Source organism: Perognathus longimembris, chromosome 2 (assembly GCF_023159225.1).
Source record: "Perognathus longimembris pacificus isolate PPM17 chromosome 2, ASM2315922v1, whole genome shotgun sequence".
Classification (NCBI taxonomy): domain Eukaryota; kingdom Metazoa; phylum Chordata; class Mammalia; order Rodentia; family Heteromyidae; genus Perognathus; species Perognathus longimembris.
Window position 1 is genome coordinate 44057625 of NC_063162.1, and position 143318 is coordinate 44200942.

General features: G+C 42.9%; 2 protein-coding genes and 2 long non-coding RNA genes across 7 annotated transcripts in view; 3 read left to right on the top strand and 1 right to left on the bottom strand.

The window, feature by feature from the left end:
* Window positions 1-3335: 3335 nt before the first annotated feature.
* Window positions 3336-93831, top strand: Tet1 (tet methylcytosine dioxygenase 1). Of its 3 annotated transcripts, none has more exons than XM_048338883.1 (13): window positions 3336-3554; window positions 9298-11327; window positions 32427-32480; window positions 66541-68734; window positions 70113-70197; window positions 70976-71069; window positions 73889-74100; window positions 76672-76822; window positions 77619-77717; window positions 79816-79905; window positions 82789-82926; window positions 84787-85090; window positions 90753-93831. In XM_048338883.1, the coding sequence occupies exons 2-13, from the start codon at window positions 9417-9419 to the stop codon at window positions 91346-91348; spliced, it is 5928 nt and encodes a 1975-aa protein (XP_048194840.1). In that variant the 5' UTR covers window positions 3336-3554; window positions 9298-9416; the 3' UTR covers window positions 91349-93831. The 3 variants fall into 3 exon arrangements, with proteins under 3 accessions (XP_048194840.1, XP_048194843.1, XP_048194842.1); XM_048338885.1 differs by having other exon boundaries at window positions 3337-3554; window positions 84787-85084; XM_048338886.1 differs by lacking the exon at window positions 32427-32480.
* Window positions 54420-59843, top strand: LOC125346395. The gene is made up of 3 exons (XR_007209924.1): window positions 54420-54930; window positions 56269-56270; window positions 59714-59843. It is a non-coding gene; the product is annotated as an uncharacterized LOC125346395 (long non-coding RNA).
* Window positions 93832-123014: 29183 nt separating the features above from the next.
* Ccar1 (cell division cycle and apoptosis regulator 1) overlaps window positions 123015-143318 on the top strand; it is a 48029-nt gene continuing 27725 nt past the window's right edge. The window contains exons 1-8 of one of the 2 annotated variants that reach the window (XM_048338902.1): window positions 123015-123196; window positions 124349-124470; window positions 133860-134032; window positions 134708-134752; window positions 136922-136954; window positions 140554-140747; window positions 142407-142521; window positions 142726-142918. In XM_048338902.1, the coding sequence (XP_048194859.1) occupies window positions 124398-124470; window positions 133860-134032; window positions 134708-134752; window positions 136922-136954; window positions 140554-140747; window positions 142407-142521; window positions 142726-142918 (826 nt within the window). In that variant the 5' untranslated portion in view covers window positions 123015-123196; window positions 124349-124397. Of the gene's footprint in view, window positions 123197-123219; window positions 123324-124348; window positions 124471-133859; window positions 134033-134707; window positions 134753-136921; window positions 136955-140553; window positions 140748-142406; window positions 142522-142725; window positions 142919-143318 lie in introns of those variants that run through there. The other variant, XM_048338903.1, reaches the window with a different exon arrangement.
* Window positions 128037-129700, bottom strand: LOC125346397. Its single transcript, XR_007209925.1, has 3 exons — window positions 129185-129700; window positions 128209-128210; window positions 128037-128049 (listed from the first exon to the last, which is right to left on the bottom strand). It is a non-coding gene; the product is annotated as an uncharacterized LOC125346397 (long non-coding RNA).

The window sequence follows — 143318 nt, forward strand, 5'->3', positions numbered from 1 at the left end:
TAGTACGTAAAACCTAACAACAACAATAAAATCCTCTTGTTTCCCTCTCTTGGATCTTGGAGTTCATCTTGCTTAGCCTCATCTTATATAATCATATGTACGTAGCTATTGAGCTCTTGTGGACCTCTGATAGGTCTGTCCTAGACCTTTTTATGCTTATTCAGTAATTGTTTGGTTTTAGAGATATAATGTAAAGTCACTGACCAAAACATGTGGAAACACCATTTGAAAAGAAGTTTGTTGTTTTATAGACATGCTTTCCACTGTTCTTCCCCCCTTCCCAACAACAACATATCAGGGAGACCATGTACCTTTGTTCTCTGTGCTCTAGGCTTGTCTCGCTCAACATTATTTGTTCAATATCTGACCATTTCCCTGTGAATGCCATTATTTTTATCATTTCTAATCGCTATGTAGTATTCCACTGTGTAAGGCACCACATTTTTTGGATCCATTCTTCGGTAGTAGGGCATCTGGGTTGTTTCCATATTTGGGCTATTGTGAATTGTGCAGCAATAAACATGGGTGTGCAGGTGTCTTTATAGTATCCTGGATCCTGTTGTTCAGGATAGATGCCTAGGAGTGGTATGGCTGGGTCATAGGGTATGTCCATATTGAGTTTTTTTGAGGAACCTCCATGCTGTTCTCCAGAGTGGTTGTAGTAGTTTGCACTCCCAGTGAAGAAGGGTTCCTCTTTCTCCGCATCCCCTCCAGCATTTGTTATTGCCTGGGTTCAGAGTATAGGCCATTCTAACTGGAGTGAAGTGGTATCTCAGGGTTGTTTTTATTTGCATTTCCTTTACTGCCAGGGATGTTGAACATTTCCTCATATGTTTCTTTGCCATTTTTATTTCTTCTCCTGTGAAGTCTCTCTTTAGCTCCTTTGCCCATTTCCTAATTGGTTTACTGGGCTTGGAGGGGGTTAGTTTCTTGAGTTCTCTATAGATGACAGATATTAGGCCTTTGCTTCCAGAATATTCTTTTTTTTTTTTTTTTTTTTGGCCAGTCCTGGGACTTGGACTCAGGGCCTGATCACTCTCCCTGGCTTCTTTCTTTGCTGAAGGCTAGCACTTCTGGCCATTTTCTGTATATGTGGTGCTGGGGAAATGAACCCAGGGCTTCATGTATACAAGGCAAGCACTCTTGCCACTAGGCCATATCCCCAGCCACCAGAATATTCTTGATACTCTTCCAATTACAATGAAAAAATTGAAAAAGTAAAGGGTATTTGGTTTGTACCAGTATAATGTATTATGAAATATATTTATTCTTAGTCCCCAGACACTGTCACAGAACTCCTACAACAGTTGGAAGTTCTGCAGTGATAGAAACATCTTTAGTCTTTCAGAACTATTTTCTCTTTTTAATTTATTAATTAAATTTTGTTGACAAGGTAATGTGCAAAAGGGGTACATTTACATAATAGGCCAATGAGTACATTTCTTGTGATATCTTACACCCTCGTTTTTCTTTCCTTTCCCTGGATCAGGTAGGCATATATATAATACATAATACCCAGTGTACCAAAAACATATGCTGCTGAATTGAACCCAGGACCTCATGTATATGAGACAAGCACTCTTGCCACTAGGCCATATCCCCAGCCCTTGTTTGGTTTTAGTTACATAATGTGAGGTCGCTGACCCAAACCTGTGGGAAATAGCACTTGACAAGAAGTTTTTTGTTTCGCAGACCTGGTCTCTACTGTCCCCCCCAGCAACCTTAACAGTCATCTATCAAGGAGATCATGCCCCTTTGTTTTCTGTGTTCTAGGCTTGTCTCACTCCAGAACTATTTTCTTAATTACAACAAAGTTTAAGTTAAAGAGCAGTGGGGGGGTGGGAGGGGAAGGGGCTTAGATGTATCAAGGGAGGGCTCAGTACCAGATAGTAGGTAATAGAAAAAAAATTGGAACTTTCAGACTCAACTACCCACTTCCAGGAAAGTGGGGGTAGTGATTTGGAGATTACACTCTAAAAACATTTAAACATTGAAATGGAATGAGCTTCTAGGTCGCTGAACAAGTGAAAGTGCAAAGATCATGGTGAGCTAAGAAAGGGCCTGGATGCTTGCTTCCTCTATTCACATAAGCAAAGCTTGTCTGTGAGTTGTGTGAGTCTTCCTACACATTATCAAACTTGATTTATAGATATAATTGGTTACAATCTGGGACATGGCAATTAGTGTCTCAAGTAGAACAATCTTTTTTGAACAAGGTCTCTGTGTAGCTCAAGCAGGCCTCAGATTTGTAATCCTCTTGCCTCTTGGTCTCCACATTGGTGGGAATACAGAGTGTAATACCAAGCCTGTAAGTGAGACAGCCTGGTCTGACTGAGCCCTCCAACTATGCAGTCTGATGCTATCTAAATTATGTCAGAATCAAATTAGCTATATTAACATGGCTATAATGTAATTTTAGCCATTTGGGAGACTGAGGCAGGAGAAAGATTCTGCTTCAAAAATAAATAAAAAAAAATGTGTGGGGATGTAACTCAGTAGTAGAGGGTTGCCTAGCATGTACCCGGTACCAGGCTCAGGTTCAATCCCCTGCACTGTCAATCAATAAAGGAATACTGGACTGAATTAAAGCTTGCCATGGTGACTCATTCCTGTAATCTTAGCTACTCAGGAGGCTGAGATCTGAGGAATGTGGTTTGAAGCCAGCCTAGCCAGGAAAGTCTTTAAGACTCTTATCTCCAATTAAGTATCTAAAAGACCTGTGGCTGAAGTGGTAGGACACTACAATTGAGCCAAAAATCTAAGGAACAGTGCTCAGGCCCTGAATTCAAGTCCTAGGATGGGCACACACACACAAACACACACACGTGCACATATACACACACACCACATGCATAATTATGATTATCTTTTAGACATCAAGCTGAGTCAAGGAACGCAACTCTCATCCGGTTTCTCTTTGGTGTTGAAGACACTTTTTCCTTTGCACACAACTCAGGTATTGCTCAATCGTCTCAGCTCTGAACTGGAACATACAGATGTTCAAAACTTTTCTGCCGGATTGAGAGCCCCTCGGGGTGAATGGAGTAAAAAGAGAATCGTAACACCTTTCCACTACATTTTCAGTACTCTCTTTTAACCTTAAAAAAGTGTGTGTGTGTGTGTGTGTGTGTGTGTGTGTGTGTGTGTGTTGGGGGGACAGTAGGATATTGGGAGAAAGGGAAGGAGAGGGGCGAAGGGAAGGAAAAGAGGGTCTACAAGGGGAGTCCAGGTCCGGTTTGGGAAAATCCAGCTCACGTTTTGCCTCTCACTCCTCAGTGCAGGGTCCAGCAGAGGCTGAGCCCCGGCTGCACTCCCCGAGGTCTGTCCTGGGGAAGACACTGCTGCTCCGGGGGGCTGACCTGGCGGGGAGTGGCCGCGAAGTGCGCTCTGGCGCGGCTTTGTGCGTGCGGTCGCTGCCCCCTCTGCTCCAGGGTCTGCCCCCCGGGACACCCACTGACCCACGGCCAGCCATGCCATGCTACCTGCCTGTCCTCGGTGGAACTTTGGGGAGCAGCCGCCCACCCCGGGGGCTCGGGCCCTGACTGCAGCGGAAGGTAGGTGTCCCCGCGGAGCCCCTCCCTCACTCCGGGAGCCCGCCCAGGGCCCCAGGCTTCAAAGTGGTGGGGACCGGCGGGAGTTGAAAAGTTTGCTGGACGGCTGGGTGCGGGCGTGCAGCCTGGGGAGGTGCGCTCTCCCGCTTGTCCCCGGCCGGCCCGTGGTGAGTGGGACCCCGGGCAGAGGGGCAGGAGTGTGGGGGTTCCGGGACCGCGACGCGGAGGCCCGGCGGCGGTGCGGGGGGGGAGCGGCGCTCGGCCTTGGCTGGACGTGGCGGGGGGCCAGGCATGGGCCGCTCCCCACGGGGACCCCCTACTCCGGGCCGCCCCGGCCGCTTTTGTGGCGGGTGGTGATAAACAATGCCCCTGGCGCTGGGCGGGGCGGGGGGGGGACTTTGTCGTCCGTCCCGGAGGCCTGGTCTGGGGCGCGGCGTGGGGGCGCAGCGCCTACGCCTGGGGTGCCCCCCCCCCGACCCCCGGCTCCACTGGAAACTGGGCTGGAGGAGGAGGCCAAGTGTGACTCGGGAGAGAGAAAGATACCAAAACCTGCTGGCGACTGCAGAGTCGGGCACTTTGGGAGGCTCGGAGGTAGGGGAGCCGGGAGCGGTTGGGGTGGCTAGAGTTTTGCGCAACTTGCGAGTGGCGAGCCGAGGCAGTCCCCAGCTCCAGCGTCCCCCACGGGGATCGCTCCCTCTCTCCATCCTCCCACGGGGGACGGGCTGGGAGGTTAGGCGCTGGGGCGCCTGCTGCTCTGAAGGTTCCTGGGAGGCGCCTCGGGGCCAAGGGTTTGCAGTGGAGGCTGTGAGGGACGTCTTAGTAGGACTTGGTCTGAAGTTGTATGGTAGCCGGGTGGGGGGGACGCGGGGGGAGCAGACACTAGGGGAAGGAGGCTGTGTTCTGTCAAGTTGACCTTTGGAAATATTTTCGTGAGTGCTACTCGGTCTATGATAGCGCTGGCCTGGTGGCGCGTCTGACCCCCACTTCGGCGGGATCCTGCGAGCCTGGTGCGCCGCGCCGGGTGCCTGGGACGGGCCGTGCGGCACGTGAGCAGCCGGGTCCCGGCCCGGGAGTTGGGGAGCTCGCGGGGCCACTGCCAATGAATGTGAAAGACTGTGGAGAATTTTACTTACAGATTAAAAAAGAAAACTTTTATTACAAAACCCAAACTTTCCCTTCCTAGTTCACTGTCTCCAAAAGCACCACACAAAGTGCAGATTTTTAAAAAAAACAAAACACAACAAAAAAACCCAGAAGCGGTCTGGAAAGAACTTGGCCGGCGCCGGAAACCCAGAGCCCACCTTTCGGCATTTCAGAACTAGTTAAGATTGCTGTGCCTCCATGAGAACAGTTCACAGTCGAAATGGGATTACTTTTTTTCCCCCTGCCCCCAGCCCATTCTGCTTCCTCATGCTTGGGTCATTTAAGTGCACCTTTCCGCTCCTGCCTAGTTCCACTCTCAGCCACTAAATGAGCTGCCTCATTTTAACCTACTTAGAATGATCCATGAATGAATTAATGTCTGAAATGTGCTTTGAGGGTTTGGACCTATTGAAACCTTTAGCCCGCAGCCTGGGGTCGGTGGTGGGAGCTGCGCGTTCTGCACTGGAGGGGGTGGAAGGGAGGCGCTAGCGAGCTGCAGCCCCAGGGCCTCGTATCCCACCCTTCTCCCCCAAATAAATGAATTAAAATCAAGGTATTGGCCTCCTTACACCGCAGAATACCAAAACAATACGGGAGAGGCACTTCTCAACCAGTTAGAACCAGGGTTATTTAGAGCATATAAGGAGTTGTAACTACGATTAAGCGGGAGAGGTGAGGTAGATGTGGATAAATTTGCAAGGCGGTGTTTGGAGATTAGTCTTTATTTCCAAGAATTAAAAGCTGGGATATTCCTTTTTTTTTTTTTTCTCTTTTGGTGTTTCCTGAGTGTGTGAGTGTGTGAGTGTGTGTGTGTTTCCCGATTGTGTGGGTATTGATCACAGTAAAACCCGTAGCCTACCCTTATTCAATTAAGAGCTTTTAAATTGGGTTGCCAACCCCTCCGAAGCAAACGAAATTATATTGAAACTTCAGAATCCAAGTACGTGAGAAAAAGGTCCCTTTTCTCTGCAGATTTACAACTTTGGGTCTGCCGCCTGCCATAATGAGTTAACTCTTGCTATGCCGGCCGTCCCCTCACGTAAGGGTTAGGTCAGAGGTTTGCCTTTGCGCAGTTTCAGTTCCGTGTGCTTTGTTTCTCTCTTCTCCAATCCTCCTTATCTGGCTTGACCTTTCCCCTCCCCCCACCTCCTGTTGGACGAGTCTTCCATTCCCTTCTCTTCCCTTCACGGGTCTTTCTGCCTTTTCCTTCCTTCCTTGGTCTTCCAGTTTTTAATCCTCAGTTGTTGTTTTTTACCCCAGTTTATCTTTTTCTAATACACACACATATAACATGTGTGTATGTACGCACACATACACACATATATCCTTACACAAGTCATTTGGCTTTTCTCCCCTCCCCCCTTTTACACATTTTCTTTTTTGTTTTGTTCCTTTCTTGTCTTTGGAAGATCCAGTCTACCTCCATTTACCATTATCTTCCTTTCCTTTGGCCCTTGTTGCTACCCCCCCCCCCCCCCAACACCACTTACTCTCTGCAGGACTGTTTTACATATGGAAGGAGTCTTTCACTAAATCTGCTGGCATTCCACAAGTTTCTCTGAAGAGCCCTGCCATGTGCCTAGGGCTCTCCCACTTCCTGTGGTAGAAAACTACCTAGGAATGGCAGAGAGGCGCTGGTCACCCTTTCCTTTCTCAGCACAACTTAGTTACTGGAGGAAAATGAGCCTGGTGGTTCCTTTTGAAGAGAAATGTAAATGTCTTAAGTTGGCTTTTGTCAGGTCAAGTGTAAGAGCTTTGTGGTTCTGTGGCCGCTCAGATGAGGGACCATGAGATCGCCCCCCTCTTTTGCAACTACACTAGGTATGCAAATGTATTTTTGGCCACTTCTGGCTGTGGGGAGGATTACAATGTAATTTTAAATTGATAGGTTGGGTGCTTACTGCTATTCAGCCACTTCCTGCCTCCAGAGTGTAGGAGATCCTGAAAAAGGAGTGACATATCCATGTCAAATACTGTAATTTTCGGACTACCACAGTTTGGGAAGCCAGCCTTTCATTTGATGGGCAAGGTGGGATCCTAATAATTGTGCGTGTGTGTGTGTGTGTGTGTGTGTGTGTGTGCTAGCCCTAGGGCTTGAACTTGGCCTGGGCTCCTTCCCTGAGCTTTTTCTTTTTTTAAATAATTACTTATTTATTGTCAAAGTGGTGTACCGAGGGGTTACAGTTTCATAGGTAAGGCAGTGAGTACATTTCTTTTTTTTTTGGCCATTCCTGGGGCTTTGACTCGGGGGCTGAGCACTGTCCCTGGCTTCTTTTTGCTCAAGGCAGCACTCTGCCGCTTGAGCCACAGCACCACCTCTGGCCTTTTCTATATATGTGGGTGCTGGGGAATTGAACCCAGCCAGGGCTTCATGTATAGGAGGCAAGCAGCACTCTTGCCACTAGGCCATATTCCAGCCCAGTGAGTACATTTCTTGTTCAACTTGTTACCTCCTCCCTCATCCCCCTTCCCCCTCCCCCATCCCTCTTCCTCCTCCCCATTCCCCTTTCCCCCACCATGAGTTGTACAGCTGGTTTACACCAAATGGTCTCAGCCTCCTGAGTGCTGTGATTACAGGCATGAGCCACCATAGCCTAACTTCTTACCTCCAGATAACTACCAAAAAGCTGGAACTAAAGCTGTGATACTTTTCTAGTTACTCTCTACTTTTCTGTTTCAATTTGAGGGGTAACCATTACATTAATTATAAGTCTGAATCTCAAATGCACTCCAATTAAAAATATAAAAGAATATAGAGTATTCAGTATTTATAAATTACTTTGCTGTTTTTTTTGTTTTGTTTTGTTTTGTTTTTGCCAGTCTGGAGCTTGAACTCAAGGCCTGAGAACAGTCCCTGGCTTCTTTTTGCTCAAGGCTAGCACTCTACCACTGGAGCCACAGTACCACTTCTGGCTCTTTCCATATATGTGGTGCTGAGGAATCAAACCCAGGGCTTCATGTATACAAGTCAAGCACTCTACCACTAGGACATATTCCCAGCCCCTGTATTTATAAATTACTTTCTAAACCAGATCACATGCCACCCTCTGTTACATACAGATTACCTGCCTATAATGTATGAAATTTAATTTTCACGGCTGATTTCAATATCTAGTGTAGGTTTCTTATACAAAAAAAAATTTTTTTTTAAATCAGTGCAATCTTTGCCAGTCTTGGGGCTTGAACTCTGGGCCTACGGATTGTCCTTGACCTTTTTTTTTTTTTTGGCCAGTCCTGGGCCTTGGATTCAGGGCCTGAGCACTGTCCCTGGCTTCTTTTTGCTCAAGGCTAGCACTCTGCCACTTGAGCCATAGTGCCAATTCCAGCTTTCCTGTTTATGTGGTACTGAGGAATCGAAGAATTCAGGGTTTCATTTATGCTAAGCAAGCACTCTACACTAAGCCACATTCCCAGCCCTATCAATGCAATCTTGATACAGGAGATTGAATGCTTGCCTCTATACATGAATCATAATTTCTATGGCTGGTTAAAATACCTAGTTTATATGTTCCTAATTTTAAACTCCAATGGAATCTTGGTACAAGGGATAAAACATACTTACATTGTTAAATTTCTAGAGATTGGAATGACTTTTCACAATGAGAAATCATTCTTCACAACATTTCATCTTTTGGAGATTGTTGTTGGAATGCTTTTTGTTTTCTAAAGCAGTTATTTTTTGGAGAAACTATCCTGCAATTCTTCACAGCCAAAGTGTGAGTTATGTAAGCCAAACATTTTTTTCTTTTTCTTTTTTTTTTTTTTTGCCAGTCATGGGGCTTGGACTCAGAGCCTGAGCATTGTCCCTGGCTTCCTTTTGCTCAAGGCTAGCACTCTACCTCTTGAGCCACAGTGCCACTTCTGGCCATTTTCTATATATGTGGTGCTGGGGAATCGAACCCAGGGCTTCATGTATACGAGGCAAGCACTCTTGCCACTAGGCCATATTCCCAGCCCCAAGCCAAACATTTTTATTGTGAATTTTTCTAGAAGGGAAAAGCAGTAAGCTTCGATGACAAGAATTCAAGTGAGATATTCTCTAGTATTTATATTTAGTACAGATTTATCAAGGTGTATTTTTCATGCAATTAATGTCATCAATAATGTTGTTGGTGTGTGTGTGTGTGTGCTTGTATGTTCCAGTATTGGGGCTTGAACTCAGCCTAGGCACTGTTCCTTAGCTTTTTTGCTCTAAGGCCAATGGCTCTACCACTTTGAACCACACCTCCATTTTTGTGTATTTGGTAGGAGATTTCCTGTCCAGGATGGCTTCAAACTGTGATTCTCAGATCTCAGCCTCTTAAGTAGCTAGAATTTATAGGCATCATCTGTCAGTGCCTGGTAAGTGTGGCTTCTGATTTAAGAGAATTGCCTTCATTTATTAGACCTTTTATCAATTTCATCAGTTGCCATAGTAATTAGAGGAGCACTATAGTGAGCTTAAAGTATTCTCTTGTATTTATTATGTCTTACGTTTTTCTTTTACAGTAATTATTCTTATTTCCAAAATTTTAATAATTAATAACAAATATTCTATTTCATATTAAAGAATACGTAAGAAAAATGTTCACTTCCAATATTTTTCTTTTCTTTATTATTTCAGATCAACAACTTGTGTAAGCGAGCTTGGCCATACATCCAGATTCTCCTCAGAAGTGAGACTTTCCAAAGGACCAATGACTCTGTTTCTTGTGCCCTTTTATTTCTTCCTGCTCTGTAGCTATGTCTCGATCCCGCCATGCAAGGCCTTCCAGATTAGTCAGGAAGGAGGATCTAAACAAAAAGAAAAACAGCCAAGGGGAGAAGACATCCAAGCCAGCCAACAAGAATGTAGCATCAGTGAAGATTGTGAGCCATGGAAAGTTAAAGCAATTAATTCAAGATCGAAATGTTAAGAAAAAAACTGAACTCAAATCACGTGTGCCAGTCAGAAGCCTTCTGACCAGATCTGGGGCAGCCCGCTTGAATTCTGAGAGGACTGAGGTTCTTTTTCAGAACCCAGAGTCCTTAACTTGCAATGGGTTTACAATGGCTCTCCGAAGCACCTCCCTTAGCAGGCGACTCTCCCAACCCCCAGTGGTTATTAGCAAACCTAAAAAAGTCCCACCTTCAAAGAATTCAGGAAAACAGAATGAGTGTGATTATAAGGTACCCAGTGACACGCAAGTAATGCACTCAGAAAACAATCCAGTCCCAAACCAAGATCCTCTACTGGTTCCTGCTGTAGGAAATCTAGTTGGTATACAAAATGAATGTCTAATTAAAGGCAAGAACCAAGAAAGCCAAGAAGCAACCCAGTCTTGGTCTCAAACAGTAGAAGATTCCCAAATCAATCTCCCTATGAATAGTAGGCCTGCAGCAGAGATCCCTTCTGAGTCCTTGGAAGGAATGCACAATGGTGACAAACTCTTCTCTGAACAGACATCAAGTGATGTGAGCCATCCCCCTAGAACGTTTGCCCTGGAGACTTTGTGTGCTCCTTTGCCCCAAAGAACCATTCCTGAAATGACCCATCAAAGAGCCCCTAACGTTCAGGTAGAAGACTTGGGTTCACAAGTAGAATCTCTTAAGCTGTCTGATTCTTACCTGGATCCCACGAAAAGTGCATCTATTCACTCTCCCACCTCGAATTTCAGTAAAATTACACCTGGAATGGACCTTAGAAACTGCTTATCTTTTGATGGGTCTCTGTATCCTGCTGCTCTAATAAAATTCCTCTTGGCAGGCTCAGAGCCAGAAGTCATTGGTGCTAAACCAGATCATCAGGAGGTCTTCAAAGCTACCCCAGATCAACAGGAAGTTCCTGATTCTACTCCTGTCCTAGGACAGACCTTTAGTGCTCTCCCACAATGGGTATTTCCTGGTGCTAACCAAGTGCACAGTGAGGCCCTGGGTTTGGTCCCAGGCCCACCAGAGATTCCTGGTGCTGTTTCAGTCCAAGGAGAAATCTTTGGTACTATGCTCAACCAACAAGAGCCCCTTGATATGAGTGTGAATGCTGCACCAGGCCTGCCTACCTTCCTTCCTATTCCTATAAATACCATTGCTACCTACAATGTTCCCCCAAACTGGCCTGAGTCCCAGGGCACTGTCTTATATGGACTTGATGTCCAGGGTGCTATGCCGATTTTGTCTTTGGACTCAGGGCACACTCCTCAATCATCAAATTCAGAGCCAAGTTCTATACCTCCAGTCATAGCTGCAAGCAATGTAGAAAATGAGAAGCAGGTTGCTGTAAGCCTTCTTCCAGCTAACACTCAGGGGTTCACCTTCACCCCTGCGAGTGGACTCTACCATTCATCTATGGGTGTAAGCCAACTCTCTCAGACTGGTCTGAGCATATTGGAAAAAGGGACTTCCCAGGCCAGCGTGACCAGCTCAGATGATGTCCCCACCACAAGCGTGTCTGTGTCAGTATCTCTTGTCAATACCTCATCTTCTTCCTGTACAACTTTACCACCAACCTCGGAGAAAAAGAAACGAAAGCCATGTGGAGTCTGTGGGCCCTGCCAGCAGAAGACCAACTGTGGGGAATGTACTTACTGCATGAACAGAAAGAATAGCCATCAGATCTGTAAGAAAAGGAAATGTGAGGTGCTGAAAAAGAAACCATCAGCCCATGTACCTTTGGAGGTAAGTAAATAGTCAAGGAGCTAGAGGAATATCTGTAATGCTTGACATAATGATCTGTGCAGAGAAAATTTGCTCTTTGTGTATGTTTGCAGGTACGTGCTTTTGATGTTGGCTTGAACTCAGGACCTTACATTTTTACTTGGCTTCTTTGCTCAGGCTGGTATTCTACCACTTGAGCTATAACTCCACTTCAGCTTTTTGCTGTTTAGTTGGAGATAGGAGTTTTTCAGGGTTGGGTACCCGTGGCTCACGACTGTAATCCTAGATACTCAGAAGGCTGAGATCTGAGGATCATGGTTTGAAGCTAGCCCTGGCAGGAAAGTTCATGAGACTCTTACCTCCAATAAATCACAGAAAAAGCCCTAAGTGGCGCAGTGGCTCAATTGTATAGTGCTAGCCTTGAGCAAAAGGAACTCAAGGTACAGTGCCTAGGCCTAGAGTTCAAGGCCCAGGACTGGCAAAAAAAAAAAAAAAAAAAAAAAAAGTGGCTTAAAGTAATGTTTTTGTTGCAGGTAGCTGGCTGTCTAGATGGTCTAGATGCTCTAGGTTAGAAAATTATAACCATGTCATTGATTTTTTTCACTTTAATAAATTTCTGTAAACCACTTGGGGAAAAAACACAAGAACCTTGATCCTCAGATCATAGCCTCCTGAGTAACTAGGATTACAGAAGAGAGCTATGGCACCTGGCTAACAATTTGCTTTAATCTTGTACCCTTTAACTTTTGTAAAAAAAATTTTTTTTTTGCCAGTCCTGGAGCTTGGACTCAAGGCCTAAGCACTGTCCCTCCCTGGCTTCTTTTTGCTCAAGGCTAGCACTCTACAACTTGAGCCACAGAGCCACTTCCTGCTTTTTTTTTTTATGTATGTGGTGCTGAGGAATTAAACCCAGGGTTTCATGTATGCTAGGCAAGCCCTTTACCACTAGGACATATTCCCAGCCCCTTTTATAAAATTTTGTTTATCTACCTTGTAGACAACTTTCAGAATTTGTTGCAAAACAGTAGAAGATTCAGTTTTATTATGATAGGATTTAATTGAAACATAGAGAAATTCGATGCAGTGTAATTTGGCAAAGGTTTCCACTAGACCTCATTCTAGCCAGTTGCTTGTCTGTTTTTTTTTGTTTTGTTTTTGGAAGTTACAGATTTAAAAGTAGAACAAATTCATGAACTCCCTTAAAACCTGGAAAAAGCAGGAATTGACCTACCTTCCTTCCTTCCTTCCTTCCTTCCTTCCTTCCTTCCTTCCTTCCTTCCTTCCTTCCTTCCTTCTTCTTTCCTTCCCTCTCTCCCTCCCTCCCTTCCTTCCCTCTTTTTACTAGTCCTATGTCTTGAGCTCAGGGCCTGGACACTGTCCCTGAGCTTTTTTGCTCAAGACTAGCACTCTACCACTTGAGCCACAGCTTCCCTTCAGCATTTTTGCTGCTTAGTTGCAGATAGTCTCATGGGCTTTCCTGCCCAGGCTGGCTTTGAACCTCAATCCTCAGAGCTCAGTCTCCTGAGTAGCTAAGATTATAGGCATGAAGGAGCCACTGGCACTAGGTTAACCTTCTTTTGTTTTGGTTTGGTTTTTTTTTTGCCAGTCCTGGGGCTGAACTCTGGGCCTGAGCACTGTCCCCGGCTTCTTTTTTTGCTTAAGGCTAGCACTCTGCCACTTGAGCCAAATTGCCACTCCAGCTTTTTCTATATATGTGGTGCTGAGGAATCAAACCCAGGGCTTCATGTATACGAGGCGAGCACTTTACCATTAGGCCATATTCCCAGCCCAGGTCAACCTCCTTTTGAAAGAATAAAACTATCTGCATCCTTTTCCTTGAAACTTTGTCTTAGAGGCATAGCAATAGTGTTATCCAGCTTTTATCCCAACTTTTAATTTGGATGGTTAAGTGAAAATAACTTACAAATTCAGTGTGACACAAACACTGCTTATTATTGTAGCTTATGAACCTAAGATAGTTGAAATATCTCTTGATTTGAAATTTATTTAAATTTTTTTATGATCTGTAGTTGAAACTCAAAAGTGCCGCTTACCAGACTTTTAATGCACCTGTTAAGTATGGTGGTTTTTTTTTTTTTATGAATTTTTAGAACTCTTGACATTAGATTTCTTTTGCTTACTGTGAATGCAAGCATTGTAAAATGAGTTGATATTAAATATTTGGATTGTATTAAATTCTGAGATACTTTGAAATCTTTCTTTCTTTTTTTGGCCAGTCCTGGAGTTCAAGAACTCAGGGCCTGAGCACTGTCCGTGGCTTCTTTTTGCTCAAGGCAGCACTCTACCACATGAGCCACAGTGCTACTTCTGGCTTTTTTTCTGTCTATGTGGTGCTGAGAATAGAACTCAGGGCTTCATGTATGTGAGGTAAGCACTCTACCACTAGGCCATATTCCCAGCCCCTCAGTTTTTTTGTGTGTTTTTTTTTTCTTTTTTTTGCCAGTCCTGGGGGTTGGACTCAGGGCCTGAGCACTGTCCCTGGCTTCTTTTTGCTCAAGGCTAGCACTCTACCACTTGAGCCACAGCACCATTTCTGGCTTTTTCTATTTATGTGGAGTTGAGGAATTGAACCCAGGGCTTCGTGTATGCAAGGCAAGCACTCTCTACCACTAGGCCATAGTCCCAGCCTCCCCCCACCCCCCAGTTCTTTTGTTTGTTTGTTTTGTGTGTTTTTTGATGCCAGTCGTGGGGTTTGAACTCAGATTCTGGGCTCTGTCTCTGAGTTTCTTTTCTTTTTTTTTTTTTGGCCAGTTCTGGGCCTTGAACTCAGGGCTTAAGCACTGTCCCTCGCTTCTTTTTGCTCAAGGCTAGCACTCTGCCACTTGAGCCACAGCGCCACGTCTGGCCGTTTTCTGTGTATGTGGTGCTGGGGAATTGAACCCAGGGCCTCATGTATACAAGGCAAGCACCAGTGTCTCTGAGTTTCTTTTACTCAAGGCTAGAGCTCTACCACTTCACTTCTGGCTTTTTTTGTACTTTACTGAATATAAGAGTCCCACATGGGGCTGGGAATATGGCCTAGTGGCAAGAGCACTTGCCTCCTATACATGAAGTCCTGGGTTCGATTCCCCGGCACCACATATACAGAAAACGGCCAGAGTGGCGCTGTGGCTCAAGTGGCAGAGTGCTAGCCTTGAGCAAAAAGAAGTCAGGGACAGTGCTCAGGCCCTGAGTCCAAGGCCCAGGACGGGCAAAAAAAAAAGAGTCCCACATACTTTCCTGCCCAGGCTGACATTGAATTACAATCCGTAGATCTCAGCCTCCAGAATAGCTAGGATTACAAGTGTGAGCCACCTGTGCTTGGCTTAAATTTCAGATTTATAGAAAAACCAGTAAAATGAATACTGAGAATTTGGTCTTTCATCCTAATTAGCCAAGCAGGAACATTTTTGTCCTTTTTATTTTCAATTTATCTATTTTTCTCTCATACTGAGTCAATTGGGAGGAAGTTCTAAAAACATGACATTCTTTATTTTAGAGAATATATTTCCTAAAAAGCAAGGATATTCACTTGCATTATCAAAACTAATACATTTTGTTTCTTTTCCTTTTGTTTATGTGGTACCGAGGAATCAAACCCAGGGCCTCAGGCATGCTAGGCAAGCATGCTACCGCTAAGCCACACTTCTAGCCCCAAAGTATGAATTTAACATCAATTCAGCGCCCGTGTGAAAGCATACACAGTCTTTGTACTCAGGAGATTGAGGAAGGAAGATTGTGACTTCAAGGCCAGTAATTCTGGAGGCAAAGATTAAGAGCAAACTGATTTGAGGCCAGCACAGGCAAAAAGATTTTGAGACTCTATCTTAACCAATGACTGGGCTCAGTGGTACTTGCCTATCAGCCTAGTTATTTATGGAAATATACATAGGGAGATCACAGTCCTGGCTAGGCTTGGTGTAAAGCAAAACCCTATTTCCCCAAAATAGCCAACAGAAAAGGAGCTGCAAGTATAAGTCAAGTGGTAGATGCCTGTCTAAAAAGTAGTACCCCATACTATACTAAAACAAAAAGAAAAAGAAAAGCAGAAAAAAAAGAAAATCAAAAGCTATAACTGCTAGTCTTCTTGTCATCTAGGAATCTGCTTTGCGCTAGGCTATGGCTCTCCCTTCTGTATTGACTAGTGACAGAGGTATAAAAGCAGAGGGAAGGGTGTCTACAATACATAAAGAGTGGATGCTTGGCTCAGCCACACTTTCACAAGTTATTTTTAGGGTGTGCAAAAACAAACGAGGGGCTAGGAATGTGGTTTAGTGGTAGAGTGCTTGCCTAGCATGTGTGAAGCCCTGGGTTCGATTCCTCAGCACCACATAAACAGAAAAGACCGGAAGTGGCATTGTGGCTCAAGTTGTAGAGTGCTACTCTTGAGGAAGGAAGGAAGGAAGGAAAAGACAATTTGTAGAATGTGCTTCTAATGTAGTTTGGAGCTGGTGAAGTCTAGTCAGATCATTTGGAGACAGTGTCATGCATTTCATTATTATTACTAGACCAAGCTATGTGCAAGTTCATCTACTCAAAGTGAAATCTTTTTCCTTCCTTCCTTCCTTCCTTCCTTCCTTCCTTCCTTCCTTCCTTCCTTCCTTCCTTCCTTCCTTCCTTCCTCTCTCTCTTTCTTTCTGTCTTTCTTTCTCTCTCTCTCTCTCTTTCTTTCTTTCTTTTTTTCTTTCGCTAGTTTTAGGGCTTGAACTCAAGGCCTTAGCATTGTCCCTAAGCTTTTTTTGCTCTACCACTTGAGCCACAGTGCCACTTCCTGCTTTTTCTGTGTATATGGCATTGAGAAATCAAACCTCGGGCTTCATGTGTGCTAGGCGAGCACTCTACCACTAAGTCATATTCCCAGCCCTGAAATCATTTTTCTTATGTTTTCCCTCTGTTTAAACATTTTTTTTTTTTTTTTTTTTTTTGGCCTGGGCCTTGGACTCAGGGCCTGAGTACTGTCCCTGGCTTCTTTTTGCTCAAGGCTAGCACTCAGTCACTTGAGCCATAGTGCCACTTCTGGCTGTTTTCTATATATGTGGTGCTGGGGAATGGAACCCAGGGCTTCATGTATACAAGGCAAGCACTCTTACCACTAGGCCATATTCCCAGCCCCTTTTTAAACATTTTTGATTCCCAAACATTAAAGGTTATTTTTCTTTTGTGTTGGTACTGAGGTATAAGCTGTAGGCCTTGTGTTCTTCTTATTTGGCTTTATCACGCAAGGCTGGCACTCTACCACTTGAACCACAGTTCTGTATCCAGTTTTTTTTTTCCCCCTGGGCAATAGAAGATAGGTGTCTCATTGTGTTTTCTGCCCCAGCTGGCTTTGAAACACAGTTCTCAGATCTCAGCCTTCTGAGTAGCTAGGATTACAATCATGAGCCACTGGATACTAGCTTAAACATGATTTATTATATGCTTGAGTAGATTAAATAGCTGCCTCTTAGATAACATTCTGATGTGTGCTGTTTATTACAGTAGCACCTTCCTAATACAAATTCCACCTAGAGAAACTGGGCTTGCTACGTAGTGTATATGTAAAAGCTAAAAGTTGAGGTATTAAATGAGACACATTGAATCACTGCAGTCCACTGTCTTTTTCTCAAAACTGGTTGACACACTTGTTTTATTGTTCCCCTTCATGGGGGGACTTGGGGGTGGGTGTGTAGCTTCATTTTGTTTGTTTGTTTGTTTTGTTTTTGCCAGTCCTGGGCCTTGTACTCAAGGCCTGAGCACTGTCCCTGGCTTCTTTTTGCTCGAGGCTAGCACTCTGCCACTTGAGCCGCAGCGCCACTTCTGGCCATTTTCTGTATATGTGGTGCTGGGGAATTGAACCGAGGGCTTCTTGTATACGAGGCAAGCGCTCTTGCCACTAGGCCATATCCCCAGCCCCTGTAGCTTCATTTGGCCATTGTTTTTCTCAGTGTTTTCCAAGAGCCAGATCTCATTTTGGCATATGTTATATGTGACATATGGAACATATTTTTGCTACCAACTCCTTCAATTGAAGGCAGATGTTGGGAGTTCTTTACGCCTAGAAGGAATCTCTTTGGATCTCAACTGAAGCTTCAGGAGCCTACTGTACCCTAAGAGAGACAGAGGGGTATCTATAAGGAAAACATACCTCATGCCCAGTGATAGTATGTGCACTAACACCAAATATGTCAACACAAAAAATATGCTGAGCTAGACTGATCCTGTCTTGTGGGCATTCATTTCTGAAATCCTATCATGACTCTTTGTTTTTTTTTTTTTTTTGGCCAGTCCTGGGCCTTGGACTCAGGGCCTGAGCACTGTCCCTGGCTTCCTTTTTGCTCAAGGCTAGCACTCTGCCACTTGAGCCACAGCGCCACTTCTGGCCGTTTTCTGTATATGTGGTGCTGGGGAATCGAACCCAGGGCCTCATGTATATGAGGCGAGCTCTCTTGCCACTAGGCCATATCCCCAGCCCCGACTCTTTGTTTTTTTGAGCTAGGCTCTTACTATATAGCCCAGTCTTTCTGTATTGCCCTGACTTGTAGTTAGTTCCTCTTGTCTCAACTTTCCAGCTGCTGAGATTATAGAAATGTACCAGTTTATGATTCAATTCTTACCTTACTCTTCTGTGTATATTTTATTTTATTTATTATTTATTTATATTTGGTTGATTGTAGGACTTGAACTCAGGACCTGGATACTGTCCCTGAGCCTCTTTGTGCTCAAGACTAGCACTCTACCACTTGAGTCACTGCACCTCTTCTTGTTTTTGAGTGGTTAATTGGAGATAAAGAGACTCATGGGGACTTTTCTGCCCAGGCCAGCTTTTTTTTTTTTTAATTAAATTTTATTGACAAGGTGTTGTGCAAAGGGAGTACAGTTACATAATAAGGCAGTGAATACATTTTTTGTGATATCTTACACCCTCATTTTTCTTTCCCTTCCCTAGATCAGGTAGGCATATATACAATATCCAGTGTACCAAAGTCATGTACAGTAACCACGTAGGATACGCCTCAGGAAATTCACCTAGAATTTTAAAGATAACATCAACAGTAGAATCCTCCTGTGTCCTTCCCAGGCCAGCTTTGAACCAAGATCCTCAGATCTTAGCCTTCTGATTAGCTAGGATTATAGGTGTGAGTCATCTGTGCCCCGCTTATTTATTTATTTTTGTGCAATTTTTTTTGTCCTATGGGTTGGCCTAGGTACTGTCCTTGAGTTTTTGTACTCAAGACTAGCACTCTACCACTTGAGTCACATCTCTACTTGTGGCTTTTGGGTGCTTTATTGGAGAAAAGAGTCTCATTGATTTTTTTTTGCCCATGCTGGCTTTAAACTTTGATCCTCAGATCTCAGACTCCTAACTGGGTACCTTTGTGCTATTTATATTTATGAGGATTAAATATAAGACCTCATACTTGCTGGTCAACTTGGTAGGTAGTCCTTTATCATTTACCCTATGCTCCCAGCCCTTTTATTTTGTAGGTAAGATAGCTTCTCAACTACTTTGCCTGGGATGCTCTCTCCACTGACCTTGATATGGTCTTCCTCCTGCCTCTGTCTTCTAATTAGCTGAATTCCAATTAGCTGGAATTCCAATTTGCTGGGATCACATGGCATGAACCATCATTCCAGGCTTGTATATGATCTTACTTTGGATTAAAAAAAGTTATGAAACTGGCCCATACCTTCATCTAGCATTAGCATAATGCAAGTTATATTATTACATAACAGTGGATACACTAAAGAGGTGGGTATGAGCTTATTTTTCTACAGAATTTAGTTGCAGATCTCTTTTTACTGGTCAGTCTCTTAGTTGAAAAAATCATTCTCCTTTTGAAAAGGCCAGTATGGGTCTATACTGGGAATAGCACAAATGTTCCAGAGAAGGATCTTAATTTTTTAGCATTCCTACCATTCTAAAATAAGGAACCCCAGCTGGGTGTTGGTGGCTCATACCAGTAATCCTAGCTACTAAGGAGGCTAAGATCTGAGCATGGTGGTTTAAAGCCAGCCCTGGCAGGAAAGTTTGTAAGACTGATCTCTATGTAACCACTTCAGCTGTGGCTCAAGTAATAGAGCACTAGCCTTGAGCACAAAAGCTCAGGGACACTACCCAGGCCCTTAGTTCAAGCCCTGGACAAGCACAAAAATAAATAGATAAATAAGTGAAGCACCCCTTGCAAATGAACCAAATTAACCTAAGCAACTCAGGGAATTGCATTGCTGTGATAAACATCCAGATGTGCTGGTTAATTATCATCAGTTCTTCATGCCTTCTAGAGGGCCATAAAAGAGAAATCTTGCTTTTTCTCGGATTTAATTATGTCCCATTGTTACTAAGTCTCCATAAAAGGAGGCTATGATATTCTCCTGCAGTGAGCACAGAGATTAGAGTTTAAGGTATTTCCAGAACCCAAGACAGGATTCATGAGTGTCATGTACACACAATAGGTGCTTAACCAATGTTGGCTGCTCAAATAATGGAAATTTTATTTATTTATTTTTTTGGCCAGTCCTGGGCCTTGGACTCAGGGCCTGAGCACTGTCCCTGGTTTCTTCTTGCTCAAGGCTAGCACTCTGCCACTTGAGCCACAGCGCCACTTCTGGCCATTTTCTGTATATGTGGTGCTGGGGAATCGAACCCAGGGCCTCATGTATACAAGGCAAGCACTCTTGCCACTAGGCCATATCCCCAGCCCCCATAATGGAAATTTTATAAGACACATTTCTCCATTGTTTACATGCCAATGTCTGTTACAAGAAACAAAAAGTAAGAGTAACTGTAAACCATTCATTTTATACAATATGTATTTGAAGCATGAACTGAAATTCAGTGCCTTAGACTCTCCTTCAGTTTTTTTTTTTGGCCAGTCCTGGGCCTTGGACTCAGGGCCTGAGCACTGTCCCTGGCTTCTTCCCGCTCAAGGCTAGCACTCTGCCACTTGAGCCACAGCGCCGCTTCTGGCCGTTTTCTGTATATGTGGTGCTGGGGAATCGAACCTAGGGCCTCGTGTATCCGAGGCAGGCACTCTTGCCACTAGGCTATATCCCCAGCCCCTCTCCTTCAGTTTTTTCACTTAAGCTTTATGCAGTACCACACTTGAGCCACAGCTCCATTTCTGGCTTTTTACTGGTTAATTGGAGATAGAGTCTCATGGACTTTCTTGCTCAGGCTGAATTTTTACTACAGCCCAGAGATCTCAGCCTCCTGAGTAGCTAGATTTATAAACATGAGCCACTGGCAATATACTTATAATTTCAGCAGCTTAGTGTCTCAAAGCAACATTTTTGGCGTTTATTCTATATGGGTTATTTTCAAGTACTAATAATATTAGGATTATGAGATATCTGTAACAGAAATTCAAGAAGACAGCTCAGTAGTAGAGCCCTTGCCTAGCTAGCTGAATGCTTTGGGTTCAACCCCCCAACATTACCTTCTACCCTAAAAATATATATAAGCCTAGGTAAGGTGTGTGTGTGTCTGTCTGTCTGTCTGTGTTTGTGTATGTACATGCATATGTGCACTCCATACCTTACTTCCATGTCTTTATCACAGCTGGTACTCTACCACTTGAGTCATGCCTTCAGCTTGGCTTTTTGCTGGTTAATTGGAGATGAAGTTTCTTAGACCTTTCTGCCCTGGCTAGCCTTGAACCTTGATTTTCCAGGTCTCAGGCTCCTGAGAAGCTAGAACTATAGGAGTGAGCCATGAGTACCTGGCTGATTTAAAATCTACCAATTTTAGAAAGCTGAAGACAATGACACAGATATTTCTGGACAGCCAGGTCATTTCTTTCCCCCAAATGAGTCTCTGTGGTCTCTGTTATGTTAACGTTTTAATTATCTGGAAAAACCCCTCAAAGATGGTGATTGAGGGAGCATTTCTGTAATTCTCTCAGCTAATGAGTGGGCACTTGCCAGATCAGATTAGGTATTTGGTGTATTTTTAGCAACCATGGAAAATCAGAACTTTTAAATGACTGTTATTATATTAGTAGTTTTTTTGTTTGTTTGTTTGTTTGGTTTGTTTTGGGTTTTATTGCCAGTCCTGAGCCTTGGACTCAGGGCCTGAGCACTGTCCCTGGCTTATTTGTGGTACTGAGAAATTGAACCCAAGGCTTCATGCATACAAGGTGAGCACTTTACCACTAGGCCATATTCCCAGCCCTATATTAGTGTTTAAGTGCCGTTAAGCTTTCCACATGTTTTGGTTGTACTAGGAATTCCTGAGATAACTCAATCCTAGTGTAAATGATCCCAACACTAGTCTAACACATAATATCTTAGAAATCATAAAATTGGAAGAGCTGGTATGCTTGTAATCCTAGCTTTTCAGGAGGTTGAGATCTGAGGGTCTCAGTTTGAAGCGGGGGGCAGGAAAGCCTGTGAGACTTTATCTCTAATTAACTACAAACAAAACAAAATAAAACAAAATCAGAAACCAACAACTGAAAGTGGAGCTGTGGCTGAAATGGTAGAAAGCTAGCCTTGAACAAAAGGAAGCTCCAGGACAGTACTCAGGCCCTGGCTTTAAACCCCAGACATACCAGAGCAACGGCATGCACCTGTAGTCAGCGCTTACTCCAGAGGCTCAGCCAGAAAGATTGTTTGAGTCCATGCATTCTAAAAAAGCGCTTGTCTTTAGTATTGGGGATTGAGACTGGAGGCTTGCTATGCTAAATACTCCTAATCTGAATGGGCTTCAGCAATCTGTGACCCCACTCCCTCAAAACTGAATGAATGTATATGATGTGTGCATGCACATGCATGCATTTGTGCTTCACTGGTGCTTGAACTCAGGGGCTGGGCACTGCCCTTTTACTTTTTTCACTCATGGCTGGCACTGTACCACTTGAGCCACAGCTCTACCTCCAGCTTTTTTTTTTTTTGGCCAGTCCTGGGCCTTGGACTCAGGGCCTGAGCATGGTCCCTGGCTTCTTCCTGCTCAAGGCTAGCACTCTGCCACCTGAGCCACAGCGCCACTTCTGGCCATTTTCTGTATATGTGGTGCTGGGGAATCGAACCGAGAGCTTCATGTGTAGGAGGCAAGCACTCTTGCCACTAGGCCATATTCCCAGCCCATATCTCCAGCTTTTTGATGGTTAATTGGAGAGAAGAGTCTCACAGAATTTCCTGCCTCCACTGAGTTGGAACCTTGATTCTCAGATATCAGCCTCTTGACTAGCTACTATTACAGATGTGAGCCACTGGCACCCAGCTAATATAATATTTTTATTTTATCTTATTTATTTGCCCAGTTCTGGGACTTGGGACTCAGGACCTGGGCACTGTCCCTGAGCTTCTTTTTGCTCAAGGCTAGCACTCTACCTCTTGAGCCACAGAGCCATTTCTGGCTTTTTCTGTTTATGTGGTGCTGGAATCAAATCCAGGTCTTCATGCAAGCTAAGCAAGCACTCTATCACTAAGCCACATTCCCAGCTCTTATTTATTTTTTATTGCTTTATTAATGTTAGAGAGTTGATGTACAGCAGAGTTACTTTTACATAGTCAGGTAGTAAGTACATTTCCTTCTTTTTGCATAGTATCATCTGTTCCCTCATTCTCTCCCATTTACTCCCTCCTATCTCTGCCCATGAGTTCTGTGGTTTCACTTTCATCAGTGTTCAGGGCAGCCAATGAGCAGCACTGCTGTACTTTTTCACCCATTTTCCACTGATTCTGTGCCCTCCTCCCTCCTACCTTCCCTAAGATGTGCATGTGAGTACACCACATATGAGGTAAAGAATAGAGTCATCAGAAAACGAAGAACAAATTAAGAAAAAGATCCTTTGTTTCCATATTTTTGGAGTTTGTTTCAGTATGTATATTATTTTATATACATATTAAGAGGTGCTTGGGTATTACAACTTGGTGGTTTTCTCCATAGACCATCCTCTTTGGTCTCACTGTATGTGTCTAGAATTTTATATAATCTGTCATGTACCATTGTGTTTTTGTTTTTGTTTTATTTTTTCCAGTCCTGGGGCTTGAACTTGGGGCCTAAGCACTGTCCCTGGCTTCGTTTTGCTCAAGGCTAGCACTCTACCACTTGAGCCACAGCGCCACTTCTGGCCTTTTCTGTTTATATGGTGCTGAGGAATCACCCAGGGCTTCATGTATGTGAGGCAAGCACTCTACCACTAGGCCATATTCACAGCCCCCATGTGTTTTAAATTTAGCTTCCTCATATCAGGAAGAACATACCCCATTTGTCTCTCTGAGCTTGGCTTACCTCACTTAACATGATTTGTTCTAGTTCCATCCATTCCTCTGCAAATGACATTGTTTTATCCTTTCTAATGGCTGTGTATAATTCCTTTATAAATAGATACATTTTTTTGATCCATTCATTCATTGTGTAGGGCATCTGGGCTGTTTCCATATCTTGGCTATTGTGAATAGTGTGGCAATGAACATGGAAGTGCAGGTGTCCTTATCATATCCTGATTCATGATGTTCAAGGTAGATGCCTAGGAGTGGTATGGCTGGATCATAGGGGATGTCTTGTGTTTAGCTTTTTTCTTTCTTTTCTTTTCTTTTCTTTTCTTTTTTTTTTTTTTTTGGCCAGTCCTGGGCCTTGGACTCAGGGCCTGAGCACCATCCCTGGCTTCTTCCCACTCAAGGCTAGCACTCTGCCACCTGAGCCATAGCGCCCCTTCTGGCCGTTTTCCATATATGTGGTGCTGGGGAATCGAACCAAGAGCTTCATGTGTAGGAGGCAAGCACTCTTGGCACTAGGCCATATTCCCAGCCCTGTGTTTAGTTTTTTTGAGGAACTTCCAGACTGCTATCCAGAGTGGTTGTATTAGTTTACATTCCCACCAGCAATGCAGTAAGGTTCCTTTTTTCTCCACATCGCTGCCAGCATTTGTTGTTGACAGAGTTCAAAATATTTGCCAGTTTAACTGGGGTAAGATGATATCTCAAAGTTGTTTTGAGGGGCTGGGGATATAGCCTAGTGGCAAGAGTGCCTGCCTCGGATACACGAGGCCCTAGGTTCGATTCCCCAGCACCACATATACAGAAAACGGCCAGAAGCGGCGCTGTGGCTCAAGTGGCAGAGTGCTAGCCTTGAGCGGGAAGAAGCCAGGGACAGTGCTCAGGCCCTGAGTCCAAGCCCCAGGACTGGCCAAAAAAAAAAAAAAACAAAGTTGTTTTGATTTGCATTTCCTTTATGGCATTTCCAGGTATGATGAACATTTCTTCTGTGTTTCTTTGCCATTCTTACTTCTTCTGAGAAGGCTCTCCTTAGCTCCTTTGTCCAGTTAGTGATTGGTTTATTAGGTTTGGAAGGGGTTAGTTTCTTGAGCTCCTTGTATATATTGAATATTAGGCCTTTGTCTGATATATTGCTGGTAAAGGTATTTTTGCAGTTGGTTAGCTTTCTAGCTTATTTACTTATTTTTATTTTATTATTTTTTTTGGCCAGTCCTGGGGCTTGGACTCAGGGCCTGAGCACTGTCCCTGGCTTCTTTTTGCTCAAGGCTAGCACTCTGCCACTTGAGCCACAGCGCCACTTCTGGTCATTTTCTGTATATGTGGTGCTGGGGAATCGAACCCAGGGCCTCATGTATACGAGGCAAGCACTCTTGCCACTAGGCCATATCCCCAGCTCCCTTATTTACTTATTTTTAAAAATGATCTTTAAGTAGTTGTCCAAAGGAGTTGCCATTCATCAAAGCAGTTTATGGATACAACATAACATTTTTATATGTATTTCCTTGTGTTGTGCCAAGTTGCAAGACCACCCCCAAGAAGACCACCGAGATTCAGACACTCCGAAATGCAAAAGCAAGGCAAGGCTTTATTTAACGAGCTGCCAACTCGGGCCTCGTCCTACCCACCGACACAGCGGAGGTTAGGAGGAAGCCCCGAGCTGTGATTACACAGGGCTTATAAAGGCAAAGAACAAGGTTACAACAATCAGCTGTGCAAGCAAGATTAGAACACAGGTACAAATCTGATTGGCTCAGGGTTCGATTCTAAAATGGGGTTCACGTGGTGGGGCCTGACTTCAAAGTCTGGCACCTCATTTCCCCCTTTTTCTTTTTGGTACATGGGAGCCAATCATGGCTCCATTCTGTCCATTTCAATCGCTTGCATGTCTAGGGGATGACATAGAGGTAAGGCATGGGCCAGTAGGGCCCAATGTAGTAACCAAAGGGCCTGTCACCATTTCTTACAAGAATAGTCTCTGTACCTCTGTTTTGCATGCCTCTAGTTTATCCTGCCTCATCTTCCCCAAAACAACTCTGGTCCCTTGATTTTAAAGGGGGGCTGATGGGTGAAGATCATCCATCTTCTGTAATTTCTTCAGGCTGACTCAGGGGCGTTGACCTTACCTAGCCAGGAACCTATAACCTTAGTCTACTTTTCCAAGGGACTGCAGGATTGCTGCAAACTGAAAATTAACTTTCAGCTATACAGACTTACCATTAGCTCTATAGTGTTTAGTATCCAAATGTAAGCAACAAAATAATACATAAACTTCTCAACTGTGCTCTAAGGGTCGGGTGGCTATACCCGTATTCCTGAGCAAGCTCAAAACTACCTAAAATAAGGGGGTCACCTCACTTTGGAGTGAGCTGCCAAAATGACATCAACACTAGCCAGGGTAGTAAGGAAAGAAGGCAAAAAGAAAATTATAACAATATTCAGTCTAACTTTCTTTTCTTGAGGCGAAGGCGAAGCGGCTGAGTTGGGTGCTTGGAGACCTCCCATGTTCCATCACGGTAGTTGTCATCCAGGGCAAAGGGGTCAGCTGGCCTGGCGTGGGAGCAATGAACCCAAGTGGCGATGCCGTCTAGGGTCCCTTCCACCGTGGTTAATCTGTTGATTGGGGGCATTGGCAAGCTGACAGGCCTTTAACAGATCTCAATAAGGACACAACACAATCTCAGGTCTACAAGCTTTCTTTCCTAAACAGATGTATCAGCTTAAAATTCTTACTGCCAGTCAGGGCTTTGAGTAAATGTGGGGGGTGAGATTTTAATCTATCCTCTCATTTGACAAACTTACCCTTACTAACCACTATCACAGATGACTGGCAAATTCCTGCCCAGTAGACAGACATGGGCATTGGAAAGGCATGCTTATGAACTATTCTTCTAGGACTTCCCGGCTTTAACTTTTGAAAGGCCAACAGTAGTGACTCTAGGATCTGACACCATCTCTGCCATCCAAGCAGTGGCTTACTGCCTCTGGATGCTCCATCACTTTTGTCCCAGGAGGAGTGACTTTTGACTTGGACTCAGGGCCTGAGTGCTGTCCCTCAGCTCTCCAGCTCAAGACTAGCACCGTACCACTTTTGAGCTCCACACTACTCCGTTCCCAGCACTCTGCTGGCTGATTAGAGACAAGTCTCTCACAGGGACCTTTCTTTGCCCGGGCTGGCTTCGAACCGCAGATTCAGATCAATGAGTCTTATAAGGGGCCACTTTACTCCAATTATAAGCAACAAGGTGGTCCACACAGAAGTAGTTTTTAAGCATGCCCTCTTACCTGGAACTTATTAAGGGTCAGTATTAGATCTTGACAAACTTGTAGGAATCACCTGTGCTTCTCTGTGGGCCTGCTGGAAACTGTTACAAAAAACCTACAAAGAAGCTGGAATGGCAATTAAACATTTTGGTAGCCATAATTCTCCTTTTCTCACTTTGCAATAATTATTTAGGACAATTTTACTTCCAAATTTCTTCCAAAAGGCTACAAAAACAAAACAATTAATACAAAAGGAGGAAAACACACAGGCCTAAGAAAAGTTACGAGTTGGAGATCTCCCAAGCTGGCCCACAACCTCCTACAAGGGTGCAGAAGGAATGGACCCGAGTTGGCCCACAACCTCCTGTAAGAAGGAGTGGACCCGAGTTGGCCCACAACCTCCTGCAAGGGTGCAGAAGGAGTGGACCCGAGTTACGAGTTGGAGATCTCCCAAGTTGGCCCACACATCCCCCTGCAAGGATGCAGAAAGAGTGAATTCAAGTTGAAAGCGGGGCTCCAGAGATCCCCCTTTAAGGGTGAAGAGTCTGGGACATCCCCCGGTCTCACCAGGATTGTCAAGTAAGTACATCTGCTTCGACAACCCCTTCAAGAAATAAGCAAAAGCAAGACAAACAAACAGGCACATTACAGGACAAGACAAATGAACAGCGCTGTTTTCTTACCTTCGGAGTCTGGGATCTCGGGGTCTCTGGGGCTATCCCGGACGAAACCCCAAATGTTGTGCCAAGTTGCAAGACCACCCCCAAGAAGACCACCGAGATTCAGACACTCCGAAATGCAAAAGCAAGGCAAGGCTTTATTTAACGAGCTGCCAACTCGGGCCTCGTCCTACCCACCGACACAGCGGAGGTTAGGAGGAAGCCCCGAGCTGTGATTACACAGGGCTTATAAAGGCAAAGAACAAGGTTACAACAATCAGCTGTGCAAGCAAGATTAGAACACAGGTACAAATCTGATTGGCTCAGGGTTCGATTCTAAAATGGGGTTCACGTGGTGGGGCCTGACTTCAAAGTCTGGCACCTCACTTGGAGAGATAGTCCATTGCTTTTAGTAGATTTCAGAGAAACATGAATCATATTCCCCACTCCCTAGAAAAAAGGTAAAAGAATGATAGTGTTGGAAGTGATAGTATATAGCTGCAATCCTGAGAGGAGGGAGATCTAGGATTTAACATCAGGTAAGTTAACATAGTAAGAACTTGTCTTATAAATAAAAGAAACAAGGTAATCACACTGATCTCTTTAAGACTTTAAAGAAGTCAGGTGCTGGTGGCTGACATCTGTAATCCTAGCTACTCAGGAGGCTGAGATCTGAGGATTATGGTTCAAAGCCAGCCCAGGCAGAAAAGTCCATGAGACTCTTATCTCCAATTAACCACCAAAAAAGCTGGAAGTGGAACTGTGACTCAAGGGGAGATTGCTAACCTTGAAAAAAATAAAGCTCATAGACAATGTCCAAGTCTTGAATTCAAGCTCCAAGACCAGCATACAAAAAGAAAAGTGTGCTGTGGCTCAAGTGCTAGAAAGCTAGCCTTGAGCAAAAAGAGCTTAGGAACAGTGTCTAGGCTCAGAGTTCAAGGCCAAGGACCAGCAAAAACAAAAACAAACCTAAAAAGAGAAAAGAGAAAAGAAATGTGATTAGGGCTGGGAATATGGCCTAGTGGCAAGAGTGCTTGCCTTGTATACATGAAGCCCTGGGGTCGATTCCTCAGCACCACATAAACAGAAAATAGCCAGAAGTGGCGCTGTGGCTCAAGTGGCAGAGTGCTAGCATTGAGCAAAAAGAAGCCAGAGACAGTGCTCAGGCCCTGAGTTCAAGGCCCAGGACTGGCAAAAAAAAAAAAAGAAATGTGATTGACAGCTATTGTGTGATTAGCACAAAATGGTTACACTGGGAATTTAGATTTCCCCAGACTCTCATCATTAATAGGATGCTGAGATTGTCATCCTTGGGAAGTTGGGATGCCATTCACAGTGGAGGAACAGGTAACCACTGCCTGCTACCCTGTAGTCACTGGTGATGGGTGCATCCTTGCAATGACTTGTGTAGTCAGCCTATTTCTCTTACCTGTTCTCCCTCCTGCCACTTTTTCTGCTATTTAGAGGAAGGTAAGTGAGGTTTTTTGGAAGCAGCCAGTATCCAGTGTTTCTTAGCATCTGTGAAGCATTTTTCCTTCTATGGAACTGAAGACACATGATGAATGAATTGCTTTTCTGTTCCCATGTGATGCAGACTTACACTTGTGGTTTCCAGGGTGATGGCCGTGCTGTGCTGCACTCATTTCTTGTCCTTTTGTAATGACAGGGTTTGGGTGTCGCTAGTGGGTTCTAGTTATTTACACTATGCAGCTTACTTAATATTGTATTTCATAGACAAATACCATTTTTTGTGGTGAGGTTTCTATTAAGGAGTAAAAGTAAGGCTGGGTGCTGGTGGCTCACCCCTGTAATCCTATCTACTCAGGAGACTGAGACATGTGAATTGAGGTTCAAAGCCAGCCCAGGCAGGAATCCCTAAGACTCTTATCTCCAATTAACCACCAAAAAAGCCAGAAGTGTAGCTATTGCTCAAATGGGAGAGTGCTAGCTTTAAGTGAAAAAGCTAAGAGATAGTGTCCAGGCCCCAGTACCATAACAACAACAACAATTGTATATGCATAGATTCACAGTCAAAATGTACCTTGGATATGATTTATAACAAAAATCTAAATCACTCCAAGAAATGTAAGGTACCCTGAATACACAGCTCGTGTTAAGTGGTGCCGGTACTGGAGACAGAAGAGGGACAGTTTTTAAAAAAGTGAGCTATAGACTTATCCTATGATTGAATTCCACTGAGTATATACATATTCAGTCATTGAAAGCAGTGACTCCAAGAGATTCTTGTATACTGATGTTCATAGCAGCATTAGTACCGGTAACCAAAAAGCAGACACATCCCAGATGTCTTAACAACAGAAGAATGGATACATAATTAAAATACAGTATGTGCGTAAACATACAAGGGAATATTACTCAGTCTTAAAAAGGAATGACTTTCCAATCCATCCTACCCTGCTCACCTGGATGAGTCTTGTAGACATGCTAATTGACGTTTGCCACCCACAGAAACAAAGTTGTTTTATACCTGTTTCAAATCTTATGGAATCCTGATTTCTGTTTTATGCATTCATCATTTCTCTCCAGAAAACTCTCAGCTGGAGCATGGGCTTTGTGGGTGCATTAGGTCAGAAACCATTGGCTTACTACAAGTGTTTAAGGAAAAGCTGAGAGCACACTTTATCTACTAGGTTTATTGGGTGGAAGAGAGCAGTCTACATCGGTTTGGAGGTGTATGGGGTACCTTGGTTCATCAGCACTGAGCATACAAGAGGTGCTGGCTTCAGTCACCAGCTCTAAGAAAAAGTTAAAAAAAAATTAAAGTAGGAAAAGAAGTCATGTTGGGCTTCCCCCTTGCACAAGGAAGGCGTGCTTTCGTGGCAAAACCAGAGCCTGGGAAGTGGGAGTGATGAAACCCAGACCTTCTGGCCCTCACTCAGCCTTCGCTCTTCCCAAGTACTGTGGGAATCTGTTCTGAATCCAACTACAAGTGAGAAACCCATTTTTGGCGGGGCAGCCAGGCAAAGCTATGCTGCCAATCTGTCAAATGTATTGCTTAAAACTTTGGCCCTGGGGCTGGGGATATGGCCTAGTAGCAAGACTGCTTGCCTCGGATACATGAAGCCCTGGGTTCAATTTCCCAGCACCACATTTATAGAAAACGGCCAGAAGTGGCGCTGTGGCTCAAGTGGCAGAGTGCTAGCCTTGAGCAAAAAGAAGCCAGGGACAGTGCTCAGGCCCTGAGTCCAAGGCCCAGGACTGGCCAAAAAAAACCCAAAACAACTTTGGCCCTGCCAGTCTGGAGGGTGTGTGTGTATTTTGGGGGATGGGGACCTGCGGGGATGGCGGATACTGTCTAACCAAGATCTGTGCAGCTGTCAAGGTAGCGGTGATTGCACACTGTGACCATCTTCTGCTTTTCGGCAGTGACCTTGAGACCAGCCAGCTCACCCTGGTGTCTCTGATCCTTGGCTACCCTGGTGATTGCAACAGGGAGTTCCCCTGTGCGCCTTTCCCAGTGTCAGGCAGGTGTCAGCTATGCTGCCAGCTCTCTCCTTGCTTGCTATACACTGAGCATGGGGTGAGGGGTTCCATTCAGGTCGATGTGGGGAGAGAGGGTGGCTTTTTCTGCCTCTTGTCCCCGGTCCAGGGAAGTGGGTGGCTCTGTCTGACAGCCAGGCTGCAGTGCAGACAGTCTGCACGTGGGACTGGCTTGGCAGCTCTGGGGGTAAGATGCTCGTGGTGACATACTGTAGATGATCTTGCCAGAAAGAGGACCTCCCCCCAAAAAATGTGCTTTTGTCCCAGAGAGGCCAGTGAGAGCCAGCTTTACACTAAGGGAGAGATTGATTTCTCTGGGAAATGAAGGTCATCAGAAATGTCTACGGCAAGGGAAAATCCTTTCTGACTGCTTGGTGGCAAGTGTCTTTTAAACAAGTCCACTCCTCCTGTCCTTTTCCTTGGTACCTGGCTTTCCTGTTACCTCTTAATCCGCCTTTGTCGTTGGACATTTATTGACAGAAATCAGATTGCTGTGTTTCTGGGCAAAGCGCCTGCCGCAAAGAGGTGTGGTTCAGAGGAATGAGACAAGCAGCCCAACAGCTGAGCCTCCCCTGTCCTCACATAACCTCCCTGCCTTAAATATCGCCAATATTTAGCCTCGCCTTATAAAGTAAAAATGCACAATACCTTCCAGAGTTTCAGCAAGCCCAAGTTGCCCCCCTAGGCTTGAGAGACAGAGCATCGCTCCCCCTCCCCTGCCGCGCAGGCATGACCTCAGAGCCACCAAGAGGTTACTAATCTGGGACACTCCGCCATCGATCCAGTGCTGGTGGTGCTGGTGGTGACCTGGGGGAGATATGTAAGCTTTTTTTTTTTCCCCTTGCTGAAGCCTCCTGTGATTTCGGCGCGACCAGATCCTCTGCAGAGAACTCCATGTCGCAGCTTGTGGCTGCCTGTGTCCTGTGGTGAGGAGCAGAGCTGCACAGGAGATCCTTTGTCTAGGAAGGGCTAGGGCTGAGAAGATCACTTTGGAGTTGCTAGGTTCTGCATTGCTATTGGCTGCACTCTTTGTGGGGCTGTTTTTGCAAAAGGCATGCCCAGCACGTCTACAGTGCTGGCAGGCCAGGGCTGCCTTTAAACACCATGATAATAATACCAAAAGCAGTTTGCAGAACTGTTCCACTGTCAAGCTTCCTCTGCAGAACCAAGCAAGATGGCTACCTCGTGGGCTTCGCTCTGAAGAATACAGAGGCTAATTAAGACAGACTTTAAGGGGGAAAAAAGGGTATTTCCCTCCTTCATCTTTATGCAAGTGTTTTGTTTTTTTTTTTTTAACCCCCCTCCCAGTGACTTTTTATAAAGTGTACATTTTTTTACATAAGCTCTTTAGGTTCTGCCTAGCAAACATGTGGATGTTTTTAAATGGTATCAGTATTTTTACAGAGAAATAGTCAAAATAAAAAATTTTGGGGGAGAGATGGGAGCTAATATTTTTCTTAAATGGAGGCTGATTTTCCAATTTGATTTTTTTTTTTAGGTTATAAAAGAAAACAAGAGGTCCCAGAGGGAAAAGAAGCCCAAAGTTTTAAAGGTAATCAGCTGTTGATTAAATGATATTATATATATATATTTTTTTCCATTTCATATAGTATTTTTCTGTCAGCTGAGGATAAGTCTGCAGTATAGTGGATGTGAAATTTTCCAGATTGTCAGTAGATAAATGAAATTTCACTCAACCAAAGGGCTCCCCACCCCCCTTTTCTGATGTACTACATTATGTGCATATTAACATCTTTGATTTTCAACTCCACACAAGTCTTGCAGATGGAAAAGTTTATATGCAAAGTGTTAGGACTAAAATTCATTTTTCCTTAGAGGTCCTTTTGTAACATCTGTGTCTGGTCTTAAGCCAGTAGGTACTTAAAGCTTTCCAGGAGAGGTGCTACTTGAAATTGACAGCTAGGATACATTGTGATTTTAATAGACCTTCCATTAAGCACTATTTTAAAATGTGTGATTTCTCTCCACACCTCCCCCTAAACGGGACAAAAAGGTCCTTGGAGATTTTGAGTTCGGTGTGAAATGTATAGGTCATTGAGATCTTGCAGACATATGATAGTTGCTTAATCCCAAATTCACATTATGTCATTTTGATTTTAACATTCGTTGAGCTTTTAGGATATGCATGTTCTCCTTATTTTGTATAGATTGTCTGATGAGTTCTTAGCAGTAACCTAATTTGGTTATAAGCTAGCAGTCTGTTAGGAGCTTTGTACAGTATTGAGAAGGGTTAATTTAAAAGCATATGGTATCACCAAAAGTTCAAGGCTAGCCTGAGTCTGGCAAATAGGTGCTTTAGGGGGTTTAAATTTGCAAGTGGCATATTGGAATTATAAAGGAAGGCCACCTATTTATTTAATTCTAGAAGAAATATTAAGCAGTAAAATAACTGGTCTGTAAAATTACATTGTACATATTTAATTTTAAAATATTTTAACCTAATCATACCTTTTGCAAATAAAGTTTTAGTGCTCAAAGGGAACGTGTTGAACTGTGACTTATAAATGTGGTAGAATTTTATCTCATTTGTTGCCCTGGTTGTGTAACTAGAAAATGTTGACACTGAGAACCAAACCTTGCCTTGCTTTCTAATTTGACTGACTACCTGGAATTTGTGTTTCCTGAGTGTCCATTTTTCATCAGTCAACAAGTATGTACAGTCAACAATATGCCAGCCACTGTGAAATGAGTGGAATTGGTTGGTATATTTTATGGGGTCTGGACTATAGTATATAGGTTATTAGAGAGAGAAATGAAACTACTATTTTTTTCTTCATTCTGATATGAATAGCTAGGTAAGTAGGTAGGTAGGTAGATACATACATACATACACACACATATCACTTATTGGGCCTTCCCCTCCCCCAGCTATCCAAGTGTATCTTTAAAAGCTCTACTTAGATCTTTTTCTATATGTTCTGTATTGGGTGTATCCATTTTCTTTTTTCTTTTCTTTTTTTTTTTGCCAGTCCTGGGCCTTGGACTCAGGGCCTGAGGACTGTCCCTGGTTTCTTTTTGCTCAAGGTTAGCTCTGCCACTTGAGCCACAGCGCCACTTCTGGCTGTTTTCTATATATGTGGTGCTGGGGAATCGAACCCAGGGCTTCATGTATACGAGGCAAGCTCTCTTGCCACTAGGCCATATTCCCAGCCCCTGGGTGTATCTATTTTCAAGTGAGAAATTGTTGGGGTCTTGTTTTCAAATTTAGGGATGTGTGTGGGAACAAAGGGATAGAAGACTACAGCTCCACTTCTGGCTTTTTCTGTTTATGTGGTACTAAGGAGTCAAACCCAGGGCATCATGCATGCTAGCTAGGCAAGCACTCTACTGCTAAGCCACATTCCCAGCCCTTTACTGATTATTTTGGAAATAATCCGTTCACTAGACATCAAGTGAACTTTTCTGCCTAAGCTAGCTTCCAACCTCAACCCTCCAGACTTCAGGCTCTTGAATATCTAGGATTATAGGCTTGAGCCATTGTCACTCACCCCAACTAAATCTTTTCCCACTTTTGCTTGGGAATGGAATTGAGCTTTGAGAATGCTGTTTAATTCTATGTTTATTTTGCTAGTGTATGAGTGTCTAGTCACCTGAACTGTTTCAGAAGTAAATATATCATGTATTGCTTTGGGAAATGATAGCACTAGGTGCTGATTTTTAATTTCTTTTTTCAAGTAAATGCCTATAGGTACTCCAGTTTTGTCTGTGTTCCAGTAAGCAGAACTGAGTTGATGCTCACTTTCTCTCTACAGTTAATAACTGTGTAAGAGTAAGGAAATGTATGCGGGAGGGGTGACATTGTCCAAAAAGAAATGTAATCTTTACCTGACTTACCTAACTGTAACCTCTCTCTATATTGCCTTTATAACAGTAAGACATTTGAGCCAGGCACCAGTGGCTCATGCCTGTAATCCTAGCTACTCAGGAGTCTGAGATCTGAGGATCCCTGTTCAAAGCCAGCTCAGGCAGGAAAATCAGTGAAAAAAAATTTTTTTTAATCTTTCCTGGGACTTGAACTCTGGGCCTGAGTCCTGTTCCTGAGCTCTTCAGCTCAAGGCTAGTGCTCTTTGAGCCACAGTGTCACTTCCGGTTTTCTGGTGGTTAATTGGAGATAAGAGTTTCATGGACTTTCCTGCCTGGGCTGGCTTTGAACCATGATCCTCAGATCTCAGCCTCCTGAGTAGCCAGAATCACAGGCTTGAATCATGGGGTGCCAGGCTCTCCTACTGCTTTTATTGCCCAGTCCCAAGGAGAATCCCAAGACAAAGGGAGCCTTCTGATGAAATACCTCCTGGCTAACCTCCTGGGGCATGTAATCATGTACCAGGTGGAACAAAGACCTGGATCTGCAAACATAGGCGGAGCTAAGTATGATGCTGCACACTTTTAATCCCTCCCGCTGGAGGTAGAGACAGGCAGGAGAATCACAAGGCCAGCCAGGGCTATATACAAAACCCTGTCTCAAAAAAAGTGGAAGGTACCCTGTAATTCTAGCTACTCAAGAGGCTAAAATTTGAAGATAAAGATTTGAAGCCAGCCTGGGCAGAAAAGGCCATGAGACTCATTCCTAATAAACTACTCAGAAGAAGCCAGAAGTGGTGCTGTGGTTCAGGTGGTAGAGTGCTGGCCTTGAGCACAAAGAGGCTAAGGACAGTGCCTAGGCCCTGAGTTCTAAGCCCCAGGACTGGCAAAAAAGAAGGAAGAAAAATACCCACAGTCACAAGCAGCACTGCTAGTGACAGCCACGCAGCATTGTGGGGTCAAAAGAGACATGATTAAGATGTTGGTACTATTAGGTGTAGAAAGGAGAGTGCTGTATAAGAACTCCATTCCCCATCTTTTCCATTTATTTTATTTTATTTTATTTTTGCCAGCCTGGGGCTTGGACTTAGGGCCTGAGCACTGTCCCTGGCGTTCTTTTGGCTCAAAGCCAGCACTCAACCTCTTGAACCACAGCACCACTTCCGGCTTTTTCTGTTTATGTGGTGCTGAGGACTCAAACCCAGGACTTCATGCATGCAAGGTGAGCACTCCTACCACTAGGCCACATTCCCAGCCCCATTTTTTCCATTTTTATCTGCAGATCTAAAATTATTTCATGTGTGAGTGTCATTAGGAAGGGTCACATTTGTGCATTCTGTAATTACTCTCCCTTGGCTGCCAAGGGCATTTTTTAAGCTTTTTGGTTATGAAATACCCTCAGTGTAGTACAGTATTAGAAAGAACTGGGTGAACAAATATAAAGAAATGTCAGTGGATATTAAACCTGGAAACTGTCTACAGAAGCCAATTTAGAAGAGAAAAAATTCAAAAGGCAGGATCTTGCAGCAACCCTTTTCTCCAGTGGTTCCTTCCTGGTATAGGAGGACAGGGAGTGCATGGGCACAGGGCTGCTCTGCATAAGCTGGACACTTGCCAATGGCCATACTTATTTTGTTATTGTTGTTATTGTTTGCCAGTCCTGGGGCTTGAACTCAGGGACTAGACACTGTCTCTGAGCTTCCTTTGCTCAAGGTAAGGCTAGCACTCTACCAACTTGAGCCACAGCACCACTCCCAGCTTTTTTCTGTTTATGTGGTAGTGAGGAATTGAACCCAGGGCTTGATGCATGCAAGACAAACACTCGACCACTGAGCCAAATTCCGAGCCCCTTATGTAGCTTTTTGAAATGTCCTATAAAAAATCAAGGCCAGGTGCTGGTAGTTCTCACCTGCCTAAGTATGCAGGAGACTGAGAGATCTGAGGATTGTAGTTCAAAGCCAGCCCTGGCAGGAAAGTTGTGAAACTCTTATCTCCAATTAACCAGCAAAAAAATGAAAATGGCTGGGTGCTGTTGGCTCATGCCTATGAACCTAGTGGCTAAGATCTGAAGATCAAGGTTGGAAGTCAGCTCAACAAGAAATGTCCCAAATACTCTCCCCCTACCTTCCCATTCCCCCCACCCCCCAGTTCCAGGGCTTGAACTCAGGGCCTGAGCTCAAGCCTAGCACTGTACCACTTGAGCCACAGCATGCTTCTGGCTTTTTCTGTTTATATGGTACTGAGGAATCAAACCCAGTGCTTCTTGCATAATAGGCAAGAGTTCTACCACTATGCCACATTCCCAGCCGCCCCAATTAACCACCAAATAGCTGGAAGTGGAGCTATGGTTCGTTCACGTGGTAGAGCACAAGCCATGAGTATGAAAGCCTAGTGAGAGCATGAAGCCTTGAGTTCAAGTCCCACTATCACTACACACACACACACACACACACACACACACACACACACACACACACCATGGAGGAAAACATTGGTTAATGAAACAGATTTATTATCTTTGAGATACAATGTATCATCATCAACCTCACTTCTTCTATCTATCACTCTTGGGATAATCTTCCTTTCTTAAAACAATTTCAATAGGGCTGGGGATATGGCCTAGTGGCAAGAGTGCCTGCCTCATATACATGAGGCCCTGGGTTCGATTCCCCAGCACCACGTATACAGAAAATGGCCAGAAGTGGCGCTGTGGCTCAAGTGGCAGAGTGCTAGCCTTGAGCAAAAAGAAGCCAGGGGCAGTGCTCAGGCCCTGAGTCCAAGCCCCAGGACTGGCAAAAAAAACAAAAACAACAAAAAAACCCTACCAATTTCAATAGGTTTTGTTGTTAAGGTGAATATATTTCACCGACCCTCCTGCTCATGCCCACTCCCTTCTTCCCCCATCAGAGCCTGGGTGCTGGTTATTTTTGAGATGCAATCTTCTTTCTTGCCTGGATGCACAGCTGGACAACGATTTGCTTATTTTAAGCCTTTTATCATAGCTGGGATAACAGCACACTCTACCACTGCCAGCTCTCGGTTGAGAAACGTTTCTGTCAAAGCTGGACTCAAACCTCCTAATGTCAGTCTCTTCAGTAGCTAGGATTGAAAGCATGGGTCACCAGTGCCCACTGCCCAACGGAAGTTCTCCACAACATCCTAGACATCTGGATGTAATGAAGAAGTAGGAATAATTTGGAAGTGTTAGTGAAGTAGCCTGTAAGGAATACCATTTTTGCAGGTATGGTTGTACAAACCTGTAATCCCAGTACTTGGGAGTCTATGGCAGGATGGTTAGTCATTCTAGGCCAGCCTGCCATTCATAAATAAATAAATGAACCTGTCATTCCTAAGTTATTCAATTAAAACAATAAATTTCCGAACACAAAAGAGGTCACATAAATTAAGACTTTCGGCAGCTGGGAGCCAGTGGGTACTCAGGAGTATATTTAGGAGGCTGAAACCTTAGGATTGCAGTTCAAAGCCAGCTTGGGCAAGAAAGTTTATGAGACTCTTACCTCCAATTAACCAGCACAAAAAAGAATTTAGGTGGACAAATCCAAGAGATTCTTATCTTCTGTTCACTAGCAAAAAGCTGTAAGTGGAACTGTGGTGGAGTGATTCAGAGTACCAGCTTTAAGTAGGAAAAGCCAACCAAGCCAATACCGGTATAACACACACACACACACACACACACACACACACACACACAGAGAACCTGGTCTCATGTGCTAGTACAATCTTTGTCTCATTATGCCTCTACTCGAAGTGGTAAAAGCTTGAAGCCACAAGTTCATCCCGCAGTGTTTATTCACAGGATCAAAGGCACTCATGAGAGTTCCCGTTTGCCTATCCAAAAGTTGTAAAGTCGCATTTTGCCTCAGCTGCTCAGGCAGATCCAGGCTGGGTTCTCACCACTGCAGCTCACACATGCATAGTCATTCATTTATCATTGAAGTGTTTGTGACTCAAGACTCATGTCTATGCTGTGATTTCTAGGAATGATCCCAAACAGAATCAAAGTGAATCAAAGCCAAGTGGGGTTGGATGGGCAGGAAGAAAATTTCTTTCTGGCTCCAAAGGAGGAAAAAAAATCAGGTTCTTTAAAATCCATTAAAGAACATATATACACCTTGTGTTTCAAATCCTAGCCTCATACCGTATGTATGTTTGTGGGTGGTAGTAGGTGGGGTTTCTTTGAGTGAGGCAGTAGTAGGCATTGTTTTCTTTTTTGCTGGTCCTGGGGCTTGAACTGTGGGCTTAGGTGCTATCCCTGAGTTTTTTCACTCAAGTCTGGCATTCTGGCACTTTGAGCCACAGCACCACTTCTGGTTTTGTGCAGGCTAGAGATAAAAGTCTCATGTAATTTCCTACCCAGGCTGGCTTTGAACCATTATCCTCAGATCTCAGCCTCCTGAGTAGCTAGGATTACAGGCCTGAGCTGAGACTGGGCTGAAGGTCTAGGCTTTTAACCACGTGGTTACTTGGCTACTGGCACTGCATCAGTTGAGCCATACCTCTCAGCTTTTTGCTTATTAATTGGATATGGAATCTCTTCTGCCTGGGTTGGCTTTGAGCTGTGATCTTCTAGGTTTTGTAGTTCTTGTTTGTTTCTCCTGTTTTATGTGGGTGTGCCCATATGCTCATCCTGGGTCTTGAACTCAGGGCCTGGGCACGATCCCTGAGCTTCTTTTGCTCAAGGCTAGCACTCTACCACTTGAACCACAGCACCACTTCCAGCCTTTTCTGTTTGTTTATGTGGTATTGAGGAATTAAACCAGGGCTTTATGCATGCTAGGCAAGCACTCTACCTCTGAGCCACCTTCCCAGCCCCTATCCCACAGCTTTTGTGCTCAAGGCCAACTTTATTTCCAGTTTTTTTTGGTGCTGAATTGGAGATAAGCCTCACAAACTTTTCTGCCCTGACTGGCTTTGAACTGTGATCCTCAGATTTCAGCGTCCTGAGTCACAAGAATTACAGGTGTGAGCCACTGGTACCCAGCTGTTACCATTTTATGGGTCAGATAGTGAGTACCTTTCTTTTTTGGAAAATGTCATCCTGTCCTTCTCTTTTCCCCAGTTTTCCCATCCTGTCCCTGCCCACAAGTTTCACTTTTTTTTGGGGGGGGGGGGCAGTTCTGGGGCTGAACTCAGGGCCTGAGCACTGTCCCTGGCTTCTTTTTGCTCAAGGCTAGCACTCTTCCAACTTGAGCCACAGTGCCACTTGCTGGCCTATTCTATATATGTAGTGCTGAGGAATCGAACTTAGGGCTTCATGGATACGAGGCAAGCACTCTTGCCACTAGGCCATATTCCCAGCCCCTCACAGTTGGTTTTCTACATGCTATGTACTAAATGGCATGATGGCATTCGTTCATTCTTCCTCCTTCTCTTTCTATACTTCCCTTTTGGCCTCCTCCAAAAGAAGAAAACTCAAAGCAAAAATCAACACCCCCAGCAGCAGCAACAAAAAATAACAATAAAACTCCAGTGTTTCTATTTTTACAAAATGTGATCTAAGTAAATGAACAATTTCATATTTTGCATAAGTTGTCCAGTTCATGTTTCATTCTCCAAGTGTTTGTTGCAGCATATTCAGAGCTTCCTGGATCCTACATTCCTAATCAGAGATTAGCAAATGGTAATTGGGTAAACACAGAGATTAAACTGATCTCTGCATTCATACCTGGGGACAGCACAGAATGGAAGATAAATGGATGCCCTAGTTATTAACTCACTGAAAAAAACAAAGGTGAAATGAAGAAAATAGTAGAGGGACTGGAGGCATGGTTCTGTGGTACCATTGTACACACCTGATGAGAGAGCTAGGCAGAGACTGAATAAAGTGGGGGCGGGGGGCGGGGGGAGAAAAGTAGGATATTTATGGAACTTGGAAAAGCCCTGGGAAAAAATGGATTTAAGTATGAGTTTTGGTGTAGCTCTGTGGCAAAGGGTTTGCCTAATGTGTTCAAGGCCCCGGTTTGGGTTTTCTTTTTGTTGGTAATGGGGTTTCATCTGAGGATCAAGTAAGTACTTGATAGACAGGCCTACCCCCAATGAACCTCACCTTCAGCCCTTTGTGCTGTTTTTTTTTTTTGTTTGTTTTTTTTTTTGCATCTACTGGGGCTTGAGTTTAGGCGCTCCATGGTGCTTGGCTTTTTTGATCAAGGTGGGTCCTCTCCCACTTGCCACAGATCCACTTCCAACCTTTTGGTAGTTACTTGGAGATAAGAGTCTCATGGACTTCCCTGCCCGGCAGGCTTTGAATCTCGATTCTCAGATCTCAGGCCTACTGAGTAGCTAGGATTACAGACATGAGCCACCAGTGCCCTGTTATGACTAGTTTTTATTTTTTTTGTCAGTCCTGAGGCTTGAACTCAGGGCCTGAGCACTGTCCTTGGCTTCTTTTTGCTCAAGGCTAGCACTCTACCACTTGAGCCACAGTGCCACTTCCAGCCTTTTCTGTTTTTGTGGTGCTAAGGAATCAAACCCAAGGTTTCATGCATGCTAGGCAAGCACTCTACCACTAAGCCACATTCCCAACCCAGCTGAGCCATTTTTGTAAGATACCATATATCAAACAAATATGATAAGATACAAATTTAATATAATATAAAGCCTAAGTGACTATGTTTGTCCCAGGGTGTTATATCACAACATGCAACACCTGGGAAGGGTAGTCTCTCTCTAGTCTCTTTGTGTAGTATTTCATTTTTGAGAGTTACACTACAACCCAGGCTGGGCTTGAAGAGGAAACTCTTCCATCAGGCTCTTGAATGCTAAGATTACAAGTGTGGGTCATCTTATCTTACTCGTTTGCTATCTTTCTAGTACTAAATGACTTTTTTTTTTTCTTTTTCCTTTGTACTGGTTCTGGAGCTTGAATTCAGTGCCTGGATATTGTCCCTGAGCTTTTGTGCTCAAGGCTAGAACTGTACCACTTGAGCCACAGCTCCACTTCCAGCTTTTTGGTAGTTTATTGGGGTAAGAGTCTCGGGAACTTTCGTGCCTGGACTGGCTTTGAACTGTGATCGTCAGATCTCAGCCTTCTGAATGGCTAGTATTACAGGTATGAGTCACCAATGCCTCTTAAATTTTGTACTTTCATACTGTTTTGAGGAGTTTTCTTTGAACCAATGAAGTTATTTTCTTTTGAGGGGATGAGGTGGGGGTGGGGGAGAATTGATCATTGAATATTAATACACCTAGTTCTGGATTTGACCCATTTGTGATTATTAACAGAATAAAATAACAAAATAAATTTCATTTTAACCAAAAATATCTATTTTTTTTGTTTGTTTTGGTTTTTTTTTGGCCAGTCCTGGGCCTTGGACTCAGGGCCTGAGCACTGTCCCTGGCTTCTTCCCGCTCAAGGCTAGCACTCTGCCACTTGAGCCACAGCGCCGCTTCTGGCCGTTTTCTGTATATGTGGTGCTGGGGAATCGAACCTAGGGCCTCGTGTGTCCGAGGCAGGCACTCTTGCCACTAGGCTATATCCCCAGCCCAAAAATATCTATTTTGTTCTGTGTAGAGCTTAAGATACTTCTTTTGTCCAGAAATGATAAATGTCTTTGGCTTCCAGAAGTAGCTAAATAAAATGTTTAAGTAATAATGAAGAAGAATATCTATGGCTTTTATGGGAATGTAGTCAGAGGGTAATTTTGGATTGAGGAATTTTGGTCTTAGGTCACTGTATGTAAAAGGTTGGTGTCCTGACTGAAGCACTGGGGAAATAAAGTCTGTCTTGAAGAGGAGGTGGGTCAGCTTTGGCATTTCAATGCAAAGTGAAGTCTAGCTCTTTCCTTTCTTTATCTGCCTTTTCTTGTCTTATCTCCCCCACAACCTTATCTTAGTTCTTTAGTGGGAATGTAGAGGGTAAAGAATGAAACCTAATTCAGGGAAGCTCTGTGGAGACAAAATATACTAGAAGATAACTCATCTATTAGGGCCAAACAACTCCTCCCACCCTGGACCCCTGAGCTCTAAATAAAAGAAACAATTGTTTATGGACCTGATTGATAGGTAGTGAAGATCATATCCTGTTCCTCTGGTAGATACAGGAAGTAAATTCTATACAGCTTACCTTATTACCTCTCAGTGAATCATAACCTTATTATATTAACAGCAAATACTACGTAATATTCAAAGCCAACATATCAAGATGTATTCAATAATTTTGTTTCAGAGGAAAATTCAGAGTAATCAGTATTATTTTTAAAGAAAATTCACGGGCTGGGGATATGGCCTAGTGGAAAGAGTGCTTGCCTCGTATACATGAAGCCCTGGGTTCAATTCCCCAGCACCACATATATAGAAAAAGCCAGAAGTGGCACTGTGGCTCAAGTGGCAGAGTGCTAGCTTGAGCAATAAGAAGCCAGGGACAGTGCTCAGGCCCTGAGTTCAAGCTCCAGAACAAGAAAAAGAAAGAAAGAAGGAAAGAAAGGAAGGAAGGAAGGAAGGAAGGAAAGAAAGAAAGAAAAGAAAATTCAAGCCAGGCATTGTAATCCTAGCTACTCAGAAGGCTCTAAGTATCCAGATTTGAAGCCAGCCAGCCCAGGCAGGAAAAAAGTCCCTGTGACCCCTAATTCCAATTAACCACCAAAAAGTTGGAAGTAAAGTTGTGGCTCAAGTAGTAGAGAGCTAAACTTGAGCAAAAAAGCTCAGGGATAGTGCACAGGCCCCAAGCTCAAGCCCTAGGACTGGCAAACATACAAAAAATGACTGGCACCCTGCCACTTGTGCCATACCTCTTTTTCTGGCTTTTTTTGGTGGCTAATTGCAGATATATGTCTTGAGGACTTTTCCTGTAAGGACTGGCTACAGACTATGATCCTCATATCTCAGTATCCTGAGTAGCTAGGGTTACATATGTGCACCACCAGCTCCTGGCTCTTCCCTCCCGCCCCGCCCAATAATGTTCTACTATATGTGTATTATATGTTTTAAAAAACATTATATGTCTTAAAATACCATTTGATAGATATTTAAGATTCCCCTCCTCCCTCTTTTGCCTTTTAGTTATAGTCAGTCATGTAAAGTACTTTTTGTTTTTATTTTTTTGTTTGTCAGTCATGGGGCTTAAATTCAGGGCTTAGATGTTGACCCTGAGTTTATTTGTGCTCAACGCTAGTGCTACTTTGAGCCACAGCTCCAACTTCTGGTTTTCTGGTGGATAGTTGGAGATGAAAGTCTCATGGACTTTCCTACCTGGGCTGGCTTTAAACAAGTATCCTCAGATCTCAGTCTCCTGAGTAGCTAGGATTACAGGTGTGAGCCATCAGCGCCCAGCATGTAAAGTTTTTCTTTGGATTTTTTTTTCTTTTGAAAAGACACCTAGGAGTACAATTCTGGGGGAAGTCATATGTTTACTCAATGTTTGACTTTGACTGCAACTGCCAAACGTTTGCAAAGCCGCGGCATCATTTTGCATTCCACGGGGAACATATGAGAGATCCACTTTCTCACATTCTGGCCAACTTTTGTTAATGTCTTCTCCATATTTAGTTCTCTTACTGGATAGACACAGTGCTGTTGCATGTTGTTGGTGATATTTAGCATCTTCTTGTGTCTCTTTGGCCATTGGTAATGTCTTCTTTAGAGACATTGTTTTGCTGTGCTAAAGATGGAATCAAGAGACTCCCACATGCAAGGCAAGCAGACTACCACTGAGGTATTCTACTTAACCTATGCATACACTGTGTGTGTGAGAGAGAGAGAGAGAGAGAGAGAGAGACAGAGCGTGTGTGTATGTGCGAGAGAGAGTGTGTTTTGTGTGTGTGTGTGTGTGTGTGTGTGTGTGTGTGTGTGTGTGTACTTGAATTCAGGGCCCTTTACACTGGCCCTTTGCTTCTTCAGTCAAGACTTGTGTTCTACCACTTGAGCTTCAGCTCAACTTCTGGGACTTTGCTGCCTAGGCTAGCTTTGCACATTAATCATCTTAGCCTCCTGAGTAGCTAGAATTGTAGGTCTGATCCAGGAGTACCTGAATGATTATCTGGATTTTTTTTTCGGTGTGGGGCTTGAACTCAGGACCTGGGTGCTGTCCTAGATCTCTTTTGCTCAAGGCTAGCACTTCTACCACTTTGAGCCACAGCTCCACTTCCAGTTTTCTGGTGGTTAATTGTGGATAAAAGTCTTACTATACTTTCCGTCCTGGGCTGGCTTTAAAACAGGATCCTCAGATCTTAGCCTCCTGAGTAGCTAGGATTATAGGCATGAGCCACTAGTGCCCAATGCTGCCTTGGGCTTTTGATGACTGGTTTTAAAGACTATTAAGGCCAGGCTGGGGTTGTGGCTTAGTGGTAGTGGGATTGCTTAGCATGCATGAAGCCCTGGGTGCGATTCCTCAGTACCACATAAACAGAAAAGGCCAGAAATAGTGCTATGGCTCAAGTGGTAGAGTGCTAGTCTTGAGCAAAAAAAAAAGAAGCTCAGGGACAGTGCCCAGGCCTTGAGTTTAAGCCTCAGGACTGGCAAAAAAATAAAAAGAAGAGTAGTAAGGCCAAACTGGGTGTTAGACTCATATGGTATTAACCACAAATAGGCAGAAATGGAGCTGTGGTTTAAGTGGTAGAGTGCTAGCCTTGAGCAAAACTGCTCAGGGATAGCACCCTGGTCCAGAGTTTAAGCCCGAGGATTAGAAAAAGAAAAGAAGCTGTGTTTTGGGGCTGGTAATATGGCCTAGTGGCAAGACTGCTTGCCTCGTATACATGAAGCCCTAGGTTTGATTCCTCAGCACCACATATATAGAAAAAGGCCAGAAGTGGGGCTGTGGCTCAAGTTGGGAGAGTGCTAGCCTTGAGAAAGTAGAAGCCAAGGACAGTTCTCAGGCCCTGAGTCCATGCCCCAGGACTGGCAAAAAAACAAAAACAAAAAAGAAGAAGAAGCTATGTTTTGTTCATCCACTCTCACAATAGATATTTGGATTCCTTCTCTTACTACTACGAATAAAGCTGTTTGAGACCTTCTTTTTTTTTGGGGGGGGGGGTGGCTTTTTGTAAAAGTGTGTGTGTGTGTGTGTGTGTGTGTGTGACTCACATGTTTTCTTTCTTTCTTTCTTTCTTTTTTGGCCAGTCTTGGGAGTGCTCTACCACTTGAGCCACAGCATTTCCAGCCTTTTCAGTTTATGTGGTACTGAGGAATCGAACCCAGGGTTTCATGGATGCTAGGCAAGCACTCTACCACTAAGCCACATTCCCAGCCTCACATATGTTTTCATTTCTCTTGAATAAGTAGTTGGAAATGGAAATGCTGAGTCATTGGATAGATGGATGTTTCATGTCAGAATTTCCACTGGCAATTATGAGAGTTTCAGTTATTCTTCAACAGCTGCATCTTCACTAACTTCTGGTTTTGGCAATTTGTTTTCATTGAGTCATTCTAGTGATAGCCATGATTCTTTTCATTATTAACCCACTCTAGGTGTCTGTAATACCTACTTCAGTTATGTTTTGCTTTGTTTTGTGCCAGGAGAGAGAGTCTCTACTCAAAGCCCAGGCTACTTTGGCCTCTAGACTGCTGATAGAGCAGGCAGAAGACACCTGTCCATTTATTTTTTTTAATTTAAGTTTATTGTCAATGTGCTATACAAAGGAGTTCCAGTTATATATGTAAGACAGTGAGTACATTTCTTATCATACTTGCTGCTTCCTCTGTCATTTTTCTCCCACCTTCCCTCCTCTCCCGTTTATTTTGAATATTTAAAGAAAGAGATAGTCATGGATTACAATGCAGTATCACTTATGGAAAAACACTGCCCTCACAGAATGAGTTATCTTTCAAAAATCATTGTTTACATAGTCATACTTAATTGAGCATAAGTTTCTTTCTTTTGTCAGTCATGGGGCTTAAACTTGTCCTGGGTGCTGTCCCTAAGCTTTTTCACTCAGGGCTAATACTTTGAGCATAGGTTTCTTTAAAAGGATGTTATATAATCTGTGTAAATACTACATTGACCTTGTAAAATCAGCATGAGGGAGAGGCAAGTTTAAATTGTAAATAAGTTTTTTTGTGTGTGTTTTTTTTTTTTTTTCCAGTCCTAGGCCATGAACTCAGGGCCTGAGCACTGCCCCTGGCTTCTTTTTGCTCAAGGCTAGCACTCTGCCACTTGAGCCACAGCGCCACTTCTGGCCATTTTCTGTATATGTGGTGCTGAGGAATCGAACCCAGGGCCTCATGTATACAAGGCAAGCACTCTTGCCACTAGGCCATATTCCCAACCCTTTGGGGTTTTTCTTGTGGGTCATGGGGCTTGAACTTTAGGACTGGGTGCTGCCCCTGAGCTCTTCAGCTCAAAGCTAGAGCTCTACCCTTGAGCCACAGCCCCATTTTCAGTTTTCTGGTGGTTAATTGGAGCTAAGAGTCTCATGGACTTCTCTGCCTGGGCTGGCTTTGAACCACAAACCTCAGGTCTCCGTCTCCTGGAGTAGCTAGGATTGTAGGCGTGAACCACTGGTTCCTGACTTTGGTTTGTTTTAGTTTGAGTCCTGCCTTGCTAGGTGGGCACTGGTGACTCATGCCTTAAGAGGCTGAGACCTCAAACTCAGTAATGTCCATTAGCCTCTTATCTCTAATTATCCACCACCAAAAAGCTGGAAGTGGAGTGTTGCTCAAGTGGTAGAGTGATACTCTCGAGCAAAAAAAACAACCTCAGGGACAGTATCTAGGTCCTGAGTTCAAGACCCCACCCCTCCAAAAAAAACAAAACCCTCCTACCTTAACCCGTCATATCTCTCTATCTTACCTTACTATAATCAAAACCAAGTTAGAGGGCTGGGGATATAGCCTAGTGGCAAGAGTGCCTGCCTCGGATACACGAGGCCCTAGGTTCGATTCCCCAGCACCACATATACAGAAAACGGCCAGAAGCGGCGCTGTGGCTCAAGTGGCAGAGTGCTAGCCTTGAGCGGGAAGAAGCCAGGGACAGTGCTCAGGCCCTGAGTCCAAGGCCCAGGACTGGCCAAAAAAAAAAACAAAAAAAAAACCAAGTTAGAAATGTGTCTTAGTGGTAGAATGCTTGCCTAGCATGCATGAAGCCTTCAATACCACATAAAAAGCTATATGTGGCGCTGTGGCTCAAGTGGTAGGGTGCTAACCTTAAGCAAAAGAAGCTCAGGGACAGTGCCCAGGCCCAGTGTTTAAGCCTCAGAAGAGGGTGGGGTGGGGGGACAACAACCAAGATTTTAACACCAATTCAGTATTTAAAAAAAATTTTTTTTTGAGTGATGTACCTAGGTTACTTCTCCTTGGCTTTTTTTTTTTTTTTCCTTTCCATTCTTGGGGCTTGAATTCAGGGCCTGGGCCCTGTCTGAGCTTCTTTTGCTCAAGGCTAGCACTCTACCACTTGATCCACTTCCATTCAGCCTTTTCTGTTTATGTGGTACTGGTACTGAGGAATCTAACCCTGGGCTTCCTGCATGCTAGGCAAGCACTGACCCAGTAAGCCAATTCCCAGCCCTTCCTTGGCTTTTTTGCTCTAGGCTGTTGCTCTACCCTTAAGGCATACCTTCAGTTCCTGATTAAATATAATATTTAATTTATCCAAGTTTCCCACTTACATCCTTTTCTGATGTGTAGAATTATGGATTAGCACTTAGTTGTCATTATTCTCTTGGCTACATGAATTTCTCCGTGTGTCTCTTTTTTTTTAATTTAGGTTTTTTTATATAATTTTATTGTTATAATTAAGGTATTGTACAGAGGGTTACTATTTCACAATTAAGGTGATTCATACATTTCTTTTTTTTTGGCCAGTCCTGGGCTTGGACTCATGGCCTGAGCACTGTTCCTGGCTTCTCTTTGCTCAAGGCTAGAACTCTGCCACTTGAGCCACAGCGCCACTTCTGGCCGTTTTCTATATATGTGGTGCTGGGGAATCGAACCCAGGGCTTCCGGTATACGAGGCAAGCACTGTTGCCACTAGGCCATATTCCCAGCCCCTGATTCATACATTTCTATTTTGTCACCCCTTCTTTGACTTTCTCCCAGTTTCCAGCTCCCATCCCTGCCCACAAGTTGCAAGTGTTCATTTTCCACATTGTGTATATTGAATACCATGAATGCATTTGTTCAGCCTTAAGTAATTAAAAGTCAATCAAATATCCTGCTAAAATACATATTTTAAACCAATTTTTACAAATATTATTAATAGAACAATATAGTAAGCCAGTAGTATGCATATAATTAAGTATTTTTTTTACATCAATATATTGAACTTTGACCTTACAACCTTATGAAACTTTTTTGTTGGTTCTAGGGTTTGAAACTAAGGGCCTGGGTGCTGTCCCTAAGCTCTTCAGCTCAAGGCTAGCACTCTACCCTCAGTGTGTCTCTTGTGATATTGATGTGTTGAGGAATCCTCATCAGTTGGTTCATAGCATATTCCTCAAATTCACTGTGTAGGATGCTTCCTCATGATTTAAATTTAGGTTATCTTCTTTTTCTATGTTGTTTAGGCTATTTTTTGTGTGCATATTTGTTTTATTTTGTGTTGATATTGGGCTGTGATCTCAGAGCCTTCTGCTTTTTGCTCAAGGCCTTGAACTGTTGGCTTTTGTCTGTCAGATTTCTTCTCTATAAAATTAGTTTCCCTGCATTAATTAACAGATATCTTGTGGGGAAATATGGAGATAATGGAAATACCTGTTTTCCATTGTATTTTCAGCAGTAATTTTAGCATCTACTAATACTTGTTGGCTGGGCACTAGTTGCCCAAGCCTGCAACTAGCTACAGTTCTGAGGATCACAGTTTGAAGCCAGCCTGGACAGAAAAATCAGTGAGAAAAAGGAGCTCCGGATTGCCAACCCACTGGTGGCTTGTGCCTGTAATCCTAGCTACTCAGAAGGCTGAGATCTGAGGATTGCAGTTCAAAACCAGCCCTGGCAGGAAAGTCTGAGACTTTTATCTCCAACTAACCACCAGAAAACTAGAAGTAGTGCTGTAGGTCAAGGTGGTAGAGCACTAGCCTTGAACAAAAGAGCTCAGGAGCAATGTCCAGGCTCCTAATTCAAGCCCTACAACCAATAAAAAAAAAAAAATCAGGGACAGCACCCAGGCCCTGAGTTCAAGCCTCAAAAGCAGCATGCGCACACGCGCTTGTGCACACACACACACACACACACACACACACACACACACAGAGTAATGATACTTGGTTGCTTCCAACAATCATTAATATGGTAATAGCACTGACTCAATGTTTTTATGCTATAGTTATTTTCAGTTTCCACTATCCTTTCTCCGTCTAATGGAAAATCTACTCTTAAGGAAATGTAGTCCCTCTTCTTTAATTTTTCCATTAAATTAATTACAACAGTCTAGCCTCCCTCTACATATTTTAGTCTGTGGGCCAGATTTTATTACAGATCTAGGGAGGAGCCCCACTCCAGAGCTCCCACCTTCTCAGCCCTAAACAGACTGGCCCCTGAGGGCCTGAAAGGGAACTGGGGCCATTGGCTCCTGGAGGTCAGAGGAAGAGCATTCTACTTTGTTGGGCTGGAGTGAGCCAAGACCCTGGAATCACTCATTCTGACAATGCAGAGTCCTGGCCTGCCCTGGAAGGGTGAGCTATATGTCCTGGAAGTTTCCATTCTAACTTGTAGAATCTCTGGGGGTGAAGCCAAAGACACAGAAGACCTCTTCTGCCTAACTTGACCACTTAAGCTTGGGTCATAAGGCTTGAAAGCTTGTTTTGACATTCTTGTGAAAACCCAGCAGGCACCTAAGGCCAATATGCAGAGTGAAATTCCATGTAAATAATCTAGATTTGCCATCTCTAAGAAGTCAGCCAGTTTGAGGTAGCTTAACATAATGAGGCTTCTTAAATTTGCTCAAGGTGACTTTTGCGAATGTTCATAGGAGATCCTTCACCTTTTTTTTGGCCAGTCCTGGGGCTTGGACTCAGGGCCTGAGCACTGTCCCTGGCTTCTTTTTGCTCAAGGATAGCACTCTGCCACTTGAGCCACAGCGCCGCTTCTGGCCGTTTTCTGTATATGTGGTGCTGGGGAATTGAACCCAGGGCCTCATGTATACGAGGCAAGCACCCTTGCCACTAGGCCATATCCCCAGCCCCCTTCACCTTTTTTGTTAGCTGTCTGAGATGTTGCCTGCAGTCCCATTTTTCTCTGGATTTCAGTCTTCATATATTCCCACTAATCATTTTCATATTCTTAAAAACAAAATTCTGTATAAGGCCCCCCTCCTTTTTTTTTTTTTTTGCCAGTCTTGGGGCTTGAAATCAGGGCCTGGGCACTGTCCATGAGCTTCTTTTGCTCAAGGCTAGCACTGTACCACGTGAGCCATGGTGCCACTTCTGGCTTTTTCTGTTTATGTGGTATTGAGGAATCAAGCCCAGGGCTTCATTCATGCATGCAAGGCAAGCACTCTACCACTCTTACCACATTCCCAGCCCTAACCCCTCTCATTTTTTTCAATAATTCTGTGAAGCAATAATTTTCGCAATAATTCTATGACAGCTTTTAAATGTGTTTTATTCCTATGTAGGCCTACTGGTTAACTAATCTCTTGGCTAAATGTCTGATTTCTTCTCTGTAAAATTGTTTTTTCTTTGTAATTAGCCAATGTCTTGTAGTTATATAGGGAGATAATAGAAACATACTGATTTTTATTTTTTCTAAATTTTATATGATGTTACTGGAACTTTCTTCCCTGTAGTTTGCAACATTAGGGGCTGGGGATATGGCCTAGCGGCAAGAGAGCTTGCCTCGTATACATGAGGCCCTGGGTTCAATTCCCCAGCACCACATATACAGAAAACGGCCAGAAGTAGCGCTGTGGCTCAAGTGGCAGAGTGCTAGCCTTGAGCAAAAAGAAGCCAGGGACAGTGCTCAGGCCCTGAGTCCAAGGCCCAGGACTGGCCAAAAAAAAAAAAAAAAAAAGTTTGCAACATTAGTTATTTACATGATAAAGATTCAGTTTTTTCTTTATTTTTCACTTTGCTTTTGCTTTTTTCCTTCCTTCCTTCCCTCCTTCCTTCCTTCCCTCCTTCCTTCCTCTTTCTCCTTCCTTTCTTCCTTCCTTCCTTCCTTCCTTCCTTCCTTCCTTCCTTCCTTCCTTCCTTCCTTCCTTCCTTCCTTCCTTCCTTCCTTCCTTCTTTCCTTCCTTTCTTTGTCGATTGTGGGCCTGAGCACTGTCCCTCTACTACTCTACCCATTGAGCCACATCACCACTTCTGGTTTTCTGGTGGTTAATTGGAGATAAGAATCTCTCGGACTTTCTTGCCCTGGCTGGCTTTGAACCATGATCCTGACATCTCAGCCACCTGAGTAGCTAAGATTGCAGGTGTGAGCCACCAGTGCCCAACTATTACTGTCTTAATAATGCTAGATATTAAACTCAGTGTGTCATGAATGCAAGGCAAGTACTTTACTACTGGTTTGTGTCTCTAACCTGTCATTCAGTTAATCTTTGAAGTTCGTGTGGGTGAAGGTTTAGGTGTAGGTGTGGTGTGTTGTATGGTGTGTGTCAGTACTGGAGCTTGAACTCGGGCCTTGGCACACTCCCTTAGCTTTTTCACTGGCTATCTACCACACCCCTGCTTTCATCTCTTTAGAGATTAATTGGAGACAAAAGTCTCATGGATTTTCTTGCTGAGGCTGGCTTCAAATCCTGATCCTCAGATCTCAGCCTCCTGAGTTGCTAGGCACAAGCCACTGTAGAAGGCCCGAGTTTCAGTTGATTCTGCCTTGAATGCTCACTCCTGGCGGAGCCTTTTGTTGACTGTAATTAATCAGACTCCCAGCTTCCATGATTGCTCTTTCCCATGCTGAGTTGTTTGAATCAGTTTTCTTTTTAAATTGTTATTATAAAGGTGATGTACAGAGGGGTTACAGTTACATAGGCCAGGTAGTGAGTACGTTTCTTTTTGGGACAATGTCACCCCTTCTCTCACTCTCTCCCAGTTTTCCCCTCTCATCCCAACATACAAGTTGTATAGTTCATTTTCACCATAGTGCCTGTTGAGAACCACTGCTGCATTTGTCACCGTTGAATCAGTTTTGTACGTAAAATACCAAGAGGGCTTGGAGGAGTTGCTTTATTATTAATGTCCAAATGTAGAACATCTGCTGAGGCATTGTCGTGCCGAGGAGCCTTGAGTTCTCAGAAGTCCCTTTCCTTCCCAGTGCTATCATCTCCTTTGTTCATACCAGCAGCACAGCTTAAGAACAGACCAGAAAGAATCCTTGGCCATGTTTCAGAGAGGTATAGAATTAAAATGTTTTAGGGTCATTTTGTGATTTTTATAACTTATAAAAGAGAGGTAAGAAGATTCATAAGTAGCAAAAAGTTGTACGTGTCCCCAGGCTAGGACTTCACAAATGCAAAATCACACTATTTTTTCTGGTATTTTTGTTTTGTTTGTTTATTTTTGCCTGTCTTGTCCCTGGCTTCCTTTGCTCAAGGTTAGTATTCTACCACTTGAGCCACAGCACCACTTGTGGCTTTTTCTATTTTTGTGGTACTGAGGAATTGAACTCTGGGCTTCATGCACGCTAGGCAAGCACTCTACCACTAAGCCACATTTCCAGCCCTTAAATGTTTTTTAATTTTGGCATTTCTTTCTTTTGCTGCTGCTGACATTTGAACTAACTACCTCTACTTGCTAGGCTGGTACACTATCCTTGGGCCACACTTGTAATCCAGCTTTTTGATGGACTCTCAGGCTTTTCTACCCTAGATGAGAAAAAAAGACTACAGTCCTGATTGAGGGGAAGAAGAGTGTCATGTACAGACAGAAACATGATATGTAATGAGTGAGGTACTCTGAGGATGCTTCAGTTTTTAATCACTTCTGGGGGAATTAAAAACTAAGTCAATCCTAAATGTTTCTGGTACAGAAGAACTTTTCCTTTTCTCTTTTTCTCATTTTTATTCTCTCTCCCTTCCTTTTTGCTTTCTTCTTTCTCTTTGTTTCTTAAAACAAATGTTGGGAATGCTATATAGAAGTGAGACTAGAGCCTGGGTGTTGTTAAAAAAAAAAAAAATCTATCTGTGGGCTGAGGATATGGCCTAGTGGCAAGAGTGCTTGCCTTGTATACATGAGGCCCTGGGATCGATTCCCCAGCACCACATATACAGAAAACGGCCAGAAGTGGCGCTGTGGCTCAAGTGGCAGAGTGCTAGCCTTGAGCAAAAAGAAGCCAGCGACAGTGCTCAGGCCCTGAGTTCAAGGCCCAGGACTAGCCAAAAAAAAAAAAAATATATATATATATATATATATATATATATATATATATCTGTGAATTTATTGTTAAGGTAAATATCCAGGATTTGGGGTATAGTCCATCACAGAAAATACCCAAAAATTTTAATGAGGAAAGTTGATTTATTTTTGCCAGTCTTGGGGCTTGAATTTAGAGCCTGGGCACTGCCCTTGAGCATTTTCACTTAAAGCTAGCTCTGGATCACTTGAACCACAGCTCTACTTCTGGCTTTCCTGCTTCTTACTAGGAAATACAAGTCTCACAGACTGCTGTGGGGGCTGGCTTCCAACCTGGATCCTCAGATCTCACAGCCTCCTGACCTAGGATTACAGGCGTGAGCCACCAGTGCCCAGCAATGACGAAAGTTTTTTAACATAAAGTTGAGATAATAATATAATAAACACCACTCTCTATATACAATCCCGAGTCAACAATTGATGTTTTGGAAGTACAAGGTATCATCTTTGAGTTAAAACAGTTCAACAGTGAGAATATTCCACATGATCCTGCCATTATTAGAGTTCCCTACGATTATTTAATTCCCAGTCTAAGATTTTCCCAGTTGTCCCACAAATGAAACAAGTTTGATCCTGTAGGACAACTCCTCAAATTCTGGTTCTGGGAATTATAAATCCAGCCTGGGAAAAGAGCTAGGCAAACCAGTCAGTATAATCAACTGATTTGATAAAGATCTCTATGAAGACTGTAATGGAAGGAATGTTCAGTTTTATCTGTGTGAGGCTGGTTAAGAAATTCCTTGGTCACATTTTGTCCTGTTCTGGAAAAACGAACAGGTGATTTGGAGGGCAGAGTAGGTGAGCTAGGATTGAATGACCAAAGGGCATTTTAGGTTGAAGTTGCTACTTGCTACAAAGCTACTTAAAATAGCCTGCAGAAAGTATTCAGTCAGACTGGGGGTGCGTCTGGTGTCAGGTACAGTGAGCATCAGAGATACTGTTGTTGTGCCAAGTCGCAAGACGACCACCAAGAAGGCCACCGAGATTCAGACGTTCCGAAGTGCAAAAGCAAGGCAAGGCTTTATTCAAGCGAGCTGCAACTCGGGCCACGTCCTACCCACTGACACAGTGGAGGTTAGGAGGAAGCCCCGAGCTGCGATTACACAGAGCTTATAAAGGCAAAAACAAAGTTACAGCATCAGGTGATCAAGCAAGATTAGGACACAGGTACAAATCTGATTGGCTCAGGGCTCGAGGCACAGGGCTCGAGACATTCTGGGGGCAGTTAGAGTTAAGCATTCCCAGCGGTTAGAGTTCTTGGCCGGCTGGGCCCTAATAAGCTTGCCCTGGGTCTGCTCACAGGGCCTGCTTATCTCAGGTTCACGTGGTAAAGTGGGGTTCGCGTGGTAAAGTGGGGCCTGACTTCAAAGTCTGGCACTTCATTTCCCCTTTTTTTCTTTGGTACCTTGGGAGCCAATCATGGCTCCATTCTGTCCATTTCAATGGCTTGCCTGTCTAGGGGATGATATAGAGATAAGGCATGGCCCAAAGTAGTAACCAAAGGGCCTGTCACCATTTCTCACAAGTACAGTCTCTGTACCTCTCTTTTGCATGCCTCTAGTTTATCCTGCCTCATCTTCCCAAAAACAACTCTGGTCCCTCGGTTTTAAAGGGGGGCTGAGGGGTGAAGATCATCCATCTTCTGTAACTTCTTCAGGCTGACTCAGGGGCGTTGACCTTACCTAGCCAGAAACCTATAACCTTAGTCTACTTTACCAAGGGACTGCACACATCAAACTGGACAGGACTCTTGCTCATCACACTCGGGAAGTCGCTTATTCAGGTTCGGGTCCACGTGATCTGGCACATCCCAGTTGCCTGTGGCCAGATCACATAAGTCTACTAGTAAGTCTGGCCACCAGGTTCCTAAGGGGGCTTCCTTAGTTGCTAAAATAAGGGGGTCACCCCACTTTGGAGTGAGCTGCCAAAATAATTGGAAAGGCTGGTGAGGGTTAACATCAACATTAGCCAGGGTAGCAAGGAAAGAAGGCAAAAAGAAAATTATAACAATATTCAGTCTAACTTTCTTTTCTTGAGGCAAAGGCGAAGCGGCTGAGTCGGGTGCATGGAGACCTCCCATGTTCCACCACGGTAGTCGTCATCCAGGGCAAAGGGGTCAGCTGGCCTGGCATGGGAGCAATGGACCCGTGGCGATGCCGTCTACCTTAGTCAGTAGCACTACGTAGGGTCCCTTCTACCGTGGTTCTAAGGATTTGGAGTTATGCCTCCAGACGAATACCCAGTCCCCTGGTCTGAATAAATGGGGGGTAGGGACAGAAGCAGTCATATAATGCCTTAAGTTGGGGCCACATATTCTTGTGCACGAGCTGCAAGTAATCAAGTTTACACAAAAATTCAGTATCATCCAAATCAGCAAGCAATTCAGTCTGAAGGCTAGGGATAATGGGCTGAGGGGTACCCGTACATTATTTCAAAAGAAGCCAAGCTGATAGGGAGAATTTCTTACTCTAAGCAGAGCAAAAGGAAGGAGTGACACCCAGTCTGCGCCAGTCTCTAAGGCCAATTTAGTTAAGGTCTCTTTTAGAGTCCGATTCATTCTCTCTACCTGTCCTGAACTCAGGGGTCTATAAGCACACAATGCAATTTCCAATCCATCCCCAGTGCAGCGGCTATTCCCTGACTTACTTTTGAGATGAAGGCCAGTCCGTTGTCCGACCCAATGGTGGATGGGATAGGGTAGGATTTCTTCCAAGATCCTCTTAGCCACTACATTCGCGGTCTCATGCTTTGTTGGATAAGCTTCAACCATCCTGAAAAGGTGTCTACAAAAACTAGCAAATATTTGTATCCAAATCTTCCAGGTTTAATTTCTGTGAAATCTACTTCCCAATACATGCCTGGCCTATCCCCACGGAGGCGAGTTCCTTTAGTAACTTGATTGGGGGCATTGGTGAGCTGACAGGCCTTACCATTTTTAACAATATCGTCAATAAGTTGATCTCCTTGTCTAATTTTCACTTTGGAGTGTCAGAGCAAGTCCTGCATTCTTCAGGTTCCCATGTGAGAGGCTTAGTGGATTCTCTTAAGGATCCCCTTACCCAGCCCTTGTGGCAAGATAAGTTTCCCTTCACAAGTTTTCCACCAATCATTGTTTCCTTCTCTATCTGGGGTTGTGTGGGCCATGGGAATTTTCTTTATCCACTCCAAGTCTTCTTGGGAATACTGGGGCACAGGAGGCGAAGCTTGTGGCCCTGGGTCTACTAGAGTCAATACCTGTGTTCATATAGAAGCTTGACCATCTCAGCAAACCCAGGTATCCACAGCCGGCAAAAGCCTACTGTTCCCAGGAACTCTGACTTGTCTGGCTGACTTAGGCACAGGGATTTTTAGCACAGTCACTTTACGTGTATCCAACAGCCAATGCTTGCCCTCTTTTAATATGAAGCCAAGATAGGTGACTTCAGGTTTACAAATTTGTGCCTTTTAACATTCTAGTTTGTAAAAGCTTTTTCCTGACTGGCTGGGGAACTGATCTCTGATGACCTAAAAATATTACCTTTGCAGGCTTTTAACAGATCTCAATAAGGACACAATCTCAGGTCTACAAGCTTTCCTGAACAGATGTATCAGCTTAAAATTCTCACTGCCAGTCAGAGCTTTGAGTAGATGCAGGGGGTTGAGATTTTAAACTATCCTCTCATTTGACAAACTTACCCTTACTACACATTAATGAGAAACATTGGCCCATTTTGCCATTTCTTCCTCCATACATAGAGTTAATGAGAGTTTACTTCTATCCCCATTAGTTTTATATATATATATATATATATATATATATATATATATATATATATCTCCTTTTAAGTCCAAATTTCTGACACTTAGGTCTGATTTTTTTTAACTATAGTTCCTCTTTAAAACAATGCAATAATCCTTTAAAGCATTTGGTAATGCCCAAACTTGATGACCATTTGAATTTAAACTTAAACTCACTCAATTTTACATCATACTAACAGTCTTGAACATGTTCACACTCACGCATACACACACACATACACATTCAAAAGATCTTAAATCGCGCAGAATAAGCATCAGCCGTACATTTTCCAGTGGCAAGAGGTATTTTGTCAATCTTACTCCTGCAACACCCAAATTTTAAGACAAAAACCTTCAACAAATGATTTTAGCATTCTTCAGCCTCATTTTCCAGGGCTTGATAGTTTTAGTAAAACATTTTTAGTCTGCTTAAGAAGGCTGGGTGGGGGGCTGGGAATATGGCCTAGTGGCAAGAGTGCTTGCCTCCTACACATGAAGCTCTCGGTTCGATTCCCCAGCACCACATATATGGAAAACGGCCAGAAGGGGCGCCGTGGCTCAGGTGGCAGAGTGCTAGCCTTGAGCTGGAAGAAGCCAGGGAAGTTGCTCAGGCCCTGAGTCCAAGGCCCAGGACTGGCCAAAAAAAAAAAGAAGGCCGGGTGGGGGTCCCCCCAGAGTTCTTTTTTTTTTTTTTGCAGACACTCACACTGATTGTGAGCTGTCGCCTGTACGTCTCATGCAGGTTTGACACAAGAGACTGTTAGACTTACAAACACAGACAACAGCGCTGCACGGTGGGGTCACTCCCCACCTCCTGCGGTTGGCTTGGGCTGGCCCCGTGTCTGCCCCTCTCGGCGACGGCTGCCGGTCAGGACTCAGGGCCAACGCCTCCGTTCCCTGGGCTGCCGGCAGCAGGACTGGTCGGGACCCTCCAGAGCAGAGGGCACAGCTGAAACATTTTAAGAAAGGCTGAACCCAAGCTGGAGTGTCCCTGTCAACTAGTTCCCTCCAGGTGTCTGAGCTATCTCCTTGACCTCCCTCCAGTGAGCTAGGGTCAAATCTAGGGGGCTAGATGGATGTCCCCAAGATAGAACATTACCCATAGTTCTGATCAGGTGTTTAGTTCAAAAGGCTATAAAAAAACAAACAATACAACACACAGGCCTGAGAATAAGAAAAGCTATGTGTCGGAGATCTCCTAGGTTGGCCCACAAGCCTCCTCCTGCAAGCTAAGCAGCAGGAACAGACCTAAGTTGGCCCACAATCTCCCGCAAGGGTGCAGGAGGAGTGGACCCAAGTGGACTCAGGTAAGGGTGGAGAGTCTGGGGCGTCCCCCCAGTCTCCCCAGGATTGCTGAGTAAGCGCGTCCGCTTCGACAACCCCTTCAAGAACTAAGCAAAAGCAAAATAGACAAACAGACAGACAAATTACAGGACAAGACAAATGAACAGCGCTGTTTCCTTATCTTAGGAGTCTGGGGTCTTAGGGGTCTCTGGGGCGATCCCAGACGAAACCCCAAATGTGCCAAGTCGCGAGACCACCACCAAGAAGGCCACTGAGACTCAGACGTTCTGAAATGCAAAGCAAGGCAAGGCTTTATTCAAGCGAGCTGCAACTCGGGCCACGTCCTACCCACTGACACAGCGGAGGTTAGGAGGAAGCCCCAAGCTGCGATTACACAGAGCTTATAAAGGCAAAAACAAAGTTACAGCATCAGGTGTTCAAGCAAGCAAGATTAGGACACAGGTACAAATCTGATAGGGCTCGAGGCATTCTAGGGGTGGTTAGAGTTAAGCATTCCCAGCGGTTAGAGTTCTTGACCGGCTGGGCCCTAATAAGCTTGCCCTGGGTCTGCTCACAGGGCCTGCTTATCTCAGGTTCACGTGGTAAAGTGGGGTTTGCGTGGTAAGGTGGGGCCTGACTTCAAAGTCTGGCACTTCACTGTAAGATTTGGACCAAGTCAGAATTGAAGGGATTGCTTACTTGCTGGACTGAAAGTGTGAATTTTGTTCTAGGGATTTTTGTGATTCCCAAATTCCCTTACCTGGCCATTTTTTTTTACCCTTTATAGTGTTATTTATTTTATTTTATTTTATTTTATTTATTTATTTTTTCCAGTCCTAGGCCTTGGACTCAGGGCCTGAGCACTGTCCCTGGCTTCTTTTTGCTCAAGGCTAGCACCCTGCCACTTGAGCCGCAGCGCCACTTCTGGCCGTTTTCTGTATATGTGGTGCTGGGGAATCGAACCCAGGGCCTCATGTATACGAGGCAAGCTCTCTTGCCACTGGGCCATATCCCCAGCCCCACCTCCTTTATCCCCCCCCCACTTTATAGTGTTATTATCCCAGATCAAAGGGAAACTTGAAGAGCTAACTAAAATCTACCCAGGTGAACTGATGGTTAGTCTTTTTTTGTTTGTCCTGGGGCTTGAACTCAAGGCATGGGCACTGTCCCTGAGTTTCTTTTACTTAAGGCTAGCACTTTACCACTTGAGCCACAGCTTTACTTCCTGTTTTCTGGTGGATAACTGAAAATAAAAATCTCATGCAATTTCCTGCCCAGGCTAGTTTTTGAACCATGATTCAGATCTCAGCTCCTAAGTAGCTAGGATTACAGGCTTGAGCCACTGGCCCTTGGCTTCCTTTATTTTTAATTTAAAAAATCTATTTGTGAATTTATTGTTAAGATAAATATCCATGTTCTAGGGCATAGTTCAGTCATAGAACGTGTCCTTAGTATTCCCAAGGCTGTCAGTTGTAGGATCCTAGCACATATTAGTCGATGGTAATTAAAGTCTTTAGTTGTAAGTGGTTTATTTCCCTGTGGTAGAAGCTAAGTACTCCTGAAAAGTTTTGTTTTCTTCAGATGAAAGACTTGAGTTTGATATGGCCTACGAGGAAGGAGTCAAGAGGGGAAGATTTATAGAAATTTAAAGTTTGGCTCTGGAAAGCTCTCTGATTCTTTTTTCCTGTTAGGAATATGTAAACACCTGTACATGTAATCATTGGTCAAGTAGATGATAAATGAAGGCTAAATTTTCACTAATCTTAGAACTTAGGTTCTTAGAGAGATGAGACAGAAACAGGTAGTTTTCTTTCTTTCTTTATTGCCAGTCCTGTCCCTGGCTTCTTTTTGGTCAAGGCTAGCACTCTGCCTCTTGATCCACAACATCACTTCCAGCTTTTTCTGCTTATGTGTTGCTGAGGAATCGAACCCAGGACTTTATGCATGCTAGACTAGCACTCTACTACTAAGCCACATTTCTAGCCTCCAGTTTTCTATTTAAGAGGAAGTACTAGAGAAACCAACTGGAGACTCAAGACTACCAGGGCAGTCTGGAAGGTCCCTGCCTTTTTTTTTTTTTTTTTTTTTTCTTTTTGTGGCTACTGGGATGTGCTAATTGTCTGTTGACTGGTCCTTGAACGTTATCTTTGACTCTGGGGAAGAATTCCGGATACACTGGCTTAAAACTGACAAATCCCGTATTTTGTTGTTGTTTTGTGTTTGTTTATTTTTCTCTCCCCAAGAAGGATTTTGCTAGAGGATAAATCTGAATCTTGAGAAACATTTAAACTATTTTTTGCCCAGCACGGTACTGAATGTTGAAGTTGGAGATCTCAGTTGTTGTCAGTCTAGGCTGCTGAACTGGCCCTGCCTCAACAAACAAACCAACAAGCAAAACTGATGTTTGTAACCTGAGGGGCGGGTGTGTGAAGGTTGGTGCTCGCCTGTCTTTGGCTATTAACCTTGAACTTGAGTGGGATTGCCCTTGCTAAGGCCTGGGCTTCATATGTGCTCTGGTGGAGCAGACGCACCTACAGAAAGGATTCAAGATGTTAAAGTAAAAACCCCTGAGAAACTGAGGCCAAGTTTACAGAAACAATATTTAAGCTATGATTGCTCAGGGACTGGGCGAGGTCCCTGAGTTTTCTTGCCCCAGGCTAGTGCTCCACCAGTAGATCCACTGCTCCACTTCTGTGTGTGTGGTTAATTGGAGATAAGAATCTCTTGGTCTTTCCTGCCCAAGCTGGCTTCCAACATGGATCCTCAGATCTCAGCCTCCTGACTAACTGTAATTACAGGCTGCAGCCACCCGAGCCAGGCTACAACTTTTGACTCAAACCTCAATTTACATTTTCTTTCTGAAATTAACTTGGAGGATTCCAATCCCTCCCTCTATTACCATCTATCTCCTTTTACCCACCTTTACTCCACCCCTGAGTTAAAAAATAATTGGTCTGAATTCTGAGACCCTGTGGCTAGATGAGGGAGGAGTTATGTTGAGGGTTACAAAAGAAAGATTAGAACAAAACCACACTTGTCTGTGGCGTTGTCTGTGGCGGACTCTGGAGGTTGAGAGCCATCTGGCCTCGGGGAGCTGGACATGGTGAGTATCTATACTTCCCTTGATGTTAATTTTTTGTGGGTTTGAGATCTGACCAAGATGTCAGGCTAGGCAAGTTTATGGCTATCAGGACAACCAAACCTTACACTATAGATATTGCTAGAAAGTTACTGGAAAACACGATGCTGCTGTAGAGATCGGCTCAGAAAGAGTTTTGTTGTCCCTGGTTTTGTCGTAAATGTTTTACAATTCTTATGTAGAATCCATTGTTCTATGGTGTGTGTGTGTGTGTGTGTGCGCGCGTGCGCGCGTGTGCGTGCGAGCACACGCGCGCGTCCCCGTGCCCAACCATCCATCCTGGGGCTTGAATTCAGGGCCTGTGCACTGTCCCAGAGCTTTTGTGCTCAAGGCTAATGCTCTACCACCTTGAGCCACGGCTCCATTTCTGGTTTTCTGTTTTCTTTTTGTTTTTTGGTAGTTGATTGTTCAGAATTTCAGATACCTGGAGCTTGAACCCAGGGCCTGGTTCTATCCTTGAGCTTCTTTTGTTCAAGGCTAGCTCTCTACCACTTGAGCCACCACAGAGCCACTTCCACTTCCGGCTTTTTTGAATAGTTTATTGGAGATAAGTCTCATGGACTTTCCTGCCCAAACTGGCTTTGGGCCACAATCCTCAGTTCTCAGCCTTGTGAGTAGCTAGAATTACAGGAGTGAGCCACCTGCACAGGGCTTCTCCAGTTCCCTCTTGCTTTTCCTCCCTCCCTCTCCAGCAGCACTTGGCCCTAGCTTTATTTTTGGTGCAGGATTTAGAATTGAATTCAGGGCTGGGCCAATAATCTCCATAGCATTCCCTTCTCATGGAAGGGAGGGGATCAGTCCTCCCTCCCTTCCTTTCATTTGTTCTTTCCTCCCTCCCTCCCTCTCTCCCTCCCTTCCTCCCATCATTCCTAGGGCTTGAATTTAGAGCCTGGGCACTATGACTGAGCTTTTTTGCTCAAGACCAGGACTCTACCACTTGGGCCTCAGCTCCACTTCCACGTTTCTGTTGGTTAGAGAGATGAGGATGAGGACTTTCCCACCCAGGCTGGCTTCATATTCATTCAAACCTCACATCTCAGACTCCTGAGTAGCTAGGATTCTAAGTGAGAGCTACTTTAACTTTTGGTGCTGGGGATAGAACTCAGAGCCAAATAGGCTAGGTAAGTACCCTACTCTGAGTTTCATTCTCAGCCCAAACTTTGGTTTAATTTTGAAGGAATTGTGTTTTTTAAAAAAAATTCTAGGGGTTGGGAATGTGGCTTAGTGGTAGAGTACTTGCCTTGCATGCATGAACCCCTGGGTTTGATTGCTCAGTTCCACATATATAGAAAAGGCCGGGGGCTGGGAGTATGGCCTAGTGGCAAGAGTGCTTGCCTTGTATACATGAAGCCCTGGGTTTGATTCCCCAGCACCACATACATAGAGAATGGCCAGAAGTGGCACTGTGGCAGCTCAAGTGGCAGAGTGCTATCCTGGAGCAAAAAAAAGAAGCCAGGGACAGTGCTCAGGCCCTGAGTTCAAGCCCCAAGACTGGCAAAAAAAAAAAGAAAGAAAAGAAAAGGCCAGAACTGGCGCTGTAGCTCAACTGGTAGAGTGCTAGGAAAAAGGAAGTCAGGGACAGTGCTCAGGCCGAGTCCCTAGCTCTAGGACTGGCAAAAAAAAGAAAGAATAAAAATTCCAAAATGGGGCTGGGAATATGGCCTAATGGTAGAGTGCTTGCTTCACCATGTACATGAAGCCCTGGTTTGGTTCCTCAGCAGCACATATAGAAAAAAACAGAAGTGGTACTGTGGCTCAAGTAGTAGAGTGCTAGCCTTCTGCAAAAGAAGCCAAGGACAGTGCTCAGGCCCTGAGTTCAAGCCCTAGGACTGGTAAAAAAATTCCAAGAGGTGTTGGTCAGAGCTAAAATGACTGCTTTCACATTTAAGTGTTATTTTTTTCTCCTTTTCTTTAACCTCCCCTTTTCTTTCTTTCTTTCTTTCTTTCTTTTTTTTTTTTTTTCCTGTATTGGGGATTGAATTTACAGCCTCAAACTTGGCTCAACAGCAATCTGCCTCTTAAGTATATTAAATATATGAATCATTTGGTAGTAGGGACTGAACCTAGGGCCTTGAGCATATTAGGCATACTTTTGTCACTGAGCAACAGTACCCCCCCTACCCCCCGTCCTCCTTGAACTTAAGCATCTTAAGTTTTTTTTCTTTCTATTGTGTGTGGGTACAGGTGGTAGGAAGCCCACAGACTCATGCATGCTAAGCAGAGGTACTTAGAAACACCAGCACCTGGACATTAATAATGGCATTGTAAATAATTCTTTTTTTTTTTTTTTTTGCCAGTCCTGGGGCCTGAACTCAGGGCCAGAGCACTGTCCCTGAGCTTCCTTTGCTCAAGACTAGCAGTCTACCCACTTGAGCCACAGCACCACTTCTGGTTTTTTCTTTTCTTGTTCTTTTTTTTGCCAGTCCTAGGCCGCGTCCCAGGGCCTCATGTATACGAGGCAAGCACTCTTGCCACTAGGCCATATTCCCAGCCCCAAACTTCTGGCTTTTTCTGTTTATGTGGTTTTCTGTTTATGTGTTTTTTTAAGTTTTTATTATAAAACTGATGTACAGAGAGGTTACAGTTTCATACGTTAGGCATTGGATACATTTCTTGTACTGTTTGTTACCTTGTCCCTCATACCCCCCTCCTCCCTCCCTTTTTTTTTGGGGGGGGGGCAGTCCTGGGCCTTGGATTCAGGGCCTGAGCACTGTCCCTGGCTTCCTTTTGCTCAAGGCTAGCACTCTGCCACTTGAGCCACAGCGCCACTTCTGGCCATTTTCTGTATATGTGGTGCAGGGGAATCGAACCCAGGGCTTCATGTATACGAGGCGAGCACTCTTGCCACTGGGCCATATCCCCAGCCCCCAGCTCCTCATTTTTTGATGATTAATCGGAGTACATATCTCCTAGACTTTACTGTCCAGACTGGGTTTGGACTGTAATGCTCAGGTCTTAGCCTCCTGGGTAGCTAGGATACAGGCATGAGTCACTGGCATGCCACATTCACAAACTTTTTTTTTCCTGTGTATTTTTTCCTGTGTATTTGTGTGTGTACATGTACTTGTGTGTGCATGCACACACACTAGTCCTAGGGTTTGAACTCAGGGCCTAGACACAGTCCCCGAGCTTCTACCACTTGAGCCACAGGAAAAGCCATTTCCGGCTTTTTCTCTTTATGTGGTACTGAGGAATCAAACCCAGGGCTTCATGCATGATAGGCAAGCACTCTACCACTGAGCCATAGTCCTAGTCCCTTTCCTGTCTTCTTGAGAGAATTCAGTGAAGGCAGAAAATTGTGTCCATTAAAATGAGTGTTTTAAAGCCAGGTGCCAGTGGCTTACACCTGTAATCCTAGTTACACTCTGGAGGCTGAAATCTGAGAATCAAAGCCAGCCCAGGCAGGAAAGTCTGAGACTCTTATCTCAAATAAGCTACTCAGAGGAAGCTGGAAGTGGTGCTGTGGCTCTCATGGTAGAGTGCTAGCCCTGAGCAAAAGGAGCTCAGGGAAAATGCCTGGGCTGAATTCAAGCCACAGGACCAGCAAAAGAAAAAGTGTGTTAGCCATACTGAGACACCTGAGGTTCCTCATAGGATTTTGGGGCTAAGGGCCTATATTTTTGAAGTGGATGCCTCCCTGAAAGGGACAGTCCTTCCTCCAGTGTTTCCCACTATGGTAGAAGCAACTTGTTCCTCCTCCGGTGGGCATTCACCTTTCTGGTGGTCTGATTGTCCACATATATGACATAGACTTCTCCTTTAGGTTACCAAAATCAATCTCCAGGTTCTTCCTCACAGAGACTGTCTTAGGGGGAACTTGTCTATCCTATAGCCAATATTCCATATTCCTTTTTGCAAATAATTTGGCTGGCCTCTCCCTCAAAGGACGAATTGAATAATGCTTTAAGTGGAGTCTGGAGACTGACCTTTTTTTTTTTTTTTTTTGCCAGTCCTGGGGCTTGTACTCAGGGACTGAGCATTGTCCCCTGTTTCATTTTGCTTAAAGCTAGCACGCTGCCAACTTGAGCCACAGCGCCACTTCTGGCCTTTACTATATATGTGGTGCTGAGGAATCGAACCTAGGGCTTCATGTATATGAGACAGAACTTTACCACATGCCATATTCCCATCCCGAATGACCTTTGTTTTGATAGCCCATGAGGGCTATCTGGTACTGACTGGCTAATAAAAGACATTCTCAGTAGGGTTCACACATCTCTAGAATGTGGAGGAATAGAAGTAGCATCAGTAACTATTGTGTCCACAGAGGCCTCACATTTAAGTGGTGTTGCATTAAGTGGTTCTTATTTCTATTTAGATAGTGAGTAGTCACTTCCAAATTTATTTTACAGGCAGAGCTTGACAAGAAACTAGTAAATGGCCCCGAGTCAGAATCCATGGAAAACAGCAAATGTGGTCATGGGGAAGAACAAAGATTGGATTTGAATGAAGCTTCCCCTGAAAATGTAACTAAAAATGAAGAAAGTATGACAGGTATTGAGGTGGAGAAATGGACGCAAAACAAGAAGTCACATTTAACTGAGCAGGTCAAAGGAGATTTTAGTTCCCCTATAAAAGAAGCGGAAAACTCAAGAAACTCTAAAGATGACCAGAAACCAACCGAATCTTCCAAATTATTTGCACACACCGTAAGAAACGGCATTGAAAATGTACACTATTTCCCAGCTGAGACAGATGTGTCATTTAACAAATTTAACATTGAAGAATTGGGCAAGGCATTGGAAAACCATTCCTTCAAATTCATGAAAGACACTGCCAGCCATAACAATGCCATAGGCCCTATTGCTTCTGGTGCAAGTGACGATCATCTCAAGAATAATCAAGTGCTAATCTTACAGAAACCTGGCTTGAACAACAAATTGGGAGATTCTGCAAACTTAAATATTGACACTACATCAGTGAGTGAAGTTGAACAACCCCAAACACCCGAGATTATACCACATAAAGAACCAAAAGATGGATCTCCAGTTCAACCAAGTCTTCTATCCCTAATAAAAGATAGGAGATTAACATTGGAGCAAGTGGTAGCTATAGAGGCCCTCACTCAACTCTCAGAAGCCCCATCCGAGAATTCCTCACCGTCGAAGTCTGAAAAGGATGAAAGAACAGATAAGAGAACAGCTAGCTTGCTGAATAGTTGTAAAATCATTTTAAGTTCTGTAAGAAAAGACCACCCAGTCCCTATTACTCAAGAAGGGACACAAAGCACCCATCACAGTTTATCTTTGGAAAAGAGTTCAGGCAACACTGTGGTATACAATGGCCACAGTACCCTATACAAGTCACATGTAAATTCAACTACTTATGAAGTATTCAGAAAGCCACAGGAACATCCCAAAATCAAAAATGCTGTATCTTTTTTAACACCCAAATCAAATTCATCCCAAACTGATACCAATAAAAATGTTGGAGGAAGAGCTACCCTTGAAGATGGTTCTAATACTCTGCCTCAGTTGCCACAAGTTAGTAAGTGGGGACATTACAACCTGTTATTGAATAGTAGCAAAAATTTGAATACATACAACCCATCATGTCAGAATGTATCCCATAGCCAAATTGAGGAAGATGTGGCGACACAGTTAACACAACTGGCCTCAATCATTAAATACAATTATGTAAATCCAGAGGACAAGAATATTGAAACTGTACCAACGAACATTGTTACATGTAAATTACAGGAGAAAGAGATGAAAGAAGAGAAACCAACTTTAAGTGTACAAAATAATAATGGTTTATCATCTCTAAAGCCAAAGAGCACAACTCAGAAGAAAGCAAAGTCTACTCAATCAAGAAAGCGAAAGGAAAAGCCCACAGTCCTCAGCTCTCAAGAAAATGGCCAAAAGGATGAGGAACCGGTAGGAAATAACTATAGGGAGTTTCATGATATTTGGGTGGCATCCAAATTTCAAAGATTTGGACAGTTTGGTCCACATGATTTTCCTCTTTTGGGAAATACTCTTGCCAAAGAATGGAAACCACTGACTCAAATTGGTTCAGTCCGAAAACGTAATTTGTTTCTTCCACTTTCACAGATTAAATTCAAGAGATACCGTCAAGTAAGCCAGGAAGAAATGAAGATTGAACCATTGGATTCATTCCCAAATCATATCCACACAGAGTCCAAGGGGCAAGCATTTACAGACAAAGTTAGTAATTCTCAGGTACAGTCAATGGTGAATGTCAATCAGAAAATTCTTCCTTGGTCCCCTTCCCCCTCTCCGTCTATCCAGTGTGTGGATGTGATGGCTGGTGATAAGAAAACACAGTTCCAATATGGTGGTACTCAAGATCCTCTGGAGAATCAGAGACTGCCCACATCACCTAGTGAGATACTCTTAGCAGACCCAGCACCAGTTCTCAGGAATGTGAATGTAGTAAGTTCAAGTGTAGTTAGTGGTAAGAACAAAGAGGAGGTCCATTCATCAAGTGTGGGAGCTGCAGACTCTGCCACAGTCCCCAGGAATAAACATAAAAGAAACATGGGGCCTCCAATCAAAGACGAAGGGCCAGATTGCAACTGTCAAGGTAAGTGCTTGTGTGAAATGACCACCTTTTGTGGGATTACTACCCCTTTCTATTCTGCTACAATGAGCTAAAGGGTACTGTCCCCATTTTTCTGTTGCTTTTTAAAAAAATATTCCTCATGCTCATAAAAAGTGAAATTTCAGCTGATTTGGAAAGTTTATTGGTCTCGCCAATAAATAGAACAATATTAAACCAATAAACAGATAAACAAAAAAGACCACTATATAATAATAGACCAATTAGCAGATTTCACTCTATAAACAAATAATAGAGATAGAACAAATAATAGAGTGAACGTAAACATTGGTACAACTTAACAAGTATCTGGAATTAACATCTCAATCAAGAGCTGGAGGGGCTGGGGATATGGCCTAGTGGCAAGAGTGCCTGCCTCATATACATAAGGCCCTGGGTTCGATTCCCCAGCACCACATATACAGAAAATGGCCAGAAGTGGCGCTGTGGCTCAAGTGGCAGGGTGCTAGCCTTGAGCAAAAAGAAGCCAGGGACAATGCTCAGGCCCTGAGTCCAAGCCCCAGGACTGGCCAAAAAAAAGAGCTGGAACTCTGAGATTTGTTTTATAAATCTTGATTTCCTACTTCAATACTACAAATAAGTGCTAGTCATAGGCTGATTTCTAATGTATGAATACATTTTGTGTCTTAGGAATGGGCATTAAAATTTAGAAACTAGGTGTGTGTGTGTGTGTGTGTGTGTGTGTGTGTGTGTATGTATGGTGTGTGTGTGAGAGAGAGAGGGGGAGAGAGAGAGAGAATTGTGGGGCTCGAATTCAGGGCTTGGGCACACTGTCCCTGAGCTTCTTTTTGTTCAAGGCTAGCATTCTGCTATGTGAGCCACAGTGCCACTTCTGGCTTTCTGGTGGTTAGTTGGAGATAAGAGTCTCATGGACTTTCCTGCCTGGGCTGGCTTTGAACTGCCATCCTCAGACCTTGGCCCCTGAATTGCTAGGATTATAGGCAAGAGCCACCAGTTCTGGGTTTGGGTAATTTTTTAATTTGCACCTCCATCACTGACATTTTTAACTTAAATTATTTATTTGCTTATTTTAATTGGGTAGTTGTACAAGGGAGTATCAATTCCACAATGCAACTTAATCATTGTTACCTCTTCCATCACTCCACATCACTCTCCAATAAACTTTTCTTTTTAAATAGGAGAGGAAGGAATAAACATCCACACTCTGATAATTTTTTTTCTCCTGGTTCTTGGAGGAAGAAAGACCTGAACAAGTTATATTCCAAGATCTGTTGTATTTGACTGTAATTCTCAAAAGTGGCTAAAACACTGTTAGTCCCCTCCTTGCCCTCATGCAATTTTGTAAAAGCTTGGGGATCTAATACTCTTGCTCCTTCCACAGGGAAACAAAAGGACAAAGGGCCATATTACACACATCTGGGGGCAGGACCTGATGTTGCTGCTATCAGGACACTCATGGAGACTAGGTGAGGAAACTGCCCTCCCCATTCATCCTTCTTCACTGAGCACCCAGCTCACTGAAGGACAATTCCCATCGGGCATGGAGTGTGAATTGAATGTTTCTTAGAGCCCAGGAAGTAAGAAGGGTTGCCAGGTATGCTGAGTCCCTAACTTTTCCATGAGGTCTTGGGATTCATCCAACAAATCTCTCTCAAGGAAAGAGGCTCTTTGTCTTTGATAAATTCAGGAGCACTTTCTTTTATATAACTGCTATGGTAAATAGTTCAAATGATCATCTCCAGCAAGCACTATCTTCATCTTTGTGTTCTATCCCAAGCTATTAAGGTCTTTAAGGATAAGTCTGCAGAACTGATAACATAAACTATCTGCCACACAAAAAGAAACTTTAATTTCTGTGTATGTGTGTGTGTGTGCAGATATTAGGGCTTATTGAACTCAGGAACCCAGGCTCTGTCCCTTAGCTTTTTTCACTCAAGGTTGGTGCTCTACTACTTGAACCAGAACTCTACTTCTGGCTTTTTGATGGCTAATTGGAGATCAGAGCCTCATGGACTTCTTCTGAGGCTGGCTTTGAATCTCATCCTCAGATCTCAGCCTCTTGAGTAGCCTTTTGATCATAAGCATGAGCCACCATAGCCTGGCAAAAACAAACTGAACAAAAATAATTTAGGGATAATTTTTGAACTTCTATTCATTTCTCCCTTCGTTGCTCTTAAATATTGGAAGCTAAAAGTTTCAGGTATAGATTGCAATAATTTAGTACTTTTCTTCCACTGTACTTAGGTATGGCCGACAAGGAAAGGCAATAAGGCTAGAAAAAGTAGTGTACACAGGCAAAGAAGGAAAGAGTTCTCAGGGGTGTCCAGTCGCTAAGTGGGTAAGTATTTGTAAAGGCTTGATTATCATTTTTTTCCTTTGAATCAATTTGAGAAGTAGCTATATACTCCCATGGGGAGATGACATACAAGCAGACTTTCTTTGCTCTGGTTTTGTGTTTTGGTGGTAGGCATACACTTTTACAATGTTTGTTTGGTTTTTTTGGTTTGTTTTTTTTTGCCAGTCCTGCGGCTTGGACTCAGGGCCTGAGTATTGTCCCTGGCTTCTTTTTGCTCAAGGCTAGCACTCTGCCACTTGAGCCACAGCGCCACTTCTGGCCTTTTCTATATATGTGGTGCTGAGGAATCGAACCCAGGGCTTCACGTATACAAGACGAGCACTTTACCACTAGGTCATATTCCCAGCCCCACTTTTACAATGTTTAAACATGCAATTTTTATTGTAGACAATATGTTATAGTTTTTCCCAGGCCTGTTTTTACCTTCTGTTTCTATGGTTGCTCACATTTATTAAGAAAAAGTTAGTTCCCATAGATTACATGCTCCTTATCTTTGCTTTTCTTTGTGTATCTGGTAGAATGAGCTTCTCTCTCTCTTTCTCTCTTTTGCCAGTCCTGGGGCTTGAACTCAGGGCCTAAGCTTCTTTTGCTCAAGGCTTAGCACTCTACCCACTTGAGCCAGAGGACCACTTCTGGCTTTTTCTGTTTATGTGGTCTGCAGAGTTGAACCCAGGGTTTCATGGATGCTAGGCAAGCACTCTAACACTAAGCCACATTCCCAGCCCCTGGAATGAATTTCTGAAAATATTGCTACTAGTCCAATAGACCCACTCCAATTTTATGTTGTAAGGGAGCTAGGGGCCTTTTTCTTCTGTCTCTGTCTCTCTGTCTCTCTCTTTTATTTCATACTATTTTTTAAAAATTATGTGGTACTGAGGAACCCAGGGCCTCATGCATGCTAGGCAAGCCACTAAGCCACATTCCCAGCCCCTTTTCTCTCTCTTTCAAAGCAACAATCCTTCCATGGTTTTCTAATTAACAAGCTTGTCTTGGGATTAAGCATTTTAAGCTGAGAATTGAATCTTGGTATGGTGGTGCATGCCTATAGTCCTTGATTCTCATGTATGTATAACCTAGATCTTTGTGGTTGAGACAAGAGAATCACTTGAGTCCACAAGTTTAAGGCCAACCTTGGAACCTAGAGAACTTGAATCAAAAAAGTAACAAATTGCTCAAATGTGCAAATTAAAATATTCCCAAAGAATAAAAGAAGAGCCTTTTTCTCAGCATTAAGTACAATATTTGGTTTCAAGGGAAAACGTACCTCTTAAAAAATTAGTGTCACTGCTGGGTACTGGTGCCTCATACATGTAATCCTACCTTTTTGGAAAGCCAGATGAGTTCCAGTTAACCAGCTGAAAAGCCAGACTAGAGGTATGGCTTAAAGGGCAGAGTGCTAGCTCTGACCTGAGGAAGAGCAGCCAGTCCTGTATTCATACTTCAGTACTGGTATACACACACACACACATGCACACACGCGTGCCAGAAGAATTCAGTGGAGCTAAAGTAGGAATGAAACTGAGGGTAAAAGAACAGGGAGATGATGGAATGGTTTTTCAGGCCAAAGAGAAGAACTGAGAATTCTTTTCCTTGAGTAGCGCAAAACCTTTGAGATATTTGAGATAGGGACATGGCTTCTAAATCATATTCTATGGAATGAACTACCAAAACATAGCAAGTAGGAACAATAAATATTCCCTCACATAGTTTTGTGGGTTTGGAATGCAGATCATCAGCTGAGTGACTACTTGTGACACAGGGTGTCTCATGCGATCACAGTCGATATGGCTGGAGGACGGAGCTCACTCGCAGTGTCACTTCTAGGCTCCTTGTGTAAAGCCATAGGTATGTGGTAGCTGTTGCCTGGAGCCTTCATTCCTTCTCAGATCTATTGGAATGTTTCTTTGATATAGTAGTGTGATTCCCCTAGAAGCAGTGAATTACAAAGCCCAGAAGCCCAGAAGGACATAGGAGGCTGAGGCAGGAAGATCACAAATTTGAAGCCAGTTCCTCAGACGCTGGCTTTGGGAAATAGCCATGTCAGTTTTTGTTAATAATTATGTACATTAACCCCTTTTATAGTTCTCCTATTAAATGTACAGTGTAAAGATTCTCCACATTTTTGCCAATCCTTGGTATTTAGCACTTTTTTTTTTTTGGGGGGGGGGTCAGTCCCAGGGCTTGAACTCTGGGACTGGGCACTGTTCCTGTGCCTCTGTGCTCAAGACTAGTGCTCTACCACTTGAACCACAGTGCCACTTCCAGATTTTTCTGAGTAGTTTCCTGGAGATAAGTCTCAACAATTTTTCTGCCTGGGCTGGCTTTGAATCATGATCCTCTGATCTCAGCCTCCTCAGTAACTAGGATTACAGGCATGAGCAACCAGCAATTGGCTTGCTACATTACCTTAAATGTAATGTATTTTAGTGATAGCATGAAGAAGCCATGAACGTTTCAAGGAATTGCTTTCTGAATTATTTGCATATCTATCCATCAACTGTCTTTTTGCTATGGAGGTGTCTTAGGTCTTGATATCCAGTCCCATTTGTCATGTGACTTTGTAGGCCTGCAAATGTCAGTTTTCCAGAGTCCAGATCTTGTTCCTGTATGTACTTTTGCAAAAAGTACATAGTTTTGCAATGGCCTATTTTGTTAGTTATGAAAGCATGAGTTGGGTAGAGACAGCTATTGACAACAGATCACATGGTGGCGGCCATAGGCTTCAACCCCTTGATGTATTTAGTAGTTGTTTACACAAAGTAAGCTTGTTTTGCATGGATGGATGCATTCTGCTTTTGCAGGTTATAAGAAGAAGCAGTAAGGAAGAAAAAGTTCTTTGTTTGGTCCGGGAGCGCCCAGGCCACTATTGTCAAACAGCAGTGACAGTGGTGGTCATCATGCTATGGGAAGACGTCCCTTGGCGGGTAGCTGACAATTTGTACACGGAGATTACTCGCAGTCTAATGTCGTACAATGGTCACCCGACAGACCGACGATGTACCCTCAACGAAAAGTAATCAAATCTGTTTTGTACTGCTTTGACATTCAGATCTCTATTATCTAATGGTAAATTGTTAATTAACTACCCACTAAGTGTATTGTATGGGAAAATCAGTTTTAGCTATTGAACTATTGCTCAAAGGAGATTAGTTTGGTTGTGAGTTAGGTTTGCTTTGAATAGTCACCTTTAGAATATTAGATTATCCTGTCTCTGTCTCTGTCCTCCAATGTCTGTCTCTCTACCCCCCACCCCCACAGGGGAATGAAGTCAGAAGTTCCTAATGCTCACTGGGCAAGCACTCCAACACTTGAGTGATACCTCCAGACACCTTTTGCACTGGTTTTTGTGGGTGTGTGGGTGTATGGATATGCATGCTGCTCCTGGGGCTTGAACTAAGGGTGTGAGCACAGTCCCTGAGCTTTTGTGCTCAAGGCTAGTGATCTAACACATAGGCCATAGCTCTACTTCTAGATTTTTTTGCTGGTTAATTGGAGATAAGAATCTCAGACTTTCCTCCTGCCCAGGCTGATTTTGAACCTTGATTGTCATGTCTCAGCTTCCTGAGTAGCTGGGATTACAGGTGTGAGCCACCCGGAGCCATTGTGTTTTTTATTGTTTGTTGGGGGGTGGGGGGAAGCTTAAACTCAGGGCTTAGGCTCTGTCCCTGAGTTCTTTTGCTCAAGGCTAGCACTCTACCACTTTGAACAATAGCTCTACTTCCCGTTTTCTGGTTGTTATTTGGAAATAAGAATCTCAAGGGGCACTGGGAATATTGCCTCATATACGTGAAGCCCTAGGTTCAATTCCTCAGCACCACATATATAGATAAGGCCAGGTGCTGTGGCCCAAGTTGGCAGAGTGCTAGCCTTGAGCAAAAAGAAGCCAGGGACAGTGCTCAGGCTCTGAGTTCAAGCTCCAGGACTGGCCAAAAACCAAAAAGAATCTCAAGGACTTTTCCTGTTTGGTCTGGCTTTGAACCACAATCCTTAGATCTCAGCTTCCTAAGTAGCTAGGATTACAGGTGTGAACCACCAGCATCTAGGTGTTTTTGTACTTTCTATTTTTATTGAGATGTACAAAGAGATTTCATTTTTTTATAAGTCAGGTTATGAGTACAATGTGTCTTGATCAACGTCAAACCTGCTAGCTTCTCCCTATTTGATATTTTTGAAGTAAGGCCATGCTCAGGCAGACTGGGCTGAGATTCTTTCCTGTTTCTAGGCTTGACACAGCCAGAAACAGTAAATAAACAGAACTACACCATTGGCTCAGGCCACTGTTCATGCCTCTGGTCTTGAACCATATACTCCCATCTCTGCCTTCCAAGTAGTAAGGATTACAACATTGTTTGTGCCACTGATCATAGTTAAGTCTGTCTCTTTAAAATAAATGCCATAATAGAAAATATAAATGGAAATATATATTGCCTTCCTAGCCCCAACAAGATCAAAAGTTTTTACAGCCTAAAAGCTACTTTATTATGATTATACAATAATGAGTTCCAAAGATTGTACCTTAGTCATCTCAACTAAAAATAAATGTATTTCTTCATATAGATCCAACAAAATTTAAACTTCATAGCTGAGGATGTGACAAAGTAGCAGACTGATTATCTAGCATTTACAGGGCCTGTGTTTAGTTTGTTTGGTTTTGTTTTTGTTGCCAGTCCTGAGGCTTGAACTCAGGGCCTGAGAACTGTCCCTGGCTTCTTTTTGCTCAAGGTTAGCATTCTGCCACTTGAGCCACAGCGCTGCTTCCAGCTTTTTCTATATATATGTGGCACTGAGGAATAGAACCCAGGGCTTCATGTATACAAGATGAGCACTTTACCACTAGGCCATATTCCCAGCCCCCAGGGCCTGTGTTCGGACCTCAGCAGTAAATATGAATACAACTTATATGCTATGCTGCTGCTCTCTCCTCTTTTCACAAGGCTGAGATGAGTAGATGATCCTGAATTGAAGCCAGACAGGTGGAAAAGTCTCCAACTGCTGGACTGGAAGTTGGTTTGGCACCAACTATAAGCAAGAAAGCCGGCAAGTTTAGGTCCCTGATATCAAGCTTCCAGAACCAGCAAAAGAAAGTTCCTCTTCCCCAAGTATTTTTTCATGTCATGTGAATTGTTTTCAATTTCTTTGATAACTTCCATTTTGGGGGTGCTTACCTAGCTTATAAAAGGCAACTTCATTCCCCAGTACTGCGAAAATATTAATAAATTTGTAAATGTATTAGAATTGTATGTGTGTCAATACATTACATATATCAGGTTAGAATTTTTAAACATGCAAATTTAGTAACACTAAAAGTATGATATTGAAGTTTAAATTATGGCTTCCAAGTTATAAGACCCAAGACTTAAAGGGAATATATGAAATTAATAGGTAATATATCCATGTCTGTTTTATATTCTCCACCTCAAGCATCTCCAAATCAAACAAAACAATGGACATTTTAAGTGAATGTCTACTTGTAAAAGAAATGAAGGATACACCCTTCTCATTAGCTTTCTGTGTTTATAAATTTATGTGACTGGGATATATTATTCTGCTTTGTTCACTCACTCTCTTCCAATTTCATCCACAGTCGTACTTGTACATGCCAAGGACTTAATCCAAGAACCTGCGGAGCCTCATTCTCTTTTGGCTGTTCGTGGAGCATGTTTTTAAATGGCTGTAAATTTGGTAGAAGCCTTGGACCCCAAAAATTTAAAATTGGTCGCAACTCTCTCACACATGTAAGTGTCCTTTTGATTTTTAAAAATTACACAGTACAGGGGGCTGGGAATATGGCCTAGTGGTAAGAGTGCTCACCTCGTATACATGAAGCCCAGGGTTCGATTCCCCAGCACCACATATATAGAAAATGTCCAGAAGTGGCGAGTGCTAGCCTTGAGCAAAAAGAAGCCAGGGACAGTGCTCAGGCCCTGACTCCAGTCCCCAGGACTGGCAAAAAAAAATAAAATAAAATTACACAATACATATATTTCTTTAAATTTTTTGAAACACTAATGAAATAGATATTCAACTGTAGCAATAATGTATTAATATTTATAAGAAATTTTAAAGTCCACCTTAGAGAAAAATCATGATCCCTGGTTTTTTATTTATTTTTGTGAGTGTGTGAGGGGGATAGAAGAAGGAGTAACTGGGACTTAAACTCAAAGCATTGTGCTTGCTTGGTTTGTTTACCTGTCTTAGGCTCTATCATTTGAGCCATAATTCTAGCCCAGCATTTTTGCTGGTTTGAAGATAGGAGTCTTTTTGAGATGGACTTTTCTGTTTGTGCTGGCTTCAAACCTCCTAAAGATCCTGCTTTAAGATTCTCTTTAGTTCAGTCTCCTGCGCAGCTGTGAGCCATAGGCATCCAGAGCCTCCATACTAAATGTTAAGTGTGCTTGGCTATTGGTATAAGCAAATATTGTGGTTTAAAAACAACAACTCGGATTTTATAACCAGTGTATAAAAATATGACAGTGTGAGCAAAAACCATTTGTCAACATTTGAAAAACGCAGAAAATTTACTACCCACAGACTTATTATCGAAGAATAAAAGGAAGTAACGTAAAAAGAAGTAAGAAACCTGTACGAAGTAAGAAACCAGTACGAATCAGTCCAGAACACCTGGCCATGGTGAGCAAAGAGATTAGCATTCATGAGTACGCAAACTTGTTTTGGGGATGGGTAGATTGAGGGAGGGGTATCACTCGACAGGTTCTGTTTTCATAATGGGGATTTACATATTAATTGCCTCAAAGATTTGTTTTCTAAACTTGGAAGTGTTCAAAAGCAAAACCAAACACAGATTTATAGAAAGTTATCAAAAGTTATATATTAATGCTGTGACCACATGTTAAAAGAGAAAGTGAAATGAAATGAGTATTTGCATACTTATTCATAATGTGCTTACAATTTATTTGCATTTCTTTTTTATTTATTGGCATAGTATTCACAGTAACATGTAGAAAACTTATCTTTATTTCATTCTGTCATACACACACAGTTTGGGTTGAAAACATGAGGTAAAAGGAATTTGTAAGTAGGAGGTAAAGAGATAGTTACTAAGGAGGATGAGACTTGAGGATAGAAGTTTGAAGCCAGCTCAGGCAGGAAAGTCCATGAGACTCTTTCAATTCCTACAACTTTAGTGCCCTACAAGCTTATAAAACATTACTTATAAAAGTCTTCTAGCCGGGTGCTGGTGGGCTCTTGCCCATAATCCTAGTTACTTGGGAGGCTGAGATCTGAGGATTGTGGTTCAAACTCAGCCTGGGCAGGAAAGCCCCTGAGTATCTCCAATTAACTACCCAGAAAGGCCAGAAGCAAAGCTGTGACTCCAGTGGTAGAACACCACCAACCTTACACAAAAAAAGCTCAGGGACAGTGCCTAGACCCTGAGTTCAAGCCCTAGGATCAGCGCATTCCCACATGTGCACACGCGCGCACACACACACACACAAACACACACACACACACACACACCCCTAATCTAGGAATGCACTTTATTTACACTGTTTTGGGGATTTGGGGGAGAGTGTCTATGGTTTTGATTTTGTTTTGTTTTGTGTTGCCTTTGTTTTTGCTAATATTAGAGACTGTAGGCCCTTTACTGCTTGAGCCATGATATCTCTCTCTCTCTCTCTCTCTGTCTCTGTATCTGTGTGTGTGTGTGTGTGTGTGTGTGTGTGTGTGTGTGTCTCTACTCTCTCTTTTAATATGCTGCTAGTAGGGCCTGAACTCAGACCTTACAGGTTTCTCACTTGGATTTTTTTTTTTTTTTGGCCAATCCTGGGCCTTGGACTCAGGGTCTGAGCACTGTCCCTGGCTTCTTCCCGCTCAAGGCTAGCACTCTGCCACCTGAGCCACAGCGCCCCTTCTGGCCGTTTTCCATATATGTGGTGCTGGGGAATCGAACCGAGAGCTTCATGTGTAGGAGGCAAGCACTCTAGCCACTAGGCCATATTCCCAGCCCTCACTTGGATTTTTCACTCAAGGTTGGCACTCTGCCATTTGAGCCTACTTCCCTGACCTGGCTGGCTATGAACCTCCATCCTCAGATATCTCAGGTCTCAGCTTCCTGAGTAGTTAGGATTATCTACTTGTGTATCAGTAACCCTATCACTAACTTTTAAGCCAAGGCCTATCTTAACTCCTCCTGCCCTTGCCTCCCTAGTGCTGGGGCCACAGATAGGCACAAAGGGACATCCTGAATCTTAGCCTCATGTTACTAATCCTCACTCTTACCAAATCTTCCTCAACTGTCTTTGTCATGTAGGATGGATGACAGTGGATGTTCAATTGTGCAATTAGTTACCTTTGATCCAGAGGCCTTTAGAAAGGTCTATCTTTCATCAGTTTGCCTGGAACTCAGCCAGTATCTATTTTATGTGATGTATGTGGCTCTCCTTTTTCACACTGTATCACCTTGAACATCTTCAACATCTTTTCTTCCAGACAGGGATCTTCATTTATCACAAAGCCTGCTTCTCAATTTTAGCCACATGAGTAACATATTTCAACAGTTTGGATTGCTAGTTTAGACCAATTTTAATTAAAATGACAATGTTGTCTAATTTAGATTAAGAGAAAGAAGCAAAGTATTGTCTATGGTAGCATCTGTATGCTGGGAAGTATTTATTATGCATTTACCATGCACAAGCAAGTAGTTCATACCTTAAATATCCTTTGTATATCATTATAAAATAACCACATGAACTGTTTTTCCTTATAGGAGAAAATACTTGAAGATAATTTACAGGATTTGGCTACATTATTAGCTCCGGTTTATGAAAAATTTGCTCCGGAGGCTTACCAAAATCAGGTAAGTCTTAGAAGAACAGTGATCTGAAGCAACAGGTTTTTTGTTTTTTTTTGTTTTTTTTGTTTTTTTTTTTTGTGGGGGGGTGTGCTGGTATGGGGTGGGTACATCGGTTTCGGTTTAAACTCGAGCTCCTAAGCTTTATTACCAGTTTTTTGGCCAATTACATGGAGATGGAGTCTCAGACTTTTCTACTATAATAATATGAGGAGGAGTGTTATTGTAACATATCTACATTCCTGTACAATGTGTGCTTCTCTCAGGGCTCCCTTATTCCCGCCCCTACTCTCCTATAGGGCTTCATAGTTCCATTTTAATCTATTTGCACACAGTCATGTTTTCTCCCTTCCTCTCCCAACAGAGCCTGTTTTTTTTTCCCCAACACCTCCTATTATGCAGTAGCTTTCATTGAGGTTTTTTTTGTTGTTGTTGTTTTTGGCCAGTCCTGGGTCTTGAATTCAGGGCCTGGGCACTATTCCTGACCTTTTTGCTCAAGGCTAGCACTCTACCACTGGAGCCACAGCGCCACTCCCGCCTTTTCTGTTTATATGTGTATATGTGCCGAGGAATTGATCTCAGGGCTTCATGCATGGTAGGCAAGCACTCTACTGCTAAGCCACATTCTCAGTCCCTCATTGAGGTTCTTTTTTTTTTGGCCAGTCCTGGGCCTTGGACTCAGGGCCTGAGCACCTTCCCTGGCTTCTTCCTGCTCAAGGCTAGCACTCTGCCACCTGAGCCACAGCGCCCCTTCTGGCCGTTTTCCATATATGTGGTGCTGGGGAATCGAACCGAGAGCTTCATGTATACAAGGCGAGGTGGGGATATGGCCTAGTGGCAAGAGTGCTTGCCTCGTATACCTGAGGCCCTGGGATCAATTCCCCAGCATCACATATACAGAAAACGGCCAGAAGTGGCGCTGTGGCTCAAGTGGCAGAGTGCTAGCCTTGAGCGGGAAGAAGCCAGGGACAGTGCTCAGGCCCTGAGTCCAAGCCCCAGGACTGGCCAAAACAAAACAAAAGAAAAACATGTATACAAGGCGAGCACTCTACCACTAGGCCATATTCCCAGCCCGAGGTTCTTTTCTTTATACAGCATTTGTATATAGTTTCAAAGCTTAATATTTGAATTGGGGGAGGTGGGGATTGGTGTGGAGCTTGAATTTAGGGACTGGGTGCTGTCCCTGACCTGTTTTGCTTGCTTAAAGCTAGTGCTTTACTACTACAGCTCCACTTCTGTATTTTTGGTAGCTAATTGGAGGTAAGACTCTCATAGACTTTCTTGCTCAGACTCACTTCAAACCCTGATCCCCAGATCTCACCCTCCTGAGTAGCTAAGATTACAGATTTGAGCTGCTGGTGCCTAGCTCTGTTTTTTGTTGTTGTTTTTGATGCTAGTGGTTTACATATATAGAGCAAGAAAGAAAAAATATAGATGAAATATATATAGTGTTTGTACTTAGAAAAACAATCTTTAGGGCTGGGAATAAGGCCTAGTGGCAAGAGTGCTTGCCTCATATACATAAGCCCTGGGTTCGATTCCTCAGCACCATATATGTAGAAAATGGCCAGAAGTGGTGCTGTGGCTCAAGTGGAAGAGTGCTAGCCTTGAGCAAAAAAGAAGCCAGGGACAGTACTCAGACCCTTAGTTTAAGGCCCAAGACTGCCAAAAACAAAAGATCTTTAGCTTGGCTCCAGTGGCTCACGCCTGTAAGCCTTAGCTACTCAGGAGGCTGAGATCTGAGGATCCCTGTTCAAAGCTAGCCCAGGCAGGAAAGTCCGTGAGACTGTAGTTCAAGTAATAGAGTGCTAGCTTTAGCTGAAGAGCTCAGGGACAGCATCCAGGCCCAGAGTTCAAGCTCACGACCACCACCACCACCACCAAAAACATCTTTTAAGTGCTTGGACAGCAGCGTTTCAATTCAGCAATTATTTATGAATACTATGATTAATGCATTTGTTTTTAATTTTTATTCTGACCTTCCAAAAGTTTGTACTGTACATTGGGTATTCTTGCTGTGTTTGTCCCTGTTCCTTTTTTAAAATTATTATTATTACTCACCCACCCCCTGCCCCTAGGTTGTGCTGTTTATGATGGAAAAATTTACATGATTTAAAGGTTGAGGATTTCATCTTCAATGGTCATAATTAATGCAAGTATTTATACATTCTACCATCTCAGAAAGCTCAGAAACTACAAAGTGTAATTAACATTTTTTTTCTAAATAACCACCAAAAAGTCAGAAGTGGTGCTGTGGCTCAAGTGGTCCATTGATAGCCTTAAGCAAAGAAAAACTAAGCAAGGGATTAACACTCAGGCTCTAAATTTAAGCCCCAGTACTAGTACAAAAAAACGAGAACTTTTATAACAGTTTATTAAAAATTAAGTTTATTCAAAGTAATTCTGGGGCTGGGGATATGGCCTAGTGGCAAGAGAGCTTGCCTCGTATACATGAGGCACTGGGTTCAATTCCCCAGCACCACATATACAGAAAATGGCCAGAAGTGGGCGCTGTGGCTCAAGTGGCAGAGTGCTAGCCTTGAGCACAAAAGGAAGCCAGGGACAGTGCTCAGGCCCTGAGTTCAAGGCCCAGAACTGGCCAAAAAAATAAATAAATAAAAGTAATTCTGTCTTAAAATGCCTTTTTGTGTGTGGGGGTGGTGGACTTGAAACTTGAACTCAGTATCTGGGCGCTGCCCCTGAGCTCTTTTGCTCAAGGCTAATGGCCTACCGCTTTGAGCCACAGCACTACTTTCTAGTTTTCTGGTGGTTAGTTGGAGGGAAGAGTTTCACAGACTTGCTTGTCCAAGCTGGCTTTGAACTGCTATCCTCAGATCTCAGCTTATAGGTATGAGCCACCAGCACTTAGCCTTTTTTTTTTTCCTTAAGGTGGCATTTGAAGATGTTGCAGGAGATTGTCGTCTTGGTACAAAGAAAGGTCGTCCTTTCTCTGGGGTTACTTGCTGCCTAGACTTCTGTGCCCATTCTCACAGGGACATTCACAACATGCTTAACGGAAGCACTGTGGTACGTACCTGAGTTACTTAGGCTGGAGTTGGTGGGTATGGCTGTTGCTGTGAGAAATTATTTTCTATGTGATATTAAATGGCTGGGTCTATACAGGTTAGCTTTTTGATATGCAGACTTTAGGTCCTGGATAGTCATATAGCTTTTATGTCCGTTGGTTGGATCATGTATTGAGACAAAATATTGCTATGCAAACATTGGAACGAACAGAAGACACCGTTTGTTAGAGAAATGTTTATTTCAACTAATGTGTGTATGTATTATACTGATATTCTATAATAAGTCATGCAGATTTTAAACATGTTTTTTAACTATGCCAGTTATTGAACAGAAGCAACCTTGCTGCTGTTGGCTCAAGCTTGTATTGCTAGCTCCTTGGGAGACTGACATCTGAGGATCTTGGATTGAAACCAGTCTGGGAAATAGAGTGTGGCTCAAGTAATAGAGTACCAGCCTTGAGTGAAAACGCTGTTTGTTTTTGTTTTTTTAATCAGAGATGTAAATTTTATAGGAAACAATTTAGAATTATTTATAATACACTAAAGTATTAAAAATAATGTGCTATGGTAACTGAAATACCTTCTCATGCTTAAGTAAGGTGGAATGTAGAGATTTATAATATTAAAAATATCAGAGAGGCTGAGAATGTGGGTTAGCTGTAAAGTGATTACCTAGCATGCATGAAGCGCTGGGTTTGATTCCTCAGCACCACATGAACAAAAAAGGCCAGAAGTGGTGCTGCTGCAGCTCAAGTGGTAGAATGCTAGCCTTCAGCAAAAAGAAGCCAGGGACAGTGCTCAGGCCCTGAGTTCAAGCCCCAGGACTGGAAGAAAAATATCAGAGAGATTTATTATATCAAAAATATCAGCTTGAGGGCTGGAAATTGGGCCTAGTGGCAAAAGTGCTTGCCTCTTATACATAAAGCCATGTGTTCGATTCCTCAGCACCAAATATATAGAAAAGGCCAGAAGTGGCTCTATGGTTCAAGTGGCAGAGTGTTAGCCTTGAGCAAAAAAGAAGCCAGGGACAGTGCTCAGGCCCTGAGTTCAAGCCCCAGGACTAGCAATATATATATCATCTGAAGAGGCTGGGAATGTGGCTTAGTGGTAGAATGCATGAAGCCCTCGGTTCGATTACTCAGTACCATATAAACTGGAAAGGCTGGAAGTGGCACTGTGGTTCAAGTGGTAGAATGCTAGCCTTGAGCTGAACTCAGGGATAGTGCTCAAGCCCAGGGTTCAAGCCTCACGACCGACAAAAAAAAAAGTAGAGAAGTGGAGTGGCTCAAATGGGTAGAGTCCATATAGCCTTTGGTTGAAAAATATAAATTGGGAATAACTGACTTCAGAGAAAAGAAATATATATATATGGCTGGGGATATGGCCTAGTGGCAAGAGTGCTTGCCTCGTATACTTGAAGCCCTGGGTTCGATTCCCCAGCACCACATATACAGAAAATGGCCAGAAGTAGCGCTGTGACTCAAGTGGCAGAGTGCTAGCCTTGAGCAAAGAGAAGCCAGGGACAGTGCTCAGGCCCTGAGTCCAAGGCCCAGGACTGGCCAAAAAAAAAAAAGAAATAAATAAATATATATATATATATATACACATATATATATACACACACACACACACACACACTCTCACAGATACACACACACATACTGGATCTATAGCCATAGCTATTTTATAGTGATTGTTTATTTGTAATTGTAAAGGTAATAGAATTGAGTCAGTATGTCTTCATGATTAGAATATACCGATCCAAAATTAATATACTAGCAATAATCATTCGAAAGTAAAAGGCAATGGCTACTTCCATGAATGTGCCTGCAGTGTTTCCCATCCTGTGTTCTCCTGTCAGGTCTGTACATTACTCGGAGAGAAAAACCGTGCGCCAGAGGGTATTCCTGAGGATGAGCAGTTCCATGTCCTCCCCCTGTACAAACTGGCCGATACTGATGAATTTGGTTCCCAGGAGGGGATAGACGCCAAGATCAAGTCTGGAGCCATCCAAGTCCTAAAGCCCTCCCTCACAAAAAGAACCCGATTCGTTAATCCTGTGCCTCGATGTGGAAAAAAGAAGTCAAGGGCCTCCGCGGAGATCCTGGAGGAGGTGCCGGAGGAGAAACCCCTGAAGAAAAGAGCACGAGAAATCCACAGTAAGGGTTGGTCCCTTTGTCATTAAAAGGGTATGGGATCTGACCTTGCTCCTTTCCTTAAGGCTGAGGTATTATGAAGAAAAGAGTATATGAATTAGTTACTCTTGAATCTCATGGTATAATTAATGTAGTTTGTTTGGAATTGAGACATTGATATATTCCTACCTTTGTATAGTAGTTAACAAAATAGTTACCCAACACTTTTCTTCATAATTTTCTCTTTCCTTTTTTTTTTTTTTTTCTTTAACTTTAACCTAATATTTTTCCTGTGAATTCCTCTTCTTTTTCTTCTCTTTGTTTTGATAGTGTTAATGGTGGTTGTTTTTCTTTGGGGGTGGTTGTGCGTGTGTGTTTTATTTTGGTTGGTTGGTTTTTACTTTTTGTGGCAGTACTGGGGTTTGAACTATGGGCCTCTGACTTGATCCACATTACACTCTCCTTGTGGGTTAGGTTTTCCAGGTTAGTCTTTGTCCTGTCCTGTTTTTTTATCCCTATTTTCTCCCTGACCTGGGAGTCTCCCTATTTCCATCGTCTAAGTGGCTGAGATTACATCCTCAGCTTGTTTTTTAGAGTATCACTAACTTAGTCTGAGATCTCAATACTACCTCCACTTTTGTTTGGGAGGGAAGAAGGCAACAAGCAAGATATCTATCTCCATGCTGCTCAGTAAAGTCTAAAATCAAATGAGAGCCTGTGAGATATTATTCCTGGGGGAAGAACAGCAAGTACATGGAAATTCCATATAATATTTTAAGCAGGAAAAAGATCCACTTAGCTATACTAGTGACTAAGATAAGAATGGTAAGAAACGTGGTCCAGGAGATGAATGCATCTTGGGTTCCATGGGCCTGTGTAAAGTTTTCAGCTTTGCTGAGAACCAGAGAAGTGTCCATTGTAAGGAACAGCAAATACCATCTTGATGTGCTTGAAAGTAGAGTAAAAGCAATTTGGTAGATCAAAAATTTTATTTTATTTTTATTTTTTGCCAGTCCTGGGGCTTGAACTCAGGGCCTGAGCACTGTCCCTGGCTTCTTTTTTTTGCTCAAGGCTAGCACTACGCCACTTGAGCCATAGCGCCACTTCTGGCCGTTTTCTGCATATGTGGAGATGAGGAATCGAACCCAGGGCTTTCAAATATAAGAGGCAAGGACTTTATCACTAGGCCATATTCCTAGTCCCTGAGGATCTGATTCTAAGCCAACCCAGGCAGACAAGTGGAGGAACTGGTGGTGCAGCTCAAGTAGTAAAGTGCCATCAACGAAAACTCAAAACCCTGAGTTGAAGCCAAATAGGACCGAGAGAGTGTATTTGGCTTTGAAGTATAAAGGAGATTGTACAGAAATTCAAGAGCGGGCTCAGAAGGTGGCTTAGTGGTAGAGTGCTTCCCTAGCATGCATGAGGCACTGGGTTCGATTCCCTGGTACCACTTAAACAAAAAATAAATAAAATTAATTAAATAAAAAAAGAAATTCAGGGCTGGGGATATGGCCTAGTGGCAAGAGTGCCTGCCTCATATACATGAGGCCCTGGGTTCGATTCCCCAGCACCACATATACAGAAAATGTCCAGAAGTGGCGCTGTGGCTCAAGTGGCAGAGTGCTAGCCTTGAGCAAAAAGAAGCCAGGGATAGTGCTCAGGCCCAGAGTCCAAGCCCCAGGACTGGCCAAAAAAAAAAAAGAAATTCAGGGGCTGGGGATATGGCCTAGTGGCAAGAGTGCTTGCCTCATATACATGAGGCCCTGGGTTCAATTCCCCAGCACCACATATATAGAAAATAGCCAGAAGTGGTGCTGTGGCTCAAGTGGCAGAGTGCTAGCCTTGAGCAAAAAGAAGCCAGGGACAGTGCTCAGGCCCTGAGTCCAAGCCCCAGGACTGGCAAAAAAAAAAAAAAGAAAAAGAAAAAGAAATTCAATGTAAATTCCTAGGGATTCCTAATTTAATTTCAGAGGTGAGGAGCAGCCTAGAAGAAACATTAAGGACAAAGTTGGATATATACCATGCCTGCCTAGCAAGCATGAAGCCGTAACGTCAATCTCCTGTACTACCAGAAATAAGTGCTAAGAATGTCTGTTGGAGTAAAATCAAGAAGGAAGTAGGGAACTTGAAGTACTCCATATATATCAAAATTGAGTTAAAGATTGAGACAGTGCACCTAGGCTCAGGGCTCTGAGTTCAAACCCCTGTATTGAAATACCCAGAAGTACCAATTTGTCATCATTGGGTATGAAAGCTAACCATGAGTCTTCTTGATTCACAGTGGAGAATGGATGAAGTGAACTAATGAAGGAATGGAAGGATAGATTTCTTTGGGTTAGTTCTAGAGAATTTATTTTGAAAATTTCTTGTGAGAGAGTCTCAGTGATTGTATGTACCCTAGACTGACCTCCAACTCATTCATTGCCTTTGCCTTCCTGAAGTCATGTAATTGCAAACATGTACACTGCACTGGCTGGAATAAGTTTTTATAGTCATAATACTTAGAAGACAAATACCAAAATACCAAATGGGGGCTGTATGTAATTCCAATATTCAAAAACCATTGGACTAAGTGGTAGAGTACTTCGTGGTAGAGTGCTTACCTAGCATGCATGTAGCCCTCAGATTGAATCCCAGCACCACACAATTACCCTATTTTTCTGATTTTTTTTCAGTATTCTTTTAAAAAGCTCAGACATTATATTTAACGATGTCTCCTATTTAAAATTGTCTTATCCCTAGTCTTTCCTACTTCTGCAATGCAAGAAATTATTGTCCTGGATTTTTGTCTGTTATTAGTTCCCTTCTGTTGTGGCTAGAAAAGTTAATGAATGTCATATATTTAACACCAGAGAGAGAGTGATACCTAATTTGTACATTTCATATCTAGTATGATGATTTTGTTTTGTGCTTATTTTCTGTGATGTTGATACTAATTCCAAGGTCAAGCATTGTCAGTCTAATTCATTGATTATATAAAAACATTACCTAATGATTCAAAAAACATCTTTTATTTTATTGTTAACAAGAAACATCTTAATCTCTATATTCTTAATTTCATTACCACAAAGTTTATCATTTCTTTTGTCTGTTAGTGGATAGAGGAACAATTGTTCTTATCATTCACTTGGCAATTCATATATGCTGAATCAATTCATATATGCTTAATCACTTGTGCTTATTTGTCACTTTTCAGACTAGTTAATTATCTTACTTCCTGAAACATAGAATGATTTTAGTCTCAGAAATGTTTTCACATAGATAATTTGTCAGTGCATTTTTTTTTTTTTTTTTTTGCCAGTCCTAGGGCTGCCCTTGCTTCTTTTGCTCAAGGCTAGCACCCTACCACTTGAGCCGTAGTGCCATTTTTTACTTTCTCTGTTTATGTGGTGCTAAGGAATAGAAACCAGGGGTTCATGCATGCAAGGCAAGCACTTTACCTCTAAGCCACATTCCCAGAACCATATTTGTTTATTTTTTACCTCTATCTAAATTGTAGAAACCCCTCATGCCTGTGTTGTTGTTTTTTTTTTTTTTTGTCAGAGTCCTAGTTCTTTTAACAGCAGAATGTTCTAGGCTTATCTTATATAATCCTGTCCTATATCTAAAACCATCCATTTCTCTAAGGAGTCTAAAGAAAAAAAATAAAAAGAATACATCACGGATTTATACTGATTTCCAAATTTAGAATTACAGTCTAGGACTGAGAATGTAGCTCAGGAATAGAGTATATGGTTAACACTTAAGAATTCCCAGTATTCAAAAAAATAAAGAAATAAATATGCCAGGTAGGCCTTAGTTCTCACTTTCATATATAAGACTGTTTTTGTAAGACACAATAATTCATTGAGGCATTTATAAAATGCCAGGAAAGATTCAGGGCAGAGAACTGAGGTAGGGAAGGCTTACTATTGCTTTGTGGTCACTCCAGCTTTAAGTGACACTCAGTTTTTAATATTCCTATGGCAACATGATGCTTATAAAGAGCAGTCATGTCATTTTTCCTTTACGCCATTTCTAATTGATAACCTTATATGTGTGCTTTAAGAGTTTGCTCATAAAGCCAGGCGCTGTTGGCTCATGACTGTAATCCAAGCTACTCAGGAGGCTGAGATCTAAGGATTGCGGTTCAAAGCCAGCCCGGGCAGTAAAGTCCCTATGAGACTCTTATCTCCAATTAACCACTCAAAAAACAGAAGTAGAGCTGTGGCTAAAAGTGATTGAGCGCTAACCTTGAACAAAAGAAGTTGGAGACAGTGCCTGGGCCCTGATTTCAAGCCCCACAACCAACAACAAAAAAAGGTTTGCCCATGAGACTTTTTTTTAAAAATACATTCAGCCAGGTCAATTTAAACTCATTGCTCTTTAAAAATTATCTTATACTCAGGCATGGTGTTATGCTGATGCCATTGCCAACCCAGGTAGAGCTGATGATATCCTGTTAAGGGTCATAGCTCAAGTACATCAGTCCCCAGTAGCAGGCAAAATGTTTTGTTTTATTTTTTAAATAGCTTCTTTCCCTTACTTATCTGTGTTTCAATTGGTATCTTCACATTGTACATAGTGCTGTTCTTTTAAAGGTTTTTGTATTGTCATGTACCCTGTTTAAGTCAGACTTGGAGATCTGCTGAAGCTCATTCAAGTTTACTGTTGTGTGCTTTCCAAAGCTCACTCCTTTACTCATTCTGCATTTTGTTGTTCTTTGTATTCGACAACCCCCCCTCCATTTAGAACTTTTGTTTTATTTAAACCCTTGCTTGCTAAGCATGTTCTCTAACACTTGAATGAGTCTTCCAGTGTGCTGGTGATCTTGCTGCATGCTTAGGCCAGCCCAGACTGCCATCTTCCCGTGTCACTATGGTGACATTCAGTCATCCTAAGGTGCAATCTTAGGAACTCTTGCATATATGCTATCCTATCCCACACAATCTTTGTCTCCATAGTAGCCAGTAAAAATTCTGAGCCACCGTGCCCAGTTAACAAATGTATCATTTTCAACTAAAAATGTCTCTATGATTTCCTCTTTTGCCTCCAAAATAGTCTTTTTAGCCAACTATGAAATTTTCAGCTAAGTCTTTGCACTGACTTCTGAATGCTTCCCAAAGCAAGAATTCTTTTTTTTTTGCCAGTCCTGGGGCTTGCACTCAGGGCCTGAGCACTGTCTCTGGCTTCGTTTTGCTCAAGGCTACACTCTACCACTTGAGCCACAGCGCCACTCTGGCCCTTTATCTCTATATGTGGTGCTGAGGAATTGAACCTAGGGCTTCATGTATGAGAGGCAAGTACTCTTGCCACTGGTCCATATTCCCAGCCCCTCAAAGGAAAAATTCTTGAAGGGTGCAAGGCTGATAGTGTCCCTAACTGGTACAAGTTTGCCTAACAAGTACTAGACTATACATCTACAGAGATTTTAAACTATGTGCTCCTATGGGCCTTACTGCACCTTCCCCTAGCTGGTGCTCTACCACTTGAGCCACATCTCCATTTCCAGCTTTTTCTGATTAGCTGGAGCTAAGGTTTATCTACAAAGTTTCAGACAACCCTATAGGGTATTCCTCCATTCCATCCATTCCTCACCCAGTGAAAGAAGCTACTAGGGCTGCTGGGGAATGGACTGGAATTTCACAATTGGACAAGTGCTCCCCTCTCCTTTCCATGGCCAATACCCTTGCTTATTCTGAGCCTCCCACAGGTCCAGCTGAGCAGCTAACTTCTAGTCAACCCAACCAGCTGCTGCCATTAGTCACTTCCCGTCCTGTAGTGGAAGATGAGCTGCATTCTGAACCAGATGAGTCTCTCCTATCTGAAGACCTGTCATCTGATGAAGAGAACCTGCCCGACATCGAGGAGTATTGGTCAGACAATGAGCCCATCTTCTTGGATCCCAATATTGGGGGTGTGGCAATAGCACCCACACATGGCTCCATTTTGATTGAGTGTGCACGGCGAGAGCTTCATGCCACCACTGCTTTAATCCACCCCAACCGACTTTTACCTTGTCGTCTTTCCCTTGTATATTACCAGCACAAAAATCTGAATTTGCCATTACATGGTTATGAACACAACAAGATGAAGTTTGAGGCTAAAGAACTTAAGAATAAGAGAATGAAGATTTCTCATCCAATTGACCTGGCAGCTAACTGTATTGAACAGTCCCCTGAAGTTGGAGTAAATGAATTGAGCCTAATTCCTTCTCATAAAACGATAACGTTGACCCATGACAACATTGTCACCGTGTCCCCTTATGCTATCACACATGTGGCCGGGCCCTATAACCGGTGGGTCTGAAGGTGTCCCTCCCTCCCCCTTTTAAATAATGCCTTTGCTAGTGCAGTGTATTTTTTCAAGGTGCTGTTTAAAGAAAGTTATGTTGTGGTTTACTTCATCTCCCCCATTTCAAGTCTGAGGTAAAAATTTTAAGAATGGGGTGGGTATTTAACTGTGACTATATTTTGAAAATTAGTAGAAGGTGCACATTTTAAGTAAAAATAAAATTTTTATAGTTTTAAGTACATTCAGAAATGTTTTGGTTAGGTGTTAACCTTGATAGAGTTACTCAGTTTGGTGCTTTAAATTAAGTCTGTTTACTATGAAACAAGTCATTTTTAGAGGATTTTAACAGGTTCTTGTTCTGTGATGTAAAATCAAGACACAGTGTTAACTCTACACAGCCTCTGGTGCTTACCCACATCAACACAGTTAAAAATAAGCTGAATTATTATTTCATGGTGCCATTTGTTCTGACATCTTCCAATCATTGCTAGAAAACTGGCATGCTCCTTTAAAGAAACCAATGAAAAGCTTTCTTTCCTAAACTTTTTTTCCTGCATAAGATTATTTGTTATTGTTAGTAATGGTTGGAGGCTGTTCATAATCTGTAAATATATAAATATATATTTTAAAAGCACTTTCTATTTTTAAAAGTAACTTGAAATAGTATAGAAGAATCCTATTGTTTATTGTTTGTGCATATTTGCATACAAAACAAATCATTTATTGCTGTGTAGAGTTCCATGTTGTTGGCTGTCATATATATTGAAAGCATATATGTGGTTTATGTTCTTTGAATGTGTTCTTTCACGTTACATATTAGCTACTTATATAAAATAGTCAATCTCAAAATTGGAATTAGATATCACCAATATTGATGAGTGTTGGGATACTAAAAAAGTGGTATCTTCTGATTTATTGAGGAATAGTGTCCCCAATAAATTATTTCATCCCAGCCTTTTCAGTGTATCCCATGAAAGATGTTTCCAGAAGGAGTTAAGACAAAATGGAATTCAGAAGAGTCAAATGCTTCTACTGTTTCAAGTTGAATAAATGATACAAAGGAGGCAGAAACCTACCTATTCCAATTTGTCTCATTTCTTCAGAACTCATTCTGAGGAAAAAAAACACCTTAAAAACACATGTTCCCTAGACAAATGATAGGAGTGCTGTTAGCTAGTTGCTATTGGGTTTGTCCATGAAGAACTAATGTACTCATTAACCTTAGCTTATTGCATTTGGGGAAATGGTAAATCAATTGCCAATGTTCTAGGTAACAGGAAAAATAGACATTCCCATTGGTTTATTGAAAAACAAAAAAGAATGGCCCAAACAATCTTTAGCATAAAAAGAACTTTCCATGAAATACTTGATTCTGTTAAAATGCAGAGGTGCTATAACACAAACTATTAGAATCTCTGGAGTATAGAAAAACCTAATGGTGCTCTCCTTTGGAAATGCCATAGGAAGCCCCCAACTGCTAACTCATCCTTTTGGTGCAAAAGCAAATAGCTCCAACAAGCTCTCTAAAGAAAAATTCATTGTAACTTATTAAATAATATATGGTGCAAAATATAGATTTAAAGCTTTTGACAAAAATTCAAGTAAAGGAATATGAAGGGATTGTAAATAATAAAATATCCATTGATAGACCATCTTATACAAGTAGAATTCTGCTTCTTGAATGTGTAAAATGGGTTGTTGGTTGTTTTAGGATTTTGTGTGCCTTAGATTTCCATTTAAAAACGTATATTTTTTGAGCTTATGCTTTCTTATGTAAGTATATGAGTGATTGTTCAGCTGCTTCAACAAGATATTTACTGGTATTAGACATCAGGAATTCACCCTTTTAGATTTTTAGGCATTTAGCTCCCACTGGAAATTGTTTCCTCACCAGATTTAATGGATGAAATCTCCACCATGGCCCTGTCCCTCCCAGCTTTCCATTCTTCCAGTGCATACTTACTGAATGCCTGTGCAATTGAATTGTTGATTTTGTCATCCCCTGAATTACTATCTGTATCATAGTAAATTTTAAATTTTAAATCCTAATCAATTCCTTTGAGGTATACACATTTTTTTTCAGAAATAGCAAATTATCGTGATCATAGATGTACAGTAAATTCAAATTTGTTTCTAACTTTAACTTTCTTAATGGCTAAACATTATACACCAGTATTGATTAATGGTACCATTAGAATTTGTGAAGCTAGTTTTCCAAGTATGGGAAAGTGCTAGTTTCAAGTAAAATGTTTTCATTACATTTCTGTAATTAAAGTGATGAATGGATTGCCTCAATCAATAATCTAGCTTTGGGAAACACACACTTCCTACTTTAGAGGGATTTTAGCAGTTTACCGTCCCATTCATTCTTTGCCCTGTGATTTTTTTTTTTCAATGTCCTGTAGGATTTGTGATTGTATGCTGGCTACACTGCTTTAAAAATGCTGTTTCTCATGAAGCAAGAAAATAAATTGGTTTGAAATGACATTTTCACCCATAAGACTTGTCATCTAACATTATTTCTATACTATCTATCATACAGTAATGATTATTCTCTGACCTCTTATAGTACCAAGTTGTATTTTGTTCAGTATTATAAGCTTATAAACTATTATTTAAAGACTTCTGTGTTACTGTCCTATTAGTTATCAATTTCCTCAAAATTCCATTTCCAATATTAGGGATTTTTTGCTCCTGGTGCTTGTCAACCTCACTTACATTTTGTTTCTAATTCATCCACAAGATGCCAAGTTACACCTTGTCATTTAAACATCATTGAAATATATTAATGCAAAGTGACACTATCTGAAAATATATAGTTGTAGGTAAATTTTTGTAATATGTTTACATTTTAAATAACTCCAACTGCTTTATCATTCTTTCCGCATGTGGATGAACTAATTTCATCTCTTAAAATAAATAGAAGCATAAGCTGGGTGCCAGTGGCTGTATTCTTATAGCTCACACCTCTGATCCTAGCTACTCAGAAAGCTGAGATCTGAGGATTAAGGTTTGAAGCCAACCCTGGGCAAGAAAGTCCATGAGACTTTATCTCCAGTTAACCATCAACAAAGCTGAAGTGGAGCTGTGGCTCACGTGGTAGAGTGCTAGCCTTGAACACAAGAGCTCTTGGATAGCACCTAGGTCCTGAGTTAAAGTTCCGTATTGAGTGGCACAAAAAATACATTTATATTTATATGTGTGTGTGTATATATATATATATATATATGTATATACATATATATATATATATATATATTTAGGACTTTACTAGAAGAGATCCATAAGCAATTTACTTAAGACCTAACCCCGGTCCATAGTTATTTGAATGCATACCCTTGTGTAAATGAGCTACTGACTTCATTTATATGAAGTGACCTACTTTCTAATATTTGTAGTCACCTAATTATCGTTGCACAATTGCATGTATCAAGTTTACCCAAACGTAGGCTTTAAACAAGCTACCATAACCTATTCTCTTGGATGAAGTTATAACGCTGCATGACAACTTGGTTCAGTTGGGCACAATATTTCCTTTGAATGTGCCAACTGAATCAGCAGATGTATGCAACTTTTTATGTATAGCTACCTTCAACTTCAGACATTGATGCATGGAAAACTTTTTCTTTCTAGATCCAATAAATTTGTGGTGAAGTGTGTCAGTAGCAATTGCTAACAAAATAATTAGGATATAAGGTGATCAAGTACTAACTTCTCAGTGGTGGTTGTTCATTTGAGGTGTCAGTATCAGTTTGTAGTCAGTTTAGACAGTTAAAGGCCAGTTTGCATTTAAGAACTTAAAAATCACAAACTTACAAAAGAAAAAGGAAAAGGCCTTATTTGGGGAGAAATTATTTTGGTACAAAATATTTTAAAGGAAGTACCTTTTTTTTTTTTCCTGGAACTGGGGCTTGAACTCAGGACTTTATGGTGTCCCTTAGGTTTTGTGCTGAAGGCTAGCACTCTGCACTTGAGCTGTGTACACCTCTACCATCGCCAGAAATTTTCTTTTTGAAATTTTTTTCCCTTCCCTCAGCACAGAGTTTCAGGGAATGCTACAAAGGAATTTGGGTCAACATTCCCTTGCCTGCCAGTTCCATGAGCTTTGTGTGGAAAATGAATTGACTTTGACCTGTGAGACTATGTTGTTAAAGTCATCCTTTACTGTGGCAAAGATACTAGCCATTTCTGAGAAGGATGTACTCAATACTTGCAGAGTAGGCTTTCATTTTTCCTTAGAGCCTAGCATTCTATATACACAGAGTTTGAGGTAATCAAAGGAAGGATATTTGTGCTTTTTATATTCTATATATTACCTAGTGCTGCTCATACAATCCCTTCATTCCCCTTACATCCCAGCAGTTGATTTAGATGTGGCTTTCCGCATAAATTGTGCTTATCTCCTCGACTTGTTCATAAATATCTTGCTTCTTCACAAGTCAGCATAGCATATGAAAAGTAGAAGTAGTAGAATCAATACTGATTGCAAAAAGGATCTGGATTTATCCAAATCAAACCACGCTTCGCATTGGGCTTTTCACATCTTTGCAAAGTGATTGGTCATCGGAGGCTCTGGAAGTCAACTGAGCAAGTCAAAATAGAAGCGGAACAAGTGTATTTTCTTAGTATGTGTTAAGATTCGTGGACATGTATTCCTTTCTTGGATTTGTTGAATAGCAGCTGATTCCATCTATTTCCTGAGATGGTAGAGCTAACTTTTATGCAGGACATTACCTTTGTCTGCATTGAATGCTACAAACAAGTTTTCATTTACTTCTTTATGTTTGTTTTCCTGGAGACAAAGTCTCATTCAGCATGTTGCCCAGGCTGGTCTAGAACTTTTCCTGGTTTTATGCCATCTACCTCCTAAGCAGGTGAATACTATAGGCACAGACCACTATGCCCAGCTTGAATGAGTTCTTTGTTGTTGTTGTTGTTGTTGTTGTTGTTATATTGTTGTAGTTGTTGTTTCTAAGTATTAACCTGTTACTGTTATTTGCTCAAAGGTATGTTTTCTATCCTAGAATATTTCAAATTATCCCCTATTTTGCTTTTCTTTATTTTCCCATCTCTCTTATGGGCCACATACTATGCTCAATTTTGTTTTTTTTGTAGCATTCAAGTTAATTTTTATGGCTTTAAGATTCCAACATTAACCAGTTCCTTATTTCCTCCCTACTCCCCCAAATACTGCTTATCCTAGTTGGGTCTTTAGTTACCTTCCAGTTTGTTTAGTTGTAATTAGCCTTTAATGCTAAGGCAAAACTTGGTCCAGCATAGGACTGGTATGAGATACAAAATAAAATTAGGTGTTGTAACCCATCTCTTTTGGAATATGAGTTTGAAAACTCTTAGTAAATAATGTTATCCTAGATCTGAAAAGAGAATCTGCCCCTAGCAGCTGTTATGTAAGATATTCTCATATATTTTTTGCAGCTGTCAGAAAGATTTTCATTTTAGGAGGAAAGTATTCTCCATTTGGCAAAGTATAAACTTGACAAGAAACACAGCTTGTGGTTGTTTTTTAATGTTTCTAATTTTATTGAAACTGGAAGGCCAATAAGTACAGTTTTATTCTTTCACATCTTTAATCTTTTTCTTTTTTTGTTTTGTTTTGTTTTTGCCCAGTCCTGGGGCTTGGACTCAGGGCCTGAGCACTGTCCCTGGCTTCTTCCCGCTCAAGGCTAGCATTCTGCCACTAGAACCACAGCACCAGTTCTGGTTTTTTCTATATATATGGTGCTGAGGAATCGATCCCAGGTCTCCATATCTACAAGGCAAGCACTCTGCCACTAGGCCATATCCCCAGCCCCTAATCTTCTTTCATCTCCAAAATCTGGTGGGCTGGAGTATATAGTACAGTGGTACAATGCTTGAGAACTAGGTTCAATCCCCTGACCTGGGGGGCAGGGGAGGGGGAAGATGGCACGGATGGAAAGAAGCAGAAAATTAGTGAACCAAGTACAGTGCTATATGCCTGTGGCCCCAGTTTTTAGGCGGCAGCAGAAGACAACACCCTGTCTCTAAAAATCAAGTTGTTGCATTCCAGCTATAAATTTCCTGACCATAAGCTGAGTTGGTCATTGGATCTTATCTACAGATGTAATTTCTTTGCATTTCTTTTAGCTCCCAACCAAATTTTACAGATTTTTTTTTTGGGGGGGTGCTGCTTCTGGGACTTAAATTCAAGGCCTGGGCACTGTCCCTGTTCATTATGTGTAAAAGGCTAGCACTCTACCACTTTGAACTATGGCTCCATTTCTGACTTTTTTGTGATTAACTGAAGATAGGAGTTTCACAGACTTTCTTGCTAGGGATGGCTTTGAACTGTGATCCTCAGATCTTAGCCTCTTGATTACCTAGGATTGCAGACATGAGCTACTAGTACCCGACCTGAAAATGTATGGATGTAAATGTACTCCTTTGGAATTCTTTGGTATCATTGGCTATACTGAAAACTCTAGGGTGTGTTTGTTTATTTGCTTGTTTTGTAAGATTGAGTCTCACTATGACATAGAACTTGCTTGACTGGCCTCAGACTCACTAAGTATCTCTCAGGTTCACCTGAACATTAAGCTCTTCCTGCCTCTGCCTCCTAGGTACTGGGATCACAAGGGTATACCATCACATTCAGATAGGATCCAGGAAACTATTCTATAATAGAGAAAAGTTATTTAAACAAATGGAAACTAATGAGGAAGTAGAAGCTCTTTAAAGCACAGTAGGAAAGTCCAGGTGGTAAGGAGGGAATATGGTGCTCTTATCAGCAACAAAAGGTTCACACTGTACCCATTCAAAAGTAACATATACTTTTAATAATTCTTATCTCATTTACACCAATTTGCTGTGTAAGTTACTACTAATATAAAAAACCTTTTGAAGGCAAGCTCAGTAATAATACAAATTGGCTACTGTGTTTTCTACTGTGTAGGTTTTTAGACAGTTTTTTTCTCTGAACGGTTAGACAGAGAACTGCTTTTCCATTTTGAAGATGAGGAATAGCCAGTACCTATTCCAAATCAGGCAGTAATTCAACCAATTCAGACTGCTAAGTGCATTTCTGCACCAGGAATTGAGTTAGCAGTCCCTCAATAGAAATGTTAGACCTGACCTAAAATAATATAAAACCTTATCATTTATAAAACATGCTTCTGAAATATTTTGTTCCCATTATTTAGCTATATGAGAAAGATTTCCCCAAATTCCCTATAATTCTTGATTATGGTTGATTTTTTTCCCTTTTTTGAAAAGGGATGTATATATATATGTATATATATACACATTCATACAAACATGTATACACATATGTGGGCATATATATACATATATGTCTTTACTAGTAAAACAGGAGATATCTAAATTTCCCCAAAGTAGATTTTTATATTACTTTAAAAAATGACTCTGGTCAGCAATTCATAATCAAAATTGAGTGTATTTTTTTCTTTCAATGCAGGTTTCTTGAAGGAAATGGTGCTAGGTTAACAATTTTAGTTTCCAGATCTTCACAATAAAATGCAAGATGATTGCCATTTTAAGTAAAGTCTTCGAATTATTTGAATGTTTTTCTTTTGTTGTTGTTCTGCTTTGTTTTTAGCTACATAAAATCTTCCAGTCAAATGTTAAAAGTTCTTTTGCTTAGAGAGTTAAGAGATATGTACTGAGATTATATTTGTAAAGTTCTTAGTTACCTGTTTATCTAGGTTATTTTAATAACCTATATAAAAAGGAAGGATATTTTGACTCTTCCATTAGTACATTCTGGGTCACAAAGGAAAAAATCCTGGCCAAACAACCTTGAATATTCAAATAAGCCTCCTTTTTGATGACTTTTCTAAGTTTAGTAACTTCCTCTCTTCTATTTGTGTTATGACAGAATGGTTATTTGTGCTATGATAGAATGGCTGACTAAAATACAACTTTACAAAAACAGCTCTTTAAAAAAAAAGATTATTTTTATTGCAATGTATGGTCATATTTTTTTTAGCCTTTATGGAGATAACATTGTGATAGGTGCTTTAAGAGAAATATTTTTACAGAAATGGTTTTATAGTATAAACAAAGGGCAGCTTTGAATCGTGATATGTGGGTGGATGGTGCTATTTGGGTTACTAAAAATAAAAAAGCAAAAAAGATGGAGTGTTCCCTATAGAGAAACATGTTAGAGTACTTGGCAGAGATCTAAGCACCAATCTCTAGCCTGTTCCCTTTCTCATGCTATATGGTGACCTACTTAAAACAGAGCATATTAATGGCTGGGATTAGAGGAGGAGCCAGAATGTTTATCTTTGGTCAGATGAAATATTCACAGATTCTTTACCATGGTAAAACATAGTAGTGCTGAATTCCCTACACAGAAATATCAAGGTCAGAGTTCATATTCTTGGTCTCTACCTGACTTCTTTCTTTGGAATATACTATTTAATTTTGCCTTTGTATTTTTAATTTGGGAGATTGTTTAACCCTATTGCTGTCCTGCTATATTATGCATTTCATACATTGAAATGATCTTTTAAAATGCTTTTTAAACTCCACAACATATCTGAGAGTTCCTAACATGAGAAAACAGTTAAAGAAAAAGCACTTCACCATGTAGAAAGGGAAAAAAAATCATCTTGTGATCATTTTACTACATGACTTTTAATCTTTTAGTCCTCTGCAGACAAGGGAACACTTCCTTAAAGTACTTGAAGACTTGCGAGTTGGAATTGCATGTTACTTGAAAGATCTAATTAAGCTAAATTTTGGTGCACAGCAGTTGTACATGAGTTCATGTTTATGTAGCAAAATGTACTGAAATGTACTTGTATTGAAATATACATGTAAAGATAGTTGTGGAAATTGTTTATTATATTTTCCTTGTGTGTCTCATTTGTCTAGAGCATAAAATTCCTTCTTTTTAAAAAAAGAATTGTTCTAACTAAATAAGGCTAAATGAGTACTGTAATTGAAAATATATTTTAAATCTTTGTCATGAGTTTTTAAAAAGAAAAAAAGCTATTACAAATTGTATCATTCCTGATGACACAGAACTTTGTGAGTGGTTTTAAATAAATTTTATACTTCTATTTTGCACCTTGTGGTCTTAATTTTTCTTTTATCGTCAAGACCATATTCTTTTTTTTTTTTTTTTGCCAGTCCTGGGGCTTGAACTCAGGGCCGGGGCACTGTCCCCAGCTTTCTTTTGCTCAAAGCTAGCACTCTACTACTTGAGCTACAGCACCACTTCTGGCTTTTTCTGTTTATGTGGCGCTGAGGAATCAAACCCAGGGCTTCATGCATGCTAGGCAAGCACTCTATCACTAATCTACATTCCCAGCCTCAAACCATATTCTAAAATGAAACATCTAATAAAATTCAGACATTTTAATGATGGCGAACTTTAATTTTGTGTGTGTTCATGTACCAGTGTAGGTGTGCACTGGGGCTTGAACTCAGGGCCTGGATGCTTTCCTTCAGCTTTTTTGCTCAAAGGTAGTGCTCTGCCACTTGATCCACAGCTCTACCTCTTTTTTTTTGTTGTTGTTGTTTTTTCAGTCAAGGCAGAGAAATCTGGGAGACTCTTATATTAGACACCAAAAAGCCAGAAGTAGAGCTATGGCCAAGTGGTAGGATGCTAGCTTTAAGTGAAAGAATCTCAGGGACAGTACCCAGGCCCTAAGTTCAAGCCCTAGCACCGAACAAAACCAAAAAACCCTCAAATGGGAAGAAGACAGAAATTTAAGCATTCATTTACAGGCTAGGGATGTATTCAGTGTAACATTGCATGCCTAATGTGCAGGAGATTCTAGGTTATAACTTCAGTACCCAGGAACGAACACACACACACACACACACACACACACACACACACACACACACACACACACACACGAGGTGGTGCTGTGGCTCAACATGGAAGAGTGCTAGTCTTTTTTGAGCTGAAGAGCTCAGGACAGCGCCTAGGCCCAGAGTTCAAGCCCCACGACCAACAAAACTAAAACAAAAAACACTTGCACATACATACATACATATATATTTTCATGGGACTTTTGTGTATGAACACTATCCCTGAGCTTTTTTAGCTCAAGGCTAGCACAGCAAATAGGTCAGATTGTGTCCTTTTCTAGCAATTTCTCTTCTACAAAAGCAAGAATCTGCAACAGCCCCCCCAGAAACAATTCCCTCCCCTTCCTGATGTTTTGCTTTGGCTTTGCAGAAGCTCCCAATGCCTGACTCCAAAAAGCAAGTGACTGAAGCTGTGGCAGAAAGGACTCACCTCCCCCTGGATCTCCACAGTAGCCTCAACGACTCCTCTCTGTTGCTATGGCCCTGAGACTCTAAGTTAGATGACAACTAACAAAGACCACTAACATCGATGATAACTATTCAAAGCAAAAGCACCACTGGGCACTGGTGGCTTACACCTATAATCCCAGCTACTCAGAAGGCAGGAAAATCAATATCTAAGGCCAGCACAGGCAAAGTCACTTCTAGACTCTATCAGAAATGTAAACTGAAAAAGCAAAAGGAGCTACGTACCAGTTCCTGTCTTTCATCCTAAGTACTGAGGAGGCTGAGATTTGAGGACCAAGGGTCAAAGCCAGCCTGAGTAGAGAAGTCTGTGAAACTCATCTGCAATTAGCCACCAAAAAGCCAGAAATAGAGGCATGGCCTAAGTGGTACAGCACCAGCCTTCAGTAGAAAAGGCTAAGGGACAGTAGTCAGGCCCTGAGCTCAAGCCCCAGGACCAGCACAAAAAAAGGAAAAACAAACTCGAACCCTTATCCTCCAAAGACAGCCATAAACTAGAAGTATATCCTTTTGCCTTTCTGTGAAAGAGCTGTCTACAATAAAGCTCTTTTACCCCCTGGGTCTGACAGTAAATCGGATCTTCATTCCAGTGGCATCCTGCCCTAGACATGGAGGGAAGGAATACCACTCAGAGAAGCCAAGAAGAGAATCCCTTCCTCAGTCTACTGCATCTAGGTCACAAGCATTGTCTGGTCCTAGTTCTACTTGGTTACCTGGTTGTTGTTGTTTTTTCGGTTGTAGGACTTGAACCCTGGGCCTGGGTGTTGTCCCTGAGCTCTTCAGCTCAAGGCTAGCACTCTACCACTTGAGCCACAGTACCACTTCATTTTCTGGCAGTTAATTGGAGATAGTCTCATGAACTTTCCTGCCTGGGCTGGCTTTGAACAGGGATCCTCAAATCTCAGTTTCCTGAGTATATAGAATTACAGTCATGAGCCACCAGTGCCTGGCTAATTTCTAGCATTTTCTTTTTTTTTATGATGCGAGTACTTTACCACGAGACCATATTCCCAGCCCTTTCTAGCGTTTCCATAGTTTATTAGAGATAAGAGTCTCACAGACTTTCCTCCCCTGGCTGGGTTCAAACTGATCATTGGATCTCAGCCTGCTAAGTAGCTAGGATTATAGGTGTGTGCCACTGGAATCAAGCTTATGATTAACCTTGAGGTGTAATTCATTCCACACTTTCCAAGCTAAGGTAACAAGATCCCCTCCCACCAGTTTCAGCAGGGATATAATCCTTTTCACTGCAATGGTATGCTCCTTCCATTTCTGCCTGGCATGCACTTTCTGATTTTAGAAATCAATCTCCTTGAAAGTACTAAAAAGTTAATTTCTAGAGGATATTAAAGCCATTTGGCCAGGTACCTGTTGTTCATGACTAACCTACTTAAGAGGCAAAGGTCTGAGAATCACAAAATGAAAATGAGGCAGCAGGGGCTGGGAATATGGCCTAGTGTCAAGAGTGCTTGCCTCGTATACATGAAGCCCTGGGTTCGATTCCCTAGCACCACATATATAGAAAATGGCCAGAAGTGGCGCTGTGGCTCAAGTGGTAGAGTACTAGCCTTGAGCAAAAAGAAGCCAGGGACAGTACTCAGGCCCTGAGTTCAAGCCCCAGAACTGGCAAAAAAAAAAAAAAGCTAAGCTGCCAGGTAACAAGTTAAGGTGTGTATACATACACACACTCACAGATGTATACGTACAAACACAAAAAAGTCAGTTACTAAGGTTGAAATCTTTTCAGACTAATTCCTAATCACAGTGTCACTTCACAGCTTACTTCCTAATCCTTATTTTTTATTTTTTATTTTTGCCAGATTACTTCAAACTGGAAATTAACTTTCAGCTATACAGACTTACATTAGCTGTATAGTGTTTAGTATCCAAATGTCAGCAACAAGATACATAAACTTCTCAGCTGTGCTCTAAGGGTCGGGCACCCGTATTCCTAAGCAAGTCCAAAACTACCAATGCCTTCTTGCATGGGACTTTACAGGACTCCTGCTAGTTGCTAAAATAAGGGGGTCACCCCACTTTGGAGTGAGCTGCCAAAATAACATCAGCATTAGCCAGGGTAGCAAGGAAAGAAGGCAAAAAGAAAGTTATAACAGGGGCTGGGGATATAGCCTAGTGGCAAGAGTGCCTGCCTCGGATACACGAGGCCCTAGGTTCAATTCCCCAGCACCACATATACAGAAAACGGCCAGAAGCGGCGCTGTGGCTCAAGCGGCAGGGTGCTAGCCTTGAGCGGGAAGAAGCCAGGGACAGTGCTCAGGCCCTGAGTCCAAGGCCCAGGACTGGCCAAAAAAAAAAAAAAAAAAAAAAAAAAAAGAAAGTTATAACAATATTCAGTCTAACTTTCTATTCTTGAGGCAAAGGCGAAGTGGCTGAGTCTGGTGCTTGGAGACCTCCCATGTTCCACCACGGTAGTCGTCGTCCAGGGCAAAGGGGTCAGCTGGCCTGGCATGGGAGCAATGGACCCGTGGCGATGCCATCTACCTTGAGGGTGGTGGGAGTAGTCAGTAGCACCACATACGGTCCCTTCCACCATGGTTCTAAGGATTTAGAGTTATGCCTTCGGACGAACACCCAATCCCCTGGTCTGAATAAATGGGGGTTAGGGACAGAAGCAGAATCATATAATGCCTTAAGTTGGGGCCACATATTCTTGTGCGCGAGCTGCAAGTAATCAAGTTTACACAAAAATTCAGTATCATCCAAATCAGCAAGCAATTCAGTCTGAAGGCTAGGGATAATGGGCAGGGGGTACCTGTACATTATTTCAAAAGAAGTAAAGCCAAGCTGATAGGGAGAATTTCTTACTCTAAGCAGAGCAAAAGGAAGGAGTGACACCCAGTCTGCGCCAGTCTCTAAGGCCAATTTAGTTAAGGTCTCTTTTAGAGTCCGATTCATTCTCTCTACCTGTCCTGAACTCTGGGGTCTATAAGCACAATGCAATTTCCAATCCATCCCCAGTGCAACGGCTATTCCCTGACTTACTTTTGAGACGAAGGCCGGTCCATTGTCCGACCCAATGGTGGATGGGATAGGGTAGGATTTCTTCCAAGATCCTCTTAGCCACTACATTCGCAGTCTCATGCTTTGTTGTGTTGTGCCAAGTCGCAAGACCACCCCCAAGAAGACCACCGAGATTCAGACACTCCGAAATGCAAAAGCAAGGCAAGGCTTTATTTAACGAGCTGCCAACTCGGGCCTCGTCCTACCACCGACACAGCGGAGGTTAGGAGGAAGCCCCGAGCTGTGATTACACAGGGCTTATAAAGGCAAAGAACAAGGTTACAACAATCAGGTGTGCAAGCAAGATTAGGACACAGGTACAAATCTGATTGGCTCAGGGTTTAATTCTAAAATGGGGTTCAGGGCTGGGGATATAGCCTAGTGGCAAGAGTGCCTGCCTCGGATACACGAGGCCCTAGGTTCGATTCCCCAGCACCACATATACAGAAAACGGCCAGAAGCGGCGCTGTGGCTCAAGTGGCAGAGTGCTAGCCTTGAGCGGGAAGAAGCCAGGGACAGTGCTCAGGCCCTGAGTCCAAGGCCCAGGACTGGCCAAAATAAATAAATAAATAAATAAAATAAAATAAAATGGGGTTCACGTGTCTGGCACTTCAGTTGGATAAGCTTCAACCCATCCTGAAAAGGTGTCTACAAAAACTAGCAAATATTTGTATCCAAATCTTCCAGGTTTAATTTCTGTGAAATCTACTTCCCAATACACACCTGGCCTATCCCCATGGAGGCGAGTTCCTTTGTTGATTGGGGGCATTGGTGAGCTGACAGGCCTTACAATTTTTAACAATATCTTCAATAAGTTGGTCTCCTTGTCTAATTTTCACTTTGGAGTGTCAGAGCAAGTCCTGCATTCTTCGGGTTCCCATGTGAGAGGCTTAGTGGATTCTCTTAAGGATCCCTTTACCCAGCCCTTGTAGCAAGATAAGTTTCCCTTCACAAGTTTTCCACCAGTCATTGTTTCCTTCTCTATCTGGGGTTTTGTGGGCCATGGGAATTTTCTTTATCCACTCCAAGTCTTCTTGGGAATACTGGGGCACAGGAGGCAAAGCTCGTGGCCCTGGGTCTACTAGAGTCAATACTTCTTCTCTGGGCTGGAGGGCTGCTTCCTTAGCTGCCTGGTCGGCCAGATTATTCCCTGTAGTCACCGAATCAACTCCCTTTTGATGACCCGGACAGTGCATAATGGCAATCTTTGCTGGTTCCCATAGGGCCCGGATGAGGCTTAAAATCTCCTGCTTGTTTCTAATGGCCTTTCCTTCGGCTGTCAGTAGCCCCCTCTCTTGGTAGATGGCTCCATGGACATGTATGGTGGCAAAAGCGTACTGATTGTCCGTATAGATATTTAGTCTCTTTCCTTTTCCCATCTGTAAGGCTTTTGTTAGTGCCACTAGTTCTGCTCTTTGTGCAGAAGTTCCCTGGGGGGGGGGGGTGCCTGTGCCCACACTATCTCAGTGTCCATAGTAACCGCCACACCCGCATACCTTTTTCCATCCCGAATGAAGCTGCTGCCATCGGTGAACCAGGTGTGCTCGGCATGTGATAGCTCAAATCCAGCAAGTCTGGCCGGAGGCTATTTGCTTGGGCCAGGATCTGCTCACAACCATGCAGAAGCGCTTCCAGATCTGGATCCGGCTGCAGAGTTGCTGGGTTTAATGCTGTAGGTACACAGAAGCTGATACGTGCCGGGTTAAGTAACAAGGTCTGGTAATGGACCATGTGGGCATCCATCGGTCGGGCGGTTGTTTTAGCACCCCCTATAGAGTGTGTGGAGTGGCCACAGTCAGGTTCTGTCCCAGAGTCAACTTATCTGTCATCTTTTACCAAGAGGGCTACTGCAGCTATTATTCTTAAGCACGGAGGCCACCCAGCGGTGACAGGATCCAATTTCATTGACAAGTAGGCGACTGGTCGCTTCCAAGGCCCAATTGGCTGGGTGAGCACCCCTTTTGCTATTCCTTTATTTTCAGCCACGAACAATGTGAATGGTTTATTCACATGAGGTAGGCCTGAGGCTTCTAGAAGGCTTTTCTTGATTGCCTCAAAGGCTTTTTGCATCTGCTCAGTCCAATGAAATTGTGGGAGGTTTTTGGTGGCTTCATATAGAGGCTTGGCCATCTCAGCGAACCCAGGTATCCACAGCTGGCAAAAGCCTGCTGTTCCCAGGAACTCTGACTTGTCTGGCTGACTTAGGCACAGGGATTTTCAGCACAGTCTCTTTACGTGCATCTGACAGCCAACGCTTGCCCTCTTTTAATATGAAGCCCAGATAGGTGACTTCAGGTTTACTAATTTGTGCCTTTTTAGTGGAGGCCCTATAGCCCAAATTGCCAAGAGTCTTTAAGAGCCTAGCTGTTCCCTTTAGACAGCTATTTTTTGTCTGGAGCGGCTATTAACAAGTCATCTACATATTGCAATAGACTTATTCCAGTATTTTTGGAGCGGTACTCACTCAGGTCTTCATGTAACGCCTCATGGTAGGCGAATTCTTGAATCCTTGAGGCAGCCTGGTCCAGGTCAATTGACCACTTACCCCGATTTCAGGATCGTGCCAAGTAAATGCAAAGTAGCTTTGGCTCTGTGGGGCTAAGGGCAGGCTAAAGAAAGCATCCTTTAGATCCAACACAGTATACCACACATGGCTCAGTGACAGGGAGGCTCAGCAGGGTATACGGGTTTGGGACTGTTGGATGAATGTCCATTACTCTCTTGTTAATTTCTCTCAAGTCTTGCACTGGTCTGTAATCATTAGAATTAGGCATTTTTTACAGGCAACAGTGGAGTATTCCAGGCTGACTGGATGGGCTTCAGAACTCCTAAATCTAACAATTTTCTGATGTGAGGAGTGATCCCCTTCTTTGCTTCTAGTGACATAGGGTACTGGCAAACTCTTACTGGGTCGGCTCCGGCTTTGAGTTCCACAAAGATTGGAGGACGATGTTTTGCGAGTCCCATTCCCCCAGTTTCTGCCCATGCTTGGGGAAACGCCCGTAGCCACTCATTTTCCAGAGACTCAGGCTTGGGATGCTGGTATAGCCTATATTCCTTATCTAACTTGCTAGTTTTTAGTATACTAACAGGCTTTTCTCTTGAGTTCGTCACAGAAGCCCCACTGCCTGTGAACTGTATCTGAGTTTTCATTCTTGTTAAGAAGTTATGTCCAAGCAATGGATAGGGGCAGTCAGGGATGACTAAAAATGAGTGGGTTACCTGGCCCGCTCCCAAGTCCACTGTTCTTCGAGTAGTCCATTTATAGGCTTTAGTGCCTGTCGCACCTTGGACCCATGTTGTTTTAGTGGACATTGGCCCTCTCGGGGCTAGCAATACTGAATTTTCTGCTCCCGTATCTGCCATGAACATGACTGGATTCCCCTCCACTTTCAATGTTTTCCTGGGCTCAGGGAGGGGGTCTGAGCCCCGACTCCCTCAGTCACTGTCCTCAGCCAGCTCTAAGGCTGCCAACATTCTTAATCCTATTTTGTTTTTTCTCCTTTTTCTTGGCTAGCTCTGGGAAGTTTTTGATCCAATGCCCCTCTTCCTTGCAATAGGCACACTGATTCTTCCCCACTTTTGATTGGGGTTTAGGCCTCTGCTCCTTACTTGGAGAGGAGGACTGTCTAAAGTTTCCTACCTGCACAGAGGTCAGGATTTCCCTGAGGTCCTTCTTGTGCTGTGCCTGTTGTTGCTCCAAAATTCTAGCCAAACTCCTTTCCTTAACTCTGTTCCTCTTTTCTTGCTCGATTCCACGTTCTTTGTCCTTCCTTTCCTGTCTTTGTTCTCCTGTTTCTCTCTTATTATAAACTTTTTCCGCCACTGCTACTAGATCCCTAACAGATTTTTCACCAAGCCTGTCTAGAGCCTGCAACTTTCGCTTTATGTCCGGTGTGGCTTGATTTACGTAGGCAAACATAATCATCTGAGCAGATTCCTAGGTCTCAAGATCATACGGGGCATATTGACTAAAGGCTTTCATAAGCCGCTCAAGGTATGCTGCCAGACTTTCACTTTCTCCCTGTCTAATATCATAAACTTTGGCCATATTGGTAGGTCGGCGAGCCGCCGCCTTGAGACCTGCCAGCAGAGCCTGGCGATAGACAAGGAGTCGCTCCCTACCTTCAGCTGTATTGTAGTCCCATGCTGGTCGGGTCTCGGGAAAATAGGTAGCAATCAAGGCAGGATCTGTGATGGGCACTCTGGTGGGGCCGGGCATAAGTCTCTGGGCTGCTTCCTGGATATGATCTCTCTCCTCAGTGGTGAAAAGGACCTGTAAAAGCTGGCTACAATCATCCCAAGTGGGCTGGTGAGTGAAAAGTATAGTTTCAAGCAAGCGAATTAAATCCTGGGGTTTCTCAGAAAAGGAGGCATTTTGGGTATGCCAATTGTAAAGATCACTAGTAGAAAATGGCCAGTATTGGTCTCTTGTCACCCTGTGTCTTTGGAACGAATAAAGTCCTGATCTTAACTATGTCAAAGCTCCCATCAGGTGGCCAATTAGCTCCCTCAAAGGTGGGCCATTCTGACTTGCACAGGGTGATCCACTTTTCCTTCTTAAGGGCCACATCTCGGTTCTGAGCTATCTCTTTAACCTCCTTCCAGTGAGCTAGAGTCAATTCTAGGGGGCTAGATGGAGGTCCCCAAGATAGAACGTTACCCATAGCTCTGATCAGATGTTCAGTCCAAAAGGCTACAAAAAACAAAACAATTAATACAAAAGGAGGAAAACACAGGCCTGAGAACAAGAAAAGTTGGGGATCTCCCAAGTTGGCCCACGACCTCTTTCAAGGGTGCAGAAGGAGTGGACCCAAGTTCAAGGCGGGGTTCCAGGGGTCCTCCTTCAAGGGTGGAGAGTCTGGGGCGTCCCCCAGTCTCCCCAGGATTGCCGAGTAAGCGCGTCTGCTTCAACAACCTCTTCAAGAAATAATCAAAAGCAAAACAGACAAACAGACAAATTACAGGACATGACAAATGAACAGCGCTGTTTTCTTACCTTCGGAGTCTGGGGTCTCGGGGGTCTCTGGGGCTATCCCAGATCAAATCCCAAATGTTATGCCAAGTCGCGAAACAACCACCAAGAAGACCACCAAGACTCAGACATTCTGAAATGCAAAAGCAAGGCTTTATTCAGGCGGGCTGCAATTCAGGCCTCATCCTACACACCGACACAGCAGAGGTTAGGAGGAAGCCCCGAGCTGCAATTGCACAGGGCTTATAAAGGCAAAAAACAAAGTTACAGCAATCAGGTGTTCAAGCAAGCAAGATTAGGACACAGGTACAAATCTGATTGGCTTAGGGCTCGAGGCATTCTGGGAGCAGTTAGAGTTAAGCATTCCCAGTGGTTAGAGTTCTCGACCGGCTGGGCCCTAATAAGCTTGTCCTGAGTTTGTTTACAGGGCCTGCTTATCTCAGGTTCACGTGGTAAAGTGGGGTTTGCGTGGTAAAGTGGGGCCTGACTTCAAAGTCTGGCACTTCAGAACTAGGCCTCAAATATTCATCAGCATTCTTGCTCATGGTTGGTACTTCCAATTTGATTTATCTAAATACTTTTGAAGAGCCAGACTTTGAAGTCAGGCCCCACTTTACCACTCGAACCCCACTTTACCACATGAACCTGAAAATAAGCAGACCCTGTGAGCAAACCCAGGACAAGCTTATTAAGGCCCAGCCGGTCGAGAACTCTAAGGACTGGGAATGCTTAACTCTAACCGCCCCTAGAATACCTCAAGCCCTGAGCCAATCAGATTTGTACCCGTAATCTTGCTTGCTTAAACACCTGATTGCTGTAACTTTGTTTTTTGGCCTTTATAAGCTCTGTATAATCGCAGCTCGAGGCTGGCTCCTGACCTCCGCTGTGTCGGTGGGTGGGACAAGGCCCGGACCGAGGCCCCGCTTGAATAAAGTCTTGCCTTGCTATTGCATTTCAGAATGTCTGAGTCTCGGTGGTCTTCTTGGTGGTGGTCTTGAGACTTGGTACAACATTTGGGGTTTCGTCCGGGATGGCCCCAGAGACCCCCAAGACCCCAGATTCCGAAGGTAAGAAAATAGCGCTGTTCATTCTGTGTGTCTGTGTCTGTGTGATTTGTACTTTTGTTTTCTGTTTTGGCCAGCCGCCTGAATCTGAACCTGTAGGTAGTGAAGGACCAGCCGGAGTGGACGCGCTCATATGGGCAGTTCTGGAGAACTTGGGGGATGCCTCAAGCCCTCCACAGGGGGCTCAGGCTTCCCACTACCACCCTGAACCTGAAGGACTGGACCGGGAGGCCCTTCTAACGGGTGCCCGTCCAGTCCACTCTATATTCGGGGTTGTCTGGTCCGCTCCTACACAGGAACGGGAGAGAGAGAGCCTCAAGACTGTGTGGTCTGCCCCCTCACAGGGGCAGGAGAGAGACAGTCGAACCTGTAATCCGCGGCTCTCTAAGTCTGTCTGTAAGTGTTGTCTGGTCTTTGTGCCTGTGATTATTTTTGTGTGTTTCTTTCTTGCGCTGTGCCTGAGTGACAAATGGATGATGGGGAATGTTCCTTCCACTCCCCTGGATTTGACCTTAGCTCACCGGAAAGATGTACAGGTAACAGCTAACAATCAGAGTGTGTGTCCGCAAGAAGAAGTCTGGGGGACCCCCACCCAGCCTTCTTAAGCAGAAAATTATTTGGAGTGCTAAACTGTTTACTAAGACTATCAAGCCCTGGAAAATGAGGCTGGAGAATGCTAAAATCATTTGTTAAAGGTTTTTGTCTTAAAATGTACAGCCAATGCTTTTTTTTTTATTATTAATTGAACATAAATTTTTTTACAAGGTGTTGTGCAAAGAGGGTGCAGTTACATAGTAGGGCAGTGTGTACATTTCTTGTGATATCTTACAACCTGTTTTTCCATCCCTTGTCTAGGTCAGGTAGACCCATATGCAATATACAATGTATCAAGCACATAGACAGTGTTCACAGACTTGGTCTCTACTGTCTCTCCGTCTCCCTTTGTTAACAGTCATATATCAGGGAGATCATGCCCCTTTGTTTTCTGTGTTCTAGGCTTGTCTCACTCAACATTATTTGTTCGAGTTCTGACCATTTCCCTGCGAGTAACAATATTTCACCATTCCTGATCGCTATGTAGTATTCCATTGTGTATAAGTACCATATTTTTTGGATCCATTCGTCTGTGGAGGGGCATCTGGGTTGTTTCCAAATTTTGGCTATTGTGAATTGTGCCGCGATAAACATGGAAGTACAAATGTCCTTTTGATATTTTGGGTTTTGCTGTTTAGGATAGATGCCTAGGAGTGGAATGGCTGGGTCATAGGGTAGGTCTATATTGAGCTTTTTGAGAAACCTCCATACTGTTCTCCAAAGTGGTTGTACTAATTTGCACTCCCACCAGCAATGGAGAAGGGTTCCTCTTTCCCCACAGCCCCTCCAGCATTTGTTGTTTCCTGAGTTCAGAGTATAGGCCATTCTAACTGGGGTGAGGTGGTATCTCAGGGTTGTTTTTATTTGCATTTCCTTTACTAGCAGGGATGTTGAGCATTTCCTCATGTGTTTCTTTGCCATTTTTATATCTTCTCTTGTGAAGTCTCTCTTTAGGTCTTTTGCCCATTTCCTAATAGGTGTATTGGGCTTGGAGGGGCTTAGTTTTTTGAGTTCTCTGTAGATGACAGATATCAGGCCTTTGTCTGTTGCTGTGCTGGTAAATATCCTTTCCCATATCGTTGGCTGTCTTTCTATTTTGGTGGCTATGACCTTAGCTGTGCAGAAACTTTTTAATTTGTAGTAGTCCCATTTGTTGAGTCTTTCCCCTATTTGTTGTGCCCCTGGGACTCTATTCAGGAAGTTCCTTCCTGTGCCTATAAGTTCTAGTGTCTTTCCTACTCTGTCCTTCAGTAGTTTCAAGGATTCAGGTCTGATATTGAGGTCCTTGATCCATTTTGAGTTGATCTTGGTGCATGGTGATAGGCTTGGGTCTACTTTGAGTTTTCTGCATATGGCTGCCCAGTTCTCCCAGCACCAGTAGTTGAAGAGGCTATGTTTATTCCATTGTATGTCTTTAGCTCCTTTGTCGAATATCAGTTGGCTGTAAGAGTGCGGTTTTATTTCTGGGTCTTCAATTCTAATCCACTGGTCTTCCGATCTGTTTTTATACCAATACCATGCTGTTTTTGTTATGATGGCCTTGTAGTAGAGCTTGAAGTCTGGTATGGTGATACCTCCTGCACTATTTTTTTTTGCCTAGAATTGCTTTGGCTACTCTAGGTTTTTTGCTGTTCCATATGAATTTATGGATTGGTTTCTCTATTTCATTGAAGAATGTGGCTGGGATTTTGATAGGTATTGCATTGAATTTGTATAACAATTTGGGCAATATGGCCATTTTCACTATATTGATTCTGCCTACCCATGAGCATGGGAGGTCTTTCCATCTCCTTGTGTCTTCTTTGATTTCCCTTAATAGATTTTTGTAGTTTTCATTGAATAGGTCCCTCACGTCCTTGGTTAAGTTGATCCCTAGGTACTTTATTCTTTTCTTGGCTACTGTAAATGGAATTGTTTCCATAATTTCCTTTTCTGTTTGTCTATTGCTGGTGTACAGAAAAGCTGCTGACTTTTGTGGATTGATTTTGTATCCTGCTACTTTGCCAAATTGGTTTATTAGGTGTAGGAGTTTGGGTACTGAGTTTTTTGGGTCCTTCAGATATAAGATCATGTCGTCTGCGAATAGGGATAACTTGATTTCTTCCTTGCCGACGTGGATCCCTTTGATGTCCTCCTCTTGCCTTATTGTTATGGCTAGGGATTCCAGCACTATGTTGAACAGAAGTGGGGAGAGTGGGCATCCTTGTCTTGTTCCTGAGTTTAGGTGCGAGTCGGGGTGCCTCCCTATTCTTTCGGCGCCATCTTTCTCTCCTCTCCCTCTAAGTGTTAGGTTTTTAAAGTAGGTAGCCAGTAAAAGAGAACACCATGCGGTATTCAGGCAGGAAAGAAAGTTTATTACCGAACTGCTGGCCTGTGGCCAAGATGATCCATGGCCAGAGAGAAGGTAGAGCAGCCCGATGCTTATTTTGCATGCTTTAAGATCTTTTGAATATGTATGTGTGTGTGCATGTGTGAGTGTGAACATGTTCAAGACTGTTAGTATGATGTAAAATTGAGTGAGTTTAAGTTTAAATTCAAATGGTCATCAAGTTTGGGCATTACCAAATGCTTTAAAGGATTCTTGCATTGCATTAAAGAGGAACTATAGTTAATAAAATAAAATAAAATAAAATATCAGAGGGCTGAGAATATGGCCTAGTGGCAAGAGTGCTTGCCTCTGATACATAAAGCCCTGGGTTCACTTCCCCAGCACCACATATATAGAAAATGGCCAGAAGTGGCGCTGTGGCTCAAGTGGCAGAGTGCTAGCCTTGAGCAAAAAGCCAGGGACAGTGCTCAGGCCCAGAGTCCAAGCCCCAGGACTGGCCAAAAAAAAATCAGAGCCAAGTGTCAGAAATTTGGATGTAAAAGGATATATATTAAACTAATGGGGATAGAAGTAAACTCTCATTAACTCTATGTATGTAGGAAGAAATGGCAAAATGGGCCAATGTTTCTCACTAATATATTGGAAAGCTGAATGGATAACTATTTCTGATTGTAATCCTTGCATTAAGGAAAAATTGTCACTTGAGTTCAAAGGTCTTCATGCCATGCAGTAACTGGGACTGAAAAAAAAAAGAGGCTCTTTTGAAACAAGCAGTTCGTACGTAGGCAAAGGGCAGCACCTGGTTTCAGAATGCCTGTGAGCTTCAGTTTTTCCAATGCAGATAAAAGCTAAAGTGTTGGGTTAGTAAAAAGGTTTTGGAAATCAAGAATACATTTCTAGATAAGAAATTTGGAAGTAAATTTGTCCTAAATAATTATTGCAAAGTGAGAAAAGGAGAATTATGGCTACCAAAATGTTTAATTGCCATTCCAGCTTCTTTGTAGGTTTTTTGTAACAGTTTCCAGCAGGCCTACAGAGAAGCACAGGTAATTCCTACAAGTTTGTCAAGATCTAATACTGGCCCTTAAGTTCCAGGTAAGAGAGCATCCTTAAAAACTACTTTTGGGGGCTGGGGATATTGCCTAGTGGCAAGAGTGCTTGCCTTGTATACATGAGGCCCTGGGTTCAATTCCCCAGCACCACATATACAGAAAACGGCCAGAAGTGGCGCTGTGGCTCAAGTGGCAGAGTGCTAGCCTTGAGCAAAGAGAAGCCGGGGACAGTGCTCAGGCCCTGAGTCCAAGCCCCAGGACTGGCCAAAAACAAAAACAAAAACAAAAAAAAAAAAAAAACTACTTCTGTGTGGACCACCTTGTTGCTTTTAATTGGAGTAAAGTGGCCTCTTATAAGACTCACTGATCTGAATCTGCGGTTCGAAGCCAGCCCGGGCAAAGAAAGGTCCCTGTGAGAGACTTGTCTCTAATCAGCCAGCAGAGTGCTGGGAATGGAGTTGTGTGGAGCTCAAAGTGGTAGGGTGCTAGTCTTAAGCTGGAGAGCTGGGGGACAGCGCTCAGGCCCTGAGTCCAAGTCCAGTGGAAAGTCACTCCTCCTGGGACAAAAGTGATGGAGCATCCAGAGGCAGTAAGCCACTGCTTGGATGGCAGAGATGGTGCCAGATCCTAGAGTCACTCCCGTTTGGCCTTTCAAAAGTTAATCCAAGCCGGGAAGTCCTAGAAGAATAGTTCGTAAGCATGCCTTTCCAATGCCCATGTCTGTGTACTGGGCAGGAACTTGCCCAGTACACACTATCTGTGAGAGTGGGTAGTAAGGGTAAGTTTCAAATGAGAGGAGAGTTTAAAATCCCAACCCCCTGCATTTACTCAAAGCCCTGACTGACAGTGAAAGAAAGTTCAGGAAAGAAAGCTTGTAGACCTGAGATTGTGTCCTTAATGAGATCTGTTAAAGGCTTGCAAAGGTCATCAGAGATCAGTTCCCCAGCCAGTCAGGAAAAACCTTTTGCAAACTAGAATGTTAAAAGGCTACACTGAGGTAGCCCAAAAAGTTTGTATAGTTGAAAGTTAAAATGTTGAATGTAATTTCCAGTTTGGAGTAAAGCTCCTAATGGACATCTGATCCTGCAGGCCCTTGGTAAAGTAGACTAAGGTTATAGGTTCCTGGCTAGGTAAGGTCAACGCCCCTGAGTCAGCCTGAAGAAGTTATAGAAGATGGATGATCTTCGCCCATCAGCCTCCCCTTTTAGGACCAAGGGACCAGGGTTGTTTTTGGAAAGATGAGGCAGGATAAACTAGAGGCATGGAAAATAGAGGTAACAGTATACAGAGACTGCACTTGTGAGAAATGGTTACAGGCCAAGCCGCCTATGTTGGCTTTAAAGAAAAAAAAAAAAACCTAGCCTTATTGGAAACATCTGATTTAAACTTATTGCCTTGGCAAGATGACCCAAGGGCCATTGATTGCCTGAGCTGTCTTGAATTTCAGTAATGTTCCAGCCTGCAAAAGCTAGTATGCTTGGGGCTGGGGATATGGCCTAGTGGCAAGAGTGCCTGCCTCGGATACACGAGGCCCTGGGTTCGATTCCCCAGCACCACATATACAGAAAACGGCCAGAAGTGGTGCTGTGGCTCAAGTGGCAGAGTGCTAGCCTTGAGCGGGAAGAAGCCAGGGACAGTGCTCAGGCCCTGAGTCCAAGGCCCAGGACTGGCAAAAAAAAAAAAAAGCTAGTATGCTTAAGAAGGAATCAGGAAAATACTAGGAAATTTGACTAAAGTTAGGCTTTAGGTTAACTTAGGTTAAGCTTCTCTAACCAGTCTATGGAGAAAGTTGCAGGTAACCCAGAAGGTGTGACATTCTACTGGAACCCCTGGGAGCCACCGCTGCCTGACACCATGGCCCCTGCCCATTGCATTTGAGCAGGGATCAAGGAGAGAGTCAACAGTCATCTGGAAGAATCTACATCTCCAGATGAGACTCTTATCACACGCAGCTGATTTCTGCTGGAAAGTGTTTTGGATCTGCTAAAACTTATTGTAAGAAATTTTCAAGCAGACTGGCCTGCTGCTAAATTCAAAGCATGTATGACAGGCTGGAGAGTCACTTCAAGGCAATGCCTGGGGTGGAGGTATGTCCAAGAGTATTAAAATGTGTCCAGATGGATTAGGGTGTGACCTCAGAAGAGAGGGAGGTAACTGCCATCAGGTATGCCGGGTACCAAGGTAACTGGACAGAGATTTAAACTAGCTGGGGGCATCTTCATGGAGCCCTCCTGGGGGTGGATCTTGCAGATGCCACTAGCCAACCTTAAGCACTTGGAGGAACTGGAAACTGGAGAAATCTACTCTAGAATAGTTGGCTCATGATATAGAATATAGATATAGAATATAAAATATAGATATAGAATAGTTGGCTTATGATAGTTGACTCTGGTCTAGCTTCTTAGGAGCAGCCTGTGCGTGGAGTCACAGCAAATTGCCTTGATGTAGTTGAGATAAACCGGAAAATGTAGACAGTTTAAAACTCTTGCAGCAAAGAAGCCCCAGGAAATGTAAAGAGGAAGGTTAGTATAGAAAGCCTTGGAGAAAGGGATGGAGAAAGGGTTTCCTCTGGATAAGAAAGGGATTTAAAAAGTAAATTGTCAGAATGCTCCAGTAAGTCACTGATGGTGTGAGGAAGTAAAAGATGGTGTGAGTGGGGATATGTTAAAATTTTATAAGACACAGATTATAAAACTATATAAAGAGAGACTTTAGAGAGAAAACAAAAATGTTTCCTTTAGATTAAAAGGTTTTGGCATGCTAAAAGTGAGAAAGACAATCCCTAAAGTGAGTATGTAACAAATGGTAAAGTTGGTATGTAATCAAATTGGCTATAATATAAATAGGGTCAGAATTGGGGCTTCGGTGTAAAACTGTTTTTATCTGTTGCATTTGTTATGAGTTTTTATGGTCTTGCGGGCACAATACCAATCTATCCCTACCGATTCTCAGTCAGAATCAGACTAAGCAAGGAGAACCACGATTGGTTCTCGAGTTACCTAGCAGAAGGGAGGAAATGAAGTGCCAGACTTTGAAGTCAGGCCCCACTTTACCACATGAACCTGAAAATAAGCAGGCCCTGTGAGCAAACCCAGGACAAGCTTATTAAGGCCCAGCTGATCGAGAACTCTAAGGACTGGGAATGCTTAATTCTAACCGCCCCTAGAATACCTCGAGCCCTGAGCCAATCAGATTTGTACCTGTAATCTTGCTTGCTTAAACACCTGATTGCTGTAACTTTGTTTTTTGGCCTTTATAAGCTCTGTATAATCGCAGCTCGAGGCTGGCTCCTAACCTCCACTGTGTCAGTGGGTAGGACAAGGCCCGGGCCGTGGCCCCGCTTGAATAAAGTCTTGCCTTGCTATTGCATTTCGGGATGTCTGAGTCTCGGTGGTCTTCTTGGTGGTGGTCTTGCGACTTGGCACAACAGTTCAAGCCCCAGTACCAGGGCTTTTTATGAGAACTTGTGGGGGGCGGGGTGGGGGAGGTCTCCTTAGGCACTCAGAAATTGAGAGAAACCTCTGTTTCCTTCTTTCCAGAAGCAAAAAAAAGATAGGAGGGGCTGGGAATGTGGCCTAGTGGTAGAGTTGTTGCCTAGTATGCTTGAAGTCCTGGGTTCAATTCCACATAACACCACATAAACAGAAAAGGCTGCAAGTGAAACTGTGGCTCAAGTGGTAAAGTGCTAGACTTGGGCAAAAAGAAGCAGGGACAGTGCCCAGGCCCTGAATTTAAGGCCCAGGATTGACAAAAAAGAAAGAGGGGGGCTGGGGATATGGCCTAGCGGCAAGAGTGCTTGCCTCGTATACATGAGGCCCTTGGTTCGATTCCCCAGCACCACATATACAGAAAACGGCCAGAAGTGGCGCTGTGGCTCAAGTGGCAGAGTGCTAGCCTTGAGCAAGAAGAAGCCAGGGACAGTGCTCAGGCCCTGAGTTCAAGCCCCAGGACTGGCCAAAAAAAAAAAAAAAGAGAGAGAAAGGGAGAAAGAAAGGGAGAAAGGAAGAAACAAACAAAGAAAAGAAAGATAGGAAACATTGTCAATAATCCTAGCCTTTCTCTATTAGGGTTTTGTTTTGTTTTTGATGGGTTTCCTTTCTTCCTCTCCTTCCTCCTCCCGGTTTTCTTCTTTAATTTCTTTTTTCCCTTCTCCCTTTCTTTCACAGGTGCTGGGTGCTGTATCAGTGTACTTGCTCAAGGCTAGCATTCTACCACTTGAGCCACAGCTCCACTTCCAGCTTTTTGGTGATTACTTGGAGATAAGAGTCTCATGCTTTTTCCTGCCCAGACTACCTATACTGTGATGTTCAGATCTCAGCCTTCTGAGTAACTAAGGTTATAGGCTTGAACCATTAGCTGCCTCGCTTATAGTTGTGTTTTCAAAAATGAGAATATCAGATGAAGGATTAAGGAAAAGAAATGTTGTCATTGTAATATATGAGTTCAAGCCCCAGTATTGCCACCACCACCACCACCACCACCACAACAACAAAATAGTTGTTATTCAAGATGGAAAAAAGCATTCTATAGCTCAGAGGTAGCTGAATGGTAAGTCAGTGATCTAGCATGTACAAGGCCTAGGGTTCAATCCCCAACATGTCAGGGGAGGATTGGTTGGGGGAGAGGTTGGGAGATTATGTGGCTATGGCTTATTTTTGAAAATTATTACATTCAATTCCATGCTCAGGTTCACATTTCAAGAATAAAACATATTTCTCTGAAGTTCCTAGAGCAAAAGCAAAAACAGCCAAATTCACTAAGGATTGAGGGGTTTATTCCAAGGTACCATTAAAGGATTTAAAATCAACTTCCTCCTTCCTGGAGACACTCAACATTCAGCTAAAACACTGTCTACCGGGTGTAGTTTTGCTTTCTCTTAGCATTTCCCCTGCCTCAGGCCCTCAGATCCACCCGAACCTAATGAGCCATTCCTACTCACTATTAAGACCTACCTACTTCCCCTTTAGCCCCAGAGAGAAGCTACCACCTGGATTAAGGTGCAGGCGACAGGTTGCTCCCTCTCCCATGGGAACCTTATGAACCTTCTTCTCCTGTCTGTGACTATCTCCACATGGTTCCCTGGGATGGCTGGGACATATCCTTTCTTTGGTGCCGAACCTGGGATAAGTTCCTCGGTGTATTTGCTCCCCTATTTCTGGAGGGTCCAAGCTGCTCCCGGGACCTATTTTGCTGTCCTAAGCCCACCCAGAGGACCACCGAAGTATTTTCTGTAAGGCCACAGAGCCGCCATACTAACCGAAATCTTGGCACCAAGTTCAGAGCCCCACTCCCAGGGAAGGCCACCAGGCCGCCGACCTTAGGCCACTCGGCTAGGTCAAGGGAATCAGCAATTGTGGGTGATGGCTCCAATTAGCTGCTTATTCCCTCACACGTGACTCGATTTTGGAGTCAACTGAACAGAGCCCCACTGGGATGCTCCGCTGGTTACTCAGGGACAGTCTAAAATGCTTCAGGATCAAAGTTGGCCCCAAATTTTTTTTTTTTTTGCCAGTCCTGGGCCTTGAACTCAGGGCCTGAGCACTGTCCCTGGCTTCTTTTTGCTCAAGGCTAGCACTCTGCCACTTGAGCCACAGCGCCACTTCTGGCCGTTTTCCATATATGTGGTGCTGGGGAATCGAACCCAGGGCCTCATGTATAGGAGGCAAGCTCTCTTGCCACTAGGCCATATCCCCAGCCCCTGGCCCCAAATTTGGAACTCCACGTGGCCCCTTCATGAGACACTGGGACCCTGATATTTTACAGGACTTACATAACTTCAATGAGTGCTCATGAAGTGCCAGACTTTGAAGTCAGGCCCCATTTTACCACGTGAACCCCATTTTAGAATCGAACCCTGAGCCAATCAGATTTGTACCTGTGTCCTAATCTTGCTTGCTTGAACACCTGATTGTTGTAACCTTGTTCTTTGCCTTTATAAGCCCTGTGTAATCACAGCTCGGGGCTCCCTCCTAACCTCCGCTGTGTCGGTGGGTAGGACGAGGCCCGAGTTGTAGCTCGCTTAAATAAAGCCTTGCCTTGCTTTTGCATTTCGGAGTGTCTGAGTCTCGGTGGCCTTCTTGGTGATGGTCTTGCGACTTGGCATAATACTCAGGCAGATGAATCTCTCTCTCTCTCTTTATCTCTATCTCTCTGACTTTCTCCTGTCCATCACTATTTCCTGATGGTCCCCTGGGATGTCTGGGACATATCCTTTCACTGACCACTAGACAGATGGGTCTAAGTTGTCTAACTATCAGTGTAATATCTTGTTTCTGTAGAGTAGATGGAAGGTGTTTGCTGTATGCTAAAGCTATTAAACTTTCCATAATATTTGTTATTTATTTAGTGCTGGTACTGGGGCATGAATTCATGGACTCAAGCTCTTGCTTTTTTTTTTTTTTTTCACTCGAAGCTGGTGCTCTACCATCTGAGTTATACTTCCACTTTGCCATGATTGCTCTCAAGAATTTTATTAGTGTGGCCCGAAATGCTAGCTACTCAGGAAACTGAGATCTAGGGATGCCAGTTCAAAGCCAGCCATGGCAGTAAAGTTTATTAGACTTACCTGCAGTTAACTACCAAAAGTTGGAAGTGGAGTGTGGCTCAAGTGGTAGGCAACAGCCTCGAGCCTTAATGCCCACTAAGGACCATCGAGATTATCTATGGAGAGTTGTAGTAGATGATTTATTATTATTATTATGTTGTTGTCAGTTGTAGAGCTTGAACTCAGGGCCTGGGTGCTTTCCTAGAGCTCTTTTGCTCAAGGCTAGTCCTCTACCACTGTGAGCCACAGTGCCACTGCCAGTTTTCTGGTAGTTAGTTGGAGGTAAGAGTTTTAGTTTGGGTTTGAACTATGATTCTCAGGTCTCAACCTCCTGAGAAGCTAGGATTGCAGGCATGAGCCACCAGCACCCAGCCTAATAGAAGATTTTTAAAATATAATTTTCTTGTTATTATTCAGGTATTATTTATTAAAAAGGATACCATTTCATTGTCAGGTAATGAGCGACTCAATTCTTTTTGGAAAATGTCACCCTTCCTTTGCTTCCTGTAATGGAGGATTTTTTTCTGGATGGTGCTAGCTTGTCAAGCATGAGGTGAACTTCTTTTGGCTGTGTAAACCAAGGTGTCTTCAAAGTCACCATCTTCCTGCCTCAAGCCCCAGAGGGCTGGACTGTAAGTGCAGTTAGTACATAGGCTCAATGAGGGAAATGTCTATGAAAATAAAAACAAAGATTAATAGTTGGAAGATGGTGCCCAGTGTTGGTGGCTCACATCTGTAATCTTAGCTACCCAGTATGGCATGTGAGGATTGAGATTCAAAGTCAGCCCAGGCAAGAATGTCCATGAGACTCTTACCTCCAAATCGACCATAAGAAAAGGACGGAGAAAAAAAAAAAAGACATAATTAGATACTAGAAGAAATTAGCATCATTTTAGCATCCAGTTTAGTTGAGAAAAATATGTGACCAAGCCAGGCACCGTTGGCTCAAGTCTGTAATCCTAGCTACTCTGGAGGCTGAGATCTGAGGAACGCAGTTAAGGCCAGCCCCAGTAGGAAAAGTCCAGGACGACCCTTCAATTAACCACCAGAAAAACTGGAAGTGGCGCTGTGGCTCAATAGCTAGGAAGCTAGCCTTGAGCTCATAAAGCTCAGAGACAGTGTCCAGGCCCAGAGTTCAAGCCCCACCACCGACAGAAAAAAAAAAAAAGTGACCAGTGGGGCTGTGAATATGGCCTAATGGCAAGAGTGCTTGTCTCGTATACATAAAGCCCTGGGTTCGATTCCCCAGCACCACATATATAGAAAAGGCCAGAGGTGGCCCATTTTAAAATATCCTGCTGCCGTGCTTAGACCAATATAAGCCCACATCCAAATCCAGTCCTTGGCACAACCTCCAAACCCACGCCAAGGCATGTGCCCCTTGCAGGCAATAAGCAGTCCTAGCCCTATTCCTTTTCGGTTCTCCATTTTTCTCACACCTTTAATCCCAGCTTCTAGGGAGGCTCATGCACAAGGACCCAAGATCTCCAGGCCTAGTAACTCATCATGAGGAGGACACAAAACTCCCTCTGCAAACACAAAGCTTCCTTTAGAGAGAAACTAAAATTATACATGGTGAAGTGTATGTTAAATTGAATTACATCTGAATTTAGAAGGCAGCTGTTATAAAACATTTTTTTCAAGTAATTGTAGAGGAAACAAAACAAAATGGCGGCGGGCTGCCCAGGTCACGTGACCACCATTTTGTCTCCTTCCCAGGCTTTTTCCCCAGCGCAGGCTTCGAGGCACGTCGCGGCTCATTGTTCAGCGAAGCCTAGGTAACCCTTCTCAGGCGCGCTCCCGTTCTGGCGGCGTAGTCCAAGGGACGAGCGTCAAGAGAGCGAGAGGAGCGCGCACGTAGGACGTAAGGCCGTAAGCGTCATTCTTTCAGCAGCTGGGGAGGGGAACGGCGTGGAACTAGACGGGAAGTTGGCGCATGCGCGCACGGCTGACGGATTTGAAATGGCTTCGGTGTTAGTCGGGACCCGACTCAGGTGAAGGTCTGGTTATCTTGTGGTTAGAGTAACGGGTGGCCGAGCCAAGGTTCCTAACATCTCTGCGGATGCTCTGAAGGGTCGGGGGTGCCAGTTTTCGTGACCCAGCAGCTGCAGGCCGGCGACGGTGGGGCTCTCGTGGGACCGAGGCGGGAGGGACACGGTCCCTTTTGTGCGGGTCGGAGCAGGCCCCGCGCGGCCTCCCCTCCTCCCGCCGCTGCGCTCCTGGCCCCGCGGCGGCCCGCGCGCTGCCCGCGACCCTCGGCCTGGCTCCCCGGAGGCCGCTCCGACGCCCCTCGCGTCCTCACCGACGAGGTGTTAGCTTCTCGGCTTCCGGGGCGGGGGAGGGGGGAAGGGAGGCGCCGAGAGCCTCCGGGTTGGGGATGCGGGGTTCGGAGGGGTGGGGATGGAGGCGCTCTCCTTGGGGCCTGGCGTCCGGGATGTCCCGGGCGGTGAGTGTGCCGGGTTAGCGCTCCTTCCGGCGTGAAGCAGGGGCGGCCGGTTCCTCCTGCCCGGCTCCGCGCCTGGCCAGCAGGAAGCTGGGGCCCGCGGAAGATGGATGGCCGCGCTCCTGCGCGTCGTTCGGAGGGAGTGGTGGCCAGCACGCCGGAGCAGCGCGCACCGGGATCGTCGCGGTTCTGGCTTGATTTGGGAGGGAGAGAGGGTCTTCCCAGAGGGCTTCTGGAGGATGCACTATCTCTCCACACTCGATAAAGAAGAGCGGATCGTTTTTAAAATGGTCTTTTATTTTTATTCGGGGGGTGGGTCTCATGCGAATTTCCGTTACTGGTTTCATTTCTGCTCGATATCAGTTTTCAACCCCTCGCCCCCCAAAAAACAGCCTATATAGATCTCATTACAATCGAGTAGATAACGGCAGATGGTTTTCCGTGTAAATGTGACGGTCTGTAGTCCTGGAGGGAAGTACCTTTCTTTGAAGTCTACCCCTTAAAAAAAATAAGATACTTTTGGCGATTCGGTTGATGTAAGATTTTTTTTTTGCCTTATTTCAAATGTTCGTGTGCACCTTTTCTACCTCCTAATTTTTGTTTCTATTTAGGAGGGATGTCCTTGATACACGATTTCAGATACCCTTTGATGAGGTTTGTAATTTTGGTTTGAACTTTGAAACATGGATCCTTTTCTTAATAGATCGCTGCTATAGAAGAGAAACAGTGGAGGTATTTTCACCCTTTGCATCATGGCTCAGTTTGGAGGACAGAAGAATCCACCCTGGGCTACTCAGTTTACAGCCACTGCAGTATCACAGCCAGGTCAGGCTACTGTAAATATGTGGGATGAAGTGGGGAGGGAGGGAGAACCCTCTCATGACTATGTTGGTTTAGGCTGTGCATGATATGACAAAATATTTGCAAATGATGTATCCCAAATTGTGTGTCCTTTATTTGTGAAGACTTATTAACTTATGATGTTGCCCAGCCTGCCTTGGAAACTCATTACATATCCAGTCTGCCCTCAAACTGGTGTCCTGCCTGGACCTCCTGAGTGCTGAATTACAGGCTTGTACCACACCTAGCTCAGAATGAAGGTTGGGAGGGCCTGTGTGTGTGTGTGTGTGTGTGTGTGTGTGTGTGTGTGTGTATTTTAAGCCCTTAAACTTTTTTTTTAAAAATTATTTGGGGGAGAGGGGCATCAGTTCTGCAGTTTGAACTTGAGGCCTCACCCTTGGGTAGGCTGTGGATCTACCACTTGACTCACCTTCCCAGCCCTTTGCCTAGACTGGCCTCAAACTGATCCTCCTAATCTCCTCCTCCTGAATAGGTGGGATTACAGATGTGAGCCACTGTGCCAGGCTCCCCATTTTCTTAGGAAGAATTTTATTTATTTATATTTAACTATTTCTTGATTTACCGATCAGATCATATTTAACAACTTTTATAGTTGTCTTCCTTTTTAAAACAGGATCTTACTTTGTTGTGCATTCTGGCCTTGAGCTTTCAGTTCTGCCCTCAGCCTCCCCAGTGCTGGGATAGCTTTCTGTTATTTTGTCCTCAGTGCTGGTATTATAAACGTGTACCACCACACCTGCCTGGATTTTTTACTTATATGTAATAAGCCAGTAGTGTTTATAGTTTGAAATAAGTGTCACTAAGGATTCTACAGAATGAGTTTTGAGTACTTAGAAAAGTTTTGGCTTATGCCGTTGAATGTAATTGTGTTACTGTTGTGCTTTTTCAGACCAAGTCTTTATATTTATCCTAGGCTTTGAACTTCTTTCACCTATTTTACTCTCCCTAAGGCTGGGATCAGATGTATGTACCACCACAGTTGGCTTCTATTTTAGTTTTTGATCCATGTTGTTCATTGCTGTGTTTTACCTAAAATACCTGTCTTGTGATTAGAGGTTAGTTGCTGAAGCATTGCCTGATCTATTTTAAAATGCATGGAAATTATTACTTAGCTAGGTGATCTTTTTCCTTAAAAAAAATGAAAAGGGGACTGGGGATATGGCCTAGTGGCAAAGAGTGCTTGCCTCATATACATGAAGCCCTGGGTTCGATTCCCCAGCACCACATATACAGAAAACGACCAGGAGTGGCGCTGTGACTCAAGTGGCAGAGTGCTAGCCTTGAGCAAAAAAAAAGAAGCCAGGGACAGTGCCCAGGACTGGCAAAAAATGATAATGATAATAAAATACACATTATAAAAAAATGAAAAGGTACCTTATAATATTGTTGTCCCTCTCCCCCCCCCCCCCATCCTGGGGCTTGAACTCAGGGCCTGGGCATCATCCTTGAGCTTTTTTTTACTCAAAGCTGGCACTCTACACAGCGCCACTTCTGGCTTTTTCTATTTATGTGGTACTAAAGAATTGAACCCAGGGCTTTATGCATGTTAGGGAAGCACTCCACCACTAAGCCACATTCCCAGGTCTTACAGTGTTTTTAATTACTCTTGAAGGAGTAAAGTGTAGCCATTTCTTCTGTAGATAATTGAGAATAATTTTATAGATCATATTTCATTCAGATCTAACTCCTTAAATCAAGAGAGACTTAGAGGGGGCTGGGGATATAGCCTAGTGGCAAGAGTGCCTGCCTCGGATACAAGAGGCCCTAGGTTCGATTCCCCAGCACCACATATACAGAAAACGGCCAGAAGCGGCGCTGTGGCTCAAGTGGCAGAGTGCTAGCCTTGAGCGGGAAGAAGCCAGGGACAGTGCTCAGGCCCTGAGTCCAAGCCCCAGGACTGGCAAAAAAAAAAAAAGAGAGAGACTTACAGGGCTGGGGATATGGCCTAGTGGCAAGAGAGCTTGCCTTGTCATGAGGCCCTGGGTTCTATTCCCCAGAACCACATATACAGAAAACGGCCAGAAGTGGCGCTGTGGCTCAAGTGCCAGAGTGCTAGCCTTGAACAAAAGGAAGCCAGGGACAGTGCTCAGGCCCTGAGTCCAAGCCCCAGGACTGGCCAAAAAAAAAAAAAAAAAAGAGAGACTTAGAGTTGGTTGAGACAGAAACTGGGATTATTAGTAACTTCTGTGCTTCCAGAAGCAAGTTTTATGCCTCCATGCTTTGATAAGCTAAGCATGTTTAGCTCAACTGCATACATTTTTTTTTTTTTTTTTTTACCAGTCCTGGGCCTTGGACTCAGGGCCTGAGCACTGTCCCTGGCTTCCTTTTGCTCAAGGCTAGCACTCTGCCACTTGAGCCACAGCGCCCCTTCTGGCCGTTTTCTGTATATGTGGTGCTAGGGAATCGAACCCAGGGCCTCATGTATAGGAGGCAAGCTCTCTTGCCACTAGGCCATATCCCCAGCCCCATACATTTTGTTTTAAGTTCATGTTTCTGTTGAACCAATAAAATAGCTGTTATGGTAGTATTCTGTTGTCTATAGTTCTTTACATTTATATTGTAATTATTTGAATGTATGCTACAGACATTTATTTTTAAGATTGAGCAAGAGACATCAAAGGCTTATTGATTTTTGTCGAAACAAATAGTAAACATGTTTCTTCTTTCTGTAATTTGTAGATAATGCCGTTTGGTGCTGTTTGAAATTACTTCTGGATAGTCTCAAACATACCATTAATTAGAATTCTTTAAAATATGAGATCTTGCTGACACACACTTCCTTTCAGTGGGTAGGCAAGTATTTGTTACCGTACAGGCTTAGTTTTCCTATAAAAATTGAAGAATAGGTCCCATATGTAACTCTCCAGTGATACTGCTTTGAATACAATACCTAGCTTCTAGGTGCTGTATTTTGGCCTATGTCCTGAGTAGTATTTTCTCACTTGCCTTGTGACTTAACTCCTTTGTGACTAATCATTATCTAATTATTAGAGGAAATTCTCAGAACTAAGCAAATTTCTGTGTAAGTTAAATTTATTTAGGTGTTTGTATATTATTTGCTGTTCCTGAGGCTTGAGCTCTGGGCCTACGCACTCTCCCTGAGCTCTCTACCACTTGAGCCACAGCCACTTCTGGCTTTTTTGAGTAGTTTATTGGAGAAAAGAGTCTCACAGACTTTGCAGCCCAGGCTGGCTTCAAACCACAATCCTCAAATCTTAGCCTCCTGAGAAACTAGGATTACAGGTATGAGCCACTGGCACCTGACTTAAATTTATTTTTTATTTTTGGCTTTTGAGTAATTAACCTATACCTGCGTTGTACCTGATTTCAAGAGAGATTTCTCTTTTTCTTTCACTATTTTTCAAGTTGGGTCTCTCATTTTTGTCCAAGACAGGCCTCCAATCCTGATCCTTCTAAATATCCTCCTTTGTAGCTGGGATTATAGATACACACTACAACCACATCCAACTAAGAATATATTTTCTCGTGTGTGTTTATGTATGTATATATCTTAGTCCTGTTGCTTGAACTTGGGACCTGGTTCTTTGCTTATTTACTCTCAGCTGGCACTCTACCACTTGAGTCATACCTCAAGCTACCTAAATACATTTTTTTTTTCCTTTTTGGGGAGGCTGGTCCAATGGCTTGAACTCGGGGCCTGGGTGCTGTCCTTGAGATTTTTGCTCAAGGCTAGCACCCTACCACTTGAACCACAGCTCTATTTCTAGCTTTTTTGATGATTTATTGGCGATAACAGTCTCACCGACTTTTCTGCTGGAGCTGGCTAGGAACCACAATCTTCAGATCTCGCCATTGTGCAGTTTAGGATTACAGATGTGAACTATCAGCACCTGGCAAACATTTTATTTTTTATTTATTTATTTATTTGCCAGTCCTGGTCCTTGGACTCAGGGCCTGAGCACTGTCCCTGGCTTCCTTTTGCTCAAGGCTAGCACTCTGCCACTTGAGCCACAGCGCCACTTCTGGCCGTTTTCCATAAATGTGGTACTGGGGAATTGAACCCAGGGCTTTATGTATACGAGGCAGGCTCTCTTGCCACTAGGCCATATTCCCAGCCCCTGGCGAACATTTTAAACTAAATATAACTGCTACATTTTCTGTTAACAGCTTCAAATATACTTTGAAAAAAAGTCAGCAAAACACATTAAAAGGATTTGATCAAGCTGAGTACCGAATGTCCTAGCTACTCAGGAGGCTAGGCCTGGAGGATCATGATTCACATCCAGCCCTGGCAGAATAATCTGTGAGATTCCATCTTGAATTAAATAGCAAAATGCCAGACTGGAGGTATACCTCACATGGTAGAGTTGCTGGCTGTTAGCAAGGAAGTAGAGTAAGAGTACAAAGCCCTGAGGTCAGGCCTTGATACCCGGCCATCCCACATAAAAACCAAAATCATAGCTAAGTGCTGTAATCCTCTCTATCTGGAACATGTACTTGAAATCCCTTCTCAGTCAGTTGCTGTATGCAGTCATCCCAGTCACATGGGCAGCTGAGATCAAGAGAATTGTGGTTCCAGGTTAGACTAGGCAGAAAAGTTCATGATACTTCTGTTTCAATGGAAGAAGCTGGGTGTGGTAACAGACACCTGTCATTCCAGCAAGGATGAAAAGTGTCAATCTAGTGAGTCAAAAGAGAAAGCAAACAAAAGAACAACCAGGGTCCAGGTTCCATACTTAGCAAAATGTGAGAGCCTAGCTGGGTGGCAGTGACTCCCACCTGTAATCCTAGTTACTCAGGAGGCTGAGATGTGGAGAATCATGATTCAAAAACCATCTCCAATTACTTAGCAAAGTGCTGAACTAGAGGGATGGCTCAAGTGGTAGAGCACCAGCTATGAATAAAAAAGAAGCCTTAAAGAGAGTTTGAAATGCCAGGTTCAGGTCCCCATACCGGCACACGCAAAATAACCAGTGCAAGAAGAAAGGGTTGGAGTTGTTGCTCAGTGATAGAGCACAAGCCTAGAAAGTGCAAGGCACTGAGTTGAAACCCCATTACTCACCTCCCACTTCCCCCCAAATAAAGATTTCATCAAAATAATAATGTAGGACTGACCTCATTCTCAAGTGGTAGAGTGCCAGCCATGAGCGAGAAAGCTATGCAAGATCAGGTCCTGAGTTCAGGTCCAGGTACTAGCACACATGCACAAAAGAATAGTAGTTCAGATGCCACTTTCACTTTTTTTTTTTGTTTTTTTTTAAAGCAATTACTAGGGGCTGGGAATATGGCCTTGTGGCAAGAGTGCTTGCCTCCTATACATGAAGCCCTGGGTTCGATTCTTCAGCACCACATATATAGAAAATGGCCAGAAGTGGCGCTGTGGCTCAAGTGGCAGAGTGCTAGCCTTGAGCAAAAAGAAGCCAGGGACAGTGCTTAGGCCCTGAGTCCAAGGCCCAGCACTGCCCCCCCCCCCCCAAAAAAAAGCAATTACTAGAACAGGCCAGATATATCAGTATCTGAGGAGAGTATATAGTATAAATAGTTTAACACAGTTGTTTAATCACATTACTTTCTTTTTCCTTTAGTGTTGCTGGGAATTGACACCGGAATTAGTGCAAACTAGGCAGATGTTTTACTACTGTAATGTACCCCCCACCTCCCTCAAAATTATCTTTTTGATCTTTGTGCCTGTATTTCTGACTCTTTCTTCTAAAAATAATGTAGAAATTACCATTCCTTTTGCCAGTACTGGGGTTTGAACTCAGGGGCTCTCATTCTTGTTCACTTGAATTCAAGACTAGCATTTTATCACAATACCTCCAACTTAATTTTTTTTTGTTGTTTTGGTCAGTCCTGGGGCTTGAGCTCAGTGCCTGGGCATGGTCCCTGAGTCTCATTGTGCTCTAGGCTAGCACTTCTGGTTTGTGAGTGGTTTATTGTAGATAAGTGTCTCATGGAGACTTTTCAGCCTATGTTGGATTTGAACTATGATCCTCAGACCTCAGCCTCCTGAGTAGCTAGGATTACAAGCTTGAGCCACTGGTGCCTGGCTGGGGCTGGCAGTGGGACTTTATCACTTGAGCCACAACTCCAGCTTTTGGACTAGAGTCTTAGTGATTTTTCTTCCCGGTCTAACTTCAAACTGTTATATTCCAGGTCTTTCTTGCTCTCCACTTCCTATGTAGCTAAGATTGTAGGTGTGAGCCATGTCTGCCAACTTATTCTTAAGTTATTGGTCATGAATATTTTCAGACATTGTGCTCTATTGGGCTTATTTAGTTAGAAAGGAATCTTGAGCTAAGCACTGCAGCTCATGCCTGTAATCCTAGCTACACAGAAAGCTTAGATCTGAGGATCAAAGTTCAAAGCCAGCCTAGACAGGAAAGCTCAAGCCCCAGGACTGGCACCAGAAGAAAAAGAATTTTGAAGGCTGCAGCAAATTGTCCAAGGATTGTCCAATTGTCCAAGATTCTAAGAAAGTTACCTGTGCAATGAGCTCCAATATAAATGCTGTGTACATAGCTGTACTATATTCTTTTTGGTTGATCATGGGGCTTGAACTCAGGGCCTGGCCACTGTCTCTGAGCTCTTTTGCTCAAGGCTAGCTCTCTACCACTTTGAGCCACAGTGCCACTTCTGGTTTTCTGGTAGTTAATTGGAGATAAGAGTCACATGGGGACTTTCCTGCCTGGGCTGGCTTTGAACTTCAACCCTCCTCCTCCTCTGAGTAGCTAGGATTATAGGCATGAGTCACCAGCTCCAGCTGGGGCTTGAACTTGGGGCCTGAGCACTGTCCCTGGCTTCCTTTTGCTCAAGGTTAGCACTATCACTTGAGCCACAGGGCCACTTTTGGCTTTTTTCTATATATGTGATGCTAAGGAATTGAACCCAGGGCTTTATGTATGCAATGCAGGTACTCTACCACTAGGCCACATCCCTAGCCCCATGTACTGTATTCTTATACAGAAAAAGTTTGTACATGTTTGCATAGTGCTTTTTGACGCAGGGCTGGGAACATGACCTAGTGGTAGAGTGCTTGCCTCCCATGCAAGAAGCCCTGGGTTGGATTTCTCAGCACCACATATATAGAAAACGGCCAGAAGGGGCGCTGTGGCTCAAGTGGCAGAGTGTTAGCCTTGAGTAAAAAGAAGCCAGGGACAGTGCTCAGGCCCTGAGTCCAAGCCGCAGAACTGGTTAAAAAAAAAAAAATTGACCTGAGAGGTGAGGAATAAGGCTTAGTGTTAGACTGCTTGCCTAGCATGTATAAGGCCCTGGATTCAATTCCTTGGTATCCCATAAGCACAAAAAATAAATTTAAAAAAATTTTTTTGACCTGAGTTCCTTTTAAACTGTTGATAAAGATTCTTTGGATATAGACTATATTAGTTTCATATCCTTTAGATATATATCCATTGGTGGATTATACGGTAGTTCTAGTTTTACTTTTTTTTTTTTTTTTTTTTTTTTTTTTTGCCAGTCCTGGGCCTTGGACTCAGGGCCTGAGCACTGTCCCTGGCTTCTTCCCGCTCAAGGCTAGCACTCTGCCACTTGAGCCACAGCGCCGCTTCTGGCCGTTTTCTGTATATGTGGTGCTGGGGAATCGAACCTAGGGCCTCGTGTATCCGAGGCAGGCACTCTTGCCACTAGGCTATATCCCCAGCCCCCCTAGTTTTACTTTTTTGAGGCTCTTCCCTACTGTTTCCATGATACTAATAACTTACACTCCCATCAACAGTGTACAAAGGGGCGCTGGGTATATGGCCTAGTGGCAAGAGTGCTTGCCTCATATACATGAAGCCCTAGGTTCGATTCCTCAGGACCCCATATATAAAAAAAGCCAGAGGTGGTGCTGTGGCTCAAGTGGCAGAGTGCTAGCCTTAAGCAAAAAGAAGCCAGGGACAGTGCTCAGGCCCTGAGTTTAAGCCCCAGGACTGGCAACAAAAAACCAAAACAAAAAAACATTTAAAAAAACCCAGTGTACAAAGGGTTCCACATCCTTGCCAGCAGTTGTTAGTTATCATTAGTTTTATGTCTGTCTGTCTGTGTTTATATGCATTGGCTCCCTCCCACTTGGAGCTGGGAATCAAACTCAGAGTTTTGCCTATGCTAGGCAAGCACTGCACCACTGAAAGTTATACCTTGTCTGTGTTTCCCTCTTACTATAATTGTTCTAACAGGTACAAGATGATAACTCATGACATTAACTTTCATTACTTCCCTAAGGATTAGTGGCGCTGGACATTTTTTCATAGACCTATTAGATGTTATATCACTTTCTTTTTGGCCAGTCCTGGGCCTTGGACTCAGGGCCTGAGCACTGTCCCTGGCTTCTGTTTTTGCTCAAGGCTAGCACTCTGACACTTGAGCCACAGCGCCACTTCTGGCCGTTTTCTATATATGTGGTCCTGGGGAATCGAACCCAGGGCTTCATGTATATGAGGGAAGCACTCTTGCCACTAGGCCATATTCCCAGCCCTGTGATATCACTTTTTTTTTTTTTGCCAGTCCTGGGCCTTGGACTCAGGGCCTGAGCACTGTCCCTGGCTTCTCTTTGCTCAAGGCTAGCACTCTGCCACTTGAGCCACAGTGCCACTTCTGACTTTTCTATATATGTGGTGCTGGGGAATTGAACCCAGGGCTTCATTGTATAGAAGTCAAGCACTCTTGCCACTAGGCTATGTTCCCAGCCCTTGTGATATCACTTTTGAGGAATGTTTATTCAGGTCCTTTCTATGCCCATGTATTTTTTTAAAATTATTTTTATTAAATTTTGTTGACAAGGTGTTGTGCAAAAGGGGTACAGTTACATAACAGGGCAGTGAGTACATATCTTGTGATATCTTACACCTTCCTTTTTCTTTCCCTTCCCTAGATCAGGTAGGCATATGTACAATACCCAGTGTACCAAAATCATATACAGTAGCCATGTGTCTATGTCCATGTATTAATCAGGTTATTTATCTTTGTACTGTTGAATTATTTTTTATGTTTTATTTATTTTTTTGTGTGCCAGTTCTTGGGCTTGAACTCAGGGCTTGTGCACTATTCCTGTGCTTCTTTTTAGTAAAGGCTAATATTCTACCACTTGAGCCACGTTCCACTTTTGGCATTTTCTGAGTAGTTAATTGGAGATAAGAGTCTCACAGACTTCGTTGCCCAGGTTGGCTTCTAAACTCAATCCTCAGATCTAAGCCTCCTGAATACCTAGGATTACAAGTGCTAGCTATCAGCACCTGGCTGTTTTTGTTTTTTTGAAAGATGGTCTCACTATGTACCCTCAGTTAAGTTCAATTGTGTTTTCTGTTTCTTAGTAATTAAGATCTCAGGGAAAATCTATAGAAGGAAGTAAAATAATCTTGATTTTTCCTTTCTCCCCTTTAATATCATTTTAGCTGCACTAGGTGTTCAGCAGCCATCACTTCTGGGAGCATCTCCTACCATTTATACCCAGCAGACTGCCTTGGCAGCAGCAGGCCTGACCACACAAACACCAGCGAACTATCAGTTAACACAAACTGCAGCGTTGCAGCAACAAGCTGCTGCTGCTGCAGCTGCATTGCAACAGGTGGGCTTTTAATAAGTTCTTTTTTTTTAATTTAATTTATTTATTAATTGAACACAAATTTTTTTGACAAGGTGTTGTGCAAAAAGGGTACAGTTACATAGTAGGGCAGTGTGTACTTAATAAGTTCTTAATATGTGACACAGACTATAAAAATGATTAGCTAGGGGCTGGGGATATGGCCTAGTGGCAAGAGAGCTTGCCTCTTATACATGAGGCCCTGGGTTCGATTCCCCAGCACCACATATACAGAAAACGGCCAGAAGTGGCGCTGTGGCTCAAGTGGCAGAGTGCTAGCCTTGAGCAAAAGGAAGCCAGGGACAGTGCTCAGGCCCTGAGTCCAAGGCCCAGGACTGGCCAAAAAAAAAAAAAGATTAGCTAGAGATGCTACTTCCTTGTTTTGAGGAACAAAGAATTATGGGACTTTATTAATGCCTTCTTTCATGATAAAAGTTAATGTGTAAGAAAAAATACCATAATGCCCAGCATATATGGGAAAATAGAGTTATATACTCAAAATTAAATTTTCATATTGTTATCTGAAAAACAATTCAAGTCAAGTTTAGCTACTCTAGAAAGTTTGGTTTGGGCTCTGTTTTCATGTATGAATGTCACTTTTGAGAATGTATAAAATTAATACATTTTTCATTGAATAATCTGATATTTTTCATCTTTCAGCAATATTCACAACCTCAGCAGGCCTTGTATAGTGTGCAGCAACAGGTTAGTTTATATTTTCCATATTAAAAATTGGGTTTTTTTTTTGCTGGTAATCCTGAGCCTTGAACTCAGGGCCTGAGTACTGTTGCTGAGCTTTTTTGGCTCAAGTTGGCACTGTACCACTTGAGCCACAGCTTCACTTCTGGCTTTTTGGTGGTTAATTAGGAATAAAGTTTCATGGACTTTCCTGCCTGGACTAGCTTCAAACTATGATATTTATATCTCAGCTTCTGGAGTTTCTTGATGGGTGTGAGCCACTTGTCTCTTGTTAAAACCGTTTTGAATTAGAAACTCCTTGTAGGTTGTTATCCTTGCTTGTGTCATGATTGTATTCCATTGTTTAGTTTTCACCCTTCACATCAATTTCTTTTTTCTGTTTTGTTTTTTTTGCAAGTCCTGGGCCTTGGACTCGGCCTGAGCACTGCCCCTGGCTTCTTTTTGCTTAAGGCTAGCACTCTGCCACTTGAGCCACAGTGCCACTTCTGGCCATTTTCTATAAATGTGGTGCTGGGGAATCGAACCCAGGGCTTCATGTATACGAGGCCACTAGGAGTGCCTAGTGGCACTCTTGCTACTAGGCCATATTCCCAGCCCCAATTTCTTTTTTTTTCCCTAGAAAACAAAGTTCTTGTTATTGCCATAACAATTATATCTCAATGTATATATATTCATACACCTAGGTATACCTGCTTTGGGCAAATCTGATCACTTAATAGGAATATATATCATTTAGGCATATATATATGTATATATATATGAGTTGGATGGCCAGGGCTTTGATTATTTTTTAATTTTTTTTTCCTTTCTTTTCTTTTTGTCAGTCATAGGGCTTGAACTCAGGGCCTGTCCTTGAGCTCTTTTTGTTCTACCACTTTGAGTCACAGCACCACTTCTGATTTTCTTGGTAGTTAATGGGGAGATGGGAATCTCAGTCTTTTCTGCCTGAACTGGCTTTGAGCTGGGACCTAAGATCTCAGCCTCCTGAGTAGTTAGGATTACAGGCATGAGGCACCAGCACTCATCTTGTTGGGTTTTTTTTTAAAAAATATACTTTTATTGTTATTAAGGTGTTATACAGAGGGATTACCATTTCATAATCTGTTCATTTTTTGAGACCAAACTGACCTTGAATTCCTTGTCTTCCTGCCTTAGCCTCCTGAGTATTGTGATTACAGGTATAAATGTCATTATATCCAATTTCATTGCTATTTTTTAGTGTCATTACAAGATTGGTGATACTGAGTTCTATTTCAACATGGTGATTAAGACATTGTAGTACTAGATATCTTCCCCATTACTAAATGTAATGGTTTGTTTTCACATGTCCTGAAAAAAAAAATCAATCCTCAAACTTAATTAAATGTAGCTAAGTGATTACTATGGAACAAGCTATTTATATCAGATTTGCAAATGCTTAAAAAGTTGTAGGTAGTATTATACCTAATGATATGTTACATTTCATTAAAAAAAAATAATGTAATGTTTAAAAGGCAATTTTCTGCCAAGTCTGATAGTATACACCTCTAATCACACAAGGATGAGACAGGAGAATGGTAATTAAAGGCTGTCTTGGGCTTTATCATAAAAGACAGTCACACACCAAAAAAGTTGAAATAAAATAAAAAGTTCTGTTTTTTTTTTTTTTGCCAGTTCTAGGGCTTGAACTCAGGGCCTGGACACTGTCCCTGAGCTTCTTTTGCTCAAGGCTAGCACTCTGCCACTTGAGCCACACAGTGCCACTTGTGGGTTTTTCTGCTTGTGTGGTACTGAGGAATCGAACCGAGGGCTTCATGCATGTTAGGCAAGCATTCTACCACTAAGCCACATTCCCAGCCCCTAAAAGGTATTTTATTTTATTTATTTATTTTGGGGGGTGGCTGGGGATATGGTCTAGTGGCAAGAGTGCTTGCCTCCTATACATGAGGCCCTGGGTTCGATTCCCCAGCACCACATATACAGAAAATGGCCAGAAGTGGCACTGTGGCTCAAGTGGCAGAGTGCTAGCCTTGAGCAAGAAGAAGCCAGGGACAGTGCTCAGGCCCTGAGTCCAAGCCCCAGGACTGGCAAAAAAAAAAAAAAAGATAAATAAATAAATAAATAACCTAAAAGGTATTTTAAAAGACATCTGTAAATCAATTCTGATTGATTCCTTTTTATTTTTCTTTCTTTCAGTTACAGCAACCTCAGCAGACCATTTTAACACAGGTTAGTTTCCTGGGTTTTCAGTTATTTTATTTCTGCTTAGGTCTTCATTCAAATGTCTGTGACATTTATATTGCTAAGTAAATATAGGAATGTGTTATCGTAGTTTGTGAGTTTTGTTTACAGGTCAAGCTGTTTTATAGTGTGAAGTCTTATTATAACATTACCTTTTCTTCCTTTTCTTTTTCTTTTCCTGTAGTATTTGGGTTTATACTTAGGGCCTTGTGCTGCTTTCACTTTTTTTTTTGGCCAGTCCTGGGCCTTGGCCTAAGCCCTGTCCCTGGCTTCTTTTTGCTCAAGGCTAGCACTCTGCCACTTGAGCCACAGCGCCACTTCTTGCCATTTTCTATATATGTGGTACTGGGGAATTAAACCCAGGGCTTCATGTCTATGAAGCAAGTACTCTTGCCACTAGGCCATAGTCCCCAGCTCACATTTTCTTTTTCCTTTTTTATTTTACTATTTTCTTTTTTTGCCAGTCCTGGGGCTTGAACTCAGGGCCTGAGCACTGTCCCTGGCTTCTTTTTGCTCAAGGCAGCTCCCGTCGCCACTCCTCCTACCCTTTTCTGTTTTTGTGGTGCTGAAGAATTGAGCCCAGGGCTTCATGAATGTTAGGCAAGCACTCTACCATTTAGCCATATTCCGAACCCCTACTATTTTCTTTTCAGTAACGGGTGTGAACTCTAGACCTCTCTAGGCAAGTGTCCTACTATTTGAATTATGCACCCTTGCCTCATCTTTTCTTTGTAGGATGTAAGTTAGAATTTTTTTTTTTTTTTGCATGTGTGTGGTACTAGCGTTTTGAACTGGGCATCATACTTGCTAGCCAGGCACTCTACCACTTAAGCTGTACCTCTAGCTTTCTTTGCTGTGTTTTTTGTTTTGTTTTTGCTGGGCCTTAAGGTTTTTGCCTGAACCAGCCTGAAGCACAATCTTTCTAGTTATGCTTACTGTGTAACAGAGATGGCAGGGCTATTCTATCACACCTAGAGGTCTTCAGAATGTTTTTGCCTAGGCTGGTCTCAAATCTCAGTACTTTTTAGTTTTGAATTGTAACACGCTCAATTTGTGCCTCCCAAGTAGCTAGGAATAAGTCTCATGCCAAAATTTTTAAAAAATTATTTATTAATTAAACAAAAATTTTTGACAAGGTATTATGCACAAAGGGTACAGTTACATAGTAGGGCAGTGTGTACATTTCTTGTGATATCTTTTTTTTTTTTTTTGGCCAGTCCTGGGCCTTAGACTCAGGGCCTGAGCACTGTCCCTGGCTTCTTTTTGCTCAAGGCTAGCACTCTGCCATTTGAGCCACAGCGCCCCTTCTGGCCGTTTTCTATATATTTGGTGCTGGGGAATTGAACCCAGGGCTTCATGTATACTAGGCAAGCACTCTTGCCACTAGGCCATATCCCCAGCCCTCTTGTGATATCTTACACCCTCTTTTTCTTTCCCTTTCCTAGGTCAGGTAGACATATATACAATACACAGTGTACCAAGAACATATACAGTAGCCATGTGGCCTACGCCAAATAAAATTTGCCTAGGGCTTTAAATTAAATGTAATGTCGACAGTAGACAATATGTGAACATTAGTCTTATATGAACGTGCATACATAGCTTTTGAGCTATTGTGATCCACCGAGAGGTCTATTTTTGACCTTTATATGTTGAGTAGTTGTTTGGTTTTACTTATATAATGCAGGGTCGCTGACCCAAACCTGTGGGAAACACCATTTGACAAGAAGTTTTTGGTTTCACAGACCTGGTCTCTACTGTCTCCCCCCACCCCCCTCCTTAACAGTCATATATCAAGGAGATCATGCCCCTTTGTTTTCTGTGTTCTAGGCTTGTCTCGCTCAACATTATTTGTTCAAGTTCTGACCATGTCCCTGTGAATACCAATATTTCACCATTTCTAATTGCTATGTAGTATTCCATTGTGTATAGGTAACATTTTTTTGATTCATTCATCTGTGGAGGGGCATCTGGGTTGTTTCCTTATGCCAAAATTTTATTTTATAGATATACTTTACTTTTTCTGTAGCATTAAATAAAAGTTTTTACTTTAGTGTTTGAAGGTATAGCACAGAAGGGGAGAAAATATTAAACATATATGAGTCCCAGAAGTTTCTTTGTTTGTTTTGTTTTTAATCTTTTATTTATTTCTTGGCTGTAGGGTTTGAATACAGGGCTTTGTGTTTACTATGCTTGAGCTCCATTAATAACCCTTTTATTTTTGCTGGTTTTGTGTGTGTGTGTGTGTGTGTGTGCGCGCATGTGCAAACTTTGACACTTGAACACAGAGCCTGGGGACAGGCCTCTTGGCTTCTTTTCACTCAAGGCTAGTGTTCTACCACTTAATCTACTGTGGCTTTTAGTTTACTGGAAATACTTTCCTGCCCAGGCTGGCTTTGAACCTGGATCCTCAGATCTCAGTCTCCTGAGTAGCTAGGATTACAGGCTTGAGCCACCAGTGCCCCACAATTTTGCTGATTATTTTTATTTTTTGCAGGTCATTTGGGTTTGAACTTGGGCCTGTCTGTCCCTGAATTCTTTTGCTCAAGGGTAGTGCAGTACAACTTGAGCCACAGTTCCACTTCAGCTTTTTTAGTGATTAATTGGAGTTGAGTCTCATGGATTTTCTTGACTTACTTGCTTTGACTCATAATCCTTGGATCTCAGTCTCCTGAGTTAGGATTAGAGGCATGAATCACCGGTGCCTAATTTTGCTGATTATTTTTTTGACAAGGTTTTATGAACTTGCTTTACCCTACCTGACCATAAGCCAAGATCTTTCTACTTTCAGTCTATTAAGTATTAAAGAATTAAAGGCATGAACCACTAACACCATTTATGGCCCTAGATTTTGTTTATTTGTTTTGTTTTTGTTGCCAGTCCTGGGGCTTGAACTCAGGGTCTGAGCACTGTCCCTGGCTTCTTTTTGCTCAAGGTTAGCACTACCACTTGAGCCACAGCGCCACTTCGGGCTTTTTCTGTATATGTGGTGTTGAGGAATTGAACCCAGGGCTTCAGGTATACAAGGCAAGCACTCTACCAGTAGGCCATATTGTTCCCAGCCCGTGTGGTTTGTATTCTTTTTGTGCCGGGACCAGGGCTAGGTCTCAGAGCCTCACAGTCTCTTTGCTCATGGCTGGCACTCTTCTGCTTACGTTGTGAGTCCAGTTCTGCATTTAGCTGATTAATTGGAGATGGAACCTAGAGGACTTTTCTGCCCAGGCTAACTTCAAATTTAAGATCCTGAGATCTTTGCCGCCTGTGTAGCTAGTATTACAAGTGTGACAGTAGCACCTAATTGCTGGAGTGGATTTTGAATTTCTACTTAAGAACTAAAATAATGGTTTTGAAACTTACTGTACTTTTTTCCTTGGTATGGCCTATGAAAACACTTCTTATTTAACTTATTGATTAAATAGGTTGAAAATAATGTAGTTTTTCAGATTGATTCTAATAAGATGTCCTTGTATGTTTTATAACTTCATGTAAACAAATTTGAAGATTTAAGGCTAGCTGTAAACAGTCATTTTAGTTTTTAGAGATTTTTATGTTAGTATGTTAATATGATAATTGATTTTGTGTGCTAGCCGGCGGTTGCACTACCTACAAGCCTTAGCCTGTCTACTCCTCAACCTGCGGCACAGATAACCGTATCATATCCAACACCACGGTCCAGTCAGCAACAAACCCAACCTCAGAAACAGCGAGTTTTCACTGGAGTGGTCACAAAGCTACATGATACCTTTGGATTTGTGGATGAAGATGTATTCTTTCAGCTTAGGTACACTTTATTTGATGTTGGTAGTTTCATTTTCTTTATCTTTACAAAAGAGTTTCAAATTAACATGTCATTTTATGAATAAAATGCATCTTGATCCTTGTTATACCTTCCATCATTCTGACAGATTCATGTGTTTGGTGTAGAGCATTTAATTGTGGTGAAGATTGTAGTTTAGCTGTAATTTGTGTGTGTGTGCGCGGGTCTTGGAGCTTGAACTACTGGACCTGCTGCTCATTGCCCCTGGACTTTTGTGCTCATAGTCTTCTAAGTCTTGGTGGCTGTAATCCTAACTACTTAGGAGGCTGAGATCTGAGCATCATGGTTTAAAAATAGCCTGGGCAGGAAAGTCCCTAAGACCTTTTCTCTCTCTCTCTCTCTCTTTTTTTTTTTTTTTCCGGCCAGTCCTAGGGCTTGAACTCAGAGACTGGGCACTATCCCTGAACTTCTTTTTGCTCCAGGCTATCACTACCACTTGAACCACAGTGCCACTTCAGGGTTTTTCTCTTTATGTGATACTGAGAAATCTAACCCAGGGCTTCATGCATGCTGGGCAAACACTACCACTAAACTGCATTCCCAGCCTATTGTTAACTTTTTAATTGCATAATGTTAGGATCAAAAGATTGATGGACTAACATTCACAGTAGTACTTAAAGTAGTAGATTAGTCATGTAGCAAGAAACATGAATTTCCTTAGATACGTCAAGTCTATTTCTGTTGATATTCATTAGGATCATTATATTTGGGAAAGACCAGCTAATAATCTACTGTTCAAGGTTTTTCTCTAGTTGGACTTGCTAATTTTCAAATCTTTGTATTAGTAAAAGCCAATCATACTCATAAGATTAGAAAAATACTGTAGACTGGGGGATATAATATTGTTTATTTATACGAGTTAGAACATCATTTTTTTTCTTTTTGTTTATTTATTGATATTGGGCTAGTCCTGGAGCTTGAAGTCAGGGCCTGAGTACTATCCCTGAGCCTTGGTGCTCAAGGCTAGCATTGTAGCACTTGAGCCACAACTCCACTTTTGGCTTTTTGGGGCACTTAATTGGAGATGAGTCTCAGAGACTATTCCTCCCTAGACTGGCTTTGAACCCTGTTCCCCAGATTTCAGTTTCCTGACTAGCTAAGATTGCAGGTGTGAGCCCCCTGTGCCTGGCTCAGTTTTGAAGTTTTTCAAGGCTCTTGGTTTTCTGGGGGTGCGGAGGTAGGGACAGCTGTGGGGTTTGAAATCTGAGCATTCCACTTGATAGACAGTTACTCAACCACTTGATCCATGACCTCAGCCAATATGTGCTTTCTTAAAAAGCTTGTTAGGGGGCTGGGAATGTGGCCTAGTAGTAGAGTGGTTGCATAGCATGCATGAAGCTCTAGGTTTGTTTCTCAGCACCACGTAAACAGAAAAAGTCGCAAGTCAGCGCTGTGGCTCAAATGGTAGAGTGCTAGCCTTGAGCAAAAAGAAACCAGGGAAAGAGCTCAATTCCCAGTACTGGCAAAAAAAAAAAAAGAAAAAAAGTTAGGCTTTCATTTTAGGTGTAATATACTTTAAAATACTGTGCATATAAATATTTTTTGAGAGAGATGCTTGCTCTTATGTATAAATTTTTTTATGTATAGGAAATTCTTTTAATTGAATTTCTGTTTTTATTTCAGTGCTGTCAAAGGGAAAACCCCCCAAGTGGGTGACAGAGTATTGGTTGAAGCTACTTATAATCCTAATATGCCTTTTAAGTGGAATGCACAAAGAATACAAACACTACCAAATCAGGTACATGAAACAATTATGTTAAGTAGTATAAAAACTTGATAATTGAGTCTCCTGATTTACAAGTAAGTTTCTCTTAAAAATTTTTTTTCTTTCTTTTTTCAAATTTTTATTATCAAACTGGTGTACAGAGAGGTCACAATTTCATACGTTAGGCATTGGATACATTTCTTGTACTGTTTATAATTTTTTTTCTTTCCCCTTAAGAATCAGTCCCAAACTCAGCCTTTACTGAAGACTCCTCCTGCTGTACTTCAGCCAATTGCACCACAGACGACATTTGGTGTTCAGGCTCAGCCCCAGCCCCAATCACTTCTACAGGCCCAGATTTCAGCAGCTTCTATTACACCACTATTACAGACTCAGCCACAGCCTCTCTTACAGCAGCCACAGCAGAAAGGTAGTGTATTCAGTATGTCTTTTCTTTTTGTTTCAGCCTAACATATAATACAAGTTATAACAATTGTATTCTTTTCCTTACAAAAATGACAGGGACATCAAGAAAACCTGAAAGGAAGCTTAAGTGTTCTTAAGTATCTAGATTATTTCAGAGGAAATGTGTTTTACTTAATTACTTATAGTGATGAAAATAACTTCATTGAAATAGAAATCCAAAGATAACAGTTTATAGACTTAATTCCTTTTTTTGCTTCTGTGAAAAATTGGTTCTGATCTTTCTACTTCAGCTTCCCCACTGTTGGGACTATGTATCACTACTCTTAACTTGAAAAATGTGTGTGTGTGTGTACATGTGCCAGTATTGGGACTTGAACTCAGGTTTAGAACAGTCTTTCTTAGCT

Excerpts from the sequence above, each read along its gene's own strand:
- Tet1 (XM_048338883.1), top strand. The coding sequence starts at position 9,417 with ATGTCTCGATCCCGCCATGCAAGGCCTTCCAGATTAGTCAGGAAGGAG. Across the intron at positions 68,735-70,112 it reads GCCAGATTGCAACTGTCAAG|GGAAACAAAAGGACAAAGGG; the intron begins GTAAGTGCTTGT and ends CTCCTTCCACAG. Across the intron at positions 77,718-79,815 it reads GTCCAGAACACCTGGCCATG|GAGAAAATACTTGAAGATAA; the intron begins GTGAGCAAAGAG and ends TTTTCCTTATAG.